The sequence below is a fragment of the Ischnura elegans genome, chromosome 7 (genome assembly GCF_921293095.1).
Source record: "Ischnura elegans chromosome 7, ioIscEleg1.1, whole genome shotgun sequence".
NCBI classification, from domain to species: domain Eukaryota; kingdom Metazoa; phylum Arthropoda; class Insecta; order Odonata; family Coenagrionidae; genus Ischnura; species Ischnura elegans.
The window spans coordinates 63454334-63576229 of record NC_060252.1 but is presented as its reverse complement, the minus strand read 5'-3'; the positions used below and the strand labels follow the sequence as shown (position 1 = coordinate 63576229).

Below are 121896 nucleotides of genomic sequence, written 5' to 3'. Positions count from 1 at the left end.
GTTTGTGTCGCTGAGCTTCAAGTGTTTTTTCTTTCACTTAAATGCGAATTTTCAGCACAGCCATTGCGATTGCCGGCAAAACAGTCGTTATCGAGCATCAAATAACTCGGTGTTGCGACCTCGCATATGATACACATGAAAACATGGTCGCGTCCACTACACACCGTGGAAGCGCCGCAATAAGCATAATTTTGTGTCACATAATAATTGTTCATAGAATTTACAGTTGGAAGAAATAAAATTCCAATTTGACTTTTCTTGAAAGAATATTTTCCCTTTGTTGTAATTGAATTTGGGAAATTTCTGTTGGCATATTTCCTTTGATAGTTAAAGCTACTTGAAATTTCACTAAAACTATATGAAATGAAATTGTCTACAGTTCCTGGTGGTACTTTAATTTACAATAGATATCATTCATACAGGTTGAATAGAATTGCTATACGTAGTTTTCGTATTATCGAAGAGAGAGGAATGAATAAATTCAGGGCACTTTGAGGTCAGAGGTAAGTAGAAATAAAATGGAGGCAAAGTCTCTACTGTATATTTGGGAACAAAAATGGGCAAGCGTTCCTCTCTTCCATTCTTTTCGAAAACAGAGGAAGAAAGTATTATGAGCAAAGATGAATTTTATTTTTGTAGGTTTTCAAGTAAAGCTAATGAATCAAATCAAGAGTGCAACTTTAGTATGCGGCGTTTTCGGTAATAGAAGAAGGACATATGAAACCAGGATATTGTACCATAATCCATAGCAATTTCAATGGCAAAAATATGGGAGTTTATTTGATACCTCTATTGGGCGAACATGGTTTATAGTAAAATTAATGGAAAGAGAAAATTCGGAGAATGGAGGCGCAGATAAAGTGCCTAGTTTTGATTAATTAATTTCATAATGTTGGAGAACCTTGTTCCTCCTATAATTTTAAACTTCTCAGAACAGATGAAACGATGAAGACTGGTCGAAGTGTTCGTTAGTAAAAGGGAAATGCACAAAATTTAGGCTTTTCAGCAAAGTGTAAAGGCTAACATAGAATTGCACTGCGAAAGGTTTTTTTTAGAGATTAGGTATACAAAACCTTTCTTAAAAACTCAGCATTATCAGGAATGAAAGTAGCTGTTTGGACGAAGATGAAAGCATCATATTTGGACTCAGAGTTTATCCAATCTAAAATTTTCCACTTTCTTCCCTATATTTTATTGCATTACATCTTCACCTCCCTTTGTAAGTATTATGGTGATGTTTCAGCACTGGACATCATGTATATCCAACATATACATCTATCGTGGAAGATGGCAGGCTCTCATTGGAAATGCGGTAGACAAAATATATGGCCAGTTAGGGTTATTTAAGCCTTTTAACTCCCAGAATAGTTTTCAAGATTTTTTAAAAACATTATTTAAGAATAAATATTAGCATGAATGAACACATTTTTTATTCTCACACCAAATGTGGTAACTATAATCAATCAGTCAAAGGTTTTTAATTTTTATATCTTTCATCTTTCTGAATTTTGCACTAGAGAACTTAAAAATATTTTTCCTAATTAATATAAGGAATAAACTACCCTAATACGAGAATGAAACAATTAAGAGCAAAAAATGGACTAACCGATACGTGAACTACAGCGGAAGGCCCAAAAATGATAGTCGCGACAAATCTGGGCATGTTTTTCACGCAACTTTGCGTTCGTTCCGACGCTTGTAGGAATACTTCGATCTCATAAAACATTTTGCATAAGCATGTTATAGAGGCATTGCTACAAAATTTGGGGCTGAGAGCTCCAATATTTTCATTAATAAATAATTCAAGGGTTTCTAACCGAGTAAGATAATTTTTGGCTGACGTTTCTATGGAACACTCTTCCATTGTCCTCAGAGCAGTAATTAATTGCAAGCCTTCATTCCTGTGCTTAAATATCCCGTCAATCCGAGGTCATTATTATCTCCTTCTTTTCGTTATTTTCGAATTAACGGCTGCCATTCCCTGCATAGTATATACCCTGAGTCGCCATTTATGCTGTTCTTCCCCACTCTGATCTCAATGGCTTATTTAAGGAGACGATCCCAGTATATATGCGCCTTAGAGACCACTTGAGCTTATTCATAGGAGATTGTGTGGTCTTTTTTTATAAATATATTTAAGTCTGAAAATAAGGGACATCCTAATCTCGTGGATGGTAGATGGCGGGCTATCTTAGGGCTGCTCACAATTCCGCATTTTGAGTTGGCTTTTCCGGAAGGAATGAGAAAAAAAGCAGGTGGAAAGGAATGGTCGTGCAGAAAAGGAGAGGGGGAGAGTGGGAACGACAGTGACCCAACGGCCTCGAGCGAACTCTTAACGATTACGAAGCACCGACTATCGCTGCATACCCCCACTTTTCTCACGGCTTCCACTCTTGGTGAGTACGATCTAAATGCGCTGGCGGTGACATCCGTCACGGATCGCTTTCATTAAAAACACCGACGGGGACTCTATCGGTGACCAGTCGGTGACCGTCTGTCGCCCGGCGAAGTTGGAATTTTTTTCCCGGGCTCCGCTCTTAGAACCGCGGCGTGGATGTGGATCGCAAAGGAACACGGGACTTCTAGGCGTAGAGAACGGTGCGTCGGATACCTTCACGCCGCTGCTGTTTGGCTCGCACCCTAAAACCCGTGAACTCTAGTTTCCATCGCTACCCCGGCTACGAGGAGGAAACCGAAAAGTCGTCATGGCTCCCAAGTTATGGGCTCTGGCGTCCCTGCTCGGCGTCGTCGCCCTGCTGTTGACACCCGGTTCTTTCGGCGAAATGGAGTCTGAGGGTTTCACCACCACCACTTGGCTCTTTCCGACCACGACAGAGGAGATGACCGCGACGGATGGGCCCGTCATATCCCAGACAGAAGAACGGCCGACACAGGAGACGGATGCGCCGGAGATTTACCAGAAGGCAGTTGAAGTGTCGACGACTCAGCGTCCAGAAGTGGTCGACGTCGTCACAGCGTCCCCTATCGGAAGCGCATCGCCTCCGGTCGGGAGTTCGTCGCTTCCGACCACCGCCGAGGAGAAGGTCACCACAACGGCCCCTCCAGAGTCGCTGGAATACCAGCATCTCCTCGAACTCGCCGGGGTCAACCTGACCTCGTTCCTGGCCCTATACGCGCCCATATCCGCAAGCATCAAGAACGAAGAGTGTAGGAAGCAAGGGCGGCTCTATTTGCGGGAACTGCAGAAGTTCACCTTGTGGGCCTCGCAGAGTAAGTTTTCCCTGCCCCCCCCCCCCCACTCTCCGGCCGGGCGGCAAAATGAGCCTTGCGTAAACATTGACCGCACGTACATGGATTGAGCCGTAGCATTCCCTAATGGGGCAGCACCGAGAGAAACACAAACAGCCACCAAAGTTAAGTCAGACGGTGTTATCAAGCGCTCGTTACCGAGGAGCTCCTGAGGGTGTGCTGCAGACAGCAAAAATATACGGAAAACATTCACCTAATTATAATTCTTCAAACGGAAAGATTTCCACAATGTTTTGAGTCTTATTCATGAGCTCAATCTCTGCTAAATCAAAGCAATGTATGAGATTCAACATATAAATTCAAGATTATCTACCACTGCCCTTTCAAGACTAGCCACTACTCTCGTACGCTCAATTGCACACACGTCTAATTACTCAGTTGTAGAAGACAGTAAGTCCACGCGGGAAGGGATGTCAGTATTAAGGAACAAAAAGAAGTGGTGAAGGTAATTGTAATATCTTAATATTTATGACAAGTATTAAATACAGTTTCCATTAATATTTGAAAGCTGCTTAATAGGTTAAGGTCTCGTTAATAACGGAAAACAAAACGCAAATATTTATCTAACTATCTTTCTACCTCAATGAAGAGACGAACTTAGATTTTCTAGAGTATTTTTATATGAATATGTGCTTTTTATTAATCTTCCATTTAATGCATAGTGGAGAAGCACCTAGGGAAATAAATAGCCTCCTAAGTTGAGTCACTATTAAAAGCTCGCGCTTATTTCCCTCGTTACGGAGTTGCTACCAACTATAAGCGGAATGCGCGGCGGAAATGAAACCAAAATAATCAACACATTATTAGTACTCCAAGAAACATTCCCACATTCTTAATCGCATGTTTTCAACTTTGGATCAATCAAAGGCAAAGGAAAATACCTTTATAAGTCGTGCATTAATATTTTATAAGGAATAAAATATAAATGTACAAAAAGCAAATACGTGTTTACTGACTATAGAGGAGTCAAATACTAAAAGCATAAAGCTAAAAATACAATGAGGAGAAAAGAGCTATGAATCAGAATACTAAAGAGAGCAGTGGTTCGGAACATCTCATTAATGTATCTCCGAAGTATTGAACTCGGGTCCTATTAATTATGGTTAACTGCAAACGGAGCTCCTCTCTCGTTAATAGCAGAAAAAGCACATAATATTTTTCTATTCCTCTTGATCACATCGAAAGTAGGTGCAACACAAAATTAAGCAGAAACCAACAAATATACTAAATACTAAATGAATTGTGAGAAATCGAGCATTGATACTCTTTCTAGAAAAATATTGCCAGCTACGTTTTTACGAGGATCTAGAATGAAACTGGGGGCGAGTATTGTACATAACTGTGTAATTCTATAGGAACAGAAAAATTCTAATCGACAGTAGTACAAAAACCACTCTCGCTAACAGTATTTTTAGCACAAATATGTACGGATATGCATTTTTATGATCAGAATCATTAATTAGCCATCGCCATCATAGATTTTGTGAAAAACACTGAGTTTATATAAGTTTTAAGTTATTTATTGCATTTCTAAATCTCACGTCAACGCTGAATTGATTTCTACGATACGCCATCTTTATTCTGCTGTGGAGGAGAAGTCTCCGAAACTGTGATTTCAAGGACAGATGTTTCAATTTCATAGCTAGACATGTTTGTAAATAGGTAGTTTAAGTACCCATTTTCATGATTAATGAATCAGATATAATTACACAATAAATTCAAATGATGCACGTAACAATAGGCTCAAAAAATTGAAAACATGAACAAAAATGAATAATTATAATAGGATGATAAGCAATACAGGAAAGATCCATGCAATTGAAATACTAGTATTTATCTAAATAAATAAAGTCGCACGACGGTGAAAAGGGAGAAAGAGATTTTGTGGATTGATGGCTGGGCTTCAGACTATAAAAATGCCTACATCCAGGCGAAGCCCGGGGGTACTCATCATTTTTAGCAATTTTTAGCGAAGTTAATTATTATTATGGCTGCCCAGGGAAATAAAATCCCCTGTAATCATAAATATATTCATTATGCCCACATTAATCGATTTGGAAAAAGTGAACTACCTTGGTATATCATAAGCTTCCGGATCAAGCAATAAGTTAGTGGACCAATTGGTTTGTACACAGCTTATCCTCACTCTCATAAATTTATCGATTTGAAGGTATATTTAAAAAGTAACCTCGTTAAAGGGATATGTTGAATGTAGTTACAAAAAGCAATACATAAGTAAAATTCATTAGTAAGAGTGAGCAGGACTACTTTGTTTTCCATGCCGTAATCAACTATATTTTCTCATATAAATGCCCGAAAAAGTAAAAATAAAGAACCAACGGATTAAAAAATTATGAAAAGAGAAATTTCTCTCATAATTTATATCAGTATGAATCACTTAAATGTAAACTAAGCGAGAGGTTTCGATAAACAGCGATTAAATCGGTTAATAGTCATTTTATCCAACAACTAATAATTCGTACATTACGAAATGAATCCCTCACCGAATAATTTTCTTCCAACGATCTGTACCTATCATTATCTATTTTCCGAAAATACTGTTAAAATAAGCGTGCATAGATGTAAAAAATTAGGATTATGTTTCCTCAAATAATTTCAAATTTAGGCAACAACATAATATTTCCCTTCAATAATCGACATTTGAGTTGCACATCTTTAGTCATTGGGAAACAAAATTTTGATCAGGATGTAACATTTTCAATGAAAATTTTTGGCCACCTTTCACTTTTGCTGCCAATAATTACCACTAACTCGAGTTAAGAATAATGGAAGGACAAGATTGCTCAATGCCGACGGCTAAATATACTTATGACTAAATTCTGTGCGGAAAAATACGCTCATAAGCTATGAGTAATATGATTCAACACCGTTGCAAAATATTTATGAGAATTCACTAAGGTGACTAGGAAAATGAAGATAGCTATTAGCCTAGCATTATCTAAACGAAATATAATTTATATTTAATTAATATAAAAGAAATTTAATTTAATTTAATTAATATTTACCTAGCATTATCTATACGAAAAAAATAAAGCTACGATTAATAAATTCCATTTCATGAAAATTAGATGAATATAAGCAGAAAAGGCTACCAGGCTACTGAACACAATTTTATAGCCATTTCCACTCTTCTCGATTATTTTGAAGTTCAAATCGCGAAGGAAATATCATCTCCATCTCAAAGAAAAATTTGAGACTCTCAAGAGAGGCAAACCTGCAATGGGTGTTGGGACTGTTGAGCGTTGATTTACTAGCCAATCTTCGAGCTTTTTGCACATTTTCTCGCCTGCGGGCGGAGAAAAGTGCCGATGTAATCGCGACAAAAAATTTTCCTCAGGCCCCACATGCTCGCTAATGACGAGTCATTACGAGAATTTAAAAATGGTCGCGTAGCGGTGGAGTCGGTTATGTGGCAGGGGAACGCATTAGGGAGGGACTGGAGACACCCGAAAGAATTAACCGCTATGAACGCGTGCGTCGTGAGAGCACTTCTTCCTCAGCGAGGTCGGAACTGTCGAGAGAGATAGGGGGGGGGGAGAGAGAGCACTATCTTTAACGCCCCTGTTGCGCAGAAGAATGAATGAATGTTTATTATGCTCTAGGAGAACCTATAAAAGCAAAGAAAAGTAGATACGTATCATGTTCTGCTCTGAAAACAAATATCACTTTGACAACATATACTATATCAGCGATGCGAAAAAATAAAATTCCGGTTTCAAAGAAATCATAGCGAAGCTTAAAAAAAAAACTTTTGACAGCAACACAATAAAATATTTGATATCAATTAATGCCCCGCAAGAGTCCACCCGTTATAGTTTTAACCTTCAAATTCCTCAAGCCCTCACTAAAATATGTTTAAAATATTTCCAACTTACCGCATCTAGATTCTCGAATTCCCTACTGCTATTTTAATTTTGTTTATCACTTTGCTTATTTGTTGTTATCAAAACTCTCTATTTATGTATGAGTTCGTTATGATTTTTTCCTCCATATTCCAGAAGAAGGGAGAATGTTTGAAAATAATCCTTTCAAGGTCGTGCAGAACCTATCTCTAGAGGGTGGAGGTAATACAGGGTGGAGAAAAAAAATTGTCACGAAATTTTAATCCTCGATAGCTGATGCCAGTAGGAAACAAATCTATCAATAACGCTTAGCTCGAAAACGCACCATTTTTAAACTACAGAACCTTTGAGCCAAGCGTTCCGATTTGCCGCGAGTTTTCCCTGATGCCAGATGCTCAGGACAACTCAAGACTGCGAATGCATTGCTTGCCGGAGATCGAGTGATGATATAGTCCCCAAACAATGTCGGCGTGAAAATGAAGGCCAGGTCAACGGTGAAAAAATATTACAGCTGTAACAAAGAAGAATTTACCAATAGAAAATTAATGCTATATATTTATATTATGAGATTTGGCAGTGTTCAACATTCATTGCGCGGCATACATACCGCGGTGCACGGTAAGAATACGGTATAAAAGTAGATACAAACCATTTAATTAATACCGAGATCGAATAAGTAATACTCAATTTTTCCATTGAATTTGGATGTGATTGCGTAGAGATTGATATTGAAGAGATAGATTTGAAATTAAAGAAAACTAGAGGATAATATGGTGTCGTCATTAGACGACTTGAATGGAGGCGATGAATTCTAGCCTGATATCCAGTTTTCCATGCCGTAGCATCGAGCTGCTTTCTTATCAACGTCATGGATCGACATAAAAATAAAATATGTCCCCCACAGGCGGGATTCAAATCAATTGCGTTTAAAATATGAAGTTGATTTTCGATAATTTACGTGGACCTCCAGGAGTTCGAAGCGATACGTGGTGACATTACCGAAATTAAACGCATACATCTACGTCTTTATTATCGCAAAATTTTGAATGACAACGCGAAACTTGTGATTCGACAACCGTACAAACCTACTCGCAGCGAATGTATCTAGAGCCATCGTTATTGTCTTTAATTTCCTGTTTCCAAAGACCCACACGCTCTCACCCTCCCGCGAAGTAGGTCTCTTAAAAAGGGTCACAAATCGACACCTTTTAAAATTGCATTAAGCTCGTGTATCCATGACGACGTGCCGGCGAGAATTTTTCTTCGAAAAGAAAACTTCATTTCCCTCCTTTTACAATTTTTTTATTTTTTTAAATTTTTGTATTTTTTACCCTCGCTCTCTTGCAACCCCTCCAACATTTTTTCTCACCCCCCTGATCCCTCCCTTCTCCGCAGCGGGCGAACTCTCCGTCCTCGAAAATGTCGCGTCTATCTGGGCGAGCATTATTAGTCTTCCAACGAAGGCAGGGCGTCGCGTCGCTCGTGTCCTTTCTGGAAAGCGGACAGCATCATCGTGGTGGGCGCCCGCGGCTACGTATCCCGAAAAAACATTTTACCAAGGTCCGTAAAAAATTATGGCAAGTCTTTTTCAAACATGCTTGTAGCAGCATTTGCATATCTTGTATGATATACGGCACGATGTTGTGGAAGTTCTTAACATTTCTTAAATGAAACATTGCAATATTACCACAGGATTTATTCGAACACGACGCGTTTCTTTGTTTCAACAACGTAATGTTGTTGTAACAACGAACGGAAGCGTGTTCGAGTAAATAATGAGGAAATATTGCAATGTTTCATTTAACTAGAATTTACATAGCCCAAAACAAATATTTTAGGTAGAGAAGCGCTTTTTTCGGTGGTATGGCATCAATAAATAAATAAAAATAAAAACGGCGTAAAGAAGGACGGACATGTGTGTGACGAATGATGATTAAAAAATAATATGGATGGAACTAAAAAGTAATTACCGAGGCCACAATAACGAAAGCATTTTTTATATTTATCGGGGTATAGTTCATTATATATTCCTGTTGTTTATAAGATGAATACACTATAAAAGTTGGCACTCACCAGCTATTAATACCGAGAAGTGGCAGGTAAGAAACGCAATTTTACGCAATTATTTACCTTATGAAACAAGATGACACACTCGATTTCAACCTGAATTTTGATTATACGAGAGTAGTGCTCACTTTATACTAAGCCAATGGCAGTTAAAACATATTAAGGCTAGGCGTGGTCGAGGGAAAGGCTTAAAAGGAAAGAACATTACAGGCATATTTGTAAGGTTTTTCTAAACTTGCCGATGACAGCCAAAATTTTGATTAATCTAATAAATTTAGAAACGAGATCACTCCTTAGATTTCTACCTGAAGGTTACCTAGGCTGGGCGTGGGATAGAGATCACCCCAAACTAAGCCATATACATTTAAATATGTAATATGCCTTAAGGGCAGAGAAGACCATTTCCTTTCCTTGGTCCACCTCGCACTTTCAATATTTGATATTGGGGGGCGTCCGAAGGCTTTACTTGGGATGCGAAGCATTCCATCAACTTCCCAGTGCTCTACTTGCTATAGAAACATACATCCAGTAAAATAAAAAGTTTTAGATTTTTTAGATACTTTTAACACTGAACAGATTTCAAATATAAAATATTTTAGTGTATAAATAGTTTTCCTTATCTGGGAAGTTTTTAGGCGTATACGTTGTAATTTTGATTACGTAAAATATTACATTATACCTAAGATGATAAAAATATCTTTTTTGCGGAATGTTAAATATTTTAAATATCGAAAAAAATAGTACAAGCAAAGAACTATTAAATGTTTGAGTGTAACTCCACGTGATCACATATCGGTAGAGGGGACCCATTTAGTGATGAAAAAATGAGAGATAGCTTTGAGAAAACAGCAGTGCAATTATGGCGCTGTGGGAAAAGGTTTTTGCTATGTTTATCTTCAAATTTCATTTTCTCAGTCTGTAAGAAAAGTTAGGTCGTAATGTAGGCTGAAATTGAAATTAACTGAGCAAAAGAAAAAAAGACTTTTTGTAAGCTAGGGACCTAAGTATTAGTACCTATGCACACCCCCAATAGACCCGCACATATGATGGAAACTTTTTTCTTGACTATAAATCATAAAAAAAATTACATGAGATTAAAGTTCCAAGACCTTTGCAATAAATTGTCTACATACTGACCACAAATTGAGTATTGAGTATTTTTTTTCAAAATTTGCATAGGATTACCCTCATTTCAGCTTACTGCTCGGTGATAAGAGAACAGGCTGCGGTCCACCATATGGGGAACACTTGCGTGTTGATCTACAGAGAGGATACATGAGCGCGGCTCGCAGTGAATTTTAAGGGAGGGGCTGACGGCGTCGGGTGTTGCAGGAGTAGGCTATGTGTGCTTTCCCCAGAAGTACAACATCCAATTGCTAGGAAATAAATTACTTCTCATCGTAAGTCGATGTCCATTTCTTCCTAAGAGTATTTCTCTACCGTGAGAGCTAGAGGGTATCGGAAAGTGATATGTTACACTTTATATAGTGAGCTAGTGGAAAGGAGACTTTTAACTCTTAAAAGATTCTCCGCAGCAAACAACGGCTGTCATTGCATGAGGCGCTAAGAACATTTTTTTCAATTTGAGCATATAAACCCCTTTTAATAATACATAAACGCCATTTGAGATATAAAAATTTACCAAATTTGTCTTTAACTGAGATAAAAAATAACCACCATAATAAAGTAAAAAGTAATTGACACTTGGGAGATGAGTCACCTCAACCCATCACCACAGGATCTCAAGTAAATAGGTGGAAGATACTTCCTGCGGACGGAAGCTAATTGACAAAGTAGAAATCTGAAAATAAAACAATCCATGAAAAATTAGGATAGATGCATGGAAATTAAGGTGGATGATTGTAACTGTACCACCGAAGTTAGTCTTCGATGATGATGGTCCATTTGTAAGCGCTTTTGAGGCTAGTAGAAGAAGATTCCGAGGTTATCTTTTATTTCAACGAAAAGATAATGAACAATGAGATATAACTAGATAATTGGAAGTTATTGTATACATGAGGAAGTTCATCTACAAATTACAACTTTAAAAAATCGAAAAATTACAACTCTGGAAATATAAAAATTTTGGTGAAAACTGGAATTTGGTAGAATCAGATTTATATGAGGTGGTCCGCGATGCGTCATTGTAAACATATTCGCGGCGCAGGGTTTAAGAAAACTTTGCGGCAGAGTAAAATCTTTGCCTCCCTCACAAGAGGTCGTAGGTTCGAGTCCCGCCTGCGTAGATTGTCCCTATCCCGGGAATGGATGTTCGTGTACGCTCAATTATAAAGTTAAACACCTCGATGCAAAATGCAAGTGGTGCTGTTTTCAGTGTTATAGGAATAAACTAAACGGTTTTGACTTAGCATAGACCCTCTGTACCAGGAGAAACAGCAAATGCGAGTACAATGGAGTATCTGGTATTCATACGGGGAAGACTATAGACTTCATGCAGCGGGAAGAAAACCAAGTTCCCCCTTTGAAGTATAACGTGAGTCACGGTCGCAAAATGAAGAGTAAATGCTAACATTGGATTTTCGTATCAAGCCGGAAGTCTCGCCATCCCTGACACCTAAAGCCTATGAGTTGTTCCGGAGAGAATATCCTTCCATCAAGGTCACCTCTAGCCCATATATGCGCGAAGGGCAAAAAGGGAAGACCAAAAAATATAAGGCAATACGGACACAGAACGAAAGGGGAAGCAGGAAGTTTCAAAACCCTTGCGCTTCAACCTCACGTACCTACTCTACTTCCACATTTGGTTCTCTCGGAAACTAGTTTAGCGCTCTTCTTTTTTTTCCGCTCTCCCTCGAAAAGGAGTGGTGTGAGACGCGACGGGTTAAAATAAAGAAGGAAGGAGGAAGGGTGATGAAGAGAAAGAGAGAGAAACAGTGAAAGACGAGGAATGCATAAAAAAATAAAGATAGGAATAAAGAGAAGGAAAAAAATTAACTCGGCGACCCGAATACGTAATTGGGACATGAGAGTAAGAGAGGTGGGGTGTAGAGGGAGCCTAGGGTTGGAGAAGGAAGAGGAGGGGGAGCTAGGAAATGGAGATGGGTTGGTGGGGCGGAGAGGTAGATAGATTCATCCCCCCTTTCCACCGTCCGGACCCGCACGCTAAGTTACGTGTTTTCTTTTCCGAAACGGCTTCCTTTTCCTCCTGCCGCTGATGCATTTTTCTTCCCGTGGAAAAAAAAATGTAGAGACCCGGCCGGCTTCGAATTAACACCACTGAGGCGATACTTTGCGTGGAACCAGGTCATCGCCAGTTTCATTACGCTTCATTGGATTCTGTAATGGCTTTGCACCCCACAGACCTATATTCGATTCGAAAACTCGGGTGAAATCTCTCTCCCTCTCTTAAGAGAAAAAATTGTAGGTGTACAAATTCTATGCTGGATGAGTAACCATGGTGTAGTATAACCTTTCTCTTCGTCATCGTATTGGATCCATTGCGTTGAGCGAATCCCATAATTTTTCTGAAATAACGATAAAATTGTATGCGATTCTACAGGTTCATTGAAACGTTTAAAATGAATAACATAAGTGTAGTAATTTATGCAGCTAAAACTGATTATAAGCTCTCATTTTCTACGTATTGGTCTTATAAAAAAGCACATAAAACCATAATGGAGTTCATTTTATAGAATTCGTAGGAAATTTTACAGAGTAAAAATTGTAAGCGGTTTTTAAATACAAATATTCACTGCAGCACTACCAATTAGTTAAAACTTTCCTTGTCGCCCCATATGACAACATGTTTCCCATTGCTGATCTTAATGATGTATTTGCAGGATAGAGAATGCAAACTGTGGAGAATTTGGCTAGCTATCGTCTTACATGAATACGCTTCACACTTACCTACATTCATATTATCGCAAAATTTTGCATTGGCATTCACCACGGCTTTAATGGAACCCGCAATTATTTTTACATTTTCTCGGGCTTGTTATCGGGTGGGAAAATTGAAAGATGTCGAAGTTTCGGGCTAAGAATCATCGACTTATATCCAGCTCCTTTCTCACACCGCAGCGAGCCCGTGAAAATTTAAAATATGTTATTCACGAGAAAATCGTCAAATTTTAGACGATCATTGTATATTTGTCCAGATTCGGAGAGAATCGTTAGGGTAACTGTTTTTTGAGATTTCCTCTGACTTCGTAAATAATAATTTAATTGAAAAAAGAAAATTCAGGCTCATATTATCTTTATTTGGTTCTACCAAAGATTCCCTCCCCAGTGGCTACGCTAAAATTGATACCGTGTTTCATTACAAAGATTGAAATTCAAAGAGTATGGTTTCTCTTACGCTTTCAGTCTATAAGCAAGCCTCATTAGTATTCACCGTCTTTCTAGTCATAGGTGCGCTTTACCAAACTTCTAAAAAATATATATTTTGGTTCTTTTTTGGAGCCACGCCATCAACTTTCACCTGTTGGGGACTCTTTCTCCCTCCCAACCTCCAACTTGATTTTTGGTATTGATAATGAAAACCATTATTTTGAGGCCTAAATACCTAATCACACCCTAAAATCAGCACCAAAGATAAATATAAATATTGGGCAACCTTTGCACGGGATTATTACAGTATTTGCTTTTAATTACAATGCTATCAGGTATTAGTATCTTTTTTTGGAATTTTTTGCGAACTTAAAGGGAAAATAATGAATTTACTTAAGATAATATGAATGCAAGAAATAGCGAAAAAATGATTGATCATGTTACTTTTATCTTAATCGGGGGAGACGCAATTCCATGGGTGAGCCTGGATGGAAAATCGTTTTCTAGGTTAAGGATCTAAATGTACTCCCTCCTTTCTTCCTTGCATTCAAATGTGATCTCTTTTCTTTCTATGTTCTCCATCCATAAGTATACAACCGCGCAAACTCATCCTCTTTCTATGAAAACGATACGTACCGGCCTTCTTGATTCCTCGTTCGCGAAGGTGTTCTTTGATGTAGTCACCTTCACTACTTGAGGAAACCTCTCGTCGACTTCAAAGCTTCCACTGCAGCCAAAGAATTTCATTTCCGCTCGAAAACTCAAAAGATTTTACGCACCATTAGACTGCGAGTCAGAAGGTTCAGCAAATTTATGTATCAGACAGGTACCTACCACCAACAGAATAAAGCGGTGATATTGGTCTCATTCAAGATATTTTAGATTTCTGAGCGGAATATATGGAGCATAAATGAATGTATAGGATATTTTAAATCATATCTTAGCTGCTGATCCAGTTAAATGTAGAGAGGTTTCATTAGATGCGCGGTTTTGAAAATAAAAAAAATATTTTCAGCCCAATTTTAAAACGGCAAATTATTGAGAAACATACTTTTCAACAAGCTATGAAATTGATCTCTGCATTCACCGAAACCCGAAGAGAATGCAGAGATCATCTGATCAACACCACGAAAATCTTCGAACCTACAAGCTATGAAATTTACCACGTTGTATAATTGGTATTTGTTTAATTTTATATCTGTTGTAATGAATGATGCGTTAGGAATTTTTTGGTATAATATTTTCCCAAAAACTGACAAGGACATGAAATAATAGGGTAGGTGATGGAAAATGCACCAACGAACATAGTCATTGACTATGATGGTCCATTTCTAAGGCTTGTGAGGCTGTGTAAAGAATGTACCGAAACTATCACTCATTTCTACGTGAATACAGTAAAAAGGAGGTTATGTAAATTTTATAACGATTTTATGGTTTTTCTCCCGCTGTTTTCTTAACTGCTGCTGAACGAACTTCTTGCTTCTTCCCGATGCTTACCGAACGTAATATAAATGCGGGAACTGAAGATATTAATTCTCTTACGAATGTATGAAAGCAATTGAATCCATGAAATTATTTATCATAGTAATTACAACCGAATACATTCACTTCAGATGTGAATTCATCGGCCGATGGCGAAATATTATTAGAAATGGAAATAGGCACCAAATAGACTATAAATTAATTTTCAGTTAAGTAACCATAATTAAAATTAGAATTAATTAAAATCTAGCTCATCGGAATCAGATTGAAAATAAGATCCCACAAAAAATACTATATTGAATTAAGAGTTTATGATCCATGGGCAGCGTTACAGCTAATTTTTGACTTTGGGCAATCGTACCCCATTGATGTAGCTTGTTATAGGCTGCATTCCTCTTACGAAGAAGTAAAAAAAATGGATGAACTACATAAAAGACCATGTTTTAATACGCGATAAAAAAAAACATTCATTGGGCAGCAGAAGTTCCAAAATATTTTTATTTTACTGGAATTAAAAGCTATTTGCCACATCAACCTTAATTAACCTGGGTTGGTTCCATCGAGGCGATATCGTAAATCTAATGAAATTGTATTTTTCACCAACATTTTAAAGTCATTATCATTCCATCCTCTGGGCTTAGAATCTCATGAAAATGGTTAATTTGCTGCGTCCGAGTCATTTTCGCTCCTCCTACTGGTAGCAATGTCAAGAGAATGAGTAATGCTGTGTAACTGTTGCTGAGTGACTGATGCGCGTCTAACTCTTGAGTAGATGAAAAAAAATCCCGTTGCTCCATTGTAGTGCCGATTTGAATTTTGACCGGAAGACGTTGACCATTGAGCATTGAGTTCAAGAACTCTTTTTATACTTGGATCAAGTTGCAACCTTCTTTCCAATTAAAATTATTTAGCATTTGGTTACTTTAGTGGCTTCGCCTGTTTAATTTATTATTTGCATATTACTATGGCTTCGACGCAGCATTTCCCGAAAAGGACGAAAATACACGGTGATATCTCTTTGATTAAAACGTGATAAAAATAAATGTAAAGTGATATCAAAAAGATTTCACGATGCTGTTTAGTTGTATTTTTAAAAGTCGTATTTGTCGTAGTGTTTACTTATTTTCATCCAAATGATAAAAAAATATATCGTACGACCCAATAGTTAGATAAATTGGTTTATCATTCGATATGTTGTTCCACGATATCTCTCCGTAATAAGTTGGCATTATTTTTATTCGGTCTGTGTTCCCATTTCCAGTGTTCGACGCGACCACTAAGTTTCCCTTCGGTATCCTGTACGGATCTACGGCTGACATGGGAAACTTTGACGAATGCATCGAGGTTGACGTGGAGGTGGGCAACGTAGCTGAGGAGGGCACGCACATGCGCGGCCAGTACTGCCTGAGCACCATCACCTTCGATCAGGTGGTCAAGGGAGCACCAAGGTCCAAAATCGACCTCAGGAACCAAGAGCACCTGATGCATGCCAACACTTCTTCATGGGCAAAGATCGAGGTGAGTGGGGCGAAAATGCGAATTCGCATGGGGAATCCTTACGCCTGCGATGTCTGAAATCTTTATTTTTCTTAGCATGCATTAAGACACAGCTTCTTTCAACGATTTATTTACCACATAAATCCTTCCCAGATTTCTGTTAATGATGGCACAAACAAGACCGCTTAAGAAAAGAATATGTTTCACATGCAATGATAACCTCATCATAATACAAATAATAAATGTCACGGGTAAATGTGGGCAAAGGCTTATTCAAATTAATCAATCATGGACTTAATTTATAGTCCTAGGAAGTCCAGATTTACATCTAGCTCATTTATTCAAAGGATCGAGTATGTTAGTTTAATTAATGTTTCTGTGACTAGGCATATATGCATCGAAAATGCTTTAGTAGAGTTTCGTTTGAAAAGTTTAATAATTTGTATTAGATTCGATCTAAAAATAAATGGTTCGTACAGCAGTACCATAAGTTCATGCTTGAATTTATCGTCATTTTAACTCCACAGTATTCTGAGCTAATATTTGCTTTGAGTCGCGGTGCTCACACGAATGCACGAAGTAACATGGTAATGGAGAAAGAAAGCTCGTTACAAGGGGTGGAATCACTGAAACATTCCGAGGCTGGCGTTGGCGACCACGATCAGGAGGAAAACATTCGAGACATTCGCGCAGATGCAAATTTCACAACAGCCCAATTGTTCAACTGCGCTGTGAGACTTGCAGCGAATGACATTGTAGGCGGAAATTATTCTTCGTACGCAAAATACACAAGTTGCGCAGTATTTGAGTTTTTTTAACCGCCGATACAATTTTGGCGTATTTTCTTCTCTGCAGTCGGTGGGAGCCACTAACGGCACAGCTACAAGGTGGTTCTACGAGAAGGGGCCGATGAACGCATGAATGAGGAAAATTATCGAATATTTGTCTTTAAGAGGAAGGAAGACATCTTACTTTCGGCAACGTTTAATTAAATAATACTCCTTAAAAGGAGCGAAAATTCCACAGATGCATATTATTAAAACCAATTCAAAAAAGTATTTTTGTTCCAAGAAATACATAGGGACATAAGTTTGAACATACTTTATCAGTGAAAGACTTAGTAAATGGGATTTATCTTAAAATGAAGTAATTTTGTACACCCAGGAGTTTCTAAATGTTCACTTTTTAATTGTGATTCTTATTTAACGCAATAAATGTATCACCAGTTAGATGTATTAGTGCGTGTTGTGTTAGTATAACCATGAATGTACCGAATTGATGGCAGAATAATATATATTATTTGAATCGCCTTTTTAAACATGAACCAATAGCACACCATCATTTAAAGGGCGAAAAGCAGGGGTGGATACAAAGAGTCCAGAATAATTTACAAAAATCTAAGGTTAGTACGATATTATATTACCTCTGATATATTCACAGAGAATGTGATTTTTCCAAACGGATTCAAACACGCAGAACTTAATTAGCACTAGTTAGGGTAAGCTTTCATTTTTTACCGCCGAAAAAAGACTGCAAAAGATTTATGGTAATCGGGAATGCAAACAGCAAAATCGGAGAGATGATTCTATGGTTGTGCAGAATCGTGATGACGAGAGTAAACTTTTCATCCTGTTTTCGCTACACTTTGACAATTAAAGCTGATACTAAACGCCTCTCAAACAAGCGCTGTCCGGAATGGAAAAATTCTGAAATTCGCTTTCCCGAGAAAAAAAATATCTCATAGCCCTTCAAAATATAGAAACGGAAGGAAAGAAGTCCTTCCATTATGTGAAGAGTCCTGCATGTGTATGCTTTGATGTTCTTTCTATCTCTCCAGCGTTTCATCGATGATTTTTACGTCGGCTAAAATTTTACAAGGATCTCCCCACACTACAGAAGCTAAATTGGGCGCATCATTCCTCCCGCCAACGAGTAGAATTTCGTCTTTTTTGATCTTTAATTTAGCCTGGTTCACACGTCGAAGTTGGCTGCTGGAGAAGTGGTTCAAGGGCGACATCTCGCTACTATTACCAACGCAGAAGAGTCCCAAGAGTGCCAATATGCCTTTGTGAAGGCAGGGCCGGAAAAACAAGAGAAATGGCACCTTTAAATAAAAGGCTGTAGCACTCTTCCGCAATTATTGAATTTGTAAGAATGGTATCGGCTCACAAAGCCGTCATCTGGTGCAACACCTTGAAGCCGAAACGCGTCGTACGCATTAATTAATTGCGGAAAATTGCAACTACCTTTTACTTTAATGAGTCGAACTTTTACTACATCACGCCTGAGTCGGTTGAACTAAGGAGAAATGCCGGTTGTCAAAGAGAAATATCTTCATTTCCTCTTATTTATGAGCAAATCACATTTAGCATTGATCTCTCCAAAGAAATAAATGTAAAAAAAGCAATCTGTAATCATGTTATTCACCTGCACACTGAAATCAACATTTGTCGTTCGCAGTAAATCCATAGCCTCCTTCTGAGTTCAAAGTATAACAGCGTCAACTTCGCAAATGGATCGAATCAAGATCGATAACGTCCTCCATCACAGTCCCTTCGAATTCACCGTCCAAACGCGCACGAGTTGAGCTATAGCAATCAACTTCATCCTGTAAACAAAGATTTACTCTTGAGGTAACACATGAACTGAACTCAACAATTAATTTTGTATTTTATTTAAATTTATGCATCAAATTCTACAAAGCTTTACTGAAAAGCTTTGCTTTAAGCAACTTACGCTACCATCTTGAAATTAACATGGTATCATATATAATGTCATAAAATTTTTTAACAATAGACTTTTTTATAATATAAGAAATTTAATGGCAGAGATTAGAAATGGTAGCAGAAAAGGTTATAACTTTAAGCAAAAAAGAAAATAAATGTATTATCACATTAGCAATAATTTTATAATATGTTTTTGGTAATAGTGGAAACATTATGAGATACACAATTTTAAAAGACAATGTACGACCACGAATAAAAAAAAACTAATAGGCACCTGCTGACAAGCCTTGAAAGGCTTCGCGGGACCTAGACTTTTTTTTTCACATTGTATTTTCTTGTAAATGACATTTCATCTTTGATTAATGTTATAAGTTTTTGTAAAATTTCTAATCTCTGCAATAAATATTATTATTATATTTAAAAAAAATCTAGAGTAACTACTGCCAACATTTCCTTCCATATCAAAGAAAAATGTGAAATCCTAGAAATTACTGAGGTGGATTATTGATATTTATAATGCATGGAAATACTGATAAATGTCTGCTGCGCATACTCTGACATTATCACGATGCTTCGATTCCCGTAATGCGCCACGAAAAAATGCCAATGGAGTGGCAATGATAGGTGCTCTTAATCAAACCCGCGCACGATACGTTCTATAAGACAAGATAACTAAGTGTTTTGTGTTACATGGTATCAAAAGGACGGAAATAATTCATTATAGGACATTCGTTAATTATCCCCGGACACCATCTTCGCGAAAATAGGCCGATGAAAACTGTTACAGAATGTTCAGCCAGCAAACCCTTCATTATCCCTATAGCAAGAAGATTGTGGGTAGGCACGCACACAGATAATTACATTGGAAAATAGATGAAGGGTAAAAACTAAATGTGTATTCGTCAACAGCCGTACTCAACTACTGGGGCTCAAACCAAACGGCCTTTCCGATTGGAGGACACTAAACTATGACAGGATTAACGAATAAATTCTTAATGCAAAAATGGGGGTTGAGCTTCTACGGCCTCGGAACTGTAGAAAGGAAATTATTATTGGCCGTATAAATAAAATGGCCGATAATCGTTTTTTATACGTCCTTTTGAGTATTTTACTTTCTACAAATCAATTCTTGGGCATGCTAACATATGTAATGGGTTGGGTCGAAATAATGGAAATAGAACATAATATTATACTACTTAATACTTATGCTTCTTAATATTTCCTCGGCCTTGCTGGCGGCGGGGTAAAGTCCTCGTCTGCCAAACCGAAGGTCGTGGCTTCGAGTCCCGCCTGGGTAAATTACCCTTATCCAGGGCATGGGCGTCTGTGAATGTCCTTCGTTGTTAATTGTTAATTCTCTATTGTAAAGGCACGTAAATGTGCTGTTAATGGGCAATGGAAATAAATAATTAAAAAATAAATAATGAAATGAATGGTGGAGGCTGAGGCATTGTGGAAAACCATGGTTGAATATGAAGTAATGATATATTGCACTTTTCCACATTAAACGTTATTTTGAAGAAGTAAAGACGTTTCACTGCCCCGCTCAGAGTGCTGATGATGCTGTAGTGCAGTGAAAAACGTTGACTACTTTGAAAAAAGTTTTACGTGGAAAAGTGTAAAGTATATATACTTCATATCCTACTACCCTTTTTAACTATTCTGTTTACTTCCACAGAGAAAACAAAAATGTTCAGAAAGTTCAAAAACAGCCTCAGCCTAAGAATTTCTATACCACCAACGATTCGAATAAAAAATCGACAGTATTTGAAAACGAGAGGGAGTCTGGGAAAAAAACGAACGTGAGAGCCTGAATTTTTGAATCTGCAAAAAGGGAACATGAGGCAGGTTACCTCTTTTGACCTTTGCTTGCATCGAGCGTGGGTGGACAGAGGAAAAATAATAAAAAAAATTTGGTCTCATTGAGTTTTCAAACTAAATATCTCCCAGACATATCAGACACCTTTATTAATTTGGTTGTGCCAACAAACTGGCCCTCAATGGAAATTTATTTGCTTATCATTTCATACTATAAATAAAAATGCTGATAGCTAAATTAATTCCCTTGAACAAAATAATATTTTTCTTCAGAGGAACTGATCCAATGAAACGAAACGATAATAATTTCACCGTCCTAAGGTATAGACGAACATAAGGGAGGGGAAAGAGAAAAACTATGAGAGGAGACTACTTTCGCTTTTGGCTCTACGTAAATGAATGCATATTTACTAAACTCCAGAAGAGAATACCGGTTTAGAATTTCAAATAATTATTGCTCCGCGGACAACATCTTTACAATTACAAGCAGTTTTGTGAAAGGTCAGATAGATTATTTATTACACATTATTAGGTATTTCTGCGCCGAATCCCATATGCTCGCTGCATATTCAAGGTGTGGTCGGACGAGTTCATAAAAGTGCATTTAGAGTAGGGGAGGCATTCCCTAGGCCGCCTCGAACTTGGAGTACTTTTCTGAGGGGATGTGGGGAGCTTTGAACTCGGGACCCCTCGCTCAACAGACAAGTGCTCCACCAAAGAGGCAACCAAGGCCCCTAATTCAATCACGGTGAGTTATAAATTTGCGTGTGGTGAACCAACTCTCGCGAATGGGTACGGAGTCATTTGATCATTCAACTCATCCAGATTCAAATATCCTGCGTTGAATTAGTGTCACTTTGAATTATTCTTCCGATAGGAGAAAAGAATAGTAGAGTAAGCACAACCTCATCCTATCTGCCACAACGTGAGCCGGAAGCGCGAACGCTTCGTTAGCGGAAAATCCTAAGTAATTCGCAAGTAGTTCCAAGGAAAGTAATGTAAGCGGTACCATAGTAATACAACCACGAGGTCATTCACTGAGCTCCGAACGCGTAATTCATTAAGAATGTTCCTGAAATTCTTCTCATTTAGGTAAGTATTTGCATTCCAGAAAGTTACATTGCAAAGCAACGAGGCACGCGACACCAGTATACGTGAATTCGAGGGGTAGTATATACTTGGTAGCTCGCGGTCGGGAATTCGTGACGTCATCAACTTATTTTCGAAAGGGCGACAAGGCTGTAGATTTTTCGACACGAATAGATAGAAAAGCAAGAAATTGATTGAAAAACGGAAAACTCGGTTCTCTTTATGAATATACTTTTAACTCCATCACAATTGGAAAAAAGAGAAAATTAGCCAACGAGCCCTGATTCACGGCAAATAAAATTGTTTTTCAAAGCGGATCTCATCCATAGTGAGCACTTTCTTCGTACCTTCTTAAAATTCGATTTAAAATTAAATTTTTAAAAGATTATTACTCCTCCATTTTCCGGGTTAGGGCCCCAAACCATCCAGGATTCCCGTTAAAAACCCTAATCCCAGCCTCGCCATGTTATCAAATAATGCTAAACGCAGTTCCGTGCAGTTCTCATCCCTTGCACGAGCTATCCACTGACGCAGTATCTAGGTTATTTGGGGAGAGGGGATTTCAATCCCGCAGGGAGTTAAGCATCGCCTATATACAGTAATCAGGGGAGGCTAAGGAGAGCACTAAGTACAAGGCAGAACGCCTGCCGGATAGGAAGCTAAGCCGCAGTTCCCTCGCCGTACATCTCGTGAAGAAAATTATATTGCTGGCTGCACGCTTTTCTTATCTCTTCAATGAAGCAACCCGTTCCTAAATGATGATATTTTGAATGAATTAGAGATTCGCTATTACGTCAACGACTTGGTCATCAATTATTATCACAGTCCGTAGTCCATATTTGGAACAGGGATCCAACTTGGACAAAGGGGACTTCACTTTTTCAGGTTGGTTACCATGATGTAAACAGTGTGAAAGCTAAGGGTGGTATCTATTGTTGCAAAATCAGACTGTCATCAAAGAGTATTGTTGATTTATCAGATTTTTCTGCAGTTCATGTGTTTTTTTTGCAGGCAAGTTTTGTCACTGTTGAATGTAAATAAAAAATTTACTGCAGTGTCCCATGCAAGAGAATTTTAGTTTTAACATGGTATAGACATAAGAAAGTAAAGGTATCCCAAGTAAGGGGGAGATATCTCTAACTTGGTAAAATAAAAAATACCAAATTAAAATAAATAAAAACGAATTGCGGGTAAACAATTACTTATTTTCTAAGTGCAAGGGATTTTCAGAGTTATGGTTAGCATTTACACTTAGTGATTGTTTCCTACACCATTTTTATTTATGTTAGAACATAAAATACTTCCCTAGAACGAGCTACTAACTATACAATATAACTATACTGTATAATATTGCCGGAAAAAGTAAAAACAAGGGTAAGAAATAAAAGGCTCAATTCAAGTAGCTTTCAATAAGAGTAGCCTGAAATTACTATTGCATCGATGTTTTGCTTCTCAGACGAATTTTCAAGGCCACATTCTCTAGGATACTTAAAGACGTAGCCTGTGTTAAGGTTTTCCAGGATCTCTACTAATAAAACTTCATAACAACAACCATAGCCTGAGCATAACCTGAGAGATAAACCCCACTCAGGCGGTACCCGAAATTGTGATCCAAGGTTAAATAAACCCCAGGTTTGTTACCTTTTTATACGTGGAAATTATTTTCCAAGTAAACCCTGAAGTTGCAGGAAATAATTGTAAAATCTCATTGTTCGTAAGATTTAGGAATGTAAATTGGGCATTAAATAATCGTTACAAATCAATATATACAAAATTTTGGCGATTGGTGAATTTCAAATGAACAATCCATGTGATATACCTGAAGACTTGTCTTCATACAATGTAAACTTCACGACTCGATGAATACTACCTTTCCTTTATCCAGAATTGGATAGTAAGAATTAAAGAAGTCCGTGATCACACAAAGTAATCGTTACACATTACACGCACTAGTTCTATTTTGAAATTATTGACCAGATAATAGTACCTACTTTTTACATTTTTTACACAAAACCTTACCCTAGAAATTCTGATTTTGTATCTAGGATTTTCATTCTCGTCCGAGCAGCGAAAGTTCTGGGTCTCTTGCTGACTTGGTATAACATAAAATCCTCTCTAGGGGAAATGAAAGACTATATGTATCCTTAAAAAATTGCATTGATTTCTCCGTATCCCATAGGAAATCATCCGTTCAATAACTCTCAGCCAATCGCAGATGAGATTCCGTCATCTCCCCCTTGATTGAGTGCAAGGGAAACATCAATGCGGAGAATTCAAACACTTAGGTGTAATGGAACTTTGTCTTCGATTGCTCTGGGTGAGAGATTGCTATCGGGATTTGAATCCTAGGGGAAATGTATTGCCGAGGAATTTGGTGCCAACTTAACAAACAATACTAAGTCACACCGTGGTTGTCACTCTGTTCAATTAATTTTGTGTAATTGTGTACGTACAATAGTAGCGGATAGCTACATCGTAGCACTGTAACACTTACGTTAGGAATGCCAATGTCACGATGAGTATGTTGCCGCGGCGTCGCGCAGTAAGTCCATGAAGTCACCGATGTCCAGAATTTTGCAAAAAATAGGAGGTAAGGAAAAAAGTAGCTCCCCTACCCTGAATGGATATTAAATAAAATATTAATGGGCTTGCTAGTAAATTTTATTTAATTGCCGACTTAGATAGAGTTTGAATAATAAAGAGGCTCTTATTTTCCATTGTACGATTTGTCGAATGTTGTTTGCTTGATTTGTGTTTGCCGTTTTGCGAGTCGTTGTTTACTTATCGAGCTATTTGCGACGAAAAATCGGCGGCCTTCACATCCTCGGAGATAACTTGATGACGCCACGAAATCATCGCTAGATGGTCGCCGCTACTCCTCGGCGCATGGGCCTGGTTATTTACACTCTGGTGAGCGATTCCTTTTCTCAGGGGAAGGTTCTACCTGAATGAGTAAATGAGCCAGAGCTGCATTAACGTCACCAACTCATAAAAATTGGGCGGCTATTTTCGCGTTTTCTCAGTTTAATGTAATGAGAGAATACGTGAATGGAAATGGTTGTTTTTTTATTCGTAGCCTTTTCATAGACAAATTCGAATATTTAAAGAATTCCATGTTCCAATTATTTAAATGAATTGGCATATCGGGTTGGATTGTGAGTGATAGACCGCATTGCTTACCATGCAGTGAGCTCCTAACCTTTTTACTGAAGCTCGTTGTAGGAAAAAACGCTAAACTCAATTTTCCAGGATGAAAATCATTTATCGAAACCTAACCCGTCTCTTAAGACAATAACTTCTCTATTTTCGATTGCGTACATTTAAAGCTAATTTCAATTATCTTCGTATCCACATTCCCTAAAAACCTTAAGCCAAGCACATTGAATTCTTCTTGGGACAAAATTTCCTTTGTAGAAAATGCAGATTTTTTGGAAGATTCTTTCTTCTCCATGATAAAATATGAATTAGAAATGGTAATTTCCATACTTTAATGTATAACTCCATTACCGACCATGGTTTCGACACTTTTTATCATTTTCCAGGTGCGACCTTTATATTTTGTTATTTAGGTGTTAATATTGTATCATAGATATATCTCATTTTCACCACGTCAAGCCTGAAAAGGTTTCATACGTTCATTCTTCTCATTTCTACCTTACTGTAAGCCTAAGATAACCAAACAACTTTGTGGACACAATTTTCCCTCTGTAAGTCTATCTCTTGACAGGGTTATCTACATGGCAAAAAAGTGAGGCATATCTTCGCCGAAAAGGGCTTGATTTATCCGCTGCCATTAGAAGTTAAACTCAGGTTTCCCGCCTCCCGACAAGTTCAACACAGGAGGGTTGGGAGTCCATTTCTTTCACATGATCCACGTATCCGTCCGCCGCAAACAATGAACCACCTATTTTTCATCCCGTAGCGAATTCCACTTTGTTTGCTTCCAGCGGGGCGGACGTGTTCCCTCTCCTGAGTTGCTCTGTAATTTCTCAGGAACGTTAACCAGTACAAACACGGCGCCAAAATTCCACGTAGTGATCCGAGTCGAGAGGAAGGTGTTAGGGAGAAGTGGGTTTTGGCGGATGAGGAGAGAGTAATTGCCGCACATTTCTGCAAATCTCCGAAATCTGCGGTGTATTTAATCAACCCGTGAGAGCGACGGAATGCAGAAAGGCAAGGCTGTGTGGAGATATATATAGAGAGAGAGGTATTTGAGTGAAGACTCTTAGCATAAGAGGGGGAACCTACCTATCCGCATTTCTGTACCGAAGGAACTTACTAATAAAAAATATCATGGATACCTACAGCTTTCGAGTCTTAGCCATGTCTAAAGTCAACTTTTACGAAGAGATATCGTGGAACAGCATCTCGAATTAAGTAATCAAAGACTCGCGGCGCTTCCCAGATCCGGCTTCGCCGTCTAATTTTGTGGGTCCGCCATTCTTTTAAGGGAGTTCCAGGAGGAAAGCTGTGGTTTTCGGATTTTTCCTCCAAATCATTTTTGGTTCCCTAGGTCCGTGTCAAATTTCAACTCTCCAGCTCTTCTAGAAGTGGTCGGGAATTTGTATCCAAGAGTCAGTCAGTCACACATCGGGCTGTATATATAAGTGAACATAGATATCCTACTACCAGTAGTATTATTTAACAGTTCATAAAAAGAGTTTCGATTGCCTTAGAATCATCATAAGGAATTACATATATCTACTCTCTGGAGCTCATACTTCTATACTCTACTGGATGTAAATTTTTATGTTTGAGATGCAGAAAAAAATACTGACACAGGGTTTACTCTGCTTGCCTTTAAAATTTCAAGAGTATAGCATCAACTTTAAGCGAGCCATTAACCATAAATAAAAAGACCGGGAGCTATGAATCCCCTAAGTCGTGCGAATTCGCAGGACGGTCGGTACGGGTAGAATTTAGTTTGAGGTAAAAATATTGAAATAGTAATATAAATGAGTCAAGTTCTGTTAGATTCTGAGATGAACTATTTGAGAAAAGATCTGTGCAGTAGGAACTTGCGAATAATAAAATATCATAAGATAACTTACGAGTAATATCCGGCCTCGAAGGAGACGGGGTAAAGTCGTCGCCTGCCAAACAAGAGGTCGCGGGTTCGAGTCCCGCCAGGGTAGATTTCTCCTATCCAGGGCATGGTTGTTTGCGTACGTACATTGTTAGATTTGTTGAATACCCCGATATATAAAATGGCCGTTATGAGCTGTATTCGGTGGATTGGGAATAAAAAAATGTGTTTTAATAAGACACATCTCTACCTCTGACGGCCTTTTTTGGCGACGGGCTAAAAAGATCATCTAGCGGTCATGCCAGCATTAACTAACTACGGTAAAATCATAAATATAAACTCTATGGGCACTATTAAATTCGACGCTCATTTGTTTTAGTGCGGCGATTGATTCTATATGATGCATCCTCCGTCAGAGTTGGTTCGAAAAGAGTCAAATATGAGATTACCCTCGATTTTCAAATAAACTCGAAGGAAAGTTAAGTTTATTTTTAAGTTAGTGTATCTGCGCTTGCGAAAATGGCCTTCGAACAAGATTTCCATGAGTGCCGATATAAATATTGTTATTTTCAATAAAATGTCCACCTAATAAAGCATGAAAAGCCTGATTTTTCAAATCACTAGTCAATGGAAAACTAGATAAGCATATTTCGAAAATGTTAGTGAAAAACTCCTCAATCTCTCGGAGGAAAAGAATGATGAGATTTAATTAACGTGATACATTTTAGAAGGCTAATGAAGTGGCAATTCAACGGTGACGGATGGCTTCGAGTGGTATAATACCGCCCAAGTATGCGATCCATGCGTTTTCAATCCCAAACGCTCGTCGAACATTTTCATCAGCTTCCACGTCACAAGGAAAAATCGATGGCTTTGCCTGAAGCCGGTGCGGGGAGATATCCAAATCTGAACTTATCCATTTAGCACTGCGTCAAAAATTGAAACAAAAAATGCGCTACAAAATGAAGCAAACGTGTGTGACGGCCAATTCGTTTTACTGCGTACCATCTACCAAACCGTTAGTGAAACCTGCTTTACCGCTCGGGCACTGTGTACCTCTAAATCCTTGGTTTTTCAACCCTTTTTATTTCAGTCTACGAGAGCACATAATCGTGTCGAGCGATAGTAAATCGAAAGGATTCAAATCGCTGCTGCCTCATCCTGACTATGTTAAACTCTTCCGTCGTTTTCGTCTGTTTTTTTTTATTTCCGCCGTTCGTCGCTCATTTGTTTGCTTTACCTTGTTCCCGTGTCCGCCGCTGTTTAGTCGCGCCGAGGAAATTAGCCCGTGGGAATTCGGCCGTGGAACAAAGCCGTATGCGATCGACTATCGATTTATTTCTCGTGCTTGAAATGCAATCGCGGGAAACTTGTCCCATAATTTGGACTCCACGCTTTCGGGCCTCGGACGCGCTAGTGGAGGGGATGGGAAAATTAGTGGGAGAGGTTGCGTTCGTTAGCGCCGAAATTTTGCGAGACCCTAAAATCACTCCCCGACTGACATGAACGACTATTATCTCCCTCATCCATCTCCGAACGGGCTTAATTTTTACGACCTATGACGATGTGACGCGTCTCTGTAAGGGTAAATCGCGACGGGAGTCAACGCTATGCACGGAGAAGAGGAACCAATCCCCAAAGTTGCGCGTTGATTTTTACAACACAGGCCCGAAAAATTTTGTCCATTAAAACCCCTCATTTTCCCTCTTTCCTGGATTTTTAAAATAGCACTGGCTAAAAACAAACAGGAAATGATTAAAGTTGTTATGAATTCATGGAATCGACTTAACGCAATGAAATGTAATTACTTTATTTTTTCAATTAATTTAATACTGGCGAGTCGAAACCTAGGTCGTATTGTATTAAATTTACGTGGAATTTCAAAGTTTTTACATTTCGAAATGGTTAATACCAGAAAAATTGGTCGCTGCCTTGTTTGTTTCATTGCACATACTGAATGTCTTTGTATGTCGCCTAGTATTTCTTAACATATGAGACCAGTAGGAAATTAAGCTATAGAATGTGCAAATATACCAAACAACGATATGAAGATAAGCAGGGAAGAATGGTACACCACAAATCCCAAGTCCAGTATTGAATAGGAGTGTAGCCAATGGAATTAAGAGGATTAAAGAGATTATTTGAAATCGTAAAATTGTCGCAAGCATTGTTTTTGCAGTTATTATTGGTATTAAAACAGTTAAAGTGAGTTTTCAAGGCACACATTGTCAACCGCCTCGTCCCGTCCCTAATCACCATTGTCAATGTCCTTATTCAGAGTAGCATAAAGCCTAGTTTGTCCACCACAGCTTCAAGAAATAGATAATTGGTATGCTTTGATAGCTTGTGGGGTATTAATATAACCTGGTAACAGATCAAAAGATCAGAAAATAAACCACATTAGAAAACACCATAAATTTTATGCATAAGGATTTCCAGCAGGTGGGAATTTGAAAATTTGGCGAACATATTATCGCTACTAATTTATAAAGTGATGGAACTTGCCTATGAATTATTACGGCCTTAGAATTTTATTTCCTCAGTCGGAATACAAGAAAAATAACACATTACAAACACTTTACGAACATAGAAAAGTTATCTGGAACATTCATTTTTGATCAACGTCGTTCAAACAACTTAGCTTTGTCGTGTTATCTAAATAGCTTCAACTGAGCAGATCATGAGGGTACAGCTGTATATTATAAATTGGTATTTAGACAAACGCAGTGACCAGCTATGAGCTCTCAGACTATATTTTGCTTGTGATACCGATGACGGTATCTATTATGCTAATCTACGTCCCTTCGTGACGGTAATCTAATCAAACGTTATCATTTGTCTCATTTTTAGGAGAAGTTGAAATATCGATGCTTACAAATTCTGAATAATAGTAAATAATGAAATAAATAGCATTATTTGCTCCCACTTCAGCTACTTCAGAATATTTGCATACCTAAGATTCCAATACACAAACAAAAATTCGAAATGTCCGGCGTATCGCCGTCTCCACGCAGAGATAATCTAACACGAACAGATTTTCAGAGACAAACAGCTAGCTGACGACCTGACGTTATCAATTCTCGAAGACGGGATCTGATTGGCTCGTGAGCTGCGGCGTCAACGCCACGCCGAGCCGTGAAGGCATCCTTATTCGTTCAGAGTGGACATTCCATTCCAAGGTATCCACACACAAGAGAGAGTGAAGAGAATGCAGCGGACCACGCGAGGCCGATGTAAAAAGCCGAGGAGTAGCTGAAAAGTGAGGAACCACTCGGTATGCGCTCATGACGTCATCAACTTATCTACGAAAGGGTCGAAACCGGCGATTTTCCGCCGCGAATAGCTAAGGATGAAGGCGTCGGAACAAAAAACCGAAAAATTCGGGTCTATTCGTTTTTCACGATTGAAATTAAAAACATTTGGTTCACGAGCCCAATCACAGTCAATATCTCTTAGTTATCCCAAAGATTAGTATTTCCACCATCTCTCCCCTACTGCTGAGGATTTTCCTGCCATCCCCATTCTATAACCTTATGAAATTCCTCACTAATTTTATACATGGTGTTCAGTTTTTTACTTGAATGGAAAACGATTTCAAAACGATAAAAAATATCAACAATATCCACTGTTTGTCAGTGAGAAAACAGAAATTTTATTTACCTCCTTTTAAATGCAAAAAATTGTCCGTAAAAGCTTATATATGTCCTCAAATATCCCTCACTCACCAGGATACGCCCATTATGATATTTAAACCCGCTTTCAAATGGTCCATTCTCTCTTTGAGTCTATTATAGTAGTTTCGATTCGCTGTGATGATTACAGTTAGCATATAAATTGCACGAAGGTCAAATATGAACATTTAAAACATCATGAAGAAATTCTCGAATTTGATTTATTTCAGAATGCCGGAATAGCGCGCTCTCAAAAAAGTATATTTATATGAACCCTGTTGAGTTATTATTGTCATTTAAAAACGTTATGTATCTCGAATATGACGTCATAATAACTCTAAAATCAATACAATTAAATACGTAATCAATGGACATTAAACTTGGCTATTTAAATTTTTCCATGGTGATCGTCATGAGAATATTCTGTAATTTCAAGGTCTGTGCAATGCTTTTGGTATAGATTCTCTAACATCCTGTTTGGGAAGATTTCCAGTACGGCCTAAATTTAGAGTTTCCATATCAGCAAATCGAAATAAATATCAAGTGGAATAAGTGACCATTGTCTTCTTTCTCTGTAAAGCTTATATTAGAGCCGCTGATTAGGTGAAAAAACGGATTCAATCAACCACACACAGCACTCGGGTTAAATGGAAAAATTTTAATCCACCAACCGATATCTTGTGCCGGCGAACAATGGCGAATTAGGCTTCGTCTGTATTTTCCGATATTTCGCCTTATCAACTGGAGCTGCGAGGATAAAATGCACTGATCAAGGATTGGTAGACCCTGGGGTAAGGGATTCATCTGTTGACCCGTGAAGCTAGTTTCCATGAGGCTCGCTCGCTCGCGGGCCGGCCGAAAGGATTGCAAGCAGAGGGAATATCGCTTTAAAATTTCCAAAGCGCAATCATTTAGCATTAGTGGGCTGGAAAGCGGCTCGCGGGTCAAATAGACTACCCTAACGATCCAGTTAAATGCCCTCTCCATTTCGCCGCATTGCTCCACTTGCGCCTGAATTTCGCATCAAGCTTCGCATATATCTCTCTCCCTATTCCTCTTTTACTCCACCTGAATTTCCCAAAGTGAGAATAAAATAGTTGCATTCGGTTGGACTACATTCTAATGGATTCCAAAGGATTAAATTCACGCCCAAAGAGGCGAAGCTGTCCTCAAGTCGAATAGCAGATCAAGTAGCCGATGAACGGTGTTCAAAGGAAATAAAAAGTAATTTTGCAAACATTATCAGGTCAACTGTCTCGCTTGCGGTTATGAAGCAAATAACCATGGAAGCATTAATAAAATCACACAAATTATTACAAATGAAACAAATACATGCACACTATCAAAACTTCCCAATAAAAGAAATTGTGGAAATATAGAAAACGAAATCTAGAAGTCCACGGTTTAGAGACAACTCCTCTTCGCCGAAAAAAGGCAATTTAATTTTATTAAAAGGTGAATTTAGCTGATGAGACCTCTATTAAGAAGGAACAAAAGATCTTGTTGTCAAGGTGAAGAAAAAAAAGTAACACTTAAAAAAATTCATTCAACTTTATAAGGAAAAGAACTCATTGGTTCAGTAAATACAATTCTATCAGCCATAGTACTTCGCATCAAACCTCGCTGCTCTCTCTTTCTCTTTTACTGCACTTGAATTTCCCAAAGTGAGAATAAAATAGGTGAACTCGGTTAAACTACATTCTCATCGATTTCTAAGGATTAAATTAAAGCCCATAGCGGTTAAGCTGTCCTAAGTGCTTGACCAAGTCGTCCTATCCGTCCGTCCGAAGTAGACCGATGTCCAAAGAAAACAAAAATAAAAATATAAATTCGCAAAAATTATTAATTATCTACCAAGAATTTATGTGGAAAATAACCATGGAAGAATTAAAAACAAATCCCATAACTATTATAAATCATGCAAAGAAATATAAGAAAATATTCATTGTCAGAACTCCCTAATAAAAGAAATTGTAGAGATATAAAACATGAAAGCTATAGGTAGGTATAAAGTGTAGCTCTAGAGGCACCTCTTCGCTAAAAAAGTAATTTTTAATTTAACCGAAAATGCAGTCGATGAGACCTGGAATTCGACGTAATTCGATAGAAAGAATCAGTTGAGAGGCTGACGCACAAAAGTAATTTTCAGAACTTCCCAGTCAACTTTATTAGAAAGCGAACTCATTAGTTCAGTAAATACCATTCTATCAGGAATTGTTCTTTGCATTAAGCTTCGCAGATATCTCTTTATCTTTTCCTCAGCCGTAGTTTCCCAGAGTGGGAATAAATTAGTTGAACTCGATTGAACTACATTCTCATCGATTTAGAAGGATTAAATTGAATCCCAAAACGTTTATGCTGTCCTCAGCGCTTGACCATGGAAAGAAGCACCTCTTTTTGGTTAAAAAAGTGCAATTTTATTTGATTAAAAGATAAATTCAGCCAACGAGACCTGCATTTAGAAGTGAACAAAAGAATAAAAGTAGTATTAAGAATTTCCCAGTCAGCTTTGTAATTGGTTCTGTAAATATCATTCTGTAACATGATGTCCTGTCCAAATTTCCAATGAAAGAAAAAATCTCGATCTGAAAATGCATAAAGAAAAAACTTGCTGGTTTAGTGCAATCTACAGTTTTATGCAATGGAGAATACACAAATAAAACCAAATATAAGGAGGTCGTATTAAAATCGAGGCACGTGCAGTATCTATTTAAATAGAATTATGGATATTCTATTTAAATTCTATAGTTCTATTAGTTAAATAGTTAAAATAGTTCTATTACACAAAGTTTTAGTCGATTGCTCATCACTCTGCTCGACCCAATCTCGCCAAATGTAGTTGAATTTGTTCAGATTCCATGGTGATTCCAGATCACCACATTCATTATAACGATTATTCTAAGTCCGTGATTATAACTTATCTCCATATTACTCTCGATCTATTTAAAAAATGACACACACTAAACCAGTTTTTCAGGGATACATACTTCCGCAAATTAATTACTGGTATTAATTGATTTGAGTCCATAATTAATTAATTAAAGTCCTTTTATATTCAGTGAAATAATAAAAATCATTATGCATAATTTGATACTTAATACTAATATTTATGAAATTCCCTTAGATTCGCCGCGTAGCTTTGAGAATGGGAGACGAGTCGGTGCCCGAGACGTCTACTGCCTTCAATTTTCTAACACGGTGATACTATTGTCAAAAATTGTTTTTGGTTTTTATTATAACCTGATGAAGATGAATGTAGTCACCGCAGCTAAGGTATTAATCAGAAGAAAATAAAATCATAATTTCCTGCCCAATACTCCTGACTGACTTTCCTCCCTGACACATATTTTATCATTAAGAACTAGTGATGGAATTTAATTTATCATCTATGGAATTAATACACATGAAGGAGATTTTTAGGTCCTCCTAATCAATTTGCAAAGCTTTCCTTCTACACAATCATAACTACCGATACCGATAAATTTTCATGCATTATAATTATTAATATTATTTCGACATCCAAAAGCCTTACTATATAGCCTATACCACGGCTGCATATTGGGGTGATTTAGGTTTGAAACTCATTTGCCAGTCTACCCCCGCGAGGATCTATCAGACTTGTCTTTATGATCACTGTTTTTCCTCCTCCGGCAGTTGGCAGCCCAGGATCCTTCCCGCAACGCGAGGAACGAGGTCCACTGGGGATTCTGCATCCCATCCGCTTGCTCCGCCTCCGATTGGGCCACTCATCTCAACTACATCCTCAGCCACATATCTCCCAAGCTGGACGTCCACGCCGTGGCCACGGTCGAAGACAAGATGTGCCAAGTGTACGAACCCTTGACACTCACAGTCGGAGCAATAATACTTGGGTAAGAAACGAGCATTACAGTCAAACACAAGGACAAAGAGCATATTAGTACTATAAGAGTTCAAGTTGACCTCATTCATGCTTGGTTTCAAGAACCAATAGTGAAATAAGTATTTTTTGCTTTCAACACTGCATAAATAGACGCCGAGAGAGATATTCCTGTTTTGCAGTTATCTATGATAAAAAAATAAAAAAGGAATCCTGAAAACATTAAGAGGCTAATTATGTTCCTATGTTCATGTAGCAAATAACAAATAGAAGAATAAAAAATAAAATCTCACCCAAAAACCCCGCCATTTTGCAATTAATCGGCGATGTATGATATTAACTTAATCAGGTTATAAGGAATATAAAATAAATGTGGCACTAATATATCATAGCTTTAATGCGATTCACTTGCTTTAAAAGATTCCAATTACAACATCCATCGTAATCCCCCGAGGCCAGCAGTAGGCTCCGGTCCGTGCCACTCGTTAGAAATATCGATCTTAATATCGGCATCGCAGGCGGTCGCACTCGACAGGCTTTGTAGTATACATGGTGTAAATATCGCGAGGTAACTCGATAATCCTTTTTTTAAGCCTACATAAACACAAAATTTGAGTGAAAAACTGGGTCCGCCATTTTGTATCGTATCGGCCACAAATACCACAATTAAGTCTTGAAAGTTAATGAGAATTAAAAGCAATAAACCGCTTCATAAAATTGTAAATTTTTGTTGCTATCGAATAACTATAAAAGGTGCGGAATCAGTTTCAACATGCTAAATTTAGATTAAATTCAACGCGGGCAATAATTTGCGAAATTTGTTCAACTTAGAGGCTATTTAATTTGTATAAAAAGGTAACCTATGAAAAAATGTTTGCGTAAAAACATACACTGATTTATTGGAAACCACTGTGCAAATTTTCAACTTCCATTCTAAAAAATCATTTTGGGATTCCTCGGCATTTTCGATTTTAGCCACTGTGGGCCGCCTGGCGCATCTATCTCACGTGGTTTGGGATGGGGGAGGGATACGAAACTTCGATCGCAGTATATAGAATCCACAAATTTGATATTGAATTACGAAATAAATATGTTTTCATGTGATGACACAAAATGTTTTTTTGACATAAAAACATTTTCATGAGACAAATATTCTTCATAAAATCAGTTACGACAAATGATAGAAGCGCAAAATCATTTCCTAAATAGGCCGAGCGCCTTCGCGTGACATATTACTTGAACTCCAGCAGTAAGAAAAATTTCATTCAACAACAAGCTCTCCGATATATTCCCATTTTGAAGTTAAGCAACAGAATTTGTGTATTACAAAGATTTCAAAGGCAAGGTGATATTTTAGCTGACACATGATTATGCATTTTTTGTTTTAGGTTGGTGTTTGCCATTTTCGTAATGATTGTGTCTGCCAGCACGTTTTACGACGTGTACCCGTACCTGACTGGCCTCCCAAGAAATATTCAAGCTCCTCGTAAGTATATATTTTAGCTCACCCTACGTTTCCAATGCAGTAGTGATAACTGAATTATACAAATTTGGCAGTACAACAGTAGCATAATGTGCATGTACTCGAATTAAAATTTAATGTAGGGAAATAAAACAAAACCGTTGGTTGTGAATAATGTAAGGGAAACCTCTAAATTGTTTTGAATATTTTATATTTGAAGTTTATCAAAAATGAAACTGCACAGCATCAAGCGTGAAAATAATTTTTAAATACAGTAAAAAGATAAACCTTTTATGGAATAAAGAATATCATTTCAATATGCGAGCAGATTAATGATGCAATTATTAAATTTAAGTCAATAAAACGCCTCACAACAGGTTATGGCTTCATGAAAGTCCTTTCTTCCTCGAGTTGCCACATTGGATGAATCCCAAGGGTCTAAAATTTAGTTCCATGATTCTAGGTACATATGCCTAGATAGCGTAGTGGCCTGCACAAAGGTCCGGAAAGCCATAGGTCCGTGATTCGATTCCCGGTCCAAAGAATTTTTCTCATAGCAATTCCTGTGAATACCTCGAAACCTTTTAACTATATACTACTCTTGAAGGTGAACAAGTTGGTAATACGGGTATGTGGACTGTACCATTGACTTTGGCACCCTTAAAAACCTATTACTGGGAAGGGATCCTGTCAGGAAAGTAGCCACGAGGAGGTAGCATGGCTGAGACTAAATAATGCAAATTTACCACCAAGTGAAAAGAACTATCGGGAAAAGGGCTCATAGGAGGTATTACTTATAGTATCTATGAGTTGGCGTCTGTTATACGCAAGACGGAAATATCGTTATCGAGAGAAACTATTTACTCAATGTTTCAGTCGTAAGAGCTCCTTTTCCCCCGTTTACATCATCCACTAGTCCTCATAACCTGAATCCATTTTCTCTCGGTAGGGTTGGTACACCAGCTGATCATGTGCTTCTCAGCTAAAGCTAACATAGATAAGCTGTTGTCCTATAAGGAATCAAACGACGGGCTGGAGTGCATCCATGGGCTGAAGATGATGTCACTTTGCCTGATTATCATGGGCCACCGCCTCATGTTCAACCTGGGATCACCACTCACCAACCCAGAGTTCGTCGAAGGGGTGAGTAATTATAACTCAATTGATGCGACTCATGAACACTGATGCAATAAATGTGCTATTCAACCAACGAAGATATATTTTGATAGCCTTCACCACTTAAAGGTGTGGGAAGAAATATGGTTAATCAGGGATTTCTGCTTTAATAATGAAAACAACTTCCTCTATATGCTCTTAACACAATTAATTTAGCTATTATATCCTACGCCTTCTTGAAACTTCTCTGATAATTGTAGGTTTTCCAAATAATGTCCATAAGTCGTCGTTTTTCTTCGACGACTTCTTTTCTAAACTGTGGAAACTTCAGTTTGCTTCAAATTTTTGTTGTATTTAACAGGTTTTTGAGAATGATTTGACCTAAAGTGTGAATACTCAGCAATATTTCCCAGATACGCGGGCTAGGTTGTAATATTATATCAGGAAGATTAAGAAAGATGGACGGCATCAAATAATAACACGGAGGAATGGAATGTTAGTGCACTGGTATAATCTCCTTGAGGCAGAGTATTAGTGAGTGACTTCATGAAGTACACCTTTTCACAACTATGTATCTTCAACTACTAGGTATCTTTGGAAAAAGCGGATAGTCCATTTCATTAAACATTTTTACATGCAAGCGCAAGTGCTATTAAGTGCGAATAAGCTACCAATCAAAATACTGAGATATTTATGAAAACTGACTAAATAGAAAATGAAGGATTGATCAACTTAAGAGTTCCCGATGCGTACATAATGGGAGTAATCACAATTACAACTAATGATTACAATTTGGAATTTTTACCTCTAAAAATTAGTACTCCAACATCACAAATTTCTTGAAATTCAAATGTATATCACGTCGCAACGATAAGGTAAGATTTCTCTCTTTAAAAGGTCAGCATATATAGTACGATATTCCTAGAAGGTTTTAATTCACTCCTAAATTGCAACCAGCCCAGAATTCCCAGCTTCTTTATTGCTATATCTCACTCTTCTAACGCTTGATCTCTCTTAATTTTACCTATGAAACCTATCGTCGCCCTTTCTCTTTCCCTCAGCCGCAACTTTCTCCACTTAATTACTGTCTGAAGCTTCTCATTACCGCTATAACGTCATCTCCTCGATCCCTTTACCATGTAGTTTCCTCATTCCATTGAGGAGGCCGCATTCTTCACCAACTTCCATTTTTGATAAATTATCCTGCGATTCGAAAATCCGTTATCTGAAATCCACGTTTTAGCCCATTTCTTTCGTCGCAGTTCTAAATTACAAATTATATTTCAAAGAAACTGATCCAGAAGGAAGGCCCTAGCGGAACTTTAATTTTATGAATCGATTGTAATCGTAACTTAATCGCTTATATGTGTTATAACTCACATGTTCCTCATTTAATGACAGCAAAAAATACTGTCACCACCTCATATCCACAAATATACTCGATTTACTATAGATAACACATTGAAAGACCTATTAATATACCAGGAACTTGTACATGCGTGATAAAATTAAATGCAAAAACCTTAGATACCTGTGAGAGACCAGTTTTTGAGGATATCCCATGTCCCCAAAACATACGCGATATACGTCAGTGATTTTCTGAAAAACCGCAGTAAACTTACTTTACCGCCAGCCGATTTTTAAAACGGAGATACCGTAATGGAATGAATGTATTTTGACGGCAGATGCTTTCCCTCCACCAGCGTTCTCTCCATCTGTGTATCCCCACAATATGGATGATCTTGAAGCAACGCTCATGATGCGGAGTGGTACTCCAAAGCATTAATTCCACGCAACTTCCCTTTAAGTGCTCCGCTGCGGTTTAAGTTCTTCCCGCCGCGACACGGCATCCATCAAGCCGGTGTCTGGTTTGCGAAAGGAGGAGGTGGAGTGGGCGAGGTGCCTTCTTGCCCCGTCAAATATGTGTTCTCTCCCTCGAGTACCGCTTGAAACCTTGCTTCATCAGCCTAGCGCTGGGGGAAATTTAAAGGCTCCCTTCACTAGAGACCTTTACGCTTTTATTGAATTGACACAGTATGCAAAATGAGACTGAGCTCATTCGACATTTTTTCTTCATCTACGTTTGGTTATTATTAAGGTTGAGGTAGGTTTGCGTGGAGGATTTGCGAATTATTCCGGCCGTCTTCCCTCCTATCTTCAGCTTCACCTTCTCCATCTACACCTTCCTCTTCAGTTCATAAGAAGGCCTATTCCCTTTCACTATATTTATAGACCCTATTCCCTTCCTCCTCATACTACGCACCATCTACAAAGCATTCTCTCCTCTAGCAATCACGTTTGATAGAGCCTTAGTACTTGAAAGACCCGTTTTTTTAACCAGCTATTTTATTTTATGCTTATTTTTTTATAAAAATGACTCATCACCATTAGGTAACAATCCTAAGATTGGTTTGACGTAGCTTTCAATTCCGATCTCCTATCCACTAGAATTTTCATATCGACGTTTTTCTTCTCCTTTTCATCCTTTATAACCTGTCATATGTTACTTATTCGTGGCCGTGCCTGCCATTCTCCCCTTCCACTTGCCCTTCTACGATTGTTTTCATCAGGCCATCATGCCTCACTACGTGGCCAACTGAGTGGCCTCGTTTTTTCTTTTAGGTTTTTACAAGAATACTCTTTTTTCCCAATCTTCTTTTCAACACCTCAGCACTCACTCGGTCGATCCATTTTATCTTTATCATCGTTCTTCATCAAAATCATCTCATCTTAAATGTAGAAAGATAAAACTGACTACTGGCAGAGAAACGTTCATGTTTGAGACCTTTTTCCCAAAATGGACTCCGAATGAAGTTATTCCATCATCTCACTGAGACACCAGTAGCTTTTTAGCGATCAACTCGGTAGCAAAACTGGCTCTCCATTTCGTCACGCCCTTTTTTCGAGCCATGTGCGGAACTCTTCTCATGATTAACGAATGAGAGACCGATGGTAAAATTCTCTAGCCCTTATCCATCGACCCAGGGGAGGCCCAGGCATGTGCGAAGAGTGTCTGGGGCCGATCCATCGGCCAGGGTTTTTTTTACACTCACGCCTTTTATCTTTTGTGTTTCATGTAGCTTTGGTAATTATTCTTAGTTAATGCCATGCTTTAACATACTCGTAAGTTTTGGGAGCAAATAAAAAAAAATAGTTTCTGAAAATCCATATTAGGATTTATGTAAATTTTTAAGCGCAAACCTACAAATTCGCCAAAAAAGCCCTGGCATTCTTCAGCATACCGGGAAAAATAGGCTGGCAATAAAAGGGATAGTATTTATCATATTTATGATGATGAATTCCATCGACTGAATCCGAAAGAAAAATGGAAATTTTGGGTCGCAGAACGAAATTATAAGCTAATGAAAGGTAAGCTGGGACCGAGGAGGAATAGATCTAGATTAATACGCATAGACTGAAAGTGAACACGTCTTACTGAGAATTGAAGAGGGAAATTCATTGTGGACAGTGGTATTGGCCGGAGTGATTCGTTAAGTTCCCCACGTAAACCTACCTACAACTGAAGTAGTAACTATAGTAATTTTATCAGATGATAAGCTGAATGTTAAAGAATTTTTCCGTAAAAAGAATAATTTCCGTGCTATTTCAAGAGATTGCAATTAAAGTACTATACTTCTCATCCTCTGATATAAATACATCTCAAGCTACCACTTGATATTAATACCAGTCTAGTTATCTCGAGTTAATGTCTTATGAAACTAAAAAAGGAAACGCTTTTCTTTCATTTAATAAGACCTAAACTCGGGATAACTTGAGTAGTATTACCTGATTGCAATCTTGATTCAGGGCGTACAAAGTTATTTTGATGAGAGTGAGGAGATGAGAGAGCAGGTACGCAATAGACGCTCAATCTTAGTTTTGATTTGTTTCATGCAGTGACTTATACATCGCGCGATCCTGCGTGCTTCCCATGCATTACCATTGAGAGCACTGGAGCTAAGGAGCATGATCCATGCGAGGGAGTGATAACTTCAGTGTTTCTCAGTGACAATTGAATGCACTCGGGAATTAGCTTGATTCATCCCGCCTACGTGTCGTGCATCCACGGAAAAGTGAGGTTTCGTGTCGGCTGAGACGTGAATCAAATGTCTGAATAACACTTGGCAATCTACCCGCTGATGACAGATTTTGGATGGAGCTTAGAAGTTACTGCTCGAACAACATCTCAAGTTTACGAGTAGCTCAGGGTGACTAAATCCAAAGCAACTGAATACGACGAGACCAAGTAAAACTTTTTTCACTGCTCCAATCTCTCATTTTCCCCACTTACATTTTTTCGTCATCACCCGTTCCATACATATTATTTTTCTACACAGCTTACGTCATTGCTCTGAACAAGTCCCATTCCCAAGAACGAATTAATCTATTATGTTAAAATATTTATATTATTTACGGCACAACGCTTTTGAAATACAAAATACTACTCGTCAATTTCTAGTTTATCACTTCTACTAACTATTCACCATCCCCAATAGAAAAACGATATTTAACCAATTTGTACTAATTTTAAAGCACCATAGATTTAGGACTGAACGGCAAGAAAATTTACGCCATGTAAGTTTGAGGGATGATGATTTACTGGGTACCTTTGAAAAGTTATAATCTTATCAGACTCTAATGGTTTGAATCAGAGATTATAATGTGCAACTAAATACACGTAGATAATAATCAAGGTACGATGAAGTTGCTTCCACAGATTTTGTCATTGGTCTGAAAAATTAATACGACATCACTATGAAGAAAATTCTTCCAGTAAGGACAGAGGGAATATTTAGTTCATACAAATGAATATATAACGAAATAATTGAAAGAAAGCTGTGGGTTTTATTCTATACAACTGTCTGGAGCGTAGCGCGCAGGTTTCAGAATCGCACCGGACAGAATTATAATTGAACTTTTAAATAATGTGATTTACCTTTGGTAATTTTCTAAAATTCAAGAAACGCTAAATGAATACATGTGGAAGGACAATAATAATATTTGTACTGATCAAAAACGTTGGGCATTACAACCTCAAACACCCTTTCAATTTCTGGGTAATTGCCTTCAGGAGACTGTAATTCCTCAAAAGAGAGCTTGTGGCCTATCAGCCTGTGATTCCTTGTGAGGCCCCAGGTTCTTTGCTGACGTGTGGAGTTGTTTATTGGAGTTCACATCAACTTAAAACTGAGCTTACAGATACCATATTGTTGAGTGAGGTGTTTCGTGCCCACTTTTCCACTATTATATCCTAATATGACGGCCTTCGGCGCTTTTATATTTCAAACTCCTGATTCAAGAAAGATGCCATTACAAATATTTAATTTTTCGATTTTACCCAATGATGTTCGTTTCTTTGGTTCTTTCTAGTTCTACACGAAAATGACGGCTATGATTCTCCTCAATGGACCGATCGTCGTGGACACTTTTTTCTCGATCAGTGGATTCCTGGTGTGCTACCTGCTGCTACATGAGTACCAGAAGAGGAAGCGAATCAATGTGTTCATGCTCTACGTTCATCGCTACGTCAGGTGAGAAGAGTCGACGTATGCACAATGTCAAGAACTATATGAAATCACCATGAAATCAAATGCACAGGCTCATGATCCACTCTTAAGCCTGCTTTCCATGGGTGGGGCCCATGCCCTTCCCGGAACTAGGGCGGGGCAGAGAGGGCACGTGACCCGGGCGGCAGATGTCAGGGGGCGGCAAAATCTTGAAAGTCTTACAGAGCACCCTATATAATTCACACGATCAATGTCCATGGTATTTTATTAAAGCTTGAAATTAGAGCTATCATCACCAGAGAATTTTTATTGAAAGAGCATAGATAAGCATTCATTAAAACTAAAATGACAAGACCTTTGTAAAAAGCAGGTGAAGTTGAATAAGGAGGGGACAATGCTGCTATACTTACAGTAATATTTAAGGCAAGCTAAGAGGTACGATATACTGTGATATTGAAGACTTTCCAATGAAAAATGGGGTGAAAAAATGTCCATTATTCGTGCCTCCGAAATAAGTTGATGATATTGCGGGGGTATAATCATAAGTGCCGTAAAGATAGATTCAAAGATTCAAAATGTTGGTCATTTCTATCGGGAAGACCTACACTACCCTTAAAAAATATGGAGATAAATTCATATTTAAATATGGAAAAAGAAGGATTTGTGGAAATTTAATCGGTAGCAAGTTCAATCTCAGTATCATTTCTGTTCGAGTACAAAACTCCGCAGTGAAGTAGGATTCCTCGGATGTTCAGTTGGTGGAACACCTGGCGCTAATTGGATATATTTGGGTATTGGGATATTTCCCTAGTGGAATTTTCGAGCTACAAAATATATTCCAAAATTATTTCATTTAATTCATGCTATCATTCTAGTAGATCATTCCTGTCATCATCCACCATTTTAACAGCATTTATCCCACAAAATGAAGTCTGAACACGTAAGATATATTTTTGGATATAATTTATTAGCTCATAACATTTAAAATTCTGTATAAAAACTATTGAGAATATTCTTTTGTGGTTATATTACTGTGCTGCAAGCAGCTTTTATTTGAGCTTATCGATGTTATCTTCGATTTTTCGCAATATCTAACTACTTTTTTTCCTTAGGCTACCCTTGCCTAAGTTTTAAGACACCACTACGTCCTATTATATCTATCCCTACCGTTTGTTTTAGGGATGGATATGATGTAATAATTATTCTTAAAATTAAAAACATGGAGAATGCACTTTCGTATTTAATCCTTTATATGCAAGCCAATGGCTTTATTGAGTACTCACCCCCAAGGTCATTTGCAGGCTCACCCCCGTGTACATGGTCGTGCTGGCGTTCTACACGACACTGCTTGTTCAGTTCGGATCCGGGCCGCTGTGGCAGCAGAAGGTGGGCCTAGAAGCAGAAAGGTGTGCTGAGAGTTGGTGGGCGAACGTACTCTACATCAACAACTATGTTAACCCAGAGAAGCTGGTGAGTGAAGCTCAAGTGTTCAGAATTTTGTGACCAGTTTGCCTATAAATTGAGTTTTCTTAAGTCGTGCACGGGAACGATTCAGTCTTCTAGTGTAAATCAATCAAACTGAATTTTAACCCGCAGTGACCTTATTTGCAGTGATATTGCGGCAGATCTTTTATATATTTTACGTTCGTTCTCTCTCGTCGAAAAAAATACTGCGTTGATTGTAAGAAAATTTACTTTGACGAATCGATCAATTTACGAGAGAAAGTAAATTGAAGTTATAGAGATGGATTTATTATCTAGCATGAGCTGCACATTTCACGTGGTATTTATAATTGCACATATCCCATATATATTTTCCTATGATGACGTTATAGTAAAAATATCGCGGGAGATGGGAATGTAGATCAAATTTCTCTCTGCCTATCAATATAGAAAATACCGAAATTCCATTTCCTATCTGTGGCGTAAGTGGCGCCGCTCAATTCATTGCGATACTTTTGAATTCGGCTGTACATTCCGATTTGCTAGTACGCCCCGAAGATATACTACATTTGGTATATAATTAGGTGGTAAACATGGATTGAGGTTCGTTTACTTCGGTAGCAATTATCAGAAATTTCAACGAATGAGGCCCGCGGAGTAATTTTTATAATTAGAGAGTTCATAGCTGCCACGCTGTAAATTTGGATAGAGAATTGAAGGGGGGTGGGGATATTGGCGCGGCAGTGTTCACGTCTTGCCTTTAATATTTAACCAAAAAGACGGATGGTTCAGGGAGCGGAGATGAATTTATTTTGTCGCAGGTTTCCTTCTTTGCTTCCCAAGTTTCTTATTTTTTCACATTATTGTATCTCAAATCATCGTCAGGACGAAGTAAGAAGTTCCCATTCCCAACGACCTACCTTTTTTTTATCTCTTCACCCATTCAATCGGGAAATGACCTCGCAAAGTCGTTTCTGCATTCCGGATTTCGGAGGAAAATCTTCCTTTTTTTCATTTCGCGATAACGAGAATCAAGACATCTCCCGCTCCGCCAACCCCCAGTTTTGTGAGTTGCAAAGGGGTTTGGATGGGCTGGGGAGACGACGCGACGCGTCATCATATAGAGCACGCGCAGTTCGTCGAAAGGAAGCAGAAAGAGGACAAGGAAGGATCGTCAAAGAGGAAAAGGAATGATGACAAGGCAAAAACATTTTTATATCGCTCCTATCATTTCGTTTCTTCGCGGACCCACGTCTTTTCCTAAGATTTTTCTCGCGGGAGTATGATGATGTTTCACACAAACCTGGGGGCATAAAATTATCACAATGGCTAGTGGTACTCAGGAAGGTATCCTAGCTAACAACTCTAAAAGTAGCACGGAGCAGTATTTAAAAAGCGATGAAGTTGAAGGATGAATTCGTGAAAAAGTGAGCAGGCAAAAACGCGCTACAGCTTCTCGGAGAAGAAGATAAATTACGGAGTCAAATACATACAAAACTTCGAACTTCACTTGAAAGAGTAAGTACAACCGCTTGCGTTCTAAATGTGCATGTAAAAATTAATAATAATAATATTCGAAATAAGTACTGCGGAAATATTGCAAGCGGTAGTATTTTTTTCGATATTAAAAGAAGCATAGATTTTTGTTTAATCTAAGCAGAAAGGATACCTTTTTATTCTCACTCTGAAAGTTCTCATCTTTCAGCACTCGAGTCGAAGATTTAATATAGTTCTTTAAAAAATACACATCAAGATTGTATTGTTCCCCACGCAATGCAATTTTCTTTGAACCTTACATCCATAAATCTCATCCAATACTCATCAATTCAATAAAACTCAAGTGAAGTCGCAGGAGAGAGATTGGAATGACAACACATTCCATTCTTCGCCTGCTTCATAACATTTCTTAGTCTCAAGTTTTTTTCTTCCAGTTTTCCCATTTAGATTTTTTTCTGTGAGAGTTCGTTGACCTTTCATTCGAGATTTACTCGTGGGACTTGAACGGTTTGAGATTGATGCTATAAAGTGTCTCGTGAACATGAACAACATTAATTCCGGATGCCCGTAAAACAATCTACCGAGACATTTTAATCACTCATGGAAGTGTGAAGGAAGCGAGAAAATCGAATCAAGCGAAGAATAACAATAAAAAACATCCATTAGTAGTAGAATGGGCAGAAAAAGTATGATTTACCTTATTATATTTCAACAAATGAAATGATAACAAACAGAACGTTCATAGCTACATCGTTGGTCATGGTTTACCATCAAGCAATTCGTACTCATTGCCCAGTTTAAGCTATTATTAGATGGAAACACTTTATATGAAAGTATTACCATTTAAAAATGCGCTTAAATATTTAATAATTCAGATGGAATTTCAGTTTAAATAAATGAGGAACAATTAGTGACGGATATAACAAATAAATTGGACTATCATAGTAAAATCGGAATTCGTGTTTCACGGAGACAATCTCGAGGAATGTGCGAAAAAGAACAGGATTAAAGGTATAGGATATCTTTTTTTTAATAATGAGAAATCTAATTTATGATTGCACTGAATAACAGCTAAAACGATTGTTATAATTTCTGCTGAACGAATGAATTGAGGACAATTAAACAGTAAAATTGACTGCAATTTTCAATTAGCGCTAAAACAAATGTATGAGTGAAGGTAACTGGCCTGGTATGGTGCATACAGAGCATGGAATGTGAATAAATTTTTAGGATATTCTATGCTTAGATCACGGTACATTTATATTAGTGAATCTTCAGATGAGGAGCAGCTGTGACCGTTTTTTAGCATAGTGCTGAAGTTCAATGAATTTATGAGGAGCACGCAGTCAAAACTAATTTATTGATTGGACAAGGAAAAGCTGTAAGCGTATTCGCGGATTAAAACAAAGAGTCAAACAAACATTGAATGAGAAAGGGATGATGAGAGATAATATTTCCTAGAAATAACCGTCCGTCAGTCGAATAATGAGACAGATTGAGAAGTTGGGCAGGATAATGGACGAGGCTGTTGAGCAAATACATGAGTCATAGACCGGACAGCCAATTTTAGCAAATTCTTCGCGAGCGCCTAGCCTTTATGCACCACCAACGAGCCTCTGCTGATGGCTGATCTTCCATCATACTAGCGCATCATCAACTAATTCACTTGGACTTTGACGCATACGGCTCGTATTCAACGCTTCCACTCCTTTTTTTCTCTCCGTGAACTTGTTCGAAAACGAAGGAAGTTTCCTATAATTATAACCTAATACGATCTAGTTTTTGAAAGCATCGATTTTTTAAAACTCCGTTGAGAAGCTCTTCATTACTAGGCAGTTGCAGTTATGCTTGTGGGCGCTATTTTCTATTTTTCAGTATTCTACGCTTCCAGAGGTGGCAAATAAATAAATAACTAGATTTCAAAACATAGAGACTCGGAAAAAGGGACCCCCACAAAATGTTTGCCACTGAGATAACTCACTATTCGTAATGAAAGAGAGAATTGCCTCTTGTCAATTAATTTAAAACGTATTCATGGTTAAATAAAAAACACAGTACTATTCCACAACCTTATATTTTTGTAGTCTACTAGTTTCAACGTTACAACGTCATTATCAAGACTCTAGTCAAGACAAGACGTTGTAACGTTGAAACTAGTAGACTACAAAAATATAAGGTTGTGGAATAGTACTGTGTTTTTTATTTAACCATGAATATCTCATCGTTCCACCAAGTAACGCCTAAATCTGTTGATTATAATTTAAAACGTGTTACACGACTCCCTGGGATCAGGGAATGCTTCCTTGAATATTAAAACAAAAATTCGTCCGTAAGTTAAATATCATAGAAAATTATTTTATAATGTGCATCAGATTTCTTTTCAAAGGAGCACGTGCATAGATTCTTAACCCACGCTGCCACCGTTCGAGAGCTGCGTAGCACATATCGACCTTTTATCGCATTTCATTTTGGTTCTCCCTCCTTCATCACACCATACCCCATCAATCACTTCCCCGCGACTCACAACTCCTCTTACCCCATCCCTCCATAACCGCCGGAGCAAAAAGAACGACGAAACCTGGTTTACAGGGAGGGAAACGAGAAAGGGAGACTGTCGCCCTCGCAATTATCCAAAGAGTAAGGCGCCCGCGTCGTTAACCGCGCGCGCCAAAACTTTTCTTTTCAAAACGCGACAAACCTCTGATTGCTTCCCGCGCGCGCCTCGCCGCAAAGCCTACTCCCCACTCCTTCCCCTTCTTCCCCGCTTCCGGTTCACCCTCCTCCCTCTTTTACTTTGCTCCCGAATCAGCGAGTTTGCCGCGGAAGTTGGAAGGAATGGATTGGATGGTTTGACGCAAGCTTCTTATACCCAGGTGGGGTCACGCTCCCATGGTGCGTTCTGATTTAGCCATATTGGTTCCAGATGTAAGTCCAGTTGAATAACTAAAAATAATAATACAATTAAATGAGATATTAGATCACCCTCAGGGTCAAACCGAGGTCTTCAGACCAGAAGATAAGCCACATTTTCAAGTGACCTGTTATTTTTCAATAATACGGAAAAATAAAAGACTCGTGGGTCCTATGCTAGCATATTTATTCATGATTCAAAGGAGTAGGTTTCGCGGATTTTTGACGGCACTACGTTTGCGACGAATGATTTCAGGACATCCCTGGTGTCGAACCAAATACTTCACGCCAGAAATCAGTCGCCCTCAATTTTTAATGTTTTCGTGGAGAAAGCCATCAATGAAATCAAGGAGAAAGCTTCGGAGGTCAATATCCACGGAGAAAAATTAGTATGCTCCGATTTTCTGACGACATAGCAGTCATTGCCGAGACAGAGAAGGATTTGAAGAAGGCTTTGACAAATATGGAAAGGGCAATTTCCAGATATCAGCTGAAAAATAAACAAAAAGAAGACTAAGATATTAGTATGCAGCAAAAGAGAGGAGGCTAAGGCAAACATTAACCCAGGAAAGCATAAGCTTGAAGAGGTGAAAGACTTTTTTTTTACCTGAGAAGCCGAGTAACCAACGATGGACGAAGCAAAACAGAAATAGTCAGTAAGAATAGCGCAAGGCGAAGAGGGCTTCCTATAAAAAGAATCTTCTTTCAGCTGAGAATACAAGCATAGAAGTAAGGAAACAATTCATCAGATGCTACATATTGAGTATGTTTCTCTATGGAAGCGAAGCTATGACGATCACAGCAGCAGAGAAATCAAGAGTGGAAGCATTCGAAATGTGGTGCTACCGAAGAGTGATGACGATAAAATGGATTGACCGTGTATTGTGTAAGTAATGAGGAAGTACTAAGAAGAGTGGGAGAAAAGAGAAGCCTCCTAAAAACATTAAGCAAAAGACGGGACAACCTAGTTGGCCACATTTTGAGGCACGATGACCTGATGAAGACAATCGTTGATGAACAAGTGGAAGGGAAAAAGGGCAAGGGACGGCCCCGAATTAGTCACATAGGACAGGTTATAAAGGATGTAAAAGAGAAGAAATATGTAGCTATGAAAAGGTTAGCGGATAGAAGAGAGCAATGGACAGCTGCGTCAAACCAATTTTAGGATTGTTGACTAATGATGATGATGATGAATTTTTAACGGTGCGTTTTCCAAAGCAATGGCAATATTAGTGGTTCATTGGGTCAATGCCACATAAAATTTGATTTCCCGCCAATTTTCTGCACCGATATGGTGTGTTACATAAGGCAACTGCGTGACGCGACCTGGTTAGAAGAACCTTACTGTGAAGCCCGAAATTAAAGTGCACACACGCGTGTTGTGGGTGCTCGCACTCGTTGGGGTTGGGTTTTAAGAAGGAGGATTGAGTTTGGTGGAACTCCAAGACTAATTGGAACATGCAAATAATGAGAGCACGAAGAGAAAGGCGGGTAGTGTGAAATGGGTGTCCCTGCGCCAAACTTTCTGGTGAACTCCTGAAAAAATATTACCCTCTAATTTTTCAACAACACGCCTGGATATACGATAGAATTATTTGCAATTTTACACTATGATAAAATAATTTAATGACGTCTTCTTTCGCAACGCTGAATAGATTTCTAGTCAATAAAATCAACAGATTTAGGCGTTACTTGGTGGAACGATGAGATATTCATGGTTAAATAAAAACACAGTACTATTCCACAACCTTATATATATATTCCACAACCTTATAGTACTGTGTTTTTATTTAACCATGAATATCTCATCGTTCCACCAAGTAACGCCTAAATCTGTTGATTTTATTGACTAGAAATCTATTCAGCGTTGCGAAAGAAGACGTCATTAAATTATTTTATCATAGTGTAAAACACAGTACTATTCCACAACCTTATATATATATACTGTGTACTGTGTTTTTATTTAACCATGGATTTCTAGTCACCCCATGATGTAGGACAGAATTATTTGCAAGCCTCCATTTTTTTAATCAAGTTAACTACGATATTGTATAATTTTTAAGTCATTTATTAGCAATTTTAACTCGAAAATTATGCACTGTATCGACATATTAGTCATAAATTGTTTCAGAGAAGGGGATATATTTCAAATACTTTTGGACATGATGGAGCAGTTCTATCATATCGACCTTGATGCCTTGAGTTATATGCACCTGAAATATTTTTCACTATATTTGTCATGGAAATTACCCGATGACTCGAGTTCAGCATAACTGTCAAGTATGCAATCCCTCATAATTTCAGAAGCCATAAATAGTTTTATAAGCAATATATCTAATACAATGGCGTATCTATGGGTGGGGGGGGGGTGAGGGGATAGTCCCCCCAAAGCCTCAGAGAAATAAAAATTATTTAAATCTATACATTAATACATAATACATTATTTAAATCTATTGTCTAGGTTTGATACATAATAGATGCATCTGATACCATGGCATTAAGTCATTAGAGTTATTGAGATGAGACATTTTTCAAAAATGTTACCGGACTCCACCGTTGCCTGGGTCGCCCCTTCAGTTCCCTCCACCCTCCCAACGCATACTCTCATTTACGCCACTGATCCAATACATCACCGACGTTTTCGTGGTATCGCTTTCTCATAATAATTCCAAATGACGTAAAAGTGGAAAGATAGCCAAAAATGTGTGGAAGCTTTTGTGACAAATACTTCTTGTTTTGAGATTTTCAAGTAGAATTGTAGTTTAGGTAAAAACTGTTGAGGGTACTGGTGCTACCGGCTTTAGAAGTTCATGTAAATCTAAAAGAAAATCTTTCAAACTTTCTCTTTGAATAAATCCATGTCACTAAGAATTGGGTTTGCGAATGTCTGTCACGGAACTTGTGACAACATTATTTAAAATTTTAGACATAATATTTACAATAAAAGACTGGCACATAAAGTGAGGAGTAAGTTATTAAAATGAAGCTCTTCCGAATTCAGAAACATCCAGGTCCCTGTACTAAACTCGTTTCCCCAACGATTGGCTGGTTGTACTCCAGCCGCTAGGCTGGCAGGCAGGCCTTGCACAAACAGTAGAAAGACCAATTTAGAGCTCCAACAGCTTAGTTTATATCATTTATGGCCAACGGTAAGATTTCACGCTTTTCCGTCGAATTATAGTGATGAACTTTTCGCGAGGGTGAGAAGAGTCCTCAGAGTCCTCAGAGTCATTATAATGTTTGCACTAATGAGAAACACCCCTTTAAAACAATTTATTAGAACGACTAATTGTTATACAGTGCCATTTTCGAAAATGGAGAATTAAACTAAAGCTGATATTGTATCGGCATTAGTCTTTGCAATAAATTTCTCATTTTTTACAATTATATATGTGCAGTAAAGATGGAACGATTCCACTAAATCGATCTTGAAACTTGAGCGCCATTATAAGTTAGCGACTGGTAGAGATGTTTATTAGTGTACGAACAGAAATCGACGAGGGCATAAGAAGGAATGGTTTGGCGTCAGTGAAGCGAGATAAAGACACGTGTCGCGAGGCAGCACTCAACCGGGGTTTGATTTTAGGAAGAGAAGATTCCGATTTGAGCTCGCAAGTGATGGTTTCTGATGGAAGCACGAGAATTATCAGAGTGAGGTGAAAAGGAGGGCGACAATACCCTCCAAATCATTCCAAAATTCCGATACACACTAAAAGAGAAATCGATCTAAAATGGGGAGAAGCGAGAATTCACCTGCTCGCATCGGATTCACTCAAGGGGATGCTTCAGGCAAAACAAATTACAGTATCGTTTTTAAACAGCGGTAAAAGACAATATTTTGAAAAAGAATACCAAATAGATATCGACATTCTCCGTGACGCCTGTGTCCAATATCTTCATATCTGATTTAAGATGAAGAGATATTTGTAAGGTCAATAAAAATGTCGAAGTTTTTTTAAATTATTTAAATTTTTAATTAAAAAATACTGCATGACGGGCTTTGAGTAAAACTAGTAGATTATGCTGGTTCCAGAAAGTTACAAATACAAGAACTCGTAAATTAACTTGAGAACCTGTTTAATTTTTTTTAATACTTGCACGGTCATAACTCCTGTTTAACTTTTGATAGATTTGGAGGGTTGGTAGTCTTGCTGAAGGTTTTACCGTCAATCTGTCGAAGTTTCCAATAAAATCAACATAAAACATGGACGGGCTTATTTCGAATAATTTTTCATGGTTTGCATGGTCTCCAAACGGATTCAAAGCCTTTACGTCATTTTCGAAAGGGTAAAAAAATATGCAGAAGGTAGGGTTGAAAATCGCGCACGACCAAATCCCCCCGCACATTTTGTGAAGGTTGTCTGTTTAAAAAAGTTTTTTCTCACGGGGTAAGCCAACGGAAAAATATGACACTTATTGTGTTTTATGGGACATGTCATAATGTCATATAGTAAGCGTGAATACAAGGACAACTTTGCAACTTAATATCCCGCCATCTTTCTCTTATTACTGGTAAAGACAAATGATTGTTTGCTTGAAAATTTTCTAATTGTAGTAAGTCTATTTCGTCATTTAGTTGAAGAAGTAGTGAGTATCTAGGTTACGCGGGTAATCACGCTCACTACTAATATGCTAACCCAGCCCATGTCAATGAAAATCGATATGGTGAGCAATGAGGTATGATTATTATTGTTATGAATATGTCTCTCCGGATCATCGCAAAGATTTTGCCCCGTTTCGTCCCACAGTGCATGTTCCAGTCTTGGTACATCACGTGCGACATGCACCTGTTCATCATCTCGCCGCCGATCGTCTATTTACTCTGGAAGAAACCCACGCTCGGCAAGATTCTCCTGCTGACCGTCACCGTCGCTTCTATCGTGACCTCCTTCCTGGTCACTTACGTGAAGCGCCTCGACGCCCTCCTCCTGCTCTATATGAAGTGAGTAGCAAAACTGAGGGAGGTTAGTTTTATATAACACTTTGATGATTTTACTCTCATTCTAAGGTAATTTTAGTGTTGATATGCTATTTATTTTCAATTTTATTCATTAAGTTGTGCTGAAGTGTGTCTTGAGTTGTGTGCTTAAGTTGAGTTGAACTTTGGTGTACATACATTTATACACCTAAAGATGGAAAGATGGGTAAAAACTCCAATACGTTGGTGAAGTATTATAGTATTATGATATTTAATATACCATAAGGGAAACTTATCACAATAATAATTATATTTCCTCTAAAATATTGCTTGTACAGAATACGAAAAATGACCATACGAAGTAGTCATTAACGTCATTTTTATTTTGGTGCTATAGGAAATCACTTGTAGAACTGCAGCTAATTTATTCTCTTAAAATTACTCTAAGAAACCTTGTATTTTAATGTTTCACTGCGATAATTGTACAACCTAATTGTCGAGTTCCAATATTACTTTCCCCTAAAAAAAAGGAATACGGGACATGAAGAACATGAGTTTTTCCCAGTGAATGACTTTCGCGAATTCTTCTCGGGTTTCCAAACGGGTTAGGATCTGGATGTTGCAGGCTGACGTTTCATTGAGGGCTGAGGGCTTTCCCACGAAACTTCTTCCTACAGCATGCAGACCCAAACCCAGTTGGATACTCCAGAAAAATTCATTCAAGTATAGGGGACGTAATTTCGCGAGGGCTACCAATAAAGAGAGAGAAGGTTTACTGTGTGCGTAGGAGAGCGAATAAAAATGCATTTGGGAATTATGGTTAAACTTTTCACTTGCGCGATTGCCAATGTTTTGATAAAATTACTCTACACCAGCTACCCTATTCCTGCCATACTTTTCACAGTGCTCGGAAAGAGTGTATATATATCGGGTATATTCGAACCTCCTTGGTTAATTCCTCGTGCATGCATCCTCCCTGTTACGTTTAAATCCCTCTTCGTCGGTGGGGAGAGCAGACCGTCGCCCTTTCCGCACAAAGGTATTAACATCTGCGCTCGCCGTACGCGTCCCCGGAAGGATTTGCCACGTGGCCTGTTTTGCGTCGAGGGTTCGTGACGTCGAGAGTGAGGCTTCTTTTGTCTCTCTTTCAAACCGCCACCTCTTTCGCTTATCTATTTCGCTTTGCTTCAGCCAGCAGCTTCGTTGCCAAGGGAATTGAAGCGATTTGCGGCACGGAAATTCTCTCCTGATATGCCGGAACTGATGGACGCACGTGCTGTTCGTAGAGCGTTCCACTTTATCACGAGCAACGTTAATCCCCTGTTGCATTCATCAACTCTATGCTAAATCCATCTAATATGCTTGTATGAGAGGCTGAATAGACTTTTAAAAGAAGTGGTCATTAAGGTGGATCGATTCTGGCATTTTAATCTTGTGCCAGATTCCTTCTGCGAGCGACTTCCGATATAAATCGGGGATATATTTACGAGTATGGCAAAAATCGCGCAAAAGAAAATTGTTTCTAGCAAAAAAAAACCAATAGCAACAATGTACAGAAATTCTTTCTTCACTGGAAATTCCTTTGCAAGTAAATTGTACAAAAATATGTCATTGTAAATTCAGTATTGGCAATGCATCCTAAAGAAATGTGGGTGATCGGATTTTTTGGTTGCTTGATGATTGAAAGCCTGAAATCCTGAGGCATTCTCTAGAGAGATTTTTCGAATGAATTCCGCTTGTGTGCTTTAGGGAAGCTACCTCAGATACAGCACTCGCTTATTTGCAACGGGTCTTGCTCTGAGATATTTTCAAGTTTGTAAAATCTTAAGATAACACAATTTCATCAAAACTTTGGTTTACGACAATATTAAGGTTGAAATAAAATGAAAATCAAGGAAGGAAAATAAAACTCTCATTTAAAAGTAAACTACGAAGTACATAGATTAAATAGCTGACATCGCGTTGCGGTGAGAAATTAGGCATATTTAGTTTTTGAAAAGTATTTTTTGCACGTGAAAAGGTGAGAGAAATCGGCTTTGCTGATCAACAAGGCCCCGATGAATACTGGGAACCGTTGCAGATATTCTTCTCGGGTTGTCACTCTATTCTTTCAGCAGTTATGAAGAAGACCTCAGCAGCCGTGAAAACGGTTGCAGTGTGAGCTATCGAAGTGTTGGAGATGGAGCCATTCACCTTTGACAATCTTTCTTTCTGCCTTCATTTCACTCTGTCATGAATATTTCTGTACGTATAATTTTCTATGCTATGCCTTCCCCTTACACTGTCACTCTGTTGTTCCTTTTCACATGAAACGAATGAAGGACACTGAGCGACCCCATCTCCAACGACACCTTCCGCTCCATGTACATCCCGACGCACACGAGGGCCAGCCCCTATTTCATCGGAATGGCCGCCGGATACGCTAAGTACGTGATCCAGTCCAGGGAAATAAAAATCCCCAAGGTAGGTAGTGACAATTTATGTATATATTATCTCCCATGTACATAAATATGCACACAAAATCTCATCGAAAAATGATACGTGTAGCACATAATAGTAATACTATAGTAAATCACTAGTACTAAATGAAAAACACGTAAAAGAAACACACGCGGAAAAAATAGTTTTCGAAGACATTATCACAACGTCTACAACAATTCCAGTTCTTCTGTAGGAAAGAAAGGGATAGCAATATATACGAAGACAACAGGGTTGTGGTAGATGGAAAGTATTGTTGTCCTCGTGCTTTTTCAAGAATTGCGTTCCTATCCCTTTCTTTCCTACCCTAAGAATTTATTTGTATGTTTGCGCTTATGGCGTTGTGTGAATGATGGAGTATGTACATAGGTATATTTGGGAGCGTTGAAGAATTGCGTAAGCGTATTTATTCGGTTATTTTTACCCTCCCCCACTTTTAAACAAAAATAAACATTTGAATAACAGTTTGTTTACGCATACACATGGAGAGAGCTGAAAACACGTTTAAATGAACACCGGAGAGCAACTTTAAACAAACAGATCAAAGAATCGCAGAGCACGCCTGGAGTGAACCAGGATACAAGATTTTATTTGACGACACCAAAATAATAGCGAAAGAGGAGAAATATTTCCTGGAAATTGTACGAGAGGCCATATAAATCGTCAAAAGACCAAATGGGGTGCTCTCTTAAAATTAAAATAGTATTTTTTTTTACATTTATCGATAACTAAGTTAGAGTTATTAACTTATGCAAAATATGAATTCACAATTCTCAATATTCTTGTTGCTACACAGCTTCAAAGTCCGCGAGAATTACTTAATTCTCTCGCGCTACAAGAACGCCCTATGACGTCGGAATGCGAGTAAACTGATTCGCTCCATGGCAGTAACAAACAGTAACGACGATAAAAAACATTTAAGACAATACTGATTCATAACTTGAAGGGTGTGTGAAAAACAGTTGTGAATAGTTTTAAAGATATTACGGTGTATATATTGCGCAATGGCTGACTCCGACTTCGTAAGGCGCATTCTAGGAACATTCTGAAGGTAGATTAATTCATGGCTGCTTATTTATTCTCCGGCAATGGAAATTCCTCGCGCGGATTTGAGAAGCCGCGAAATTGAAATGAAACAAATTAAACCAACTATCTCGTTCGTTAGTCCCAGACCTTGGTTCGTATCTCATTTAATTACTGTCATTAACTCATTGATTTTTATGACTACTGGGTTTAATATTGGATTATGTGAAGTTAACGTTTTGAAGAAATACAACGGAACATTTTCGAAGCCGATTTACTTAGCATTTATATGGTCTGGAAGAGAAAGAGACAGTGACTCAGTAGTTGAATAGGTTCAACTGAAAATAAATTTAAGCGTTTGCACCCTTGGGGCTAATGTGTAACCAGAACGTAAAGTGAGAACAATTATCTTATACTGTGGTAATCGCCGTAGATGAGGAGGATGTAAGAGTAATAAACGATATTTATCAAGACTGTGCATATTACAGTATGTAAAAATTCTTTAAACCTATTCAATATAAATCTTTCACATGAATGATATTGACATAAGCAATATATTGCTATAAATCGTACTGAGAAAATAGTACTGAGAGATACAAAGGTATTTCCAAAACTGGGGCAAATACTCTACTGGCGCCACGTAGACGTATTGTTTACTGGACTCTGACGTCACGCTAAGCAAACATGGCGATGGGTCGTTTGGAGCGCAAGTTTAATATACAATTTTCAAAATGGAATTTTACGAACATTACGCAGGTTAGAGAAGAACTACTCTCACTGTAATTTTCAGAGTGAAGGATATTTTTTTAAATCGAATAATCATCCATTTTCAGTGTAATTCCCCATTACTTCAACTGGTAAAATGGGAAACCACTAAACAGCGCATGGAATAGAATAATTCCGCGAAAATTTAAGGGCGCACTCTGATAGGCCGAAGGATATTCCTGGTTGAAAAAAAGACATTAGGCCACGAAGCTTCTTGGCATCTTTTACCTGATGACGCCAGGAGGAGAGCTGGCGAAACTGTTGTGGATCATTGTCAATAAATGCTGACGGAGCCCGAAAATACTGACCTCATCCATTCAACGATACCTACGAATAAACATACTCTACTGGAACCTAGTCCTGCTTCCATCCGGGGCCGGAACTAGGAGTTTTTTTCAGAGGGGGCAAAGATCGGTTTCTCGATTCCCCCCATCCCCAACAATAATAACGAGTACTGATGATCCCCGCTATTACGACCTATTCTCTGGCTCCTTGGGGAATTATTTCCTCTTTTATAAAGAAATTAAGGTCATATTCGGGAGTTGAAATTACACATCGCATGTACGCTAATATGAAGTTTTATCGACATTATTGTTAAGTAGTTTATAAATTAATAATTACTATAATTTCAAAGGAAAAATCAAATAACTTTAAAAAATAAACTTATCAAATATTGCCGCCCACTGAAATCTGCCGCCCGGGGCACGTGTCCCCTCTGCCCCGCCCTAGTTCCGGGTCTGCTACCATCTTAATACCCATAAATGTATGATGCTTAAATGTACCACTACTTATGACTAGGGATGTACGAGTAGTGCTTTTTGATCTCGAGTCGAGTATCTAGTCGAGTTTGGTCATTTGGATCTGGCAATATGGCAATGTATTTATGTATTTTTATGGCACTTATATTATTGTATGGCCCCAACTTATTCCCATTTTTCCAATCCCCTTGCAAGTTTTCTATTCTGAATGCTTAGCGTGATATAAAAAGGAAAAGAAAATGGGAATTTCGACAGTAATTGTAACATAATTAGGAGATGAATGAAAATTAATGTGCCTTAATCAATTCCATAAGTACAATTGAAATGAACTATCATAAAGTAATATGCAGTTAACTTAATTTATAAATGTATCCAAACTGCTAGAAAGACCCCTGAATAAAAGCATTTGCACCATTGTAGTAAAGATTACATGCGCAAATGAATCATGTAATATTTGATCCTTTCAAATTCTCTTGCATAAAAGTCAATTGTTCTATATGATTGGGTAGCAGATTTTGACGTCTCCATGTTACAGTATTACTGTATGCAGTAAATTATCTTTCGCTACTCGTATGACTGGACAAGTACCTTTTTGACAAAATTGCGACTTTTAAGAAGTCAAGGAATTTTTATTAAAATATATGCCAACGATTTTAAGGAGCTTGAATATTCATGGAATTTAATTGGGCGATGCGAACGAACTATAGAAGTTAGCTTTAGCCATACGGACCAAAATATTTTTTCTTAAATTCTCACTTTGTTAAATCAACTCTTGTTTCGTTAGTTCAAGAAGGAAAAGAAAACGCAGCAAAGTAATAAGCGAAAATTAACATCGGACGTAAGTAATATTTAAAAAAATCAAAAAGATGGCACTATTTGTGACGTCAAACAGGGAAAACCGGCATTGTCCGCCAAAGCCGAAATGTTACATATCTATTCCTAGTAATCTGAACAATTTTTACTTACTTTCGAGCGTTTGAGTTAAGAAAGTAGGGTAGGGTACAAAAGTATCGCACACTAAAGTATGGGCGACGCAGAGGTTCACTCCGATTATTCCGAATACGCCTCCGGGTACTGCTCTGTATACAGCAAGCTGAAACTTCAGAGCCTGGGCATTAGAACGACTTATTGTATTTAACAACGATATTATTACATGGGTTTAATAATAGCGCCTCCTGCCGGCAGATTTCTGAACTCACTGCCCTCGACAGCTCTGTAACCGAAACTACTCGACTCGACATTCGTAACACTACTCGAAACACTCGAGTCGAGTACCAACTACTCGACTCGACTCGAATTTTCGAGTACTCGCACATCCCTACTTGTGACCATTACCCACTGAACCCTATTTCTAAAGACAGATAAAATACGCAATGAGCGATTTTGCGTCATTCCATGATAAATATAAATGCATCAAAGGCATTTCAGCATGGTTTGGCATAGTCAGATTTACCTGGAAAAGGAATCCACTCGGAAAACAAACGATTCATGCCCGAAATCACTCATGCATAGCAAGCGGCATTTATTATTATGTCATGATGCTAGAAGCGAAAAGGGCTCACGAAACTCTTTGAGGAATAATTTGTTTTACGTCCACTGCGCAAATATAAGAGTCCTAAAAACCAGCCAAAAGCGAATAACCGAGCACCAAATGCGATGCTAATGCTTTGAATAAGCGATTTGTCAAGCATAAAAAATGTAACAACAAGCAAAGACTCGAAAAGGCTTTAATTATTTTTTGCTTGCATAATATCTGCATAGCGGGTTCCGGTTTAACGTCATTAAAACACCAAGTGAGGTCAAAATTGCCCCCAAGTATCATAATCTGTACGCGAAGTTATCATCTCTCCCACAGTGAAGTGATATCGTTCCCACTACAATCTCACTCACCCATTACATCCTTTTTTCCAAAGGGATCATTCGCATGCGGAGTTTACTCACAATGAGCACTCGTTGTCTCTATTGCACTTGGTAGAAGATACAACAAAATTACCGAAGTTCAGCAGACAGAACTATTTGTAAAAAGGAAAATAGTTCCAGAACTATTAAAACATTGCAACTGTTTAATCGATCTGGGGATATTAGAATCATTAAGAGAAGGATACGGAGGGCAGGAAAAGTGGGAAAATAGAGGTAAAAATGAAACTCCTCCCATCTTTTAAAACTTATTGAATGAAATAAAATAACTATGTTTTATTCCACACTTTATTTTTAATCGTACGACCGGTTTCAACACTTAGTGTTATCATCAGGTACAATTAGATGGGTGGCACGCTCTTAAATAGGTAAACGTGGGTGGAAGGGGAGGGATAAAAAAAAGGGGGTGGGTGGGAAGGAACATTGATGGCGGGTAAAGCTGATTTTTGAAGAAAGGAGTGGGGGAGGCCTCGGGCTGGCTTGCATGGGGTAAACGACAAGGAACAAAAGGGGGGGATAAAGGGGGAGGGGTTCTCAAAAGGTTTAAAAGACATGAGGGAATCAAGGTGGAGGGTCGCAGGGGGGTGGTAGTGTGACGTTAAGTAAAGGTGACTGGGAGGGGAACATAAGTAACGCCTGAGACCGTGTCTTATATTTTAAAACTTATTTTTTTGTAGTCACTTAAATCTCTGCGAAGATCATGATTGCTCCCCAATTATCCTGGAAATAAATGTGTGAGCCTAGATACTTGAATAAAAGTAATCAATTAAAGGATTGCCTTTGTGGGATTTGCTTTGATGCACGAGCGATGAGGCGGCTTCGTCTGTAAACGGATTTGTTGTGAGGTAGGTGTCTATGAAGGGGGGTATGTCTCAATGAAGGGGGAACAAGGATTATTGCACAAGACTTGTTGGCTTGGGGCGTTCAAGCTTTAAATGAGCACTATTTCGTTATTCTATACCCCATTGCCTCCCTACTAAGCAGATTTAAGCATTAATTGAAATATGAGGTACATATTTCTTTTCTATTCGTTATTTTCCTCCTGAAAATCAGGAGTTGTGAAGATAATCCATGGGAAAACCTGAGTAAAAATTGAAGGTCTAGCCTTGAATTTTATTTATTTATCCACCCCCCACTGAGTGACCTTGTATAATTCATAATTAACAAAGGAATTTCGTCTCTCAGCTGAATAGTCACCTTAAATGCCCTCTAAGGGTTCTCAAGAATTTAGCATATTTTCACCATCAATCGAGAAGAGCTTCCTTTTCCCCTTTCCCCGAAATATCTTTACCTCTCCGCATTTTAACGCAAATTACTCTCATCAATTGTCCCTCGGCTTTAATCATCACAAGGGTTGGGAGAGATCAAACTCGAAAGAGGGACTAGCATCCCTTCAATGATGCCGGCCTAAGAACTGAAGTTTATCCTCATCAATCTCTTCGTCGGGAGTCCTCCGCAAGCCCAAACCGTTTCTTGCGCCTTTCCTCTCAAGGTTCTTTCCGCAAACTGAGAGGTCATTAAAAGAAGAAGTACTGCGGCTTCACATAGAAATTAAATGGAAGGGTTTTCTTGAATAAATGAGGAACCATGAAAGCATGAGGAATCACGCCGTTAAAACTCAGACAAATTTGGCAGATATTTAATATTGCCAGGTACCTGGAGATTTCTTCCTGGAATTGAATAGGTAACAACCCAACCTTTCGTTCATTCGTATGAATGGCTAGCCAGTTTATTGAAACGGATGAATTGTTGCTAGCGCATTGGGGTCGTACGCTCAGATCACGTTTCGTTATAAGAATTCGGTAGGTGGATGGCAAATATAAGCAACGGCAAAAAATATAATCTCCACCAACCCATTCTCATGAAAGTTTAAAATAAATAGACGGTAATGTTGCCTCTCGCTATCGATAGGTTGGTGACGTCATTTAGTTTCTGGTTTATTCACCCACTCCGGGAGCACATTTGATGGAGGGAAAGGGCCCCTTACAGGAATTTAAACGTCGAAAAACCAAGAGAGGCACAATGTTAAGGAGTGGCTGACAAGCGGTGATCAGTTCGGAATGAGTTCGTGACGACATCACCATATACGCGAAAATGTTAAAGCCATCGATTTTTCGTCGCGAAATACTCGAGAGGTTGGAAACGGATAGAAAAACGAAAAAAAAAACGGACCTCTTTATTTTTTACACTCCATAAAAATAAAAACGAATGCATAATAGTGAGAGTTCCCATTAATTTCTACTTATGAATGATTGAATTTCCGGACTAATCAAAGTTTTTGGGTGCAGAGCAAGAAAAATATCAGGATTTTAAAGCAAAAGGAATCCCCGAGAGCGTAGTAAATAATGAGACATTAATAGGAAAGCTAGAATGCACCTATTAACAATTCATCCATACAATTCGTACTTCAAAGACTATACACACAAATTGTTACCACAAGTGATCAAGTGCAATCTTGAGAGATTTTTACTATTTATCACACTTCATTTTCAGAAAGTATTTAAGTGTTCGAACCTTGTAACTTTTTTTGAAATACAACTTTCAACTTTCGGGAAAGAAAATTTCCGATGGTGCTTCGCTTTCGGAGAGGAAAATATAGAAATAAAACGGGAAATCGTAGCAAAGATTTCATAACTTTTAAAAATCTGAATATTATATTTTATTCCATTTAGAGAGGATCATTTTACAGAATCCCTTGCTCGCAAAATTTTGAGAGAAGTGAAAGATGAAAAAGCGGGCAGAGAAGGAGACGGAAGATAACTTCCGCGTGAATCGTGTGCAGAGGAAGTGAAAGGATGAATATTTTGAGAAGCCTTCTGAGGAAGCAAAGACTGCAGGAAAGTAATTGATAGTGAGAAGCTGTTTTTTGGTTTGAGTGAAGAGGGGCTCTCAGACATAAGCATTGTCGCTGAGTACTAGCACAAAATAATTTTAATAAGTGGACAGTGAATTTTGTAAAATTTATTAGGAGAGGTATACCAAACAAGAAGCTTAGAATATACCAACATATATAAAATAGGTTGTCTGTTTGTCTGTCCGCTTTGCATTTCAATACGGCTGCACAGATTGCAACCAAAGTTAGTAAATAGGTGCGTAGCATGCTCCCAAAGCTTGTAGTGATACTTCTGGTTGTGTCCAACGCGTCATTTTTTTATTACCGTTAGTTACGTTATAACACTTCTGTAGTTGGGACATACTGCTGATAGGCACACCTCTTGACTCGCTCAAGGGGAAAACCTAACTCAATGGATTCTACACTCAACTATTAATCCACTTTGAGCAAATGTTTTTGCTGGGTTATATGTTCACAAAACGCTTCTGGTCTACACACGTACGGACCCGCAACGATCAATGTAGTGGAGTGGGATATAAGCTGATCCCGTGCGTGGTGCACGGAAATAATTTTTTCCATTGTTTGCTGTTACATATGTATACCATCATCATACCTGCTTCGTTCCTTTATCTAATAATCTTACCATGTGACCATGAATAGCAAGTTCCAAGTTTCCCTCTTCTCTCGGTAGGTACTGTCCTTCCCGGGTAACGCCGGGTTGCTTCGTAATCGGATGAATAAAATGGGGGCCAAAGCAAAGGTCTTTCGTTCTTCTTTCCTCTAATGCCATGAGATATCACCAAACATTTACAGATATAGTAAATATCGCTATTCTTTTAAATAACATAAAATTACAAAGATCTCTTTAAGTCGAAAAACGGATATTTCATGTCAAACAAATATGCTTGACCAGTACTGCCGAACTGGACAGCTGCAACAAATATGCTGGACTAGTGGCGTAACTAATGGGGGGGGGGATGAGGGGATAGATCCCCTTCCAAAGCGTCAGAGAAATAAAAAAAGTTATTTTAAACTATTGTCTCCTTGCCTCGGGGGTAAGGGGGTGTCGCCACCCCAGGCGACCCATAAATTACAATAAAAAAATGATTGTTAAATAGGTTATTTAGTAAAATCCTTTGTGATGTGACATCTTTATTTGGTGAAGTTAGCGAGTTAATAGACGTATCTGCTCTTTGCTCTAAATCGGTTAGGGAATAAATACAAAAAAGAATAAATTCACTAGCATGAAAATATCGTTTAGAAAACTAGCTTCAAGGGTCTTTTCAACCACGACGCATTCATAAACGCTCAGAAAATATTTGTGGTTTTGTCACGTATATTTTTATGATACTAAAAAGCACTATCTTCGGATTGATATGGACTATTCCTTAAAAAAGAAACGTTCCTATTAAATTGGTTGAACTGATGCTGGTGTCGGTGTTTCATGATATTGATATTTTTTATCCTTAGTAAGTGACACCTGATAGAGTTCAACTACAAAGAATTTGAGCCGATAAAATGAGTTGTTGCCGACTTTCAGGAAAAGATAGAAAGATAGATATTTCCAATATTTTCCCACGAGGTTAATTCGTCAAGAATAACGAACTGTTGAGGATACATACGCTATTGAATAAACGAAAACAAGGAAAAAAGGAGCTCTTCTGTAAATACTCTTGTGAAAATCGCTTTTTATTAGTCAATACATTTTGGAGCCTCCATTGTAGCGTGTGTAATTTCAGCACTGAAAAGAGGTGCATTATGAACAATGTGCTGGTGTTCTGTATATGTGAAAAAAGCCCTAATACCAATGGAAGCAATGGATACGCGAGATTTGGCCAATCAAAACATGTGTGTTTCCTTTTGCTAGCGTCGGGTATGTTTTTCATCACTTCAAAAGGTATAATGCATCAAAGTAAACTTAACCTGATCCGAGCGTAAGAGGAGAAGTAAAACAAGAAATTGTATCGGTTTTCCTACGCTAAGGCTTCAACAATGGCAGATGCGCAAAAACATAATATTGAGAACTGATGAAAGAGAGTTTCAACTTTGCTATCGTGGAAAACGTAAAGATGTTACGACTCGTCGCTCTTCACAGAAAAGATAATATCAAAAGGATGAAAGAAGCTTGTTTGAGACAAAATTTGCGCCCTTTTTATCTATAAAAAAATGCATAAATTATGGATAATAATTTTCCCGAGACATAATACTATCCTTATTATCAGACGCATTTACTATCCTCACAAATTTTTGACAGCTTTATTACTTTATATCTGTTGTTGTAATTCCTCTCTCAATGAGTTGCGTATGTAGTATGAATATGCACACATATTGAGAAAAATTGAGGTGCAATCGTAGCTATCCAAAATTGATCGTCTACGATGTAGTTACGTTTTCAAAAAGGGCTCATATTTTTCACATTAGCACGGCCATAGAATCCCGTGCCTCACTGAGCCAAGATAGGAATATAATTTCTTTTTTCGTGCTGCGATTTCATCATTTAAATTAAAATAAATATAATAGGAAACGGGAAAAGCTGGAATGATGCAAATTATTGAACATTTTTTGGGCAGTTGGCATGCATAATTATCTCCGAATTGATGCAATGAATGCAGTGAATGAATTAATCAAACATAATTGGGATAATATAATCACATGGAAAGATATAATATTTATCAATCTAGATTTAAATTTTACACCAATGAAATTTGCGGTGAGGTTCCCTTCTAAGGATATGAATTCACGCAATATTAGGCATTACATAAGAGGGATGGATTTTATTCCCCAGTGTAGGTCTCTTAATCCTCAATTTAAAATCAATATTTCCGAGAGTTACATAGGACAGGTTATAGAGGATGTAAAATAGAAGAAATAAGTCGCTATAAAAAGGTTAGCAGATAGGAGAGAGAAATGGAGAGCTGCGTCCAACCAATCTTAGGATTGTTTACTAATGATGATAAATATTTCCGATTTAAAGCTGATTGGGTGAATATCTCTCTGCTACACCACCAGGAGAGTAAGCATGACCAATATTTCGGTGACAGAGTTAGTCATGGTGGTGCAACCGAGAAAACTTAGCGCATTTCGTGCACCCGGAAAGCTTTAATCCTTAATTTTAGGCTAATTTTAAATTAGTGGCACGGAAGAAATATTGTGCAGAGAGAATGAATTGTTTTTCGCATCGAAAAGAGGGAAAGTTTTCCGCGAGAAGTCTAGGACACGAATGAAATGACGCTTAAAACCATTTAGCAGCGGCGGAAGCACAGTAAACCCATCCATTTCGAGCGACACGGCTTCGACGGGCGAAGGCAGGCGGACTAATACGTGCACTCAATCAAGCCATCGTTTCATCCGGACCTGCACAGCAGCATGGACTCGAATCGATTTTATAAATGAAAAAGACATGCCGTAGAATTTTCACGTCGCTCGTTCATTTCTCTCCAATTGACACCCTTTCCCTATCCCCTCCCTCCCTTTTCCTTACCTTCTCCTCCCACCGACCCGAGCATTACCAGACGAGAATTACCGTAGGCACGCAGACTCGTTCACTTGCGATCACACACGCAGCGCGGGGCTCGCCAGACGAGCTTGGGTAAGGGGAGAAATAAAAAGTCGTTTTTGCCGGGGCGGGCAACTCGTATATTTCCGCGCTTCGAGAGATGAAAAGTAGATTGGGTGTCTGGGGTAGGGGTGGCAAAGGAAACTGGAGATACGGCGAGGTGGAGATTCCAGACGAAATACATTATTCCTTCGGAATGGGGTGTTTGCATGGATTTTTTTAGCGATATATGCGGAAACTTCACTTCATCCTAGGTACGGAAATGCTATTTAAACTTAAATTTAGGGTAATTTTGGCCATTTCTGGCTGCGTTAAAAATTACCCGGTTTGAACGTCCGCGAAAACAAGAAAAATGAACATGGCCGCCTGTGACGTCACGTGCCCGTAACTACGAGTACTCGCCGTACGGGTATGCTGTAGTTAATGGTTATGCGCTCTCTTGAACGAAAGTCAAAGATAAACTGTGCGCAATGTCAGCATATAAATGGTGTTTTGTACCAGAGTGTACAAATATAAGCAGCAGGAACCCTAGCAAAGTGTTATTCGCGGTTCCGAAGGAAGAGAAACAGAGGAAGAAATGGTTTAGAGCTGCAAGAAGGGACTTCAATGTCTCTCTGAAATCAACCCTTATTGCTGCGAGGACCGTTTTAAGGTATTTTAATATTTATTACTGACGCTTATTGAAAAGATGCTTATGTATGTATATGACACGTAAATTATTCATGATGAAGAGCCTTTAACATCTGCTGAATGAATCCATTAATCGTACAAAATAGCCATCGCAATGGAATGGAAAATAGATGCTTCCAAAAAACTAATTCAAAGGATGTAAATTGTTGACGAAGAAAACCTTGGAAGAAGCATCTAGTAGATCAGAAGTAAACAGTCTGAGCTATGATTTTGGTATGTACAGTTGAAAATATATACATAATGCTTTTGTTCTTAGATGGAGGACGACATGGGAAATTTCATGAGGTGCAAAATGGTAGGAGGGCATAAGCTATTGAAAAAATGTGCTTTTCCCCACGTATTTGGCTGCCAGGAAGATCGGCAGAGAGCATTTGCGTCAACCACCCGAAAATTACCCTTGTAGAGGACTCAGCAGAGATTAATAGAAGACGCACTGAGTGTAAGTTATGCATATGCAGCCCTCCCTAGGCTGGTTCTAAAGATATTTGTAGCCTCAATGTGAATTGATGAATATTACAGTCTTATTATGGGAACTCTTTATAGGTACCTACTTTAAGTGTACACTGCATTGTTTATATTTGCCCTTTAAATAAATTAATATTTTAATTAAAGAATAAAATAAATGATAATCACTAAATAGTTACAGAGACATAAATGTGTTCTACAGGTATAGATTGACTAATATATGATATGCTGCACGGGGGCACGTGCCCCCCCAGGCCCTTCAAAATGTGCTAGATTTTTAATACGGTCCCATTATCATTTCGTTCGTTTTGTATGACGAGGTATCCTTGTGACCCCCCCCCCCCCCCCGGTAAACAAAATCCTGGATCCGCCCCTGTGCAACATTGAAGCCTAATAACAACAGAACAGTTAATATTTCTGAAAAATATTTCATATTAAAATGTGGCATCCATACTCTTGGCTTCTAGCTATTGGCTATACTTGGATTCTAACCCCATCATATCTGAAATAAAATGGGCAAAATAATAAGCTTGAAAGTGAAATAAAATGCTGTTAATCATATATTTAATTCTCTACTTATATGCCCAGTAGGAGTTTGAATATTTTCATATAAGCTCAAGTGATTATTGAAAATTTGAAGTGAAGAGTTTGGTGCTGCTCAGGTACTCAAATTAAAAAAAAAATCAACTTGGTACTATGGAGATAAGGGTCTCGTTAAATGTATGTCAGTTACTTGCAAATTATTACCTGAAGTATACAACTCATAAAATATATGCTTTTCTTTTAGGTTGATAAACATATCCCTCCCCATATAACCAGTCATGATTTGGATGAGGAATCAGTGGACATAGAACTAGACTGCTCTGAAGCTCATGAGGGTGGAAATGCTGCATCCAACTATGAGCCATTGACTCTTACTAAGACATTTAGTGATGCTAGTGTCCTAACTTCTGTTTCTCACAGGAGTAAGGGTATTAATTGCAATATGACAAAAAAGGAAGTACTTAACATTACCACATCACCCATCAAGTTACAGAGGGATATGTCGACATCTCCACTGAAGAGAATAGGTGGGGCTGTGGATGAAGAGGAATTGGAGTCTGTCACAACAACTGAGGGTGTGGAAAATGGCAGTGGGAGTGAATATGAGCCATGCTCATCTGAGAGTGATGAGTCTGCTCATGAATTTCAGGACCCTGATGCAATTCTCTCCTGTGTAAATAGGAAATCCAAAATGTATATTGGCGTGCCAGATGAGTGGTTTCCTCATGCAATGTCTTTGATAATGAAATACACTAAACTTGGCCAGAGAGATATTGTATTTACTCTCATGAAAATCAAGGTAAATGATTCTTTTGAAAGGCTCGCGGATCAATTTTGCATATCATGTGGCCATGCATGTAAAATTTTTAACAGAACTGTGCCAATCCTGGCACACACATTGAAGGAACTGATCTATTGCCTTATAGGGTGACTATAAAAAGACAGCTTCCCATACCTTTCATTGTACTATGGAGATGAAATCATCAGGTAACTTACCGAAGTACCTTCGTTCCTCTAACTTCCGGAATGCTGAAGCAGTCATTACCCTTCAAATACTCCGCCACCATAAATACATCTACTTTTGGTAGATTATTTGTATTTTCTTTATCAAAATTTACCTCTAATACCATGTTTTCGACAATTTTCCCAGTCGCAATGAGGCCTCATACCGGTAACTACGGGCAAGTGACGTCACCAACCGTATCTTCTCCCGCAGATTTCCTTGGCATTTTAGCGATTTTATTATTCATTTAATAATATATTTCTCCATTTTACTGCATTGAAACCTATGTTTTCTTCATCTACTTCCTTTCCTCTATACGATGAAGAAATATTTAAGCGCAAAAAATTTTTATGCAAACACCCCATTGAAGATACAATTTCTACTCCACCTCCCCCTCACAGTCCGTACCCCTTTCTTTCCCTCCTGCGGCAGTCAAATGAAAAACTACGTTCAGCCCTTCCTGGTTCGATCGACAGCAAAGGCTTAGGCGTGCAAGACTTTTAGCAGGCACGTAAGGAGGAGGAATTCGAAATAGAATTAAATCGATAAGCCTCAATTTGAAGTCGTTTGATATGCCTTACAATCGAAAATCTGAAGGGTTCAATGCTTCTAAACATTTAACTACGTTCAACCCTTCATATGTCGATCGACAGCAAAGGCTCAGACAGGCAAGGCTTTTAACGAGCATGCAAGGAGCTTCGAATTATTGTTGTGGTTGCGGTGCTAAAACTAAAAGTAGTATCCAAATTATTCATGTGATGAATTCAGGATTGTTAGATGGACATCTGCGTGCACGAATGGACGCATCGTGGGATGCAAATCTGGTAAGAGGATGTATGAGGCATGATATAGAGAAGGAAGACCATCGCCGAAGGGCAAGTGAACGGGAAGACAGGCAAAGGACGGACCCAAAATAGTTACATGGGCCAAGAAATTACGGCGTAAAAGAGAAGAAAGATGTATATATGAAAAGGTAAGCAGATAGTAAAGCGTAGTGGAGAGCTGCGCCAAAATAATCTCAGGTTGCTGGCTAATGAAGATGGTAAACGGAGTCGAAAAAGAGGATTCCAGTAGTACAAACAAGGGTGATGGAGAACATCACGAGAAGAGGTAAAATGAGTAGCTGAGATTTCAGGGTAAAATGGGATTTCTTCACCTCTACGGAGATATTTAATGGAGAACTCTTCATCCTTGGTTAGCGATGTCTTGAGAGCTTAAGTGCATTTCTCCATCAGAATTTAAAAGCTATTACCGTATTTCTATCACTCGACAGTTTACCAAGCAATACTGAATTCACCATCCTATCAACCCCTAAAATAATGAAATAACCTCGATTCTCATTTTCCATCAACTCGTAATTATAAGGGCTGAACGTCTGTAGAAAGGTTCGATAAGGCAAATAGAAGCCTCAAACGTGGTAATAAATGAATGATTCTCACGGTATCATGGTTATAACCGGGATAAATAAACTGTTCGTTGATAAGAGTTAAAAGATTATCCGTACGTACAAGGATGGTGAGAAAAACAACCGCATATAATTTACAGATGTGTTAATCGGCATATCGCGTCATATGAGGGACACCACATCAATTCGGATTGCATTCAACATTTTTATTTTTACGAGGATTGAAAGGCGAGGCAACTGCTTTAAGTGCAGTTTTACCAATAAATAGTTTTTGAGATTAAAAAAAAATACTGCGATGAAAATCATGCATAATATTTTTCAATAATGAGAATTTATTTGATTGTTGGTCATCTATTCTTTCTTTGCTGCTATGACTGTGTTTCAAAGGATTTAATGCTGGGAATTTCAGCGCTGAGGCGTGAAATGATTTCCGCTTGCCATCTGTTACACTATGATAGTATATTTCCGCCAATTCAATAAAATATCGCCATTAATTATACCTGATCTACTTTGGAGACATAATGATTCAATACCTAAAATCCATGTTCACATTACGTGATGCTAGATACGGAAATAGCCGGTAACTCTACAACAACAAAAACATATTGCTCAGCTGATAAATCAAACATAAATTTCAAAATAAGGCATTTAGATATAAAGTGCTTCTTTAAAAACCCGACCCATTGCAATACTCATTAGTTTAAATAGATGGTCTTACAAAAAGAGCTAAAAATTTCTTTTACATTGTCTTCTTACTGCATTCGAAATACCTTACTCCCATGAACTTTATAATTTGAAGCCTAGCTAGAGCACTACAGGTAATAAATAAATAAAGGCAATGCGACGATTATCCCAAAGGGAACAGCTATTCCAGTGCTATATGGAATTAATTAGAATATTTAAAATTTTCTCAGAATCTCAAAATTTAGGGAATTATTTATTTTTAGCGAAACTTAGAATCCAATTTTAACACGCAAAAAAAGACAATATAGAAAATTTCATTTACATACTTGCATTTGAAGTTAGCTTTGTGAATGGAGGTTAAGTGCCGTAAATTTAGATGAATTCGAATTCGAATCTCCAAATAATTTATACAGTAATGGCTTCTCGCTCTTGAATTTGCATACTATGGAAGAGCAACGAGGAACTTATTTCTTTATTAGTAATCCTTACTATACGATTCGTATTTTTTTGTTGGCCAAAAGAATTCAACTCTATTATACACCAATCTCGCTCTGTTTTCATACTACTTTTATTATGAATTGAATGACATTGATAGAAAAGAAAACATTCTTCATCAATAGTATCATGCTGAATTCGCCCTACTTCCTTTCCTCGTGGGACTGTACCTAATGCCTTCATTGTCCTTGAGCTCAAATCTGTGCCGTGGGAGTAATTCGTAAAAACAAAAAACGAAGGAGAAACTTTTGCTCCCTCCCCACGAGCTTAAGATACTTGTGACCCACTCTGAAAAAAATTAATGATGAGAAGATATAGGCCGAAAGATTCAAAAGTCACAAGTCTCGCAAAAATTAGCAATAAATTTTCAATTTCGCCGGCAAGACCGGAGGCGATGAAAAATGATGGGAACAGAAGTCACGATCTCTGTTCACAAATACGCGGAGCACTGCGGGATCCCGTGGGAACGAGACGAAAGAACCATGGCGAAAAAATAAAGCATTAGAAATTCGCAATGGGACATTACGTTTGTATCGGAAATACCGCGATAGAGTAGACTTGAGAAAGAGGGTTGGGTAGTAACATGAATGTGGAAAAGGAGAAAGCATGGCAGAATAAATGTGACCTGGAAATGTGATCCCCTTACTCTTTGGGTCCAAATAATCCTGCTATCAGTCTTCACTGAGGAAATGACTATCATAGGATCCATACCAAGTTCCTCCGTCGTCGGCTCAAGTAAAATAAAAGATTTGATGTTTCTCATTCTCTCGGCTGTTGGCATAGATAAATTAACTCACTGGTTTTACCCCGGGTTAAAAATATTCATACCTGCCGACGTTTCATGAGATATGCAATCTAAGGAAAAATCGACAACTATGGAGATTTTGAAACCGTGTAAAATCAGCGAAGAATTATTTTAATATGAGAAAATTAATCGACTGCTAGGATTTCCAATGCCTTATTGGTAGTTAAGAACGAGCTCGTACACCCATTTTATTTTATTATCAATTTTGTTAGATCTCGATGAATAATAAAAATTAGAATAATTATAATTAGAACCACATTTTTCGGTTTTACAATCCGTTTCCTACTTCTCTAGCTATTCGCAGCAGAAAATCGAAAACCCTTAAGTAATGCAGTTGATGACGTCACAAACGCCAGCCAAGCTGCTTCTAGTTACTCCTCTCCTCCTCGTATTGGCCTCGCATTATTCATTGTTACATATAATCTTGTTAGCAATTCCTTCCTTAAATGATAGGTTTTCCTTGAAGGAATTAAACTCTAGTGTATGCTATAATTGATGAATGAGAAAGATAAATTTTTCCCGTTGCTTTTACATATATATAAGATTTGTTAGTGACCGACTCCACTGCTTTGAATGACGAGTGTTATCGAAAGGGTATTGATAGGGAATATGTAGTAACTGATGGCGAAACACAAGTAAAATATGTATTAATAATTATATTATTCACTCGCTTTGAAGAAATTGAATGATTTTCACTGCTATGCCGTTTATTTTATGATTTAATGATGATATTGAAGTCCATCGTAAATGTCGCCCCATTATAATTTAATTGAGACCTCCGTGATGCGTTGGAATCTTAATTAAATTACATCCTAAGCGCACCATTATAGCATACTACTGGTAATTAAACTAAGCTCGCCATCCCTGGAATTGTTGAGCTCTATTCATGGAATATCAATGCTTATAGCTATCTCAGGGGATGAATAAAGATAATTATAATTAGTTACTATTATTATGGATTATTTTATGTTTCGGTAAACAGTAAGAGAATGATTGAACCATTCATCTAATCATTTCTATATACACGTGAACCTTGTCACTCCTTTATAATGGTGACTATTTGTTATTGGGTTCTACTTCTGAGGTTATATCGGGCATTAAGCGTGCATTAACTAGATTGAAAACACCACAATAAGGCTAAATGGCCCACAATACGGAGATAAAATTATTTTATACTACGAATTTTATGCCACCTGCACCATAACGTTATGACGCCAAGTTCCAAATCATGCGTACTTAAAAGTACTATGCATTACTTTATCATTACGTATCGTATCTAAGTTTAAATCGCAGAGATTTTCCTTGCATTAGCATAATGAAAAACATTTTGACAATGTAGCCCGAATTTGGAGAAATAAGAATTATGGAAAGAAAATATTGGCGTTATACACTCTTGCCCAAAAGAACTTTTCAGTGTGTTAGGTGCTAAGTTGCTATGCAAGGTGGATAGTCAAGGAACACGTTATTTGCGAAGGAGGACATCAGGGAACGAATGAACCATTTGAACAGTTGATGCTGTGTTCTCCATTCAATGTAATCGTTTATGGGCAGGTAATATCCTACCTATCCCACGATTATAATATCATGAGTACACTGTGTATCGTGGCAAGAAAGTATTTGCCCCGACAGAAATCCGGATCTTACCTATACTTTGTTAAAATTAGGGCTTGAGGAGAGAATTCATCTAAATCGATGTCTTTTGAATAGCTCCACAATCCAAATTAATAATCTTATCTAATTTAATGACGTCTTTGGAATATGCTGGATATCACAAGCATTTGATTCCATTCCAGCTCTAATGTTGGGAGTTGGTCAAACATTTTTATCTAGATAGACGCAGATAGCGTTTTCCACGTGTGCGGGCCTTCTACATCTTTTCTCTACGACTGCTTCTGTGGATTTTCTTAACATTTTGTCTCGTCTATCAGAATATTTTTTCTATCGCTCGTCATTATCGCGTTTTTACCCACTTAATTCCTAAAACGCACTCCTTCTCCCTCCCCATAGTGCATAATTTTTCACTCAGTCATTCATAATTACCGAATGGAGTATTACATTTGCTAGGCTGGGGGCGTTTGAGAACATCGCACTCTTTGTGCGGTTCGCTGTTGTTTACATTATTTAAGCTATTTCTTTACTAAATAATAATTTCAGCTTGAATAAATGAGCTAGACATCTGAGGACGTCACCAATTCATCGAAAACGTGAGGTAATTTTCCCGATGTCCCGTTTTAAACTTACGAGAGAATGACGGAATAAGGATTTTTTAAACAACTCTTTTAAATTCTTTTAAACAATCTTTCCCTTCTTCCAACCGAAATCATTTGATGAGTCGAGATGAGCACGGCATATCGTACACGGAAAAATGTAAATTGAGATTGAGATTCCTCAGGGTATAGCCGCGTGCTTACCGCAGCAGATTTACTTTTTACAATAGCAGCAGAACGAAGGAATATGCTCAGCGAACAGTTCCATCTTCCTAGGCGGCAGAGATGAGAGGTCCGCGCATAAAAATGTGTCCTGCCGCCGTGCCTAGAAGTGTGCTCTCCGGGTCACGAATGCGAAATTAAGGGAAAAAATAAAAGAGACACATAGAGAGCTCCGTGGAAGCGGAAATTATTTCCTTGCCCGAGATTCCAGCGGGAGAACAGCAATGCAACGCCCAGCCCTCTCCTTCCGCAACACATTTTTCTACCCGGCCGAATAAAACATAGAATTTCGTAGGAGTGCGAAGCGTGCTTTGCTGAGTAATCTCGGGTAGATACTACCGGCACGAAATCGTGGGCGGGTTTTCCGCGGTGACATCATGCGAACACGGCCGAGGACATCTATACGGCAACGCCGCGGTCAAGGAGACTGCATAGAGGAGGCTCAATTTCATCCCACGTAAGGCTGATTCCTGTTGCCAATTCGGAAGGATTTTAATCGGCTTTCCTAAATGTCCGCAGCGCGGTGATGAGTGCAATGCGATCCACCTTTTTTCACAGTATTTAAAAGCATGGTCTTAGCAAATGCGAGGAATAGCAGTGAAGAGTTATGTGTGTGTTTGATAAATCGCATCATCAAGAAAATTTCGGTTGACACCCCCTAATTATACCTTATTTCTCTGTGTAACTCGGATCAATTTGTCCGCAAGTGACGCGAGTGGCGGCTTCGGTAAACCCATTTAAATACGCAGTGGATAATAGCACATTAAAAGGCCGACTTGAGGATCTTTTTTGAGATATTCGTGGCCGCGGCGCACGACTTTTGTTGCCGCCCCCGAATATGGCGACGCCTGCAGGGGTCGCGCGAACCGGCGTCAATGCAACGCACCACAGGGTTACACGATCCATCAATACCACTTCCTTCTCCGTGAAGATGTAAGAGAAGAATTTCAGTGTTAAAAGAATCCTATGCTCCCAAGTCAGAGGAGCGGATCAAGCTCCTCCTTTCTTACTTCGGCCGACGGGAAATACCCAATTCTCCGGCATATCTTCTTTTCCCATTGCTGGTAAGCCTTGATATAAAAACGGGTGCGCACCGAGGGAAATCATCCTTTGCAGATGGCCTTTCAATGCGCTTTTAAAACATCATGCATGGAAGATTAGCGTTTATTTCTATCTTTTATAACATACAAGGAGCCGATTCAACAATTCATTTCACCCTTAACACGCATACCTCCCACTTGACCTGCTATTTTATTTTTTTGGATACTTATTACTCAATAAATGTTTCAAGGTACATGGAGTTGAATCTTTTTTAAAATATTTCCTGTACCTCAAATATGAAAAAAATTGGGAAAATACAGGGGTAAAAATTTTAGATTGGAGATAAAGGCAAATGTAGAACAGGGTCAACTCTACATACCCTTCAAATTAAAAAATGATGGCAAAAGTTAAGACCGAATTATCAGTCACCAAAAAGACGGTAAAACGGGATTCGTCCTTCATGCGTAGTATATTTTAAGACGAACTTATTTATATTGAACCTTGGCCGATTGAGCTGAATTGCTAAAGGTAATTTTCTTCGTCTATTCCATTGATAATTCACGAAAGTCTGCTCCGGAATTTCAATCTCCCTTCCTTTATCATTCATTTATGATAAAGTGACGAAAAATCTACCATGAACTGGAGTATCAACAATAACAGCGAACCCGAAATCCCACTGCTATATTATTCACGCAGTTCCTTTTATCTTATTACTTAAAACACCAAAAAGACTAGTCACTTTAAAGAAGATACTTTAAATAAATAATTGGCCGTGGTGAGTATAATTTTGTACAGGTGAAGATTGAATCCAATAACAGCGTGGCCGACGAATTTTTTCTATGGTAACCAAAGTGACAGGGTTACCTTTCAGAAAGAGCGATTGGGTTCTTAAGATGCTTGGCCTTCATAAAAATACTACCACGTAAAAATAATACCATAAAAATAATACCACCACTACCACGGTGAATTTGTATTCAAGCAAAAATTCGATTCATACTAAAAAACGGTCGAGGCAAAATATTTTTGATAAGGTTTAGAGTAATTCAAGATAGTTTATCAAGAGAAACGGAGAGCGAATAAACTCTCAGAATTTTATTTTTGAATTTACCCTAAAGCCAAAGGAAAATATAAATCATTTAATTCCAATGCAATGAAAAATAGGTCTCTAAAGGTCATACTTCGATCAAAGCACAGGGAAATCATTTCAAACAAGACCGTTTTAGAAAGGATTTCGGCATACGATTCATGTGTAAATGAAAGTCGTACATGTTTAACATATATTCCGTGCCTTTTATGGATTTTGTTGATATGGCAAAGGTAAATGCTTCATGTGGATAATTTCAACGACAATACTCATTGCTCGGCCGCGCTTACATTCAAGTCTGGAGGCAAACGCTTATGGTCCATCAGTTTTTCTGCAATTTCATATCAAATAATTAAAAAATATGCAGCTCAGAACGTTTATTTAAATTGAAAATTCCTAACAAAATTGATGACATGTTAAGACTGGCCAAGCCATAGGGGAGATTCTTAATTCTGAACCGTGAGTTTGTAAGTTCTCTGAAAACATCAAGGTGGTAGTAACATATTAATCGATAGCTTGACTCCCGCAATTTTGGTGAGAAAATACTAATTAAGGACCTCATATCCCATTGAGTAAAGAGAAATTGGATTTCGTCAGCGATACGCTCTTACGGATGCACACGTCTCCAGCTAAAAAAATAAGAAAAGCTGCGGAAACAAAATGAGCAGCTATGATAATAGACGTAGAAAGAAAAAAAATTCCATCCACTCATGGCCAAGGTCATAAGTCCTCCAGTGTTTCTTTTCCGTTCCGCCGAGAAGCTTTGGGGACGTGAACTTTTTCCACTGGAGTATGGAACGTATTACTCATTGAACTACGAAATTCAATTTCGCTCCAGAATTTGTCGCAATATCTCAAAGGGGCCTCGGGCACTTTTGCTTCTTTTTTCATACGTCTCTATCTGAAGAGAGAAAATTGACTTTACGACATTTCTTCTCTCTCCGTCTATCACGAAATATTCCTCCTTGCAGTTGGTCGTGTGGCTGTTAGCATTGGCCTCCATTGACGGTATCATGGATTATTTGGTGCAGCATTAAGCACTAAGATTGCGTGGATCATTAACCAACTCATTTAATGTTCGCGTGAATTTTGTGGCTCCTCTATAATGGTTAATATTTTATGATGAATTGCATTTCTGATGCTATACCTTGAATTGAGAAAAATTAACTACGGCAGCTATATTTGAAGTGTTAGTAACTAGGTTAATTGATGACAGAGATGGTTGTGATTAGTTTGTTTCCACATGGATTATTTGATTTTTCAGTAAACATTAATCCTTTCGCTGACATGACCGTTATAGCCCTCTAGGAGTTGTGGTCTCTCTGGGACGCTAAGGATTAGCATTTTAAAGCACGCGTGAATCTTGTGGCTCTTCCTAAATGGTTATTTTCGGTTCCCGTAGTTAAATTTCTGAAGGTATATCCAACATTAAGCATACAATTATTAGAATGAAAACCCCACAGTACACTACGCAATACCTGCACCATTCGTAACGCCATGATCTCATGCTCCCACCATCCCGTGAGTAGTAGATATGTGCTACTGTATCATCTTGTTATTTTAAAAAGATATGTTTAGTTTCAGTTTTATCGTAGATACTAAATAAAACTGATTAATGTTGCGATTGAATGACTATGCCACCAATGGCAGAAGTTCCACTCTTCCATATCTTGCTGGCCATTTGCGTGTATTTCGCAGTGAAATATACAACACTTTTTGGTAATGAGGGATATTTTCAATATTTCTTAGAATCCCTTCAAGATGTGGAAAATTGCTCTGGAGGAAACGTGCGAGCAACAGTTCTCTCCAAGCAAGGGATGTGTAACTCGTGGGTGAGCATCACACGGTCCTTGGTGTAACAACAAAGGGGATCGCATCCTTTGGCGTTCAATAAGGGTAATTTTTACTCATAAGGAATTAAAAACCCAGAGAAAATCATCTATGTATAAAGCTATTAAGAATAAAACTCTTAGCTTCCGTATTATTTCTGAATAAATTTAACAATGACATGATGTTGTACATTACATCTCGCTGATTACCTGGGAGAGTGTGATGCAGCTAAGACTTTTGCGGGGCCGGGGATGGAGTATTGCCAAAATTAACCATAAAAAGAAGTGAGATCACCGCAAACATATTATCAACAATTTCCTCATTTGTATTCGAATTGCGAAATACCTTTAAATGGAGGAGTTAAAATTTGGTGCCACAAGAAATATGAAAAGAAAATATTGTCATGACCAACTCTTGCCCAAAGTATTCTATACTCTGTAGATAACATGGGGTAACAGTTTCTTAATTTATTCCTGTATCGCCGAAAATAGCACCATTGATCTTTTACAACGGTATTTTTAACTTGATAATTAAACGTATACGATTATCTATGCTTTGGATAGGGGAAATTTACCCATGCGGGACTCGAACTCGCGACCTTTTGTGCCACATGTAAGGACTTTACTCTCCAGCTACCAAGGCTTGCTAAGTTTTCACTGAGCAACGGATAGACATTGCTGCGTTCCTTCTCTCTCACTCTCTTTCACGAAAATGTCCTCGTTGCAGTTGGTGGTGTGGGCTGGTTGGCTGATAGCCTTGGTCTGCATCGAGGGCACAGTTTTCTCCGCCTGGGTGTTCTACTCCCCCGGCCGACCTTACGACCCTCTCGAGTCCGCACTCTATGGAGCCTTCCATCGCATCACGTGGAGCATCGGTACCAGTTGGATCATCATTGCCGTCTCCACGGGCAACGGGGGTAAGCGAAGAGCATAGTAATAGAAATAAAAAAATACTACCACTAGTAATAATAACTAAATAAATCATACTTATGATAGGATATGAAGTAAAGATACTTTGCTCAGGTCCACATAAATGTTTACTAAAAAATGAATCAACATGTATCTCTGCACTGAAAAATCATCAGGACAATCATCAGTGGTGCCACATTTGCAGAATTATCAGTGAAACACATCGACTCGTTTTTTAATAAATATTTATGTGGAAAAGTATCTTTACTTCATACCCTATAATGGAATTTCACAAAGTATCAGCCTCCACCATTCATTATAATATTTATGGTGTTAATATGCTTGAAAATGACCTCTGAATGTTGTATTTTGACAGATATATTGGCAAAGTTATTCAAAATTCTCAAAAGTAGACCGGATCTGCAACTTACTTAATATAAATTGCAGTTCCAAATACTCACAATATAAATTCAACCGATACGAACGAATAAAAAAAATGCGAAATCTGATGGAGAAAACTACGATACCAAGGAAATGCGAGGAAGTCCTTATAGTACCAATAATATTCTCCACCAAAGGAGTAATGCCTCACTCTCTATATCAAGGTTTAAAAGATGCACTTGGACTGCCGAAAAAAATATTCGTCCCACAATCAGCAATATTGAACACATGCCGTGTCGTCAGAAAATTTTTAAATATTTGTAAAGGAGAAGATGCGTGGTATAACCCGTACTCTGACCAGAATGATTCAACAAAAAATTGGAAATAATAATAATTTAAGACATTGTCCTATGGAGCATAAATGGTATGCAGAATGAGACTCTGCAGTGAAAAAATTACAAAATAGGGATATGCTATCCACGAATGCAGTATAAAATCAGAAAAGGGAAACAAACAGACATCACATTATTGAAATAAATGAAAGTTAGTGGAACTTTTCCAAAATAATTAAATGCGAACGACGCGTTTCAGCTCACAGAGCCATAATCTGGTACAAGACAGGACAATGCGTCGTACGCATTAAATTATTGGGGATAAGTGCTAATACCTTTCATTTCATTACGCCGAACTTCCAATATATCACGCCTGAATCGGTAGAAATTGTCATATTCATTGAAAACTTGAGGCATAAAAAACTTAAGTGGATAAAGTAGCTTAAAAAATAGAATATTCCGGTGATGCAATAATACTGGTTTACAGAATTCACGCATATGTCGAATTAAAATTTTGCTTTAAAGTTATTTGATATCAATAATATCTGGCCGACATATTTTCCTCTTGACTTAGGCAAGAACTTTTTCATATGTTCCACGAGAGAGAGGCCATTGTTTGAAGATATTGTTATCCCAAATTTATGAAAGATTTTAAATTGCATTATGGATTTTCTCTCACAGTATACGAACCCATTAAGTTCTTGTATGCTGAAGAGTATATTAATGGGTATTAAAGCGAGAATTATTGACTCCCACCAGTCAAATTCAGCCGCCGATTGACAGGGAGAAAAGCCTTTAACATCATCAACTATTGATTCAATGCCAATGCTAATTGATAGATCTAGTAAAGCATTACGGCTATCGTGTTCCCTTTCTACATCAATTCCCATTATAGGAAATGGGTGAGAACGCATGACTCGGTTTGCAGGCTAATTTGATTCTATTACCTCATAGTTTAGGAGAGAGTTAATTGGTGAGCGGTGAGATCTCATTCATAGCACGGTGATTTTTAAGGGCGAAACATATGTAGGCATTGATTAAGCCTTATATACTCAAAATATAATTGGATCAGTAGGTTATCCCGGTATACTACGATAAAATTACCGTAGCGTAAACAGACTTTCAGTGGAAGCAGATTTTTTAGTACCTATCGTTAATTTGAAAAAGAACATTTTTAATAAAAAATTCAGGAATTAGAATTGGGATAGGTATCATTTTGCTGAAATTTTTTATAAATTCGGCTGGCATAATAATCACGCATAAGCATTAAATTAAGCACGGGGAGCAGGGAAAGTTCACTATATTTCACTGTGGTAAACAAAAATTAATCTGCAGCTCTAAAAACCTGTTACGTGTTACATCTTCCATGTATCTGATGGTGAAACAATGTTAGAATGACTAAAATAACATCAGTATATGAGGGAATAATATGAGTGCATGAGGGAATAAATAATAGCGTGACCCAGAGTGCCCTATACGTACCTAGATCAAGTAGGTAGCTACATTTTAAAAGGTAAAAGTATTTTCAACGTGAGGTTTTGAGAAATCGAAATAATGGCCAGAAAAGAGTGGAGAAGAATTTTATTACCAATCAAAAGATTGAATATTTCTTAAGATAGTGTCTTCAAATAAAATAATATGAGTAGGTATATGAGGGAACTTACGTAAAATGAGGAGACGGAGAAATGGCATCAAAAGAAACGTTTTCGACGTTGTAACGTTTTATTTTATATCCACTACTAACCAAACAAATAATTTTAGTACAATTCAAAAAACCAGCTCTATATTTTAATACTTGGGAGCAAAAAAAAACCAACATCAAAAAGCCACCATGATTATCACAATCCCATTTATATTTTGTACTACCACTCACTGAACCACCGCCATGTACTGCACCATTGTGGATCTTGAGTTCTTCGTATCCCTTTCCTCCCGTTCTCTTCTCCTCTCGTAGGCGCCTCCTTTTCTCTGCGTTCTCTTCTTCTCCCTGCCGATCTTGAATTCTGCCGTATCTCTTCCTCTGCTCTCTCAATACACCGCTACTTTAGTCTTTCTCCCGATCTTTCTTTTCAACACGTCTGCCTCCTCCTTCTCTCCATACACGACTGCCCTTTTTCCCTTCACAACAATCTCCCCGTCCCTCACTACCATTGTTAGTTTGAAATTACATACAAACAACATGGTGGCTTGTTTATGTTATGTTACAACGTTTTGAGAGTATTAAATAGATTAGATTAGATTAGATTATTATAGATTAAATGAAAGCATTTTTAAATAGTAACTTTTATTTTAATTCCGTGGAGTGAGAGTGCTGCCCAAATTTATTTAACAAATATACTTACGATTTATCTTTTATTTAATTTTCCAATGTCCTTTGCGACCGAAAAGACTTCCTGAAGCCGTTCTTGGTGTGGCCTCCGATCATTACTCTCAGCAGAATGACCTACTGCGCGTTTCTCTCACATGGCGCCCTCCAGCTGTACACGGTTGCCTCTGCTCGAAGTCCATACTACGGCTCCATATATCACTTGGTAAGTGGCAAATAATATCTCTAAAATTTTCCAGATTCCATTAAAAAAACTAAGAGTTCACTTTAAATTCCAATTCATATTTTCAGATGACAAGAATTGGAAAGGTAACGAGTACTGTGGCCTTAGTTAATTTTTCCTCATTTCATACGAAATAAAAAATGCAAACTCGAATCCTTGTCATAGTATCAATATTAACTGCATAATATTTAGTTTCAAAGGTCTGTGCCCATAAATTGTTACAACTAGGGAAGTTGTCCTATGTAATCTAATGGGTTTCATCATTGCTTCAGTTCCTAAGAGTTAATTAAATTAATCAAAGGGAAAATTATAACTTCCGGACTCTTTTTCTGAATCCTCATGTATAGATACGGCACTATTTGAAAAAGAAAGTTCTTGCTTCTGTCCCAATTTTCTCATACATACTTTATTGAGCCAATCATTCATTCTCTGAAGTTTTCATTACCACGAAGACAAGGAATTAAAGGTGAAATTCTCATTACATACGAGGAAAAATTCTTTTTGAAGTTTTCCACTGATGAAAATTTTAGTACTAATTCTTTATGAGGTAAGGAACTGGTACTAAATTTTTCAGTATAAGCTCACTCTTATTTCTACTCTTACCATGAATATACTCACATTCTGGCATGAAAATGAGATATTAATTACCTACGTGACCCAGAGTGCCGCAAAAATACCTATCAAGTCGTTAAATTTAAATGATAAAGTATTGTCAACACGAGAATTTACGGAACCACAATAAAGTTAGAAAAATAATTTCCTCACAAATTAAAAAAGAAGCATTTCTTAAGACAATGCATTCAATGAGATGGAGAGACATATTTATCCACATCACCTTTAATTTTCACCTAACAAAAGAATGGTAAACCAAGTAACAGCTACATTATAATTGACCGTAAAAATGAGGATAAGACGTAAAGTCATATATATATTCTCACATATTTACAAGCCTAATAAATTTATGACTTTTCATGGAAGCAAATTCGTTACTCTGATAAACATTACTTTCAAAACTATAAACTCACGCAGTTTATAAGCAGTATGGGGATACTATATAGAAATAATATTTGCTATTATAGACTTTTTCTCAAATTCGCGCCTTTCAAAATTCGTTCATGTCCCCGATACTTCAATGGAATAGAGTAATAAGCCCAATTTCACGCTTTAATGACGCCATGAATCTTTTGATGGCCTTAATCCTAAAAAAAAATTTCCCCTTTCGGGAGCTCTATATTTACGAATTACACATGGAACCTTGTGACGGGGGCTTCGCTGGATATTAGGACGTTATCGCGAGGGGGAGGAGGTGGAACAGCGTAAGCCGGAGGTAACATCAAAAAAATATGACGGATACGATCCGATGTTAAAAGGGTCAGGGCGATCATTCTTTCTTAACGCGATGTTTCATGAATTTTTCCCCTCCTTGGTACCACTCATCGATTTTTCTCTTCGTTCTCAGATCTGGCTCTCAGCCGGCGACATAGTCCTCTCCTTCGGCGCCTCGTTCGTGCTGACTCTACTCTTCGAATCTCCGATTATTGGACTCGAGAAGATTATCCTCGGGGGAGGAGGTAAGTACCCAATATATATCCCTGTTGCCTCCACATCTTCTTTTCTTATTTTTTTTATTCCCTTCCCTCACTCGGGGTCGTTCAAAGAGAATTAGGCCTCTTTTCCACACACACACACACACTCATAGACTTCCTCTGGTTGGCTTCGTAAATAATTTCCCCCACGTGGCGAGATATCACTCCGAAATTCAATTACCGGAGAAATTTTCGACCTTTCTCCCTCTCTCTCGCAGACAATGCTTAACTTGCAACTTTTCGCGGGTCGTGAGCGCTCGTTCTCTTGCGCTCGAAAAAATTATTCTGCTCGGAGAGGAAGCGAGTATTCTGAGAAACTGGGAGCAGTGGTATCTTTAAGCTATTCCTGCCTCGGTTTATGGCCACTTCCTGGGTTCCTTCAGTTAAACTTATGACGCACACGATGAGCCTTTTTCATCGAATGTTTATGCAGAAGAGTTCCAGGGCTTCCGTCCGGGTGATGAGGTCCACGACTGCCGATGTTTCGACGAAAAAGCTCGCCAGGTCGAGGTATGGTATGGTATTTGGAGGAGGCGGCCGATAGCTGTGGTCATCTGCTCCATGAGGGGAGGGTAGGTAAGGAAGGGTGGAGAGAAACTCGGAGTCAGCATTAGCCTGACGTTAACGAAAGGCGCCAAGAGAACCATGGCTAATCCGGCGGATGTAGTGTTGCGCTTGAAATGGCCTCCACACACATCATTCAAGCAAAGATCGGGCGTTCTCTGAAAATTCTTTGACCCACCAGGATTTAAACCCGAGCCCACGGGGTGGGAAGCCAACAATCTAGCTACCTACACCATCCCGATCCCCACCAAGTAAATTTTTTTACGTTCGACGAAAATGTTGACCATCGTCATCAGGGGCTCTCATTCCAGTTTGAATTTGGTCGGACTGTATACAACCCCTCTAGTGCAAGTACGAAGTTGATTGGTCAATTAATCTTATGATCGAGTTCCCCAGGTTTTCCTTAGATGTGTCACGATGAGACAATTTCACAATGGGATGGGTGTCACAAGTCAGGAATCCTGTGTCACGATTGAAAGCTTATTTATTAGCCAGATTTCAATGGCCTTTTTCACCACACTATCCCAGAAAACGATGAAAAACTGTTCCGTTAAAATGTCGGTAATCACTGATCTCATCACCCGAACGGAGGCTAGAAGATTCTCCTGCTTAAACCATGTATCTTCCCGTTTAGCTTTGATAGGAATGCATGTATCACGAACGGTCTAAACACTAAAAATGGGCACGCATGGATTATATAATTCACTACAGTGCTATTTGAATGTATTAGGTAAGACACTACATAATTTGAGCCTCGTCAAAGCCACCCAATAGGAGGTAAGATACGAGAATTAACGAGAGATGAAATTCGTAAGAAGAATTGGGCAGGAAAATGGGTTAGAAAAGTTGAATTTTTATTAAAAATTAGACAATGCTTATAGGTATCGCCTTCAAAATTTCTATAATAATGGTGCTTTGCGGGTGTAAATGTTTAAGGATAATTTTTTTTACAGATATTACTGAAATTCCTAAATCATAAATTTAAACCATTTCTTGCACAGCTAATTGCAAATCATGGTCCTATCAAATATACCTTAATGTTTTTAAGATAATGTAAGTATATTTAACACAGACAGAATGAATATTGGTTGGGGAGATGAGCGAATACCAATGAGGAACTATGAGATTTTTTCAACATTTTCTCGGCAATTAAGGAATTGCTTTCCAATGCTGACGAGGGAGATAATTCTAATTCGCTATATAAGAAAAAGCATTTTACTAAAAACGTTTTATAGCGTAGATAAATCGCATCTAGAAAGAAATTGTAACTAGAATGTGACCCATAAGCTTAAACGGGCTGAATTTTTACAAAACTCTTTACATCCCTATCTGCAACCCTAAGCTCTCAGAAAATCGCACTACAGTTCTTTCGATAACTGAGCGCAAGACGGTGAGGGATAATATCTTTTTCATAAAACGTCACATGCATTGAATAGCAGTGATGTATGAATTATGAAATAAAAACGCTTCGCAGTAAAACGTTTTACGAATTCCAAATAAGGGATAAGTGCCATCTGCGAAAGTAATTGGAATCAATATGGAAAGGAGAAGGTTCAGGAAATATCATTTTTCCATCGCGCTATCATGATTCTACTCCATTCAACTTTAATGAGTCATACCGGTGGAGGTCTTAAAAAAAAGAATACTCGCCATCTCTTCTCGAGTTGCTAAAAATCACGTTGGAAATATTAGAGCCAAAGATGGCGGCCACTCCAAATCGCTGCATCACGATTCACATCGAGGCACAACGTTTGAAAGAACATAAAATTCGCATTTTGACAATGCATGACCTGAAGAAGATTTATTTAGCGCAAGGAAATTCAATAAAACTGCAGTGAATCCAGTCTTTGACGACCTTTAATGAATGATTCGGTATTTTATAGCCTTCATTTCTCCGGTAGTGCCCTCTAAAGAGAGTCTAATTATATATGGCATCTCCACTGGAGATGTCTCAGGAGATTCTCTACCCTACTTTTAAGCAAGAATTAGAATTTGCCAACCTCTCTCCCCAAATACTTACGCAAGATTTTTCTATTTAATATGATTGATTTACATGAAGGAAACCTAATATTAAATTCTATTTTGCGCTAAATAGAATTCAATTCAGGCGTGCACGCTCGATTTTCTTAGCAATTAATCATGCTTACAATGAAAATAGCGATATGTTTTTAAAACTTTACTATTTGTATTAAAATATTGATAAATTTATTAGAGTATCTATCAATAAAACGTTATCACCGTACGTAATGCTACTTTCTTTCTGAGAGTTCTTAGAAGAAAAATTTTCTTTGAGCATAAGGGTAACCGAACTGTGAAAATGAGCATGCACTCGAATGGGCGAACATTGCTCTTCACATTTTATTGAAGGAGAAGCCCTCCAATGTTTTATTCGAGCTTTCTCGACAAAAGAGTAACACCTTCCCGTCTTACGTAAGCAAAGGTATGGCCCCCCCATTCCACATCAGGTTATCATCCCCCCGCATAAGGTTAAGTAAACAAACTTGTAACACCCCATCACCAAGACTTGAATACTTAATACTCGAACGTTACCCTAACACAAGGCGAAAGAGTCACAATTTCTCATCTCCCCTGAACTCAGCGTATAGCGCCTATCTTTCATGATCGTGGCAAAACTGGCTAGCCTACTAATTCAGCTGCTTCCCTTCTCACGGTTAATTTTATACTAGTATTCCATTGCAACGGTGCCTTTTTGAAGGGAATGGGTATAAATTATGAAGGCTATACGAGCTTTGCTTTACTCGTATATTTGCAATATGCTTTTAGATTTTACTAGCCCAAAGTGGCTCCATATCATTTAATATTCAAAATATCATTAAATCTTCCAATTTGTAATTAAACTGACGGTTCACTTCATCTAGCATTAAAAGCTTCCGCGAGGTAGCTCTGAAATATAAAAAGTTCCTATATTAACAGCACAAAAATCAGCCAATGCAAAAACACTTTTTGTATCGGATACACTACAACGCACTTGAGTATTGTCCATCGATACGAAATTTCGAGGCAGATTAAATTTTTCCATCCTTAACTGCTGGTTGGTTAAATTCAATGGGTACTTTTCTTCCATATTTCGTAATTCCTAGTTTTGGTCTATAAATGAAGTCTAAATAGCTTCAAAAAAGAAACAATGCTGAAAAGATAAACTGATTAATTAGTTTATTTCAGCGGGAAATAATAATTGAGTAATTTATAGCAAAGTAGATGCCTAATCTCCCATAAAATTTTGGAAGTGGACAATTCCGCTTGACCTGTCGCTTTTCTGGCCCAATTACACTTTTGAGCAATGACGTTAATCGGCCATTTGACTCGTCGTGCATGATTTGGCCAGGAATGGGTATGGAAAATCATTCAAATGCATCCAATCGTGCGACAATCTAAATACAAGTAATGCCGAACAGAAAATAATATCATATCGAAATAAATTATTTCAGGTCAAATCATGTTTTAAAAAATATATTGAGTTGTACAGATGTACATGTCAGTCTACAAATTCATCAATAAAGTAGACTACCGATGCTTGTAATACCTTTACCCCGTAACTGGTAGATAAAAAGTTAAATTAATGAAGAATGCTTCTCCCCCGTTGGTATATTATTCCAATGAAATCCGAGCCACATCACTATGCTTAATTCACTGATAAGCTATTACTGCCGCTAATTCCTCATCATGGGCCAATATTTAAATAAAAAAGTACAGTTGTCTTATTATTCACAGGACTGGAAGGACGAGAGTTACCTCAAAAATCAACATTCATTCAGCGTGCAAAAATGACTTTCAATCCGAATATCATTACCTTTTTAAGAATTAAAAGATACACCAATGTCATACAACAGAAAAACAGGCATTTAAAACTTTGCTAATGCCACAGAAAACGAGTAAGCACCTCTGTTTAAAGATTATCCCCAAGTCTATCCTGTGGCCAATGATATAAGTCATTTGGGCCGTCGAGGCAAAAAAAGTAATCACGTAGTGATAACGGTCAGTAAACAAAAAAATCCAATCTTTCCACCAAAAATATGCAGATGAAAACCAGATAAAAATAGCGAATTGATGAACATTTTCAGAATAAAATACTTCAACGAATGGTGGTACAGAGAGAGCTTCCTAGAGTTGCCATTTAAAGTAGAATGCAAATTAACCAATGCTAAAATATGCTATGATAAAGCGCAGCAATATTCTCTGCTCATCGATGTAGTGCTGAAACAGAGGCATTCATTTCAAAGGGACGCCAAAAATGTAGCCATGGTTTAAGAACACTTAGTGATTAATTAAACGGGTTCTCTACAACAGAGAATTTTATTACTGGAATCCGTTACTTATTATACCAATGTATATACTGCATGGTATCAGAAATATCGCAAAGCACCATAACAATATGCATTGATTGATGAAAGCCTCAGCATCCAAAAATAGTTCTCTCCTAATGTTTTTCTAGGCTTATGTTAGAGGTGAATGAAATTTGTAGTTGGTTATTCTTAGGCGTTTTTTCTGATTTTTATTAGCTTTAGATAACGGAATTTAATGAATTAATTGCCGGATCTTGCTATCATTAATGAAATACCTTCTTGTGACTAGCCAGCATTAGCTGTAACGATGAAAGGAACCATAATTAATTACCTGTCCCGCTCTACCCTGAATACGTGTTGTTATATGCCTGTGATTTGCTATGGGGTAAGAAATACCCTAACGTATTCGAACTAGCCTTAGGGTTAAATCAGTGGGTCACAGTATCAATGAAACCACGTAATTAAAAATAAAATTAAGAGTATTACAATCGATACTTATTTCCCACTGAAGTAAACAAACATTTGTATACTTTGTAAATTCTTTTTTATGGTAAAATTTATTCACAACGCATAGCGTAATTATCGGGTCGAATTTATATAAATTATTGATATAAATTCAGTATTCATTTGACGCGCTGACGACTCTTTGCGTCGCCATTCGTTGTAACTAACTTTCGCCATTAAAAAGTGTGCTGGTGAACAAAAAGTTTCATTTACTTAAACTTATTCAATCGTTTCAACATACCTTGTTGAATACAGATGAAATTATTTTATATCCAATTTTAATAAATATTTTATTTTTAGGTTCGAGAGATGAAGACGATTTGGAAGGGAAGCAAGATGGAGGCGCCGCGAACGGAGGTCACCGCGGACATCTAAACAACCAAATCCAGGAGCTGGAAGGCGGGTCCGGACGTCAGAGGAAGAATATTTCCGTGGCCGTGCTCGAGCCATGCAACCGCAGCGAGGACATGCACTAGCTTCACGCATGATGGATTTAGGAGCGAGGATAAATCATTTGAAAGACTTGTCTTCCCTGCATTCAGGCAGTGACGACACTGTTTCCCGGACGTGTGGTGTGCCTAAAGAAGTCCTCGGCAAAGACAATTCCGCCGTTGGGAATACATGCATGGATCTCGGACTTGAAGACGGAAGGCGTGCTCGGAGTAGCCACGTAGGATGCACGGAAGCACGCAGTTCCGTGAGACGAGTGTCTTTGTGTACACACGCAGTTTTTTTACCCCTCGCCTCGTCGAAGTTTGCGCCGGTTGAAAGTTCCACTGAGTTACCTCGCGCTATTTCGGCTCATATAAGACGCACTCATTACGCAGGGAACACTGTCCTAGGGTACCACAATATCAACATGTTCTGTATAAAGAATTGCAATTTCCTACTATCAGAAAAACAATATTAGGAAGACATTTTTAGTACACTATCATTTACGAGTCTAAATGGAATACAGCGTATCGAAAACAAATTGCTAAAAGAGTGGAAAATTACTATTCTTTCTACAGTGCATGATGGAGCAGCTCCACCTCGTTGACTTTGGTACTTGAAGTTAAAACACAATATTATGTTATACCCATGAGGAATCTACCGTTTTAAGGTAGGTTTACATGGCACATTTTCCTTATCTCCCCGTTCTATATCTCTTCCCACATAAGCCCTGCCTCTTCAGCTCCGCACAAAGCCTACTATTATGCAGAAAAGTTATCGGGCTTTCTTGCAGATGACGAGGTCCATGGCTGTCGACGTCGACGGAAGATATTTCCATCGTCATATGGGATTCTCATGCCGGAGTGAGAATTTCAGGTTACATGTACTATATGGAACACGATCATAAAAACGGATTGACTAATCAGCTTTGGACTACTGACAACTGGTCGGAAGTATATGGGGCACGACTCTCAAAGCAGCATGAGAAGCCCTGATGACGATGAATTACTCTTCAGTCGAAACGTAGGCAACAATGAACCTCAAAACCCTTAATAAAACCCGAGAACTTCTGCATAACGATTCGTTGGGAAAAAATCTCATCGTACAAGCCTACTATTATTCATTCCACCCACGAATCCGATCCTCTTCCTCCCCTCCCTCGTTTTCCTAATATCCTTCCTCCCACCACTGTTTTCAAAATACCCTAACCCTAAAATGTACGCTCAATCACGCCCTTACTCTCCTTCTTATCTCCTAAATTCTTCACAATGACCTACCGCTATTTCTATTAAAAGGTACAGTTTTGGTCGCAGTTCGGCGGAAATATTTGATATTTAACATAATGAAAGCATTTTTCTATTTCCACACTTTTTTATTTTTACCGACCCAAGATTCGGCACATTATGGAATATTTAAGGCTTTCCTTGAAAATAGTATTATGCGTCGAAATCTGGGTCGAAAGAAATGAAGAAGTTTGGAAATAGACAATTGCTTTCAATGTGTAAAATAACTATTACATCATAAAGAGCTGGTCTCCATATAATTGTCCCCTTACTTATCCCACTTTCACGTAACTTACATAAGCTTTTTCTATTCATAAATTCCCCATTTTCTGATTATATCTTTTTCTTTTAATACCTGTTCGAAATTGGTCCAATAAGCTGCAGATAATTGAGCTATTGGGATGATTAGAATATCAAGGATGGAGAGACAAGCAAAAATTCCTGTTAAAGGTAAAAAATGATAAAGTCATTGAGTTACACCAAAAAGGAAATTACTGATAAATTGACAAAAATTTAGTCCATCTGGTCGCAATAGAGGTGCTTGTGATAACAAAGAATTTGCCCAAACTTAGATTACCATAGTTGAGTTTTAGCTAATTAGCTCATTGAGTTTTTCATTCATTCATTCCCATCACATTCTCAAAGAATGACTTCTCCAGCTTCATATGCATCCTATATTTTACATAGGAAAATTCCAGAGGGTTGCAAAGCGATTTTTCATCTTTCACTTCCCCGTTTATTCCCTAAGTAGAGAGCGTCTTTTATTAGCCGGAAAGTAAGGCACATGCCGAAACGACAGGGACTGGTAACTGTTCTTATCGGCGTGAGAGGTGGCGACGAAGTTCGCAAAGCGTTAAACTAGTCAAATATGCGTGTGTGGTGGCGGCGGCTTGTTTGCGGATGCCGCTGGAGTCTGAACTCTTAAGTGAGAAAGGTTCATCTCGTCCATAGCAAAAATGGCAAAGACGTTTTATTTTTTTTCCGTGACTGAATTGCTGCATTAGTTGTGTCATTATTGCAATACCGGAAAATGTTGAATCTCGAAAGACTGCATAAAGTGACCGGTAAGTTAATTAATATTAGTGCAAAATGCTATAATTATGTGAAATATATTTGCTTATTTTGCATGAAAATGTGTTTTATTATTCCCACATAATTATGTTTGTTTGAGAAAGATAATATTTGAATCCAAAGGTATAAGGCGAGAAGTTGTGGTAAATTTTAATAATACAAAAATGTATTCATACACATCCACTGCAGGAGACTATAAAATTATTTCCAAGGGCTATTGAGCTATCCTCTGGGCTGGTTTAAGTCCTTAGTTAGTGAAGTATTGCTAAAGTATCTTTACAGTCATTTAAGTCGACACAGTAATAAATTTTTGTATCATTTCACTTTGAAGATAATATTTATTCGCCATAGAGGAAAAATTGAAAATTAGGGCATTAGAAAATTAGAATTACCATGCATAAGAAAAATATAAATTCTTTTTAACTCATCTTTTTACGAATCCACATCTGTTGTCCGATAGCCGCTCAGGATCATAAAATATGAGTGGACTTACACTTCGATGATTTTCATCACAATTAGCTCTCGAGAAGTAATTCAATTTAGACAGTGCTGTAGTTGGGAAAAAATTAGGCGGTAGGTACTCACCAAAATTTGCCAACGGCTAAACGTGTATTATTCATCCGGCCGCGATTGAAATGTCAAACAACAACTCTTATATTAGTTCCGAGTTGTGCCACGGTATAACTCAGAACAAGCAAATAATCATTTCCGATTTTTCTTTCTGAAATCCATTGGAAAATTTACAGTAGAACTATTTTTTACAGATTTAAAAAGGTAGTTTAACCGGTACGCTTAAAGCGAGTTTGGATTTTAAGGGTTACGCCGTACCAGCTCGTAGCGGCCCAACTACAGCACTGAATTTAGGACAATTTTTACGAACGTATTCTTCAATATTTACTAAACTAAGTGATTCAGTAAATTTTAAAGACTTATAAATTAACTCTCAAAACAGGACGTTCTAGCATATTTCAGTTGGGAAAATCTCTTCATCCACAGCTCAATCTCGCAAGCATTTAGCTTCTCACTGAACCTTTCTCCCAGCCGCTGGCAGCTCCCTTCCCAAATAGCCAGCAAATGAAGTTTGATCAACGTCAACCTGAGCAGACCGTGCGTCAAGAAGTTTTTCGGCGTCGAGGGCAAAACGTTTCGCTGTATGTCCATTCACTTTCCTCCTGCCCTGAGGGGGAACCACCCACTTCATGATGGACAGGCCCCTCTACCCAAAAACCTCGCCCACGGCCGAAAATTTCCCAAGAACTCCTCAGAAAATTCGAGAAACTTATGCTGGAGACTTCTCCATCTTTTCGTCCGAGTTTTCGATGTGCCGTATGGTCGGACACGCCTCTTGAAATTTGGGTGCCCTGGACTGCTGCCCAATGCTCCGGCCCTGACCGCACACGCAGTCGCCTGCTTTTGAAGTCTTAACCCGAGGGATTATATTTTTCCCCGTTCATTTTTCCCATGGAAAAAGCCAGTAGATGGAACGCCGTTGGGGGGTAGACTAGTTTACTACTAGAGGTAATTTATACTTTGATGATTGCAACCACACATTGCCCGGGAAATAATTTAATATAGAGCCCTTTTAACGTCAAGAAATCATGGGTAAAGGCCTTCGAAATGTGATGCAACAGAAGAATGATGAGGATCAAATGGATCGACCGAGTTAGTAATGAGGAAGTACTATGAAGGACAGAAGAGTCTCATGAAAACCTTGACAAGAAGATGTAACAACCTTATAGGCCATATCTTGAGACATGATGACCTGATGAGGGCAATAGTCGAGGGACAAGTTGATGGCAAGAACGGAAAGGAAGACCTCGCATGAAATAGGTGAGAACGGATGTAAAAAATAAGACATACGTAGGTGTGAAAAGATAAGCAGATAGGAGAATTGAGTGGAGAGCTGCGTCAAACCAATCTAAGGATTATTGACCGATGATCACGATGATGGAGGGGATAATTTATTTACTTACTACTTTAATTACTAGAATTGATATTTTTCTACAGGGAACTACTAATTTTAATTCATTTTCATTCTGAAAATAATGCCAAAAATACTTAATTTCGTTTTGCTTGAGAGCATATCACATTCGGCGCGTAATCTTGTAGTCGATGAATTCGAGCACTTCTAAGAGCGCACATTTTAATAAATGTGTTGAAAGGCAGGTATCGTAAATTAAGAATAAAATGAAATATATGGTGTATAAAAAGAAGCAATTAGAATGTACCAGCATAATTCGTCAAAAATTCAAAGACTTGTTTAACGCACTTTTCCACTCAATTCCCCGATCCGTTAAACTTTTACCACTCACTTATTCCTGCTCTTTCGCTTTCTTCTTCACCTTTTTCATATATTTTATTGGAGGCCTTTTATTTTCCGTTCTTGCCATCCCGTTGCGTCTCAACGATAATCTTCATCAGACCATCGTGTCTCAAGATATGGCCTATGAAGTTATTCCAGATTCTTTTCATTCTTTCTGTTTAAATTACTCGTTAAGGGAGAGCCTTCCATTGAGGGAAGGAATTGGCCAGAAAAGTGTAAAAAACAGCAAACCACGCGTGGGCTGTAGAGGAGGCAAGTAATTAGTTGAGAAAAGTTTACGCATTCGGCATCTGTTCGTGACGTCATCGAATCATTTGAGAAAGGGTTAATTACGTCCATTTGTCGCAATGATTAGTTTAACAATCAAACGACCTATCGAAAACTGAAAAAACGAAACTCTTAATATTTCAAACACTACCAAAAATGATAATAGTGAAAAATAAGCGAACAAGCATATTCCAACCATTTTTAAATTTTATTTAATTTCATAAACCAGTGTCCCCGAAAACAGCCACCAGAAATTTTGACCTCTTACGATGAACATTCGAAAATAAACGATCAAAAATACCCTTGCACTGGACAGGGGCAGATTCCGCATCAGTTTCCGAAGGGGGGGATCATAATTTGGCTCCGAGGGGTATGGATGGGGAGGTGAGACTCGAACCCGCGACCTTTGGTTAACAATCGACCCTTTCTACTCTACCCCGCCGCCACCTAGGCCAACCACGATGGGGCCGACCATTTCCCGCATGAGGGGGTACTTTGAGAGATCAGGGAAAGAGGATTGCACGAGCCGCCGGCAAGGAATCGGCGGGGAAGAGGTCGTAATGATCGATGGCAATTCGCGAAACCTTTAGCGTTCACTTAATTACCTGCTCCTCGCTGACCTGGTCCGATATCGCGTGCGCGCAGCGGACCCCTCGCCCGCTGAAATTAGAACCCCTCTCGGGATCGCGTAGAGGCACGTATTTATGCGGTTCTCATTTGTCGATTTCCGCCCGCACTTGCCGATAGCCTAGTTCGCCACCCGAAATTTGACACCGGGCCCACTTAGCGAGGGGCGTTTAAATCCGGAATTTCGCGGAGTGGACGGTAATGCCTGCATTTAGTGTGGATGCGGTCTCCTCTCTCGTTTCATTCTCGTGGTGGACACCTCGCGAATTCACACCACGTGCAGCAAAGCGCTCAAATTGACAGCAACGAATTTCTACCGGCACCATTCGGGATCGAAAAAAATCACTCTAAAATGAGTACCTGAAACATGGAAGATCATTTAGGCGCGTAAATACCTCAAAAATAAATTTTGTTGAATTCCACACAGTATAAATTTAAAAAAGTCCAAGGTTCACCTCTTGATAATGACCTTAAAAGGTCGAAACCGGTCGAGTTTTTAATGAAACGTGTCATACAACCAAGTTTATTTTTGAATCTATCATGCCACCATTCCACCAAAAGAACTCGCAAACCATTGATTTCATACGTGTTAATAGCTCATTCAATGTGGATTCGTATTGCAAATAAGCATAAAAAATTACGATGAATATATATTTCAAAATATAAATCTTGGGTATACCTATAGGATCCAGTATCAACACACGAGTAATTTCTGAGGCTACAAAAAATAAATACATACCTCTATGGTGGTGAAGTGAAAAAGTGACAGCCCATCAGAAGGTCGCGGGAACTCATGCCTGGAAGGTAGTCTCTTCGTAGGTCGTGAATCCTCTGGGAAAGATAAGCCAAACCTCGAATGTTAACGGCTCGAAGAGAAAATATCATCTATAAATAATTTATGTTTAATATTGACGCACATAAAGAAGGGTTTTATCCAATCACTCAACTAACACCGTTGAAAAGACAGGTAATAACTGTATTTGTCAGAAAAATAATTAATTTCACTAAATTCCACTCAAGTTACGCACATAGCCTATATCACTGTTTCCACACATAAAAATTGAGAGAGTTTGAAATTATTAAGCCTCAGAAACTCACAAGGAAATGATTATTTCTATTTTTGTGTACCTAATCAATACTAATTTTCATTGAAAGCAATTTGAAAGCAATATTTTTAGGTTACTTTGAATGCCAAACCTCGGTAAAATTATAAATACGAGGAGTTGCGTTCTGCTAAGAGTAAAGAATATTTTGGATCGAAATATGTCTTCATCAGATAGGGTTGGAAATGATCATGTAAGAGTAGAAAAAAGGACCCTAAATATGAAGGACTTAGTTGCAAGAAGCAAGCGTACTAGAAAAGTCACCTGAATTACCCCAAATCTCCATAATCGTTACCACAAAACGCGCCAGAGAACGAACGGTCAGTTTATCAAGATGTTCAAGTACACTTCATTCAAAGATATGACTAACTTGTACGCCCCAATTTCTGAAGAGTGTTTAAAATCGCTCCGCGGCATCGGAGCGCTGCTTTTAATGCTTAAAGGCATTAGCCAATATTAGACCTGAACTATGGATCAGATTCGGGGAGGAAAATTTTGGAAAACCTCTAGATGCATGCAAACGTGTTCTCGTCAATTCTTGGTCCACTTTGCTTTCGGTAACACTCACTGGTAAACAAAGCTAATGGAGAGATGAGGTTAATCCTTTAAGTTCGGAGGATTCCCTGGTAAAATTGATGGCAATGAATGGAACACAGTAGGCATGCTCAAACAATCGGATAAAGCGATTTTTAATGATTAAAAATATCGACGAGGCTGGCGGAATGTGTGTGTTCTTTCTAGAAAAGCCGAAATAAAGCTTTATTTTCTCTGAATACTCATATTTACAAAAGAGATAAATTAAATTTCGCATGCTGCAAGCGATGGATAAAACACTGCAATGGATTGAAAATAGAAGGTGGAAAATCCACAAAGAGTTCTCACAATGTGCCCTAAACCGCGTATTTAGGGATTAAAAAAATCGGGCAAATCCCTGTTTAATATGCACGTTGAATTTCAAATGACAAAGGGACATGAATAAAGGTTTCACAAACATGCCTTTCTATGGACAATGGCCAAACTAAAATTGGTGATATGGAGCTCGCGAAGCGGCAAAATTATTTTTGAAAAGGCAGGTGTCATTATGAAAGTAACTCTAGTGTGCAACAAGCCTTCATAGTTAATGGTGCCACGGAAATAATCCTGTGGAAACGGCGCAAATATTACTGTAGAGTAAAATGCATCACACCATTGCGATCCTGGCATCAAATTTCCTCCGGGGGGGATTTTCATCCTTCATTACCATCACTGATTGAGGTACACGTTTTTGTCGAACCTTCGACGTACTGCGGTAAAGGCTACAGCGATTGTGTGTTGCAAGTGGCGAAATTTGAAGCTTTTGTGGAGACAAACAGCGGCGCGAAACCAAAAAAAGAAACGTGTGACCAACGTGAGGGAAGGGAAGTAAAAATGTGCACATTAGCATGGCATAAAACAATTACGATTGAAACGTACGCCTAAATCCAAGTTGTCCTCCCAGTGATTATATTTTCCAAAGCAATACAATGGATCGAATAAATACAAATAGGAGACAAAAATGCTTAAATGTCGATTCCCAGAGAAAAAAAAACATTTCGACATCTACCAACACGCTTTTCCTGCCGGTTATATTTTTTTTATCACCCTATTCAGCGCCACCACGTAAATGCAATTAAGTGGAACAGCACTAAGGTATTTTTTTCAACTACACAAATAAGCCACTCCAATAAAATTGAAAGGAAGGAGATGGATTGAAGTGATTACACAAAAATGCAATTTAAAATCGAACCGACATAAACCTTCGTCCAAAATCGACGTCGTCCCACAATTATATTTTGGAACGGAAACAGGTAGCTGGAAGGATAAATTTAGAGAGCGAGGTTTTTACCATCGTGGATAATGAAAATAGACCACGGGACCGGGTAAGCTAATAAGCTTTTGGTCAACTGAATTTTTCCAGCTTATTTAGCGTTATTGTGTAACGGCGATGAATACCCGCGGATTCATAAACATGGACGCTGATGGTGACCAGATTACCGAAAATTACGAGTCTCTCTCCGCTCCGGATAAGGGCTGCTCGTGCGTACATCCAAAACCAAAGAAATGCGACGAAAAATTGGTCAACCTAACCTTCAACTCTCTCGGTCTCTCTCTTCCAACACCATCGAATTCAAAGCATAACAAGGTGAAAGACTCACGGGAAAAAGTTTGTAAAAATTTGAATTCATATTTACGCGCGTGGACGAGAGATAGAAAGACACAAAAATATGAAACAGAACAGAAACAGACGATTCTTCTAAAATGACCTCATTAATTCCATTCATGGCCGATCCGTCGTCGCTGAATTTTTAAAGCCTGGGAGCTGGGGCCACCCTCGCACAAACACTGACGTCATCGTGGGTGGAGAGGTGGGATAGGATGCTTTACTCTCGCCGTGTCCACCGGTGAATCACGTGACCTGTGCGGCATGGCGGGGCCACTTAATATTCGTTCCTCGTTTGAACGGAGGGCGGACAATATGGGGCGGGGCTGTCGGACCTTTGAATGGGCCAATTGCACCGAGATAACGGTCGGCTCCCACACACGGGAGGAGAGATACACGCAGAATAAGATATGGAGTGTTGGTTGACCGAAAAAGCAGACTAAGGGTAGGATAGGTGGCGATATATGACGAATGGCGATCATTGGCAGCTCCATTGATGCGCCCAAAATAAAATAATTAAAGATAAAAGGGCATTTTCTGGTGAAATCGGCTTCACTGAATATTTCTCTCTTTTATCCTGCATCACTCGTTCAAAGTGCATATTTTGCTTTGATCTCGTTGAAAAATATTCAGGCCCAGTGACCGCATTAAATGTTTGGTTGCAAACGGTTTCTGTCTTTAAACTCACAGAAAAATATCAAAAGGTAGGTAGATAGGATTTGAAATTAAAAAAAATAATTTATTTTGGTTGAAATAATATTTTTCATTTATAAAATGAGCAAAATTTTCTTTACACATTTCACCCATGTCATAAAAATTTCCAAGCAAGCTAAATAACCAACCAAACCAGTCTATAATTTTTCTTCTAACTTCATTGTTTTGAAGAAATAAACCATAATAAATATTTTAAATCAAATATGAGCCTGGAGGTATTGCGTTTCTTTCCTGCACGAAACACTTTTCCCAATTTTCATTGTCAGCAATATTGACACCAATATTTTTAGGCTGCTTTAAATATCAAACCTCGGTAAAATTAAAAATTTCCCATACGTTGAGATAAATTTTTCGTAAATGAATTTCGCAGAACTAAGATAATGTAAGTTTTCTCGAAACCTGAAATACATTCTCACATACTACATCACTACGTCTCGGCAGACCGCATTTTGTCTGTCTTTGCGACGAATCACTCGTTGAAATCCAAGCTATGAATATTATAATGATAAGTATACCGGGACTAGCCGCGGTGATAACTTTTACGGAGTCACCCGCAATTCACAAATTGTGCGAAAAATCCACAGAGGAAAACTCATTCGCCTTGACCGGGATTCGAACCCGGATCCCGGTCAAGGCGAATTATTTTTCCTCAGTGGATTTTTCGCACCAAGCTATCACCTTCAAATATATAGTATACTCTGATCAGCGCTTACCAATATCTCAAAATTAAAAATATTGCACCTGAGGAAATTAATATATAGATTAATTTTTTTAAATATTACGTCGGTAATTATGGAGGCCAAATCAAATGTTGACGAGAGTCTAATTTTTAAAATCTGAAAAATTTCTACCTTATTTAGCATCGCTGTACAATGGCGATGAATACCCTCGGAGTCATAGGCATGGACGCTGATGGGCATTAGATGAAGGAAAAATGTTCAATACGATGGTTTACGTTTAAAAAGTGTGATTCGTGACGATAAGTGATTGGTCGAGTGAGAGTCAAGCGTATCGCTTCTTGTTGAATGCCATCGTATAAACAGACGAAAATTCATTGAGAATAATTAAAAAAATAGACACTTTTCCAATTGGAATCATGCGAGTATCAGTACCGGGCTGTGACTTGTATTGACCGTGAGACGCGAAATAGCGGTGTTTTCTCCTCAGGAATGCTTTCCAAGTGTGCTAGCCATCATGTTGCTTCCAAGAACTTTCACTCTCATACATTTTGCATGGCCAACCGGAGGGGTTTAATCTTGATTAAATCATTTTCAACTCGTGAGTGTCGTGCCTCGAGGTTCTCTTACCAAGCAAACATCTCGGGAAGGCAGAACTGCTCCGGGAGGGCAGATGAAGGTGGCTAATTAACACTCTTCTTCGGGTTAACCTTTGAACACGCGCCGGTCCCACGACGTTGGCCTATTCGGATTTGGCAAACTACCAGGCTTCTTGCTTCCAGCACACTTTTCGCCCTATAAAACCAAATATATACCTACCCTCGCATGAAAAGGTCATATTGCGACTGAGCTAACCTGAATAAACACTTTTTGCATACTTAAAAAATTATTGCTTTCATTGCTAACATTCATTGCACCAAAAGCTGAGCGATAAACATAATCTAAACTACTCTATGCTCAATCCATTTTGGTGAGCATTAAGTTCCATGGAAATAAAATTTCCAATCTAGGCAAATGAAGTGTAATTAAACACTTCAGTCATAATAAGGAAATCAAAACCATCAAACTCATTCCGGGATCTCGGATTTAGCCATTTCAATATTTTTTGCACTCACAGAATCCGATTTCTGAACAATGGGAAAAACTCTTGAGTTTCTTTCAAGAGAACATTCAAGTGAATAAGATGGACATAGACCAGGCCCCAGTCAGCTCCGTGGTAGCTTGATTTATGTTGTCACATTTTAATTGGGTTTCAAAAATGTCCAGCGCGAGGTATGCGAAAGCAATAGAATAATTGGATAATCGATAAAACAGAAATATTAAACCCGGTTATTATGGCACCACAAGTAATATCTCATTTTCCCGTGAAATTGGGACCGCTTTATACAACATCGATACGACAGAAAACTTTTGTAAACCATTTAAATGCGTCGTGGGTGACAACACATGTAGAGGTTGACTGGAGAATCCTGTACTGTGATATTCGTGGCTTAATCTCTCAAACGGGCACTTTTCCATCCTTTATAAGCCGAATGTTGCGCCATTGTCGTATGAATAGCGTTATTATATTCCAAGTACAGCATTTAGTTGCTCTAGTAAAATATGAAATATTTAGGGTAGGGGGCGTAAGTTCACTTTATTATCCACGATAAAATAGAAATATACCTTGAGATGAGAGATACCTAAAAGAAACGAAAACATGATCGGTGGTGGAGTTGTGTTTTAAAGCGTGGAAATTACTATTGGTGTTTTATATTTTAGCGTGGATATATCATATTTCCACCACGTCACGCCAGAAAGGGTTTCATGCGATCCTTTTCCTATTCATCTCGCTCTCCGAGACTTTTATTTGGGTGTCGGAACGCTTCACTCGAGATTTGAACCTAGTAGCCTCCTTTATGTAACCCAATTCTCAATTCTCTGGTTCACCGAACTCCCCAATTTTTGTCTAATGAGAATTATGGCATACCAAACAACCAACAAATACCAGTTCTTTGGCAAAATAACAATTTAATTCTAACTGTAATCAAAACTTTTCGCTTCCTCATACCAGAATCGCCATAACCGTCTTTATAATATAAAAACTTTTTCAAAATGAATAATGCAAGAAGTACAGGATGAAATATTGTTGAAATAGAATGTTGCAGAATTTATCCACAGAATTCCTGTTTTCCGCCTTGCAATCTGTTGATTAACACAGTATTTTACATGCGAGTGCATAATCAGAATTGAATTAGCGTTGTTTGATACAAGGAAACGCATTGTAAGCAGCATGAAATAGCGGACAAATTGAGCAAAGTATAAAGTATTTCCTCCAAATCATGCCAGTAACCATTTATGTTTACAAAATAAAAAAAATGCTTCATCGTCAGTTGAGGAGTGCAGCTGAAAAAGCATAAAATTTGGAATCTATTCGAAAAATTTAATTGGCCCATTATGACAGGAATGCTATGGCAATTAAGTTCAAAAATATCACAGAATATTGCTAAACGATCATTTTGATTACCATATTTCTTATGTTTTCTCGCTGAATTCAACAATTAAAGATTAAAAATCCTTGTGTATATTACCTAACTCCTTTCGTTTCTCGTTAAGACCTCACAAAAGTCTCAAGGACTGACTCAGCTCATAATGTCGTGGAGAATTCGCATCGATAAAAAGATTAGGGGTTTTGTACGTGAGCGTAGTATACGGGGAGGAAGAGAGAAAGAGAGGGAGATACAAGGAGAATGGGAGAAGAAATGGTGGGAACTCGCACAGGGAACGACACCGTTTGCGAAACGAATAAATCTCAAAGCTGCTTAAAGGAAAACTTAGTTGCTAAGCCTTCAAAAACGTTCACCGCGCTCTCACAAGGGCGACATTGCCTTCGGGAAGACTAGACGGTTCTAAATTCCTTAAATAATGCCTCGGGGTTTTTCAAGCTCGCTTTTCCCACCCTCTCCGCTTTCCTCGAGCCGTTTTAGGAAAACTGTCGGATTTGGTGTGGTTTCCCCTTTCATTTGGTTCAGGGAAGGCCGAGGGTAAGAACCAAGATCCTGTTGACTACTTGTGACAGAAGCAAGCATTAGCTGATTATCTGCGCGGCTGGGAAAATTCACAATGAATTCCGAAGTTTTATGCGATATTGTTAAAGGCTTCGCATTGTCATTATTGTACTAACGTTGTTTTATGCAAGAAAAATCGTTGTTTGCAGCATGAGTCTGTGGAAAATAGTACAATTTGATATTTAAACAATTTGTTTTAAATATTTCCTCCATGTCGTGCTGGTAACCATGCATGGTATACAGCATAAAAACTCATTTTTTTCATAAAAACTCACTCACTCAAAAAAGCATTTTTTTCATCGTCTGTACAGCAGGGAGAGTATAAAATTTGAAATCCTTACGCAAATGACTCACCTGCCAATTTGGGACAGTAAATCCACACTTTCTACAGTAGATTCCTTAATGACCAGTTTTGTGATCATATTTATCAAGTTTTCTCGGTGAATTCAGCAATTTATGATTAGAAAACCTCATTCCTATTATCTCATTCTTTATCTCAATTTTTAAAATTTTCGGTCAAACAATGAAGCATTGGTAAGAAAGATATGAAGTAGATTTTAACGAATGCTGCTGAACATATAAGAAATAATGAGATTCTTCCATAAAGGACATGGCAGTTCAAATTAGCCATTAAACCCTCAGAGCGCTGAATTTATTTTGTTCAAGAATCGTAAGATTAAATCTTGAGCTAAAGTTAGATATCATTTACTTTCCAAATGCTGGTAATATGATATAAATTGACGTAAATATAAGCATACAGATTATTATTTCAATAAATATTATATTGTGGTTTATTTGGCTTGAAACTGCCCCGAAAGTTGACTAAATAGTAAAACTTTTTCCTTTTATACAACAAGGATAATTACCCAAAAACCGTTGTGGATAATTCATTTTCAGATTTAAATAAAAAATATCAACCTTACAATAATAACGAATAAAGACGTTACACCATAATTTAGAGACATAAAATGAGAAATTTAGGACGTTAATTTTAAAACTTAATTATCCGCGGATTAGGTTTGTTGAATGACACAATTTTACTCAAAAAATAAAAATGGCAGACGGGACATTTGATGGACAGGTTGATCTGGGAAATTTGCATGCATTGGGATATTAAGATAGGATGGAGAAAACTATTTATACTAATATGGCCATGCAGCTTTTAGTGCTAGAACGGCCACAAAGAAGATAATTTTTATTTTGTAATCTGGATAACAATTTAGAAACCACCAATTAGAAAGGGTAACTAATTTAAAAAACTAATCTCGTCCTTTCATCCAACGATAAAAAAGCACTATTGAGGAGCTTCCGAAAATCAAATTAAGAGTATAAGAAACAAAACTGAATATATCAATTCTTGCATTATCGTTTTTTCATCTATTCTCACAGAGAATAATACCAATAACTAATTGCAAAACATAAAGTGACCGATTCAGACAGCATGGTTTTGATCTGATCTATATAATGTGCTATTAAATCTTCACTGACGTTCAACGTATGTCACAATCTCTTTCGTATAAATTCTTCCGTCAAAAATCCCAGTAGGACCACCTAAGTTATCATTCCGGACTGTCGGCTGAGTATTACCCTTTAGATCACTCGCAAGCGTAACTAAATAAAATTTATCTCTAAAATGTTTTTGGGGAAATTAACGGGTGGCTATTTTTTGCATTCGTTAGGAAGGAATGTAAGCAGGGAAAAAGCTCATTTTACAATAATCACACAGGATTAAAAATAATATCTGTCAATCACAATCAATTCCACAATAATTAATAGGTAATATGGTAATCATTGAAAGATAAATTTATATTTTTATACAAAGAAATTTATAGTCTATGTCAATTAAAATATAATTAAACGGTAGGTCACTGTATTTCATAGTTAAATATGTTACGATGGTAATTATTAGTTGAGTTTTATGGTGAAATATGCTCCGAGCATTTTTCATTGTTAATGAAGAAATTTATTTAGAGAGACTGCTGGGCTCACAGAAAATTGATTGTATACGTTTTAGTAGTTTAGAGTGTATACGTATTCAGGCGTTTTTTACAAAAAATATTTCTTTGTTGTATTATTACTTATTAATAATCATGGGATTAACAATTTCAACACAATATTTGTGTGTGCTGAGTATATGAATAAAAGTTTGAAAGAAATGATAAAAGGTCTATACATAGTTTCCCAAGAAAGTAAAAAATTAACTAATGCTTCCACTACGGCCCTCGATATATTTACGTTTTCCTACTTAAGTTAACTCGAGCACATAGGAAAATGTACTCTCAAATACTGAATAGAAGTTAATAGTATTATTATAATATAACTTACCCTTTATATTTGCAATAATAAAAGTTTTTCTCGCAAATAAGAAACATTTAATGGAGATGAATAATTTTTTCTGAGATCAAACAGTCTAAAAATTAACGAACATTTCTCAGGAGGAAAACAACCGATAGTAGTTTCATGATCAGGAAATACATATTGATGATGAAAAGAGGAGGATTTTAAAATTTTCACTGTGGGATGTGAACCTTTAATTCGTCCTGACTTAAGATGCAGACCAAGGGAATGCAACTTCCCATCAATTTTTAGGATTCACCACGATGAGTGCTTGTGCATCAACGAGGATATATTGTCCATAATACCGTACGGAGAAACTGGGTGAAATACCTCACTTCGACTTTTTGAGGATCGTGACCATTTCTCTAACGGAACGTCCATTGCAGGGCGTGATCCATTATCTCAATGGACTCGTTCCCAGTCTGAGCTGGGATAAGAACCTGAACCTTTTTTTAGAGTATCTTTTCCGAGTGTCCACTCGGATAATAGACATGCCTAAAAGGTAAATCACTCGTTTTTTATTGTTGGGAAGTGCTTATTCGACCCAGAGGATGTGTTCTTACGAGTTCTGCAGCTCGATTCTGTAAATGTGATATGGCCGTCACAAGCGGATTTCGTCAATGTATTCACGGCTTTGACGCTGGAGCGATTCTGAAACTTTATAGTGACGTCACTCTCACAGCCGCGTCCGTGGAAGTATTCACGCCCAAGAGGGCCCGTGGTAGCTTCGTCGCGGCAATGCGCTCTAATTTTTCATTATGAATTTACGCTGTGATTGATAATTAATAGCACATTATTAATTAATTACGATGGTGGCTATTTCATATTGTCACTTCCCATAAGTAATATGTATTAAAAACAAATAAAAGAAATGCGTAAAGTTAAATTTACATTCGCGTCGTATTTAAATTGATTGGCCTTCATTGCGATTGAAGTTGGTGGGAAGTTAAACCTTGCGCTGAGGGTTTGACAATTATCTTATAATTGTGCATCTTCTAGAATGTACAAGTAAAATACTCACAATTTAATGTTCATAATAATTTGGAGTAGAACCAACGGTAAAAGTATTGTGCGGTATTGAATGTTATCAGATTTATTTAATATTTGTTTCGTAAGTTCAAGCCTTCGATTTGCTTTTATTAACGAGAATGGAGGCTCTTTACATACCTCCGCTACTGTTTCATGAGCACCAATGTCGACGGAGGCAATAGATGCACATACTTCGGCGGCAGATACGCGATATCAACAATCCCTTCCAGACGTGAGATTGGCGATGGATCACTGAGTTCACACCACGATTAATTCGTAGACGTTTAGATGGCTTGCCGGGGCATACTTTAGTACGTTAAGATAAACATTGATCATCTATTCCATCACTTCCATGCATTATTGCTGCCGTTCAGTAACACGACCAACATGATTCGTTTTTCTGTTGACATTATAGAAATACTAAGGCATGTAAATATCTCGTCCTCTAGCAGAAACTGTTGATAATCTACTCGTATTCGCGCCAGAAACATTTTCATCAGTATAAATCGTGAATATAGTGGCATGTGCTTGCATAATCAGACATATATGTATACGCACCACTGCGCATTTAAAATTATGTACTGAAATGATGAGAACAGCTCAAACGCATAAGAGAATGAACCATTATTAAATAATAAAATAACACTTGTTCTCATTCCGCGTAAGCATTAGCTCCATATTATGAGGAAATTAGAGCTAATTGTGCAATTACGAGCCCGCTACGTGATAACTGACTTTGATACGCAGCACTTGACAACATAGAAAAGAGGAAATGTACAGTTTATAGCTATATACTAATTAAACAACCGTAACTTATCATTAATAGGTACTTTTAAAAGAAAAGACCTCACTCAAAATTGAGTAAAGAAGTATTATTTACTTTGGGAGTGAATATTCCACGGCATTGTATATGTTTCTCTATGGTAACTGAAGTTGCAGTTGGCCGCTGAAGTAAGTTTGTATCGGAGATTCTGATTCGTTCCTCGCGTCCGCACAGCTACCAACATAAGAAACTGAAGTGATCGTTCGCAATCCGTCAAACATCTCACGACACAGGCTTACAGGATCGCTTGAACGTCTTTCACGGTGAGAGGCGTGAGAACTCCACTGTGGTTCGAACCACGCGAAGCACAGGTATGACATTTACAGAATCGAGCTGCTGATTCCCATAATAATAATTTTTCCGAGTAGATATTTCCATGAACCAAAAAAATGTTATAGTTAGAGCGTAAAATAGCATTTTTCAGAAAAGCTCATTTTTTCGTGGCGATATGTATTGGTCACTCATCAGTCAGGAAGTTCGGAAGTATCCGCAACTATTTTGTGATATAGGTTCCACTAAATGGAACTGGCTGGTGGTTAGGGAGGGCAATAGTAACAGCATACCTAGTCAAATAGGTAGATTGTGAGATTTTCTGTAATTAGAATTAGGAATTATTTAATAGATAACTCGATCAAAGAGAGAGAAGTGATGTTCTTGAGCTGGTATAATCGTCGTATATGTATATCAATCCCTCCCGATCGCATTAAATATGCCTCCAAGCGGTATTTTCTGCACATTCTCCAAACTAAATAAATTCCGCAAAGCTTAATATAAAATAAAATAAATTGAGGGCTCAATTCCTTTCTATTACTATTTGCCTGTCACTGATTAGCGTTTCATAACGGTTAATTTTAATATCTATTGCTAAGTAGGTAACCTTCCGAAAACGTAATTTTTCTCCAAATTTATCTGTATAAAAATGTTTATGTCAACACTTTTAATTAGTATTTTTCCGTTCTAGATAACTTAATTACGATACCTTGACACTAATACCTAATACCGACGATATAACTATAATTTATTTCGGTCAAACATTAGGAATATATGATCATAATTTATGCCGGCCATGCACTGAGATGATTACACTTACATTAGAGGCAGTATTCTATCTTCTCCAGTATTATCTATCTAAAGCTGACGTATTAAAAACGTAACTATAGTTAACATTACAATTAAGTGCGCTTGTAAAGGATTAGAATTGGCCATATCCAACACGGGAATATTTCTTTAATTAAATTTCCGTTTCAAGCAATTTTCCTACGGGTATTTTCTTCCCTTCACCAGTTACCTAACGCATAATTAAGAAAATTATGTCATAATGGATTAAATATGTAGTGAAAAACTCATACCTGTACTAGATATAAATTTTTATGCTTTACCATGTTCTATTCGTCATATCCTGCAAAAATGGGAACTTTTGATTAATTAAAATTCAATGTCTTTCCAGGGAGAAATAACTTCAATGAGGAAAATATTTTGATCAACTCTGACCTTACCACTTTTTTTTTGCAAAAATACAAAGCCAAAATCCAAGGGGTAGCTGTCAGAAACAGCAGGCCTCATATGGATAGTTATTAGATGGCTGAAAATAGAAAAACGTTCTCTCCATAAAAGTATACAATATTGCTTTCGAAAAAATCTATCATCCTCCCACTCAAGTACAGATTGAGTTCGGACACGTGATAGAAGAATCTAAATGGAAAATGCTGTACTAATCCGAAAGGTCCCATAAGGTTTTTCGAAGCTAGTAAATAAAAAAATAAGTCATTATCTCAACTGGTGTCTTAACTAACTATTGAGGTAAAATTGAATGAGCTAAACGGATATTTCTTTTCCCATACAAAAATTATTGGAATCAAAGAAATTTGCGCTTATAAATTTGATAATAATTGTAAACACAAACTAGTATTGACGAATACTAGAAATTAAGGCTTCCGTATTAATTTTACGATAGGTTTAATAACCTCAGCAGACATATTTCTGATAGCACGATAGAAAATAGTTATGACCACATAATAGAGTAGCCAGTTGATGTTTACCATTTGAATGATAATAAATATGCCAGAATTTTATCAATCGAATAACGTATAAATGCCATATGGTGAAATTCCATTGTATCATGTGTAGAAAGGGACAGAAATTATTTTATCAAATGAGGATCAAAATTCAAAACAAAATTACTGTTTTGAAATAAATAGAAGAATGGATAAATAGAAGAAAAATTCAACCGATAATTATCAAAATTAATGAAAATGTACAAGGCACAGCACTCGAGTGTTTTTTGTCACAGAAAATATAACCTTAGGCCACACTGACTGTTAAGTTTCCTCATTTTAACATTTAAATCCACTCAGTATGTATTCGGTATCTCTATTTTGCCTTTTATTTTTCATTTCGGAAATTCTGGGAAGCAAATGAAACCCAGTAAAATAAATAAGGTCGATTTCGAAGAGAGCGAAGTTTAACGGAAGAAAAAGGGCAAAAGCCACTGTCCGTGCGGGTATAATATTGAGATTCTTTTTCAGCTAAGAATCTCACTATGGATTACGCAGAACGATGACACTGCACACATGTATGGTAGTAGTGTTGCATGCACACAAGGGGAAGGTTTCTGTTGTGATATTATGTTTCATATTATACCTACTTATTAGGAAATTAGTTCCATCTTCCGATTCGTAAAATATCTGCTGGAATTTTATATTCAATGTAAGGGTAACATTCATCTGAAATCCTTAGGTAATTATAATAAAATGCGATCTATATGCAATTTAGGAAAGACTTGTTGGCGCTTATTTTTCTGTTATAGTTCATAAAACCTACATGAGAAACCAACCATGTTGTGCACAAATATTTTTGGAAAGCTTTCATGATTATCTGAATTTCTTCTGGAAGGCATTACTTACGACATTTTATAGGGATTTAAAAATAAAAATATACATGCATTCAAATATGTACGCATCGCACTCACAGACATTGTTTGCAAACGTCAAAAATGAAAAAGTAATATTGAATGCGAAATATACAAGCAAAAGTACCTTCTTAGGTGTCTCTTCGATGGAATACAGATTTAAGTATTTTCAAAATTCCTTTTTTCTGAATATTCTTATGTCTTTTTCAACATTTAAATGACCTTTTATACATATTCCCCATGAAATTGACAGTCAAACTTCTTTTTTAATTTGCAGGGTGAAGAGTTACTCCCTCGGTGCTAGTAATTCAAATAGTTAAATTGTATGTACAAAACGTTTAACGCATTAATGCTTCATCTATCAATATTTCAGACTAATTAAAAAAAAATTATATCAGACCCAAGTATGGTATAGTACACGCAATGCAAATATATTGGAAAAAAATTCCGATAATTACTTGCTTTACATGACTTTGCAAAACATCAATATACCCTTCACTCAAATTTTTCCAAAGACTGAAAGTTTTCTTAATTACAGGGTATTTGGAAGAAGGGTTCTCATATTAGAGAAGGTACAGATGATGCGACAAGCTGGGGGAGAAACTACCTTGATGAGCATCAAATACACAAGGAGCGCATATGCACTCTACCGCACATATTCAACGTCATGTTACTGTGCTGAGTCCTCTACACTTATCTGTCCGCAGAAGTGAGGTTTCTCCACGGCAAAAGGCGTACGTGCATGTATTTAGTTTCGGAGGAAAACTTTGCGCGGTGGCCCGCTAGCACAATATCAAACATAGCCTGCGCAATCCCACTCAGTAATGTGAGACTTAAGTCCTCCTACGGAGTTGCTAAGATTAAACCACCTTCAAGGGAGCGGTTTTCGCTCAACCAGAAGAGGGATTCCTGTATTAAATAATAATCATTTTAGACTCCACCGGAACCCGCAATCCTATGCTTTAAAATACGAACGACTTCTTTAAGCATTCTAATATCAAGCAGCATCTTCATTTCAAAAGTATGCGCATATATTTAAGATATAAGTAACAAAATCATGAGATTAAAATATTAGGATTGATATGCTTTGAAATACACGTAAAATGTTGGCTATACCCAAATTACACATTTATAATCCATTAGTTTCGCTCGAAACAATGTCTCAGGTCCTTACTCTACTTACTGGACTTACTCAAACTGGAAGCGATCAGGACGCCCACAGTTCCTAGTTTCATGCTAAGGCTTTTCAAATATATTTCATATTTTTTAACGTGGAAATGTGGACAAATAAAACGGCCAATTTAGAAATAGATAGAAAAATGTGTTTATCATTTCATAATCTTACAGAAAATTACTTATCGACCTTAGACCTTATTACCTCTTCAGTGATATGAAATTTATTTCATATTTAATTGTTTAAATCTAATCAACTGTCTACCTATTAGAATTAAATTTTTGCATCTTCAATGCTCGGGGATTCTTCTAAATCCGATATAACATGAGTATATAAGGATTATAAGGAACATTTATTATCATGTTCATCGTCAACTTTGGTATTTTGGTACGTAACTAAATGTTGAACAAAAGATCAACGTTAAAAACCGCAAACTTTTAGCTATGGAATGTATGTATTTCTAGTTTGGTGATTTATATCACTGGTTCCTACAATTTCAATGGCTAATCTGTCCATGTAACTTAACAGAAAACATATGTTTTTATGGATAAACGGGAAGGCTATAGGGAAAAAAGATTGCCCTTTCCCGACACAGCCGTCAAATTACAGCACTTGATCATACAACTTACTACACTGTGTTTATTACAAATTTATTAACTCTGGAGAGCTCTAAAGAGCGCATAAATTAGTGTGGAAATTTATTACGACAATTTGTATCTTATTACAACTACAAAATGATGTGAGGTCCGTAAATTACGCGTATTCAGAAGAATACTACATAATCCCTGACGATAGAAAATATTAAGTTCTGAAATGTAGACGGTAAACAATATTTTTTCATTACAATTCGACCAGAATAACTGAAGCGGCATTTTACATTTACACGATAAAAATTGATTAAAGGCAATAAATATTTCAACCCTAAATGTTAACATAAAAGTATTTGATGAGATAACGAGAGACAATCTAATTTTACGCGTTTTTATATTTTTTTTCTTCATCCGGGATAGTTGTGATAGCAGCTCATCGACTCCATTGGCTTCGATAATACATTACCTACCGATCGGGTTATGGCTTTGCGTTGGTCTCAGGCCTTGTTGCTGTGGTGTAACGTAATGGATTTTCTATGTATGAGTCACGGCTACGATATGCGTAGGAAGTAGAAACATGATCGCGTGACCAAAATAGGCCATCAACGCTCAGAGTATAATCCGAATCAGAGATATTCATCCCGCATCCCAAACAGACAAGAGAGATGGTATAGCTATCTGGTATAGCAAATGGACCGTTGGTAATTAAAATGATGTTTATTAGTTAACATGAAATGCATTAATGACATGGGAATGCTACATAGAGGTCTATTTTTAATGTATTTTTTTATGAAAGTCTGATACGACGACAATTTTGTTCAAAATAACACACAGATCTCATTATATCGCCGCTCTTTCATCAATATGGTAAAAAGACAGGAGATGTCAGCAATTGCCACCAGAAGAAAGGGTATGGTCTGCATCAGTCCTTCACTATCCTCGCAAAAATCTCATGCCCGAACAATGAAAACCTTTAATACAAATGGAATAACATAAGTAAATATACTAGAAATAAACTGTCATGAAAATGTCACGGATTATAAATTAAAATTAATGTAATTATCGATGGTGGCGTGATTAAATGACTAACATGTACCTCGAATTTACCGCATCCGTTCACAGTTAGAATACATAATACATATAAGTGCTAGATATGTGGGGTCATAGGTGGTCTTCTCGGTAGAGAGTTTGGTTTCTAACCGAAGGGTCTGGGGTTCAAACTCCGAGGGAAGCATTTCTGTTCAGCCGACCGAAACCCTGCGATGCCAGTTGCCTCATACATACAAACCTCCTCAAACTGAGTACGTGGAATTGACCTGATCCGTGACTCAGCATAAGGGTAGTTCTACTCTTATCTACATCCAAACCAACCTTACAGCTAAGGCACCATCAAACAAAAAAGAAAAGCCACATCCCACCCTCATACACTGTAGAAATATCACCATAGTAACCATTGTCATCTTGAAGTAAACTGACTGACATTCAGAGAAAAAAAAATACTCGATAAAACTCAGTCTGCAAAAAAACTCAGCTTCCAACCGCAGAATAGAAAAATATCGAAAGCCATTTTAGGCATATTTGGCTAACGTAACTAAAGCAACGGAAAAATAAGATCCCTATGGATGCTGTTAAAACCATTAGCTGATATAGCCTTTCAGGTAAAAGGATTGAAGAACACCTAAGAGCTAAAAATACGGTAAACCGTGATCTTCTCCGACTAAACAAAACTGAGATGAGATAAAAATTTCGGAAAACAATATGGAGTCGCCTGGGGGGCCACGAAAAACGTCAAAATAGCCGCTAGGTAGGAATTCCTATCGTCTCAAACTTCTCTTCTGACTGCTATATTCGTAATATTTACTTCCTGTTATCATAAAGGGTCAAAGGAATGTTTTCACGTAAAAGTAATGAGAAAAGTATGCCACGCAAAACGAGTAAATTTAAACTTTTTTGTTGCACAAAAAGGCAATGATAAAAGGCAACAGAGTTATTTACATGCAAAAATAGAAAGGAATTCATTGAGAAGTACTATGATCAAGATCAATCGTGGCTTCTGAAGTGTAATTTGGGATAAACTGTCTTTATCATCTTTCACCCAGGTACGACTGACCTAGAAGTTTGGTCAAATTGATGATACCCACCACGCAAAAGCTGGATTTATAAATACACTATTTCTTAATTTGGATATAAGTCGATCATAACATACTTTATCATTTTGCTAAGATAATTATTATTACTCAGGCATATCCTGAATGAAGGGTGCATTTAAATTGGTGTGACGTAAGACATTCACAATGGAACCGTAAATGATAAAATCACCACGAGTCATTTCTCACATCGGCAATATTAATATTATTGATTGAGGTTTCGTAATTTTGTATCCACCATATCCACCAATGTAAACAAAAGCATGTATATAAATATCTATCAACCTCACTTTTGTATGAGTTAATCGTTCTTACTATAGGAATTAAGTGGAATTAATCTTGTGGCACTTAAAACCTTGTATCACACAGTAAAAAGTTAATTACAAAATGGGACGGGGAGCAGGAACATACTTGAGACCCATGACATAGATATTTCGACGGATAAGATTGATTGCATCACCGCTTTGATATTTTTTGGATAAAAAGGTTATGATGATATTGCATGTAATTGAGTTTCAATCTTTTATCATTAAAAATGACAGGGAATGGTGGGATAAATGGTTTATATACCCTGACACCGAAACCAATTTTCAAGGGAGGAAATTTTTAACGAGAATTTTTTTTGTTAGCGAGTTGATTTCGGCAGCAAGTCATTGAGTTGGACTGGGTTGTTTTCATTGGCATTATTAGGCAAATGGGAAGCTTATTTTTTGATTGAGTTTGGATGAAATTTATTTGGTAGAGAATAAAAGTTGCCAAATATTACGGTACCTGATGGATGGAATATTAAACAGTTCAGTAAGATGTATAAATAAATTTTTTTCAGAATTTGTAAACTTAAGAAAAATCATAGTCATTTAAAATGCATGAGAATACTTTGATTCGTTTCTACAAAATACTCACAACTGATCGTACTACTTCCTTCTGCCAGAAGAATATTTTATCAAATTATATTTCTATTCGATGGATTCAACGATGATACCGTATTATTTAAAGTAAATTCGAATTTCTATGGGATTGAATAGGTAGACAAAGGGAATGCAGGTAAAAAGGAATATATAATTAGAATAAATTATATTTAATATTTTCTTTTATTATGCTTTAAACCTAAATGCACAGGTAGCTGCGATAGGTGAAGGAATTCAAGTTGCATGGGTGTGATTAAAAAAAAAAGGATTGACCCCCTTTGCAAGTGATTTTATTAATTTCTAACATAAAAGGAAAGTATTCCAGACATCAAAGAAAATGCATATTATGTTTGAATAATTAATGTGATCAATTTCTGGCCAAGACGTAAAACGAAATTCTTGATACTGAAGGTCATAAAGTATTAAACATAATATATCATTTAGAAACATACAATATCATTTTGAATTCATATTTGCCAGACCAAGAGTATACTCTGACACTCACCATGGTAATTACTAACTTCCTAACACACAACCCATCGAATATTGAAGACGCACAAATAGCCAAGTAGATAAAAAGCATTAGACGTGTAGTTTAGATATTTTGCAAATTCATGAAAATGGAAAATGGATTATCCCATGGTGTGTGCGAGTGAGAGAGAGAGAGAAAGAGATCAATTTCCTGAACATCTGTTCTACAATAAATACATACATAGCACTGCAATAGTAAGAGTCATATACCGCAGACCTCCATTTTTCCTTATCCCAAGTTAGTTCTATAGTCCTCCCAGTGACTCTTCCTCCCGTATCCTTCTTGATCTGGTTCTACAATAACACAGACGAAATTATGCCTTTGGCGTGCATCCAAGGCCGCAGCAAATCGGGGAGGGGGGGTAGTTGTTGAACCCCCCTCCCCCAAATCTTGAAAAGATACGATCTTACATCCTTCTACTGCCCTCTCCCAACTTGTTCGTTGACTCCAAATGATCTCCCCTGAATTCTTTTATAGTTTCCATTAGCATGTGAAATTCGAACTAACATAGGGAGCAAATTCCTTTATGAATGGCTAATTTTCTACGCTCATTTTTATTTATATAAAATTTTATGTCAATATAAACTTTTATATTTGCATATAGTGATCCACTGAAAATTTGAAACTGAGTTTACCTGCAAAAATGACATATTATTGAAAACTTGCATCGTGTTCAGGTTACTAAGTGAGATCTTTCCAGCAAAATCAGGGAATGGCTGATATACTGGTGCTATCCTGAAGCTATGCAGCCCACTTGCCATTAATACCACGATGGCCGAAAGTGGGAAATCTTATTTTCCTTGCCGCGGATAAGAGATTAAAAATCGGATGCTTATGATGGGCACTCTGACATACTAAACAGTTGGGTGTTACATTGAAATAGTTTTCTTGTGGACCAAAATGTAAACCCAACTCATTGCTTCCCGATTCCACCTTCCCCAAGTAAAGTTTGGTGTGAAAATTAGGTCGTAAGGCGAATTAAGATGCCATTACTTTTCAATATCTTAGTTGCAAAGTGGCAGAGTCATGACAGTAGATTGGTATTAACGAAGCAGTCCGGAGTGATTAGATTTGGAAAATGAGAAAGTTAACCGAATCGACTCAGGCTTTAATCGGTGAAACTACATTGTCACGTAAAATGTAAAAAGAAACGCTTGGTATGTTATATTAAGTGCAATTTAGTACCAACCAGAGGTTCAACTACTCCTTACGCATCTTACACCTGACCATTTCTAAGGCCAAAATTGTAATAATAAATAGTAGCCTCGTCTTTATTTCTCAAGGGAATTTAGGAACTGACAGTCCTTTCTTACAATTAAGTCGAACGAAATGCACATAATCGAAGGCTTTTCCGGGTGTATTGTGTCGTGGAAATCCCAAAAATTCTTCCACGACATGCGGACACTCCCGATCACTGGATTAGGGAAAACACCCTGGCGGGATTCGAATCCGTGACCCAGGATTTACAGTCGAGAAATTAATCCCGCCGTCGCCGAGGGTGTTTAGTGTACACCATGTGGGTAAAACTTGCGTAGGTATTTTAAATTGCCTTGAGTGGAACACACACATATTTATTATATTTCACTTTTATAACAAATTGTTTAGTTCACGCAAAAGTTTTTATAAAATCTGTACAATTTCATCCACTTGATGTTTTCCAAACATCGGAAGAAACGCTATGGGAAAGTTTTACGACAGGGGTGGGGAATGAGGGGCGAGAATCAGAGTCATCTGGCGGCGAAGGGTGAAGTAGTCCCCGAGTTCGGAGATACGCTCCATCTCACGGCGAAATAGTTCGCAAAGCATCCGTCGGAGGGTGCTGGTGTGTTCCTTGTGAGGCTTCCTTCCCTCCGACTGGCTGATGTGTCGCCCTTATTAGTGTGTTGCTGGCTACGTCTGTGTGATCCGGGGTGCGGTATGGGGGGACTGGGATGATGCGGCGCGGTAGGCGGTAGCGTGTTTCCAACTCACCCGGAGTTCCGGGTCGGGCAGCAGGAAAGTGTGTGAGGGGAAAAAGAGGAGGAATGACCCTTCGCTTACACTGCGGTCGCCTCCTCCCGCGGATTCCACGGTTCACCCCTTTCAAGAGGGTTGCTGCGGGAAACGAAGTATAATTCATTTTCATGGAAATTGGAAACACACTTATTGGAAATATTGGACGAATGTTAGAAACTCGAGAACTCTTGAATGCAACCATTCCGTTTTTTTTATACGATCCTTTTTGGAACTTAATGAAATTTACTTATGGTATTGGAATACAGTACAATCTCATGTGATGAGATGATCCGACACGCTCAGTAATCCGGCGTGCAGGGCTGCCGGCCGACTACGCCTAATAATATTTCGTAAGTTTCAAATCAAAGATTTTCAATACCTAGTGAGTATTTGTTTTATAATTAAGTACGTAGGTGTTCTTTGCAGAGTCACAGTGGTATCCAGGGTTTATTCTGCCTTTATCGGTCATAACCGTTATAATTAATTTGTTTATCTACCTTGACTCACACCCTAGCAGCGTTTCCCGAAAATTTATTTGACAGAAGAAAAAAATATATAGATATTTCTGAATTAAAGTATAACCCAACAGCCGTACTCAGTCAAAAAATATTTTTCTTTCGTCACGTTATGTCTTTAATTGAAAAATTGTACCTCTATTTGTTTAATTTTTTGGGATTTTTTCTTGTTTCTTCCGTGTTTCTAATGATCCGGCAATGCTACCCGTGCATATTTGTCGGGTTACCGAGATCACACTGTTTTCTGTTTTTATTCTACTTCATTGAAATCGGACTTAACTAATCGCATTGAAAAATAAGAATAAATTTGTTTCTCCATATCTATAAATTACAAAATTTCACAGCGACATAGGTTTAGGAGAGGATCCTCATCATCAAGTACATTGGTAGTGGAAGATATCGAATTTATAGTCACTAAAACGAGCGTAGCATTGTGCGAGGTGGAATCGGAGGGACCACGGTTTTGTTTTCCAGAATTCAAACTCAACCGTTGCGTGTCCTACCCTTCCTAAAATATCCCAACCTGATTGACATGTTTCTCACTATACACAATAACCCCTCCCCACCAACGCCACCTCCAAAGCGTCTATAACCCAACTCCTTTCTTCCCAACTCTACCTCCCCAAGTAAAGTGTTGCATTAATTATACGGGGAAAAACAAAGTTAGTTATACTTATTTTTCATTGTCTTAAGTCTGCAGAGTCATGACAGAAGATTGGTATTGTATCAACGGAGCTGTCCGGGGTGATTTGTGAATAAATCATTCCATCCACAACTACCTTAACTGGAGGAGCAGTATTCGTAAAACCGGAAGTATCAAATATACGAGGATTACGGATTGTAAGGGAGGAGAAAGGCATGTTAACTAGCACTATAACCGAACTCAGTCGAAAGGCACAGATAAAAGCATCACAATTTTGAATAAAGTTTCGAAGCAAAAAGTGGCAGTGGCTGAGACCACAAGTATCCTGAAGCAATGGAAGCCTATTACCATTCTCTTACTAATTTTTTATCAACCCTAAATAATACATGGGCTGCATCTTTAAGTATTGAATATTTTTCTTTCGTAAATTATAAATTTGTAGAACATTTGCTGCAAGTTCAGCGATTTAAAACAATGAAATGATTATTTTTTAGGTAAAACGTCGTCAATGATGATGGATATTGGCACTTCTACCTCATTGGGATAACAATCTGTTTATTGTGAATATTTGTACACTTATCCCCTAATTTAGGACACTTCTCAGTATTTTTAGGTATTATAGGTAAAAACATTTCAAAGACATTGAGGAGTTGAGACATTGAGTTCAGGAAATATTTTACAATTTCATCCAATATTCGGCGAGAGCGCTCAAATAGATACTCGTTTAAAACATGTTTCCTTAGTGTGAAAACTCGGTTTTCAAATGGCTTCCAGAAATGCGTCCATATCCTCCACGGGCCGCTTGTTTCAGCACCAAGAGTGATACTCCCATTGGTCACGTCACCAAATGCCAGAAGCCGATGGTCGAGGTGCCACTCGAAAAACGCATTCCGTGCCAAAGACCATAAATATGGCGGCGGGTAAAACGAGTGTGGGGGAAAAACTAGAATCATCCCTGATTCCCGGAACTGAATTCAGACATTTCTCCTGTTCCCATTGGAACGACGCGGCGGCGGCGCGTTGCAAGGGAATATGACGTCCGGGCATATGGCATATTTCGCTTTCCCAGCCCTCCCCTCACACTCCGGAGTCGACTGAGCTAATTACTTTGCGTGCCTGGATCCGTGCCAACTGGGATCGCCCTCGGATCGTGCCAACCACTGCAAACGTGTGTGACCCCTCGATGGTGCGACGAGCAACGAGAGAGTGAGAGGGCTGGCCACCAGAATAACGGGTGAATGGTTGGTGCCCACCGGGGTGCCACGTTTAGCACATTTTTTCCTTGGATAAAAATTTAATGGCCAGAAAAAATTAGCAAACTAAATCAATTTTAGACCGGCAATTTCATTCTAACCAGTTGACAGAATGTTTGCTGCAAGTTTGGTAGTTTAAAACAATAAAGTGGTCATTTTAAGTAAAAAGCCGTCAATATTGATGAATATTGGCACAAAATGTTCACTTTAAATGGGATACCAATCTAGCTATAGTGATTATTTTTAATAATTTCCATGTATATTCGTGATGCAGGTTAACTTATTTTTTTAATATCACCTATTTTTCGTGGATAAGAAAACCGAAAACCGTATCAGCGCTCATCCAATATATAAGAGTGCAACTTATAGCACAAAGTCACCGTTTTCTCATTCTCTGGAGTAAATAACCAGATTAGTGCATTTTTCCAAAAAAAAAATAACTGAACTGATACATATATCGCTGTCGAGTAGTAAAATAATGTAAAACATCATACGCCTAAAATAAATTTATCTCAGAATTTTAAAGTATACCTATATAGTATACTATACCTATTAAAAAGACACACGAGTAGTATTAACTAAATATGGGAGACCAATCACAAATATTATTTTTAAAATCTGAAGGATTGAAGATGGGGAAGAAAATATAGAAGACTCAACGCTTTCGAATGCCAGAAAGCCATGTAGGAAATGCGTAACAACAAGGTCTCCAGAGAGAACAGAGTTACGGGGGAACTGCAAATAGGGCGAGTTAATGACTTCAAACGGCATGGTCTAATTTTAACTTAACTAAATCAACGGAAAAATAAGATCCCTATGGATGCTGTTAAAACCATTAGCTGATCTAGCCTTTCAGGTAAAAGGATTGAAGAACACCTA

At 37.9% G+C, this 121896-nt stretch overlaps 1 protein-coding gene across 1 annotated transcript; it reads left to right on the top strand.

Moving 5' to 3' along the window:
• Positions 1-2705: 2705 nt before the first annotated feature.
• Positions 2706-93237, top strand: LOC124162987 (nose resistant to fluoxetine protein 6-like). The gene is made up of 13 exons (XM_046539770.1): positions 2706-3231; positions 16231-16487; positions 34451-34668; positions 36044-36141; positions 37067-37260; positions 42604-42764; positions 44042-44210; positions 53339-53532; positions 55830-55971; positions 80039-80228; positions 83322-83464; positions 84942-85053; positions 90741-93237. Exons 1-13 carry the CDS (start codon positions 2706-2708, stop codon positions 90914-90916), a joined length of 2580 nt encoding a protein of 859 aa, XP_046395726.1. The 3' UTR covers positions 90917-93237.
• The last annotated feature ends 28659 nt before the right edge of the window (positions 93238-121896 follow it).

Bases quoted from the DNA above. Each gene is read 5' to 3' on its own strand.
- LOC124162987 (XM_046539770.1), top strand. From the start codon at position 2,706: ATGGCTCCCAAGTTATGGGCTCTGGCGTCCCTGCTCGGCGTCGTCGCC. The intron at 80,229-83,321 runs GTAAGCGAAGAG...GCGACCGAAAAG, and splicing joins CGTCTCCACGGGCAACGGGG to ACTTCCTGAAGCCGTTCTTG. The intron at 83,465-84,941 runs GTAAGTGGCAAA...CTTCGTTCTCAG, and splicing joins ACGGCTCCATATATCACTTG to ATCTGGCTCTCAGCCGGCGA.